This window comes from Rhinoraja longicauda, chromosome 16 (assembly GCF_053455715.1).
Source record: "Rhinoraja longicauda isolate Sanriku21f chromosome 16, sRhiLon1.1, whole genome shotgun sequence".
Classification (NCBI taxonomy): Eukaryota; Metazoa; Chordata; class Chondrichthyes; order Rajiformes; family Arhynchobatidae; genus Rhinoraja; species Rhinoraja longicauda.
Genome location: NC_135968.1, coordinates 44,281,235 through 44,402,819, shown reverse-complemented (window position 1 = coordinate 44,402,819; position 121,585 = coordinate 44,281,235). Strand labels below are relative to the sequence as shown.

At 41.3% G+C, this 121,585-nt stretch overlaps 1 protein-coding gene across 3 annotated transcripts; it reads left to right on the top strand.

Annotated features, from left to right (window-relative positions):
* Nucleotides 1-11,983: 11,983 nt before the first annotated feature.
* Nucleotides 11,984-107,247, top strand: ide (insulin-degrading enzyme). 3 transcript variants are annotated; one of them, XM_078413721.1, is made up of 25 exons: nt 11,984-12,296; nt 18,365-18,549; nt 26,870-27,077; nt 27,637-27,806; nt 37,537-37,659; nt 41,532-41,644; nt 43,154-43,316; nt 44,196-44,288; nt 44,984-45,075; nt 46,162-46,242; nt 48,799-48,902; nt 54,973-55,075; nt 64,103-64,225; nt 66,260-66,342; nt 73,536-73,680; nt 78,147-78,257; nt 81,271-81,391; nt 84,047-84,138; nt 86,143-86,254; nt 89,026-89,193; nt 93,212-93,484; nt 94,314-94,375; nt 98,124-98,196; nt 99,901-99,968; nt 104,287-107,247. In XM_078413721.1, the coding sequence occupies exons 2-25, from the start codon at nt 18,390-18,392 to the stop codon at nt 104,380-104,382; spliced, it is 2,937 nt and encodes a 978-aa protein (XP_078269847.1). In that variant the 5' UTR covers nt 11,984-12,296; nt 18,365-18,389; the 3' UTR covers nt 104,383-107,247. The 3 variants fall into 3 exon arrangements, with proteins under 3 accessions (XP_078269847.1, XP_078269845.1, XP_078269846.1); XM_078413719.1 differs by lacking the exon at nt 11,984-12,296 and adding an exon at nt 12,351-12,456; XM_078413720.1 differs by lacking the exon at nt 11,984-12,296 and adding an exon at nt 12,590-12,690.
* The last annotated feature ends 14,338 nt before the right edge of the window (nt 107,248-121,585 follow it).

Below are 121,585 nucleotides of genomic sequence, written 5' to 3'. Positions count from 1 at the left end.
CTTCTAAGGGTAAATGTGGGCCAATTGTCCATGCTATTAATGAGTATAGGTGGTGATCTATATAAATTCCAGGCCATTGTAATTCATTAAGGGTGAGATGATGAATGAGCAGAATATTAGTTTAAGAGGCAATTTAATTGTTTTGAAATTCTGAAGGTCATTCCCTCAGTTGGCCATTTAATGATGACACGGAGTTATCAATTTAAAATTAGGTGTAAAATACTGGGGTAAGTGATAAGGAAAAGTTTCCTTCCTCAAGGCAGCAAACTGAGCCGGAGAAAGTGAACTGTGGTTTGCCGTATTTTATTGTTTTTTACCCTTTGAAAGAAAAATAATGGACTCAAACACGACATAATGCATATCCCATTGCAAAATGATGAACAAGGAACACTCAATACCTGTATGTTAATTAATTATTACCGATAATTCACAAATGTCATTTAGTGCTGAAAATAACTTTATAATCTATGCATGACCACAATACAATATAGAATGAAAACCTTTGAATTCTTTTATCAGTTAAAACTGTTAAATCTGTTTAAAGACACGGTGTCACTCTGACTGCAAATTAAAATAATATGACTTGGATTTTGTGGTCATCGGCAACAAAACTCGCTGCTCATTATTTTTATGCTTTGAATTTTATACGAGTTCTTCAGGTGAAGCGACTTCAATAATCCTGTTGAAGGTATCACAAAATGCTGGAGTAACTCAGCAGGTCAGGAAGTATCTAGGAGAAAGGGAATGGGTGACGTTTCGGGTCGAGACCTCAACAATCCTGTTGGGTAAGGAATTCTAAGACTTACACACAGTTATATTAAAGGACTGGCCACATATTTCAAAGTTTGGATAGTGTGTAATTTGAAAGCGAATCTGCCGACAGTGGTGTTTCCATATTCCCAATGCCTTTTCCTCCTGGATGTTAGTAGAGATCTTGGGTTTGGCAAATGCTTTCAGCGTAATTTGAACTTGTAACTGCTATGTATTTTCTTGATGGTGCACACCAAAGCCACTGTGCAGTGTAGTGGCAGGAATGGATGTTGAGGATGGTTGATAGGATACCTATTAATTGGACTGGGTTTGTCCTGGGTATGACGTTTTTGAAATAATCTCACATGGTTAGTTCACATTTAGGACTGAGATGAGGAATAATGAGCTGCAAGTAATAATTTCATTGTTCTAACTGGGGCATATGACAACAAAACACTAGTCTGAAGAAGGGTCTCGACCCGAAACGCCACCCATTCCTTCTCTCCGGAGATGCTGCCTGTCCCGCTAAGTTACTCCACATTTTGTGTCTACCTGTCAAAAAAAACACTCTTGACTCTCTTGAATTTCTGCACTGAGTGTGGTGAATCCTTTGAATTCTCCACTGTGAGTCATTGATTGCATGCAAAATAGACAGTTTGCTAAATATTGCAGAATATGGAGATAATGAAACAGAGGCAAACTAACCATGACCTTGAGAAATGACAGTGTTTTAGACCCAAAATGGACATTTCTGCATCTAGTTTTGCTATAATATACCCTGGCTTAATTTGTATTTTATTAATCACATGGCCAACAAACTCCATCTCTAACAAATTTCTTTCTGCTGACTCGATAGCATGCAACATAAGCTTTTCACTATATCGGTGACAATAAACTAAACTGAAATGAAATGTACAACTGGAGGCATCCACATTCCATGTACTCTGTGCATTCAAATGTAACACTTTTAGTTCAGTATTCTTCTCAAATTAGCCCCCATTTTGCCCAACCTTAAACTCTTCTCCCTTTTTAAACTTTCTCTCCTAAACTTTTAAGACTTTCTGTTATGGTGATCTTTCAAGAATCACTAGAGTCTGGAGTGGTCCCAGGGGACTGGAAAATTGCAAATGTTACTCTGCTGCTCAAGAAGGGAGCAAGGCAAAAGAGGACAGTTAGCCTGACTTCAGTGGTTGGTAAGATTTTAGAGTCCATTATTAAGGATGAGGTTTTGAGTACTTAGTGGATGCACATGATAAAGCAGGCTGAAGTCAGCATGTTTTTGTGAAGGGGAGATCTTGTTTGATAAATCTGATGGAATTCTTTGAGAAAGTAAATAGCAGGCTACACAAAGGGGAATAATCAGTGGATGTTCATAAGGTCAGAAGTGATAGGAGCAGAATTAGGCCATTCGGCCCATCAAGTCTACTCCACCATTCAATTATGGCTGATGTATCTCTCTCTCTTAACCACATTCTCCTGTTTTCTCCCCACAGCCCCTGACACTAATCAAGAATCTATCTATCTCTGCCTTAAAAATATCCATTCACTTGGCTTCCACAGCCTTCTGTGGCAAATAATTCCACAGATTCACCACCAGAGTAATTCGGAGCCTAGTCAAGATGGCGTCGAAGCTGGTCCAAGAAGTGGATTTGCTATATTAATTACAATTGCTCTGCACTTTTAAATCAGCAGCATTTCATACATGAACTATGCTCTTCTTAATCTCCACTCAGATCTGTCGATTCTCTGCTTTTGGAACCAAACAACCTCCTGGAACAACTCTTGGAGCCGTGAGGACCTAACCAGCGAGCCCTAAAGCAACCGTCTAGACTTGCGGCTTACCGATTTTCCCAGAGCTTCCAACCTGACATCCCGCGGAGCTGCCGACCCCACAACTGCACCTCTGGGCCCAACTGAGAACAGGCCCCAACCTGCAGGTATCAATTAATAATGCACAATTTAATCTCCACTCAGGCCTACCGGGACCAACAAGACCTGTGGCCTACCAACCTCCTGGAGCCTCTGGTCGACTTAACCGATGTCCCGATGGTGCCGCTGACCATGCGTAGACCTCCAGGCCTGACTAGGGACAGGCCCCAACCCTCTGGCAGTGAACGATTCCACTGCCTGAGCTCTACGTCTCACTGGCGATGGACCCGACCTCCCATACTACCCGACGATGGATCCTGGCAGCGGGCCCGACCAGGGTGAAGACCCGACCTCTGGGATAACCCAACACTGACTTACGCCAGCCAGGCCAGAGGCCCGAACTCCCAAACCGACCACCACCACCGACGAAGTTGGGCAGCATCGCTGCGATAGTGCAACCCCCCCCCCCCTGAACAATGCATTCTATGCTCGCTTTTAGCAGAAGGCCAACAGGGCAATGACGACCGTCCCTTCAGACTCGAGTGTGCCTCTTCCTTGGCTCACTGTTGCAGAAGTTAGATCAGTCTTCTCAAGGGTGAACCCACAAAAAGCAATTGGCCCAGACGGAATCCCTGACCACATCCTCAGGAACCGCGCAGACCAACTAGCGGGAGGGGTCATGGACATCTTTAATCTCTCCCAACTCTGTTCTGAGGTACCCACCTGCTTCAGGAAAACAACTATTATCCCAATGCCAAAGAAAATCAAGACCTCATGCCTTAATGATTACCGTTCAGTGGCCTTGACATCCACCACCATGAAATGCTTTGACAGGCTGGATATGGAACATATTAAATCCAGTCTACCAAGCAACCTTGATCCACTGCAGTTCACCTGACGCCACAACAGGTCCATGGCTGATGACATCTCCCTGGCCCTACTTCATCCCTGAAACACCTGGATAAGAAAGACACCTATGTCGGACTCCTATTTATAGACTACGGCTCTGGTTTCAATACCATCATCCTATCCAAGTTCATCTGCAAACTTGTGTAACTCAGAATCAGCGCTTGCCTCTGCAATTGGATCCTCTACTTCCTGACGAACAGACCACAATCATTCAGGATAGGTGACAAATCATCCTCTATGATAATCCTTCATGCTGGTGCCCTGCAGGGATGCGTTCTCCGCCCCATCTATAGTTCTTATACACCCAAATAACAATCCAACTCAATGAAAACATTTGCAGATGACACTACCATGGGCCGGATATCGAATATTGACAAGGCAGAGTACAGGAAGGAGGTTAAGAACCTTGTAACCTGGTGCCAAGACAAAACTTCTCCCTCAATGTCCAGCAAGATAAACAAGATTGTGATCGACTTCAGGAAGCGAAGCGGCACACATACATTGATGGTGCCCATTAGAGATGGTTGATAGCTTCAAATTCTTAGGAATAAATATCACCAGCAATTTGTCCTGGATCTGCCACATTGACGCAATGGCCAAGAAAGCACACCAACGCCTCAACGTCTTGAGAAGGCTTAGGAAGTTTGGCATGTCCCCGAACAACACTCACCAATTTTTACAGATGTCCGAAAGAAAGCATTTGATCAGAATGCATCATTGCGTGATTTGGGAACAGCTCCATCCAAGACTGCAAGAAATCGCAGAGAGTAGTGAAAGCAGTCCAGACCATCACGCAAGCCAATCTCCCTTCCATTGACTCTATCTAAACTTCACACTGCCTCAGCAAGACCACCAGCATAATCAAGGACCAATCGCACCCTGGTCATTCCCTCTTCTCCCCTCTCTCATGGGGTAAGAGGTACAGAGTTTGAAAACAGATACCTCCAAATTCTGGGACTGTTTCTTCTTAGCTGTTATCAGGTAAATGAATCCTCCGGAGCGCACTTCATCTACCACAATGGAGACCTTCAAACTATCTTTAATTGGACTTTACTGGACGTATCTTGCACTAAATGCCAGACAATTATCCTATATCTGTACACTCTGGGCGGCTTGATTGTAATCATGCTGACTGGATCACACGCACCAAAATGTTTTTCACTGTACCTTGGTAGATGTGATAAAAAAAACTAAACTAAAAATGTAAGCGTTTATTTCGAGAGGACTAGAATATATATGTGATGCTGAGACATTAGTTGGACTGCATTTGGAGTTTTGTGAGCAGTTTTGGGGCCCCATGTCTGATGAAGGATGTGCTGGCATTGGAGAAGTTCCAAAGGTTTATGAGAATGATCCCGGGAATGATTGGGTTAATGTATGATGAGTGGTTGACGGCTGTGGGCCTGTACTTGCTGGAGTTTGGAAGGATGAGGGGGGGGATATCATTGAAGCTTACCGTATAACGAAAAGCCTGAATAGAGTGAATGTGGAGAGGATGTGACCAGACAGCACAGCATCAGAATAAAAGGATGTACCTAGAGAAAGGAATTGAGGAGGAATTTCTTTTAGCCAGGCGGTGGAGAATCTGTGGAATTGCCACCGTTTCATTTCCACAGACAGCTGCAGAAACAAGTCTTTGGGTATTTTTAAACTGGAGATTGACCGGTACTTGATTAGTAAGACAGACCGCTCATGGACCACCATGCCACCACACCACACAAGGCGGACCGCTCATGGAGCCGCACGGAGCAGCCCAGCAGCGGCGGGAAGAACAGGTCACGGAATCTTCATTCAAAATCCGCGACCCTTACCTCCGCTGAAATGCAGTCGGAGCCCGTGGCGGCGAGTCCGGACGTAGCGGCAGCGCGTCCCCCAAGGCACTGCAGCTCATGGAAGGCGAACCGCACATGGAGCCGCATGGAGCTGCTCAACATCGGACGCAGCTGCGAGAGACTGGCTGGTGAGTACTATAAAACCCTCACCAAAATCCCGTTGGAGCTAGGCAGAACAGCCCCCTGGACCACCACACCGGAGGGAAGGAGATGGAGCCAGCACAGGGAGAGGAAGCAAAAACGTGGACGGAGAACGGGGGTGCAGGCCAGGCTACGGAGGGCCCCACAAAGACCACCCTTATCAAGCATCTTTCTCGCAAATGTCCGGTCACTCTCTAACAAGCTGGATGAGGTAAGGATATGGATCAACACCCAGCGATCCCTGAAAGACTGCTGCGTGCTGATCTTCACGGAGACGTGGCTCAATGCGCTGGTTCCTGACGGGGCTGTGGAGCTAACGAACCGGTCACTACATCGGGCTGATAGAACAAAGGACTCCGGTAAGAGCAAGGGCGGTGGGCTCTGTATCTACATTAACAATGACTGGTGCACCAACCACACTGCAATAGAGAGCTACTGTTCCCCAGACCTGGAGTACCTACTGCTTAAATGTAGGCCGTTCTATCTGCCTCGGGAGTTTACTGTGGTCATCATCATGGCCGCATACATACCCCCACAGGCTAATGCTAACCTAGTGCTAGCACAGCTGCACTCGGCCATCAGCAAGCAGCAGGATGCCCACCCCAACGGTGCCTTCATTGTTGCCGGGGACTTTAATCAGGTCGACCTACGAGCCACGCTCCACAAATTCCACCAGCATGTGCAGTGCCCAACCAGGGGTTCAAGCACGCTGGATAAGATGTATACCAACGTAAAGGACGCCTACAGAGCTCTCCCCTGCCCACCCCTGGGACAATCTGATCATCTCTCCCGGCTTCTACTGCCCACATACAAACCCCTCATCCGCAAGACCAAACCTATAATAAAGACGGTCAAAATATGGGCCGAGGATGCCACCCTACAACTCCAGGACTGCTTTGATCGCACCAACAGGCGACCTGCGGTTCTGAGGTAGACTTGGAAGAATACGCATCCACTGTGCTCTCCTACATCAATTTCTGTGTGGAGAATGTCACAGTGGACAAGGAAATAAAGATGTTCCCAAACCGGAAACCCTGGATGAATGAGGAGGTACAGAACCTGTTGAGGGCACGCAACAATACCTTTAAGTCTGGTGACACTTCAGCATACAGTGTTGCCAGGTCAAACCTGAACAAAGGTATAAAAAGGGCCAAAGACACCCACAGGCAACAGGTGGAAGACCACTTCAATACCACGGACACCAGAAGCATGTGGCAGGGACATCACTGGCTACAAGAGCAGCCCTGCCTGCCCCCACAGCGATGTCACACTAACCAACGAACTAAACACCTTTGCCCACTTTGAAACTGGCAACACCACCTTGAGTGAAAGAAACCCAGCCAAGGCGGAGGGACTGGTCTTGCAACTGAGCACACAGGAAGTACAACGCGCACTGCGAAGGGTCAACCCACGCAAGGCTGCAGGCCCGGATGGAGTTCAAGGAAGGGTACTTAGGGACTGTGCTGAACAGTTGGCTGAGGTATTCACCAGGATCTTTAACCTGTCGTTATCTCTGGCTACGGTCCCTAAGAGCCTGAAGTCGGCTACCACAGTTCCGGTGCCGAAAAAAGCAAAGATCACCAATCTGAACGACTACCGTCCAGTTGCCCCAACTCCTATAATCATGACGTGCTTTGAAAGGCAGGTCCTCTCACACATCAAATCCAGCATCCCTGACTCACTGGACTCGCATCAATTTGCATACAGGGTAAACAGATCCACAGAGGACGCCATCTCTCTGTCTCTTCACACTGTCCTGACTCACCCGGAGAGACAGGGCACGTACGTGAGGATGCTATTCATTGACTACAGTTCTGCCTTCAACACGGTCATCCCCACCAAGCTCATCACCAAACTCCGCCAGCTAGGCCTCAGCTCGTCATTATGCGACTGGATCCTGGACTTCCTGCAGGAGCGACCGCAGGCAGTGAGAATGGGCCCACACCTGTCCTCCACTATCACCCTGAGTACCGGTACACCACAGGGCTGTGTTCTGAGCCCCATTCTCTACTCCCTATTCACACACGACTGTGTTCCTCATTTGACACCAACACCATTGTCAAGTTTGCAGACGACACGACGATGATCGGGCTGATCACCAACGGTGATGAAAGAAAATACAGAGCGGAGGTGCAGAACCTGGCGAACTGGTGCTCCGATAACAACCTATCCCTAAATACCACCAAGACCAAGGAGCTGATCATCAACTTCCGTAGGTCATACAACGGGGAATACGCCCCGATCTTTATCAACGGGGCCAGTGTGGAGAGAGTGTCCAGCTTCAAGTTTCTGGGCACTCACATTTCGGAGGACCTAACATGGTCCAATGACACTGCTGCGCTGGTCAAGAAGGCACAGCAACGACTGTTCTACCTAAGAACACTGAAAAAGTCTGGTTTACCCCAACAGCTGCTGACGACCTTCTACCGCTGCACCATAGAGAGCATCCTAACACATGGCATCCTGTGTGGTATCTCAGCTGCACGGAGGCAAAGAGGAAAGCTCTTCAGCGAGTAATCCATAGAGCTCAGAGGACCATCGGAACACAGCTCCCAGCCTTGGAGGGCATCTACAACACACGATGCCTCAGAAAAGCCACCTGCATCCACAAAGACTCTTCACACCCCTGCAACAGTCTGTTCGAACTTCTACCATCGGGCAGACGATACAAGGCCTTCTACGCCAGAGTCAGGAACAGCTTCATCCCCAGGGCCATAGCTGCTATGAACCGGTCCTGCTGAGTCGGATGGTCACATCGCACAGTGAACTGGCACAGATCTACATGCACTTTATTCTGTTTTAAAACTGTTCTAATTTGTTTCATTGGGTTGTTTAAATTAATACTGACTAGCTAATTAATTTATTGCATCGTATGGGAGGCGCATTCCCCTGTACAATGACAATAAAGATATATTGTATTGTATTGTAACATACTAACATCTCCTCCCCTACTCGTTCAGTCCAGAAGAAGGCTCGCTTTACAAGAAGGTAGCAAAGCAGAAGAGTGGAAACTATAGGCCGGTTATCCTGACTTTGGTGGTTGGTAAGATTTTAGAGTTGATTATAAAGGATGAGGTCACGCAGCACTTACAAGTTCACAATAAAATAGGCCGAAGTCAGCATGGTTTTGTGAAGGGAAGATCTTGCCTGACGAAAATGCTGGAGTTCTTTGAGTAAGTTAATAGCAGGACAGAGGGGTGACTGCAGATGTTGTTTACCTAGATTTTCAGAAGGCCTTCGATAAGATGCCGTACACTTGGCTGGTGGGGAAGATGAAAGCCCATAGTATTGAAGGGAAGATACTAGCATGGATGGCGGGTTGGCTGGATGGCAGAAGACAAAGGTTTGCAATAAAAGGCACTTTTTCAGGTTGGCAATCAGTGACCTGTGGAGTTCCGCATGGGTTGGTGCTGGGGCCACTTCTCTTCACATTGTATGTTAATGAGTTGGATAAAGGGTTTGAAGGCTTTGTGGCCAAGTTTGCAGATGATGGAGGGGCAGACAGTGTGGGGAAAGTAAGGACTTGGACAGGTTAGGAGAGAGGGCAGAGAAGTGGCAGATGAAATTCAGTATAGCAAAGTGCGGAGTCAGGCATTTTGGTAATAACAATAAAGGTGTAGATTATTTTCTAAATGGATGACTTGGACAGGTTGTGTGAGTGGGCGGATACATGGCAGATGCAGTTTAATGTAGATAAGTGTGAGGTTATTCACTTTGGAAGTAAGAATAGAAAGGCAGATTATTATCTGAATGGTGTCAAGTTAGGAGGAGGGGGAGTTCAACGAGATCTGGGTGTCCTAGTGCATCAGTCAATGAAAGGAAGCATGCAGGTACAGCAGGCAGTGAAGAAAGCCAATGGAATGTTGGCCTTCGTAACAAGAGGAGTTGAGTATAGGAGCAAAGAGGTCCTTCTACAGTTGTACCGGGCCCTGGTGAGACCGCACCTGGAGTACTGTGTGCAGTTTTGGTCTCCAAATTTGAGGAAGGATATTCTTGCTATGGAGGGCGTGCAGCGTAGGTTCACTAGGTTAATTCCCGGAATGGCGGGACTGTCGTATGTTGAAAGGCTGGAGCGATTGGGCTTGTATACACTGGAATTTAGAAGGATGAGGGGGATCTTATTGAAACATATAAGATAATTAGGGGATTGGACACATTAGAGGCAGGAAACATGTTCCCAATGTTGGGGGAGTCCAGAACAAGGGGCCACAGTTTAAGAATAAGGGGTAGGCCATCTAGAACGGAGATGAGGAAGAACTTTTTCAGTCAGAGAGTGGTGAAGGTGTGGAATTCTCTGCCTCAGAAGGCAGTGGAGGCCAGTTCGTTGGATGCTTTCAAGAGAGAGCTGGATAGAGCTCTTAAGGATAGCGGAGTGAGGGGGTATGGGGAGAAGGCAGGAACGGGGTACTGATTGAGAGTGATCAGCCATGATCGCATTGAATGGCGGTGCTGGCTCGAAGGGCTGAATGGCCTACTCCTGCACCTATTGTCTATTGTCTATTGAGAGAGAATCCAGAAATCGGAGGTGCAAAGAGACTTGGGAGTGCTGGTCAGGCCGCCAATTCTCAAAAACAGAGATGTAACGCTGAGGCTCTATTAGGTGCTGGTCAGGTCGCAAATTTGGGAATCTGAGGAAGGATGTGCTGGCCCTGGAGAGGGTCCAGAGGAGGTATACCAGAATGATTTCAGGAATGAGTGGGTTGGCATATGATGAGTGTTTGACAGCACTGGGCCTCTACTCGCTGAAGTTTGGAAGGTTGAGGGGACCTGATTGAAACTTACAGAATAATGAAAGACAGAGTGAATGTGGATAGGATGTTTCCACTGGTGGGAGAGTCTAGGACCAGAGGTCATAACCTCAGAGTTAAGGGGCGCTCTTTTAGAAAGGAGGTGTGGAGGAACTTCTTTAGTCAGAGGGTAGTTAATCTGTGGATCTGTCAGAGGGCTTTGGAGGCCAAGTCAGTTGATATTTTTAAGGCAGAGATAGACAAATCTTTGATTAGAACGGGTGTCAAGGGTTATGGGGAGAAGGCAGAGAAATAGGATTAGATCAGCCATGATTGAATGCCGGAGTAGACTCGATGGGCCAAATGGCCTAATTCTACTCCTCTAACTTGTGAATTTGTGAACTCCCAACACCAAATGGAACTGCCAATTTCCTTTCACAGATGCAGCCTGACCCGCTAAGTTCCTCCTACAGATTGTTTGTTGCTGCAGTTTGAAGCATCTGTCGTCTTGCATCTCCCTAACACTTCTGAAGAGTCCTGACCTGAAACATCATCTTTCTATTCCCTCCACAGATGCTGCCTGGTGATCACTGTTTTATTGACTCTCCTGTTTTGCAGGAGAGGATGGTGAACAACCATTGACTGCATTGCTTACCATCCCCATAGACCAGAGATCCTGAAATTGTAGATGATGATCCTTCTCCCCAGATCTCACCTGTGCCTGTCACCCTTCAATCCATTCTGGAACAATATGTTCCCACAGTCCTTCCTTGACCGTGCCCTTCTCCAGGGAATTGCCCAAGGCAAGGATTTTGAGGAGATAAGATACCAGTTTTGACTCAAATGTAAAATTATACCGGAGATAGACACAAAATGCTGGAGTAACTCAGCAGGACAAGCAGCATCTCTGGAGAGAAGAAATGGGTGGACGTTTCGGATCGAGATCCTGCTTCAGATTTTGCATGTGATCATTATCAGACATGGTCCCCATCAGCCACCTTTGGAGGAGGAGAGAAGAGGGGGAGGAGTAAAGAGTGGGGGAGAAGAGAGGGGAAGGGGAGGTGGAGAAGAGAGGGGAGGGGAGCAGAAGAGAGGGGAGCAGAAGAGAGGGGAGGGAGAGAAGAAGGGAAGAAGAATGGGTGGAGGGGAAGAAGAGAGGGGTGGGGGAGAAGAGGTGAGAAGAGAAGGGGGAGCAAAAGAAGAGAGGGAAGGGGGCGAAGAAGAGAGGGAAAGAAGGGGGGAGAAGAGAGGGGAGGGGAGGAGAAGAGAGGGGAGGAGAAGAGAGGGGAAGGGGAGGTGGAGAAGAGAGGGGAGGGGAGCAGAAGAGAGGGGAGCAGAAGAGAGGGGAGGGAGAGAAGAGGGGAAGAAGAATGGGTGGAGGGGAAGAAGAGAGGGGTGGGGGAGAAGAGGTGAGAAGAGAAGGGGGAGCAAAAGAAGAGAGGGAAGGGGGCGAAGAAGAGAGGGAACGAAGGGGGGAGAAGAGAGGGGAGGGGAGGAGAAGAGAGGGGAGGAGAAGAGAGGGGAAGAAGATGAGAGGGGAAGAAGATGAAAGGGGAGGGAGAAGAGAGGGGAGGGGGGAGAAGAGAGGGGGGAAAGAGAGGAGAGGGGGGAAAGAGAGGAGAGGGGAGGGGAGGGGAGTCCATGTTTTAATGGCGGCAACCGCCTGCTCCCTGGGAACGGAACAAAGCTTCCATGGAGATGACATCAGCACGTGCGGTGTCAGAGGGATTGTGATGTCACGCACGATGGTGTAAATCTCCTTCAGGCCGGCTTTGAGTTTAACATCAGCGGGTGGAGGCCGAGCCCGAACTCAACCCGAACACACCTTATCCCGGCCCGAGCCGAGCCCGAACCTTCTCCCATCCCTCTCCCACTCCACCCGGCCCGAGCCGAGGCGAGCCGCGAGACCAGGCAGGGCGCCTCAGCTCAGGCAGCCGTTGGAGCCGCGCGCGCGCGCGCGCTCGCTCGCTCGCTCGTTCGTTGGCGGCGGCCGCAGACGGAGAGGCCGCTCCTCAGCAACAGCAGCACCACCACCCGGTGTGGAAGGACGTTTGCCCGGCGGGTTGAAGTGAGTAAAGATTGCCGTGACGGTCGGTGCCTTTTCCCCCCCCCCCAACCCCTGTTCTGATCACACGGGCTGCCGAGTGAGTGAGTGAGCGGGCGGGCGGACCGACAGACGACATGCAGTTAAGCCGGCCTTTCCTGCAGCTCTTCCGCCGGCCTCGATGGTAAGTGCGGGCCGGGGGGGGGGGGGGGGGAGGGGGCGCTGCAGCCGGGCCCTGGCCGGCTTGTGCGAGGACTATATGGCGCTGGGAGGGTGGGGAGGGGGACGGATGGCCGTCCAAACCGGACCCTCCCGCAATTCAGCGCCTTGCCTGACACACAGACATCAGTGACAGCAGCAGGTCGAAAGGCGTTTGGAGGCCTGCGTTCACCGTGTGGCGGCGAGTCGAGGAGTGAAGGTCATTCATCGGGTCGAATATGTGTGGAATGACTCGGCAGCGCTGTGCGGCCGGTTCCCTTGGCTCGACCCAGGCAGGCAGGCAGGCCGGCCCGGCGCCGTCGACAGGGAATAGCCATTCTTTGTGGGGTCTTATACCGGCGTGGAAGCGGCCGGTCGCCGGGTGGTTGCAGCTGAAAATAAAGTCTTAGGAAAATGAATCTAAACTGAACAAGTAACAGGTTTGAACGGCAAAGAGTGACTGTTCCCTCGGGAACGGGAGACTTTCAGAAGTTTGTGTACTCTGAACCATATAAGAGTACAAACCTTTCCAAGAACGTCTTTGTTCTTGTAACTCTACGTTTTCTTGCGTTTCCAATATATTCAAAGTGTGAAAGTGCACACAACAGGAAACTCGTGTCGGGTGTATATTAAAGTGAGCGATGCAAACAAGGAATGGTAGTTTACAATCATCGAGTCGTCTTCTCTCGAGTGGTTTTGCTTTTACTTCATCAGTGACAGGGTTCAATGAAACGTGGCTTATGGAGGTGAAACAGGATGCAGTTTGCAGAAAAGGGCATTTAAAGACCCGTTACATCTGACAGTCTTTCGCAAGGCTAATTAATAGTACTGCTGCATGCTTTCTGTGATAAAAACTTGTTTACCGTATCATGTTGTTTTAATAATCAGCCTGAAGAAGGGTCTCGACCTGAAACGTCACCCATTCCTTCTCTCCTGAGATGCTGCCTGACCTGCTGAGTTACTCCAGCATTTTGTGAATAAATACCTTCGATGTTGTTTTAATATGTTTCTTCTTTTTGCGTTTGAGGCAACAGAAGTTATGAAGCTGCTTCTGCTGTCTCTGTTTGTTGTCGTTCGCCTGGCTGGGGTCAGTTGACAGGGCTCACCACGGGGAGATCGACAACATGAGCCCCCTGTTCTCATTTAAATTGATTGTTCAATTGGGCGAATTAGTTTGCTCAATTAATCTTCTGCATAACTTTTTATAAGTGTGATATTTAATTGATTATCTGCCTTGTACATTCTGTACGAGTTGTGCAAGTAATGATGAAATAAAACAAATTCATACTTTTGTTATCTTTAGGTTTTTATGCTGAACTTTGTTGGGGATTTTCGTCCTTCGTCCCCAGATTCATAAGAGTGTGGCAAAAAAAACCCCACAACAACAGCTGAGCTGTTTTAATTTAGCCACCAGCTTCCATACTCAACGATCTACACTGGCCTTGTGAATGGGGTTTAATTTGTATAAATTAGAAGCAAATGTGTGATATCTTTGTCATTGCATTTATCTTTGATTGGTGGAAGAAAATAAATATTTTTTCTATTGGATGGTTCTTTTTGCTTGCCCTGCTCACTGAATTAATAATCGGTTTAGACTTGGCATTGGAGTTGATAAAAATATTAGTACTGATAATAATGTGCAATTTTGCAGTAGCTTTGGGATGAAACTATTTTGGCTCTGTGCTAATACTAAACTTGAACAGAGTAAATAACTGAATTGTGGTCTGAATAAAGATTAAGAAATTGTGCAAGAAATCAAAACTGCAGGTACATTAAATTTGAAACAGAAATTACTGGGATAACTCAACAGATCAGGCAACATCTGTGGAAGGAGAAGCAGCTACTGTTTCAGGTCCAGGACCCTTTGTCAGAATTGGGAAAGAGAGAAATGTTTTAATTCACCATCCCACTCGCACTATGACTTTTAAGTAAACTGCCCTCCACTCAGACCCACACCACCCTGGCCACACTCTCATTTCGCTCCTGCCATTGGGAAGAAGGTTGGGAGCCTGAAAACTAACATCCAGATTCAGGAGCAGCTTCTTCCCTACAACCATCAGGCTATTAAACACCACAACCTCCAAATAAGCTCTGAACGGCAAATACTTTAATAAGGGCATTATTTTCATCTTTGTTCTACTATTGCATGTTTTTAATATGTGTGTGTATATATATATGTGTGTAAATCCGTGTGTGTATGTATCTACTGAACTTTGTTTATTATGGGTTTTGCAGAATACTATGTTTACATATCTGTGGGAAAGAACTGCAGATGCTGGTTTAAATCAAAGGTATACACAAAATGCTGGAGTAATTCAGCGGGACAGGCAGCATCTTTGGAGAGAAGGAATGAGTGATGTTTCGTGTCGAGACCTTTCTTCAGACTGATCTGCAGATTTCAGTCTGAAGAAGGATCTCGACTCAAAACGTCACCCATTCCTCTCCAGAGATGCTGCCTGTCCTGATTTTTACATATCTGTTGTGCTGCTCTGTCTGCTGCAAGTAAGAATTTAATTCTTCCACATATATGACAATAAAACACTCTTGACTTGTCCCTTGACTATTGGCATTGTTAATAATGAGGCCGTGTGTAAGCTTGAGGAACAACACATTTCCATTGGAGTGCATTTCAGCCTCCTGGACAATACCAAATTCTCCAATATTGAGTAGCTTTTTTGTTGTCCATGGAGGGAAATGGACTGACAACATCCTTATCTGAAACTTTGGCTGTCCCTTTACTCTCCAAGGATGCTGCCAGACCTGCTGAGTTCCTCCGGGTGTTTTATTTTTTGGTTATTTTTTTTCTTTTTCTTTATATCAGAACTAGCTATTTCTACTTATCATGATTGGGGTTCATTTAAAAAAAAATTAATTTACATTGTGTAGACGGCTGGCCATGCCCCATAGGTTCTTCACTTAAAACACATTTGAACAAAGAAAGAAGCTAAATGTGCTATTAATAGAGAACCCCCACTCCCCCCACTAAGCCGTTTGGAATTAATCAACTGGAGATATGTCCCTAGTTCTACTCTTAGCACCCCCTTCTACCCACCACACATAGGCAAATACACTTTATCTCCCACTGAAAATTAACTTATTTTTCTCTCTTACCCAGTTGATCAGCCATGATCACATTGAATGGCGGTGCTGGCTCGAAGTGCCGAATGGCATACTCCTACGTCTATTGTCTATTGTCTATAATTCTGTCGAAGAGTCCAGACTTGAAGCTTTAACCTTTTCCTTCTCCTAATGTTGCAGGGCTTATTGGGTATTTGCACCACTTTTCGTTTTAAAAAAATAATGTAATCTGAATCTGGTGTTGCATTATTGAGACCATGGGAAATAATTATTCTTTACTGCATTACTTTTTAAACTCAAAGCTATTCATGACTGACAGTATTTACGTAATGTGCAGTAAATGCTTGCCACGTCAGCCAAGTTTACACTGAGACCGCTCTCTTTGCCATGTCAGTTCATTGAGCATCTGGGTGCTAATGTGCTTTGTTTGACTGATGCAGAGAGTTTTCTGAAGTTACTTTATTTTGGCATCTTAATTCTAACTGGCGTACTAATGTTGGTTTGGGAAGTTTGCCCTAGTGTAAACTGCTTAGAAATACTTAATACTGAGGATAATATTAATTTTCACTTCTGTACAAGCCATATGTCCATGGATGTTAGTAATTGGAACAAAGCAAAGATATCTAGGATAGTCTGGCAGATTAAGCGGCATCTCTTCAGGGAAACTGTTAACGTTTCAAGTTAATTCTTTTTTTATCCAAACTGGTATTTGTTACCATTGTTGTAAGTTTTAAGGCAGGGAAAAGTAGGGAGAGAGCAGGAAAATGATCGTTAGTCTGAAGACAGGTGCAGGGAAGGGGGAAGAATCATGGCATAAAGCAAAAGATAGCGATGGGATGTTTAAAAAAAAAAAAAGAGCAAAAATTGACATTATTTACCTTATGAAAAAATGCTGAAGAGTCTTACCTTGAGAGACAAAATGCAAGATTGGGTAAATGTTGTACTGAAAGCCTCTGTTCAATCTATTTGATCACGAGGTTCAGGTCACTCATCAAATTCTGTGCTACATTCCTTGTTCTTAGTTCCAATCCACTCCTCCGAAGCATCATAACTCAAACAATTACTCCTTGTCCAGTAGATTTTGGTCAGAAGTTCTGTTATTTAAGTTTGCTCTAGACTTTTGATTCTTTATTTCATTTATTTACACTGTTGAGCCTTTGGTTCTCATTCCTTTTCTTGTTTAATCGCTTTTCCATTCTGAGCTAAGACCTAACTTATTCTGTATTTGTTCATCTTATTTCCTTGTGGTTTGAAACATTCACTGATCATGGATGTTTAAAGCATATTTTTTCTTAGTTATGTTGGACATTGAGTTTCGATGAGGGCTAAACATATTTTTCCACTTTGAGGCTGAAATGAGCAGTACCAATAACTGTAGTCTATTTGGTATTTTATTACAATCCATGTTAGCTATATTGATTGCCGTGGGTTTGAGCTCCATGGGCAGAAATACAAAGCAACCCAGACATTAGTTGCAAGAATGCTTTAAAATGAGAGAATGGCACCCAATCAGATTCTACCTCACTTGAACCTCAAACATTGGTGCATTCTTACTGGTGTTACTGGAATAATGAATAGTCCTGTTAACTTGAACATCCCCAGTCCATGAGTGGTGAGTTTAGTTATGCTATCCTCTTTTTCAACATCGGATTAGGTTAATATTAACTGAGAATCACAGACCTATAACAGTGAGGAATAAATGTGGGAGTGGGTCATTCCCTGCCAGTGTGCCTGCCCTGTCATTCACAAAATTCATGGTTGATCTTTTACCGTAGCTCCATTTTCCTGCAATCACTACATTTTCTGACTTGGAATATGTCGCTGTTCCTTCACTGTCACAGGGTCTAAATCATGGAAAACACTTCCTGGTAGCATAGTGGCTATTCCCACACCTCCAGCACTGCAGTAGTTCAAGAAGGCAGCTCACCACAACCTAATCAAGGACAATTGGGGATAGACAATTAAATGCTAACTTAGCCTGCAAAGCTCACAGCCCCTTGAATAATTTATATATTTAAAAACCCTCTAATTAATCTAATATCCAGGGGATCTTTTCTTCCCCCCCCCTTGCATGGACCACCCAAACCCCCCCTCCCCCCCCCCCCCAGGTATATGCTTAGTGACTAAGCCTCAACAGCCTGGGTAGAAAATTCTAAAGATTCTTTATCCTATTTGGTGAACAATTGTGTCCGCATCTCAGTCCTAAATGGCTGACCCCTAAATTTGAGATTAAAGATTCTGGGTTCCCCAGCCAATGGAAACTTCATTCCTGGATCTACCCTGTCAATCCATATAAGAATTCTGCATACCTTGTTGCAATAATCCCTCATTTTTCAGCTCCCAGGAGAATACAGGTGCAATCTGCTTAACCTCACCAATTCCGGAATCAATTTGATGATTAAATCTAGGACTTTGAAATTTGTAGAACTTAGTTGCATGTTGCTTTCAAAAACTCGATGAATTAGATATTTTGGAGCATGCTGTCTGATTGTATTCCTTCCTACCTAAAACTTGTAAAATGCTAGACAGTTTGTGAATAATTCTTGGTTGACTACGATCCTTCATTATTGCAGCAATGTATTAATTGATATTTCCCAGGTTCGTTATTTCAGGAAAGTTATCATAGAATGAAAAATACTTAGAATTAAATGTAAATTGTCCTCGAGTGAATGTATCAAATAAACTCTCTGTAGGTGAATGCACTTTCAATGTGAGATGCTATTCGTAATTTATACATTTTGGCTTTCTGCCAGTACTATTTCTGCAGTAAAAATATAGTAATTCAATATTTGTAATGAATTGTTTCCTGTTTGCAGCCTACAGCCAACAAGAAATCTGAGAATGACTAACCCTGCAATCAAGAGAATAGTGACCAATGTTGTGAAATCACCAGAGGATAAACGTGAATATCGTGGATTGGAACTCACCAATGGCATCCGTGTATTACTTGTTCATGATCCCACAACTGACAAGTCCTCTGCAGCTTTGGATGTTCATACTGGTATTAAGAGTTTTATATTCTGATTCAGCTTCAGATTAGTTTATTGTCATATTCACCAGGTGCAATTAAATTCCTCGTTCACGTGAAGCTCACAGAGTAAACAATGTACATACAGTAATGATAAATGTAACTGAGTTCAAAGCAGCAGAATGGAGCAGATTGTGGTATAAAACAAATATTAACGTGCGATAACTGAATGAGGTAGAGATCAGAGCAAGAGCATGTTTTAGCACTGCCAGGAAGGGGGTGTGACTGGGATAATTGGCTCAGGAGTTAATAATAGTGGGGGGGGGGAAATGCTGTTCTTAAGTCTGAATGTTTTGGATTACCCTTTTATCTTCTGGAAGGTAGCATGGTAAAAAGGAAAAGGCATCCTTGATGATACTTCCAGTCTTCCCGATGCAACACACTGAAGATGGATTAGTTGGAAGGAAATGATAAGCCTTGATTAACTGGGTTATGTTTACCTTTCTCTGCAGGTTCAGGTGGTAAGGAGCAGAGCAGTTGCCATATCAGCTTAAGATGACTGCCATCAGAATACTGTTTATACCGCATTTGTAATAGTCTGAGAGAATCCTTGGGGATATGCAGAATCTTCTCGGGTGCCTCAGAAAGTAATACTCTGAGATGTGCTTTCTTGATCACAACATCGGTGTGAAGGGATCAGGTTAGGTTGCTTGTGATATAGATACCTAGGAACTTGAAGCTACAGCAGCTCTGTTGATGAGGACATGTTTGTTCTCCTCGCTTCTATGGGTCAAAATCCAATTTGCGGATATTAAAGGCTGGGTTGTTGCCCTGGCACAGTGGCGGTTTGGGTGGGAAGAGGCGAGTGGACCTTGCATGGACCACCCAAACCGCCCCCTCCCCAGGTACTTTCCCCAGCAACTGCAGGAGATGCAACACCTGTCCCTTTACCTCTCCCCTCGACTCCATCCAAGGACCCAAACAGTCTTTCCAGGTGAGGCAGAGGTTCACCTGCATGTCCTCCAACCTCATGTATTGTATCTGCTGTTCCAGATGTCAACTTCTCTACATCGGCGAGACCAAGCACAGGCTCGGCGATCGTTTCGCTGAACACCTCCGCTCTGTCCGTCTCAACCAACCTGATCTCCTAGTGGCTCAGCACTTCAACTCCTCCTCCCATTCCCAATCTGACCTTTCTGTCCTGGACCTCCCCCATCGTCAGAGTGAAGCCCAGTGCAAATTGGAGGAACAGCACCTCATATTTCGCTGGGGCAGTTTACATCCCAGCAGTTTGAACATTGACTTCTCCCACTTCAGGTAGTCCTTGCTTCCCCTCTCTTTCCCCTCCCCCTTCCGAGTTCTCCCTCTAGTCTTCCTGTCTCCAACTACATCCATCTTTGTCCCGCCCCCTCCCCTGAATTCAGTCTGAAGAAGGGTCTCGACCCGAAACATCGCCCATCCCTTCTCTCCTGAGATGCTGCCTGAGTTACTCCAGCATTTTGTGTCTGCCTTCGATTTAAACCAGCATCTGCATTTTTTTCCCAAATGATCCCAAACATACTGCTAAAGCAACAAAATAGTTTTTTAAAGCTAAAAAATGGTCAATTTGTGAGTGGCCAAGTCAATCACCCTATCTCAACCCAATTGAGCATGCCTTTTATATGCTGAAGGGAAAACTGAGCGGGACTAGCTCCCAAAACAAGCATAAGCCAAAGATGGCTGCAATGCAGGCCTGGCAGAGCATCACCAGAGAAGACACCCAGCAACTGGTGATGTCCTTGAATCGCAGACTTCAAGCAGTCATTGCATGCAAAGGATATGCAACAAAATACTAAACATGACTACTTTCATTTACATGACATTGTTATGTCCCAAAATTATGGTGCCCTGAAATGGGGGGGGGGGGGGACTATGTATAAACACTGCTGTAATTTCTACATGGTGAAATCAAAATGTATAAAAATGGCCTTTGTTAAAATCTGACAATGTGCACTTTAACCACATGTGATTTTTTTTGTATTATAAATCTCAAATTGTGGAATACAGAGGCAAATAAATAAATGATGGGTCTCTGTCCCAAACATTATGGAGGGCACTGTGTGCATGTTCTCCCTGTGACTATGTGGATTTCCACTGGATGCTCCAGTTTCCTCCCATATCCGAAAGACGTACAGTTTATAGGTTAATTGGCCTTTGTAAATTGCCCCTAGTGTGCAGGGAGTGAATGAGAAAGTGGGATCACATGGCACTAGTAAGAACGGCTGATCGATGATTGTCATGGATGCAGTGGTCCAAGTGGCCCATTTCCATCGTGTATCTCAAAAACTAAAGGAGATGTGCAGAGCAAGTTTTTTTAACAGTATTGTAGGTTACTGTAACATACTGCATAAGGTGCTGATGGAAGCAGATAAGTTTGGGATGTTTAAGAGGCTTTTAGATAGAAACATGGAAAAGCAGGGAATTGCGGGATATGGGTCACAGACAGGTAGAGGAAATCAATTTAACGGCATCCTGTTCGGTAGAGATATTGTGCACCAAAGGTCCTGTTCCTATTCTGTACTGTTCTATGTTTAAAGTGAGTTAAAATGGTTAGTAGCCAATAGTTCCAGCAAGCCTTGGCTGAGAGAACACAAGGGTTCCGTGAAATAGTTGCATATTCTATACTTGGTCTTGGCGATGTATAGAAGACCACATAGGGAGCACCAAATGCAATAGTCAATGTTGGAAGAGATACAAATTAACTTCTGTCTCACCTGGAAGTAATGTTGTGTTTCTTGAATGGAGGTGTTAGAGTATGATTGGTGAAAGCCCCAAAGTAACTAGGTGTGGTCCTCGATCGCATGCTATCATATCGCCAACATGTTGAGAAAACCAAGGCAAAGGTCAACACCGGGAATAATGTCATCGAAAAAGTGGCAAACAGCTCGTTTGGAAGTGACCCAACAATAATCCGCACTGCAGCCCCTGCGCTCTGTTTCTCAGTGGCAGAATATGCAAGCCCCGTCTGGAGCCGCTCTAAACACGCACGCAAGGTGCACTCTGGATTGAATACTGACTGCAGGAAAATCACAGGATGCCTGAAGCCGACAAAGGTTGAACATCTATACGAGCTGGCTGGCATCGACGAACCATCTCCAAGACGTGATCGGGCAGCTGCGGTAGAACGCTTCAATGCGGACACAGACCCCCGTCACCCCTTGCACAAATCACCAACGTGCCAAGAAACGCTTGAAGAGTCGGAACAGCTTCCTGGAACTAGAGCCAACCGTGCCAGGTACCAAAACCAAACAACAGATGGCACCAGGACACCACCTGTCTTATACTACCTGGAAAGCCCTAAACTGCCTCCGCACTGGAGTGGGACGTTGCGGACTCAACCTGAAGAAGTGGGGCTTCTCGGACTCTGATAAATGCAACTGTGGAGAAGTACAGACAATGGCCCTACTGACTTGTAGCGGAGAGGCACAGATGTGGCACTGGCTGTGGCAAAGCGATGGCAGAATGTCGTCTAACACACAAACGAAGCAAATTGGTGAGAGGAGGTGTTGGGATAGGTGTTCCATATCCTTTGGTTACAGGGCTGCCCCTCTCACCTTAAAGCTATGCTCTCTAGTGTTAGATTTTTCCATCCTGGAAAATGCTTCTGACTGTCTCTCCTATCTATGCCTCTTATCATTTTGTATATCGGGTCTCTCCGCAACCTCCGATGTTCCAGAAAAAAAGAATCCAAGTCTGTTCAACTTCTTCGTGTAGCTAATATCCCCTCATCCAGGCATCATTCTGGTAAACCACCTGTGTCCTTTCCAAAGCTTCCACACCCTTAACTTACACTGCTTCAACATCCAGATGTGGCAGAGATGGAAAAACTGAGAGTAAGGGAGCTTCTTCTCTCGTATGTCATCTACAACAATCAAAAGTGGCAATTGGTGCTTCAGAGTCCTGTAGTTTCCGCTTTGCTGCAAATTTTGCCAGTTCCGTAGTACTACCCAGGGTGGACGACGAGGACATAGAGCAGCTCCCACCCCAGAGTAAGGGATGACGTCCCAGCAAGAGGCAAGGTGGGAAGACGAGTAATGAAAGGAATCAGCGGGATTGCAGTAGATGACAGTCGATAGTCTGTCCCCTATAACAGAGATCATGAAAGAGGAGTGAGGTCTCGTTCTCTTTCCTGTACTTCATCTCAATGATGTTGACCTAACTGACAATAGTGGTTTAGTCAGCAAGTCTAAGGATACATTTGGTGCTGCACTTGGCTTCTCAGTAATGTGTGTACAGAGAACAGAGAAGGTGATTGAGCACACAACCCTGAGGGGAACCTCGTGTTGAGCATCGGGGTGGAGGAAATGTTTCCACCCATTCTAACTAACTGAGGTTTGAGATGTAGATTGTGACCACATAGTCAATGTATGAAAGTTCACCAAGGAACTAAACTTTAACTAAAACATTAATGATTCCCTTTTTACGTTTGCCATTTTGTTAAACATGAACTCTTCAAATAGAATCATGCTCCTTTTAATGATCATAGGCATTTATGTTCACTATTGCTATTGCTCATAATAATTCTTCATGGGAATTATTAATGGAGTTTCCATTATTTTCAGAGCAAGTTGAAACTAATGCACTTTTATATAAGTTCATCATATTTCTCAAATTGAACTGATATGGAAACATAGAAAAATAGGTGCAGGAGTAGGCCTTTCGGCCCATCGAGTCAGCGCCACCATTCAATATGATCATGTCTGATCATCTAAAATCAGTACCCCATTCTTGCTTTTTCCCCATATCCTTTGATTCCTTTAGACCGAAGAGCTAAATCTAACTCTCTCTTGAATACATCCAGTGAATTGGCCCCCACTGCCTTCTGTTGCAGAGAATTCCAGAGATTCACAACTCTCTGGGTGAAGACGCTTTTCCTCATCTCAGTCTTAAATGGCCTACCCCTATATCTTAAACTGTGACCCCTGGTTCTGGACTCTATATCTTACTGTTATCTGTAATTGATTTGGCATGTTTGAAAACAAAGATAATCAAATTAGCACCCTTGTATGTGATGTGGATGTAATTCCATGGATCTTAATGTTCCTCTGTTCCCATGTGTTGTCATGTTTTTGTTTTAGTTAAGCCATCGTTTTGTTTCTATGTAGCTATAAGGTGAAAACCTAAATTGTTATCTTTCGCCTTCACTAAAAGCTCAGAATCCTTGCCAAGAATTCCATCATCCCTTCCATTAGTTTTACGTTGGATTACACAATTAGAAACTTCTGTTTTCCATCTGATTCCAAATGTATTTTAGGTGCTACATCTTCCATCATAGTGAGCTTCAAATGTTTGAGGTGCTTCATACCTTTGTAAATTTGCTACTGGACGATTCCTCTCTGTCTGTTCCATTTGAGCATTCAACGAATTCCTGGCCACCCTGCCGCCATCCAATTAATTGTAAATTTAAGAAATAGATAGAAAACTTTGATGAAGTTATCAGCACCTCTTCCTGATCATGTCACATTTTTTCTTTCATGTTGGCTACATTTTTCCAGTATCTAAGAAATTGAATTTTGTAATAAAATATATTAATTTATTTGTTGCATCTCACATTTTAACCATCTTGTGTGTTAACAACTTCAATTTTTGTGGCCTATTGTGCTATCTTACCTTTTGTAACCCCGCCATTGGTGACCATGTTCTATTTCCATCCAGATAGCCCACGCTGGATTTCCATGCTTCAATGTGTGACGTTTTTATTTGTTCTTACTCTAACCAATCAATTAAAATCTTCCATGAGGGAAGCTGGAAATTTCAGCTGGGGTGCAGGTAATCCTGCTTTATTATTTGCTAAACTTTGTTCTTTAATTGGTTTTATTTTTTTATATAATTATTATTTTTAATGGCGTTTTCATAAGTGGTTAGTTAGTTCAAAAGAATATAAACCACGTTATAAGACATATAACGATCCTAAACATATGAATTTGCTTTGAAAAGCATCTGGAAGCTATCTTTACTGATACTCAATACATGAAATTTTCTGACCTCTGCTCTCATCTGTTTTCAAATATGTTATATCTGGGTTTACTAATTTGCCTTTCTCTCTTCCCCTGAACACGACTTCTGCCATCTGCTGCTTTACAGTTGAAATTGGTAGCACCATGCAAATTATTTGTCATCTGCTGATTTATGCCACATGATGTCTCGACGACTTAACAAGAAACAGAGAAACTCACTCCTGAGTAAACTTCTGTTTGCTCCCTCTACTGTGCTTCCTTTATTTTTAATAACATTTGGTTCAGTGAAAAACTGATAGCTTTTGTTTTACAAGAGCTGCATAAATTCCAATGGAAAAGTAAAAACTGCAGATGCTGACTATCTGAAATACAAACAGAAAATGCAGGAAATTTTCTGCCAGTTGGACGGCATCTGTACTGAGAAACAAAATGATTCCTTCAGATTTATAACTTTTCATCAGATTTGATTCTGATGAAAATCATTGCTCTGTTTCTCTCTCTATAGGCTTTGTCTGACCGACAAATTGAAAAATTCCAGTATTTTAAAATTCTTATTCAACAAAAATACCATCAGTTTTGTATTTGATTGGACCCAGTATTGGCAGCAAGTCATTTCGCTTGAAAATGCAGAGAAGTTGGGCCTTGTCGGTACTTTTTGACACCTTATATTCTCCATATGAACATCAATGTGCATTCACATGAATGTTCAAGAAATGTATGTGAAATTGTGTGTTATCCTTCAAAGGACGTTTGTATTGTGAATTTTTCCCTCGTGCCCAATTTGAGTTCCTACTTCTTGCAATGTTGAGATTTTGAGCAGAGGGTATTTTGATCTCCACAGAATAGACATTTGCGATAGCGTTGTCTGCTGTTTGGTAAAAACTTTTGATAATCTCTGTCTACATTTTCAAATGGCACAATGAATTATTTTGGAGAATATTCTGTTGTTATTTTTCATGGGAGTAAAATAGGGTCTTGGGAAGATTGGAGCCTTAGTAGGTAGGCAGAAATTATATTTCGTATAACATTGATTAAGCATACCATTGTTTGAATTTGTATTGATCTGATTTGAATTGATCTATTACAAAATGAAAATTACAAACTGATTTTAATTAACTGGCTGATCAGTTTTTTTCCCCAAACTGAATGCAACTGATGGTAATGAGTCAAAGTATAGAAGTAAGATCGATCGACTGACCAAATGGTGCCAGCACAACAACCTGGCTCTCAATATCAGTAAGACCAATGAACTGATTGTGGACTTTGGAAGAAGAAGAATTTTTGGAAGAGGAACCCACAATCCTGTTTATATCAAAAACTTCATATTCCTGGGTGTGCAAATTTCCAAAGATCTTTCCTGGATCCAGCGCACTGATGCAATTATAAAGACAACACATCAACACCTCACCCCTGAGATTATGGAGATTTGGTATGTCAGAGAGGATTCTCTGGAACCTCTACAGGTGTACAGTAAAGAGCACATTGAATGGTTGCATCATAGCCTGTTTTTGGCAACTTGAACGCCCAGGAGCAAAGAAGACTAAAAGGTTGTGAATACTGCCCAGTCCATCATCAAAGGAATTTACCGGAATCGCTACCTCAAAAAGGCAGCCAGCATAATCAGAGACCCACATCACCCTGGCCGCACACTTATTTCACCCCTGCCATCAGGAAGAAGGTACAGGAGCCTGAATGTCCAGGTTCAAGAACAGCTTCATCCCTACAGCAATTTGGCTATTAAACACTAATCATCAAATAGGCTCTGTACTACATAGACTATTATTGCACTATTTATATATATATATATATATATATATATATATATCCCAGCTAGAACAATGAAATTCTTATTTGTAGCAGCACAACAGAATACGTAAACATAGTACACTGTAAACAATATAATAAACGAGAGAGAAAGTTCAGTTATGTACATATGTGTGTGTGTATATACACACATGTACGCACAGAACTTTTTCTCTCGTTTATTATCTTGTTTACAATGTACTATGTTTACATATTCTGTGCTGCTACAAGTAAGAATTTTGTTGTTCTATCTGAGATATATGACCATAAGACACTTAACTCTTGACTGAACAAAAAATAAATAGCTGAATTGTTTGTGCAACAAACTTCCTGCAGATCAGTAGTTTGTGTTCTAGCATTTTTGAAACTCGTAATATTTTTAAGTGGCAGCAGTTTATAATCTAGAAGTGTCATTCCATATGCATTTTTCTTGTATGCTTATTTGGAAAACAATAAATCATCATATCATTTTTAATAGTGGAAGGGAAAATTGATCAGGATTGTCCAGAAATTGCAGAAGTATGTAAAAATGTACTTTTTCACTTACCTTGCAGGTTCTTTGGCAGATCCTAAAGAGATACCAGGCCTGGCCCATTTCTGTGAACATATGCTTTTCTTGGGAACAGAAAAGTATCCAAAGGAGAATGAATACAATCAATTTCTGAGTGAACATGCTGGGAGCTCAAATGCATTCACTAGTGGAGAAAATACCAATTATTATTTTGATGTATCAAATGAGCATTTGGAGGGTGCACTTAATCGGTAAATAATAGTTTATTAATAATTTAAGGTTTTTTGTCCAATGTATTTTGTCCCAGGCTTTTGGATTCTACAAGGTGCTAATTAAGAGGTGATCCTTTTTCAGTACAGGACAGCTTGCAAAATGGAGATCATTTTATAAATTTGGAGTTGGTTTCACCATGTATTATGTATACACTCATTCTAACTTTAGTCCAAGGGAGACGTGAAGTGATTTTATGCAAATTGAACGAATTGAAAGGAGTGCCAGTTTGCCCACTTGTTGCTTGATTAAACAGTGTTCCAATTTGGAGGAAGAACCAGATAACACATAGTACATTTCACATTCTTCATGTTTCAATTATAATATTTTATTTTTCATTGTCTACTGTATATCGTGTTGTTACTTGCGAACAAAGCACCACGGCAAATTCCTTGTACGTATATATAGTTGTCGAATAAAATGTATTCAATTCATTTCATTTAATGGTTGGCAAACTGTAAAGTATATTTGGAAATTGATTTCTGGTGTGATTTTTAATTTTCTAATGCATTTGAAGTTATGACCTTTTTTTAAATTTAGGTTTGCACAATTTTTCCTCTGCCCTTTATTTGATGCCAGCTGTAAAGACCGAGAAGTCAATGCTGTTGACTCAGAGCATGAGAAAAATCTAATGAATGATGCCTGGAGACTGTTCCAATTGGAGAAATCTACAGGCAACCCAGAACATCGATTTAATTCTTTTGGAACAGGTCAGTATTTAGTATAATCCTCCCAATGAATTAACTTGCCTGGAAAACATATCTGGACTTTCAAAAAGCCTTTGACAAGGTCCCACACAAGAGATCAGTGTGCAAAAAATAGAGCACAAGGTATTGGGGGTAGGGTATTGACATGGATAGAGAACTGGTTGGCAGACAGGAAGCAAAGAGTAGGAATTAACGGATCCTTTTCAGAATGGCAGGCGGTGACTAATGGGGTGCTGCAAGGCTCAGTGCTGGGACCATGGTTATTCATGATATGTATTAATGATTTAGACGAAGGAATTAAATGTAACATCTCTAAGTTCGACACAACTCTGGGTGGCAGTGTGAGCTGCGAGGAGGATGCTATGAGGCTGCAGGGTGATTTGGATAGGTTGGGTGAGTCGGCAGATGCATGGCAGATGCAGTATAATATGAATATATGTGAGGTTATCCACTTTGGTGGCAAAAACAAGAAGGCAGATTATTATCTGAATGGTATCAGATTAGGAAAAGGGGAGGTGCAGCGAGACCTGGGTGTGCTTGTACATCAGGACTGACATATGATGAAAGAATGGGTTGCATTCACTGGAATTTGGGAGGATGAGAGGGGATCTTATAGAAACATTTATAATTCTTAAAGGATTGGACAGGCTAGATGTAGGAAAAATGTTCCCAATGTTGGGGGAGTCCAGAACCAGGGGTCACAGTTTAAGAATAAGGTATAGGCCATTTAGGACTGAGATGGGGAAAAACTTCTTCACCCAGAGAGTTGGAATTTGTGGAATTCTCTGCCACAGAAGGCAGTGGAGGCCAATTCACTGGATGTTTAAGGGAGAGTTAGATTTAGCTCTTGGGGCTAAAGGAATCAAGGGATATAGGGAAAAGCAAGAACGAGGTACTGATTTTAGATGATCGGCCATGATCATATTGAATGGCTGGCTCGAAGGGCCGAATGGCCTGCTCCTGCACCTATTTTTGTATGTTTCTAAAACACAATTTGAACCAAATTGTGCAATTGTATGATGCCATAAATGTACGAGATGTTATCCAAGGATAGAAGATACTGTACATTATAGGTGCATGCCACTGTCTGGGTGAAAAAGGACCTGCTCGGATCCCCTCTAAGTCTCTTGCTCCATATTCTAAATCTGTGTCCTCTAGTTTTTTCTACCTTGGATATGGGGAAATATCTGCAATCTATCTACTATCTTATATACCTCAATGTCCACTCTTAACTTCCATTGCTCCAGGGAAATCGGACTCCACCACTCCAGTTTCTCTCATGAATGTAATGCTCCACTCCAGGCAACATGCAGGTGAATCTCCTCTGCACCCTCCTCTCCAGCACACTTGTACCCTTGTATTGTGGTCACCTGAACTGTGTGCAGCTCAGATTTATAAAGTTGGATCATAATCTCATTGCGCTTCTGTTCATTACCCTGTCTAATGAAGCCCAATATCTTGTATGCTTTCTTAACTTCCTTATCTAAGTGTTTAATTAATTAATTGAAAGTTGCAGCATGGAAACAGACCCTTCAGCCCACCAAGTCCATGCCAACCATTAATCACCTGTTCACACTTCCTACATGCCAGACAATTTACTGAAGCCAATTGCGTACAAACCTACACGTTTTCAAGATGTGGGAGGAAACGAGTGCCCGGAGGAATCATATGCAGACATGGAGAGAGCCTGTAAACTCCACACATAGAGCAACTGAGGTCAACTGAGTTTCTGGCACTGAGGCAGCAGCTCGACCAGCTGCATCACTCTGTTGCCTTGTGTTCTGCAAAAAGGGTTGAAATACATGTGGGCCATGTGTGGTACAGCAACTAATATTTTTCATTTAAATTCTGAAAATAGGCTTTGAATGTATTTTACTGCATCGGTTGCTTCCAAGTCATATCCTAGCTCGCAGGAAAATTCAGATAATTGGTATGAGCAATTATTACTTTTGAACAAAGCTCATTTAGTCACCATCTCAGCAAGTTATCTGGTAAATAGTACATTAAGTAGGTACTAAATAACTATGAATGCTTTATTTTAATCTGTAATTAAAAGCTTGATTTAAAAAAAATGCTATAGATACTCAAATGACCAAGTCATTTTTGTATTTTTAAAGTGTAGAATGACATATCCTTAATTAGCAAAGGTGTCAAAAGTTATGGGCGAATGTAAGAGAATGGGGATGAGAGGAAAAGATAGATCAGCCATGATTAAATGACGGAGTAGTCTTGATGGGGCGAAGAGCCTAATTCTGCTCCTATGACTTGAACTCGTGTAATGCTATGTTCCTTAAGCATTTTTGGGTTTTATTTGTTTTCCAACACCAGCCATGTTTTGCTTTACAAATGATCAATACTGTTTATTCACAACATTGAAGAAGTAATGTGATCTTGCATCAAGCAGGCCTCAATTATTTGCATCCCAATGGCTCTTCTGTCGCTGCAAAGAAAACAATAGTTTGCATGACAGTTAGAAACAAATGTTGTAAATTGATTAATCGCACATTGCAGAGGAAATTGCCTGCATTTTGATGACAATTGGTCTGCTGCTCTTCCATCTTATCTAATTTACCTGCCTTCTGTTGAGCAGATGTTCTCTGCAGTTGAATGTTGTAAATGTTGAAGTTATTGCCCTTGCTCCCCACACAAAGTGTCCCCTTTTTGGCAACTGTGAAAGGTTAACTGAGACTAGTCCTAGTGTTATGGCAGCATCTGTGATTGGCTTCTGTCCATGCATTCTCATCATTAAGACATCATCTGTAATATTGTTACATGACCTTGTTTCTCCCAACTTTTCTCATGTTCAGTTCTGCAACCTCAGAAGATATCTCTGCTTCTACAATTCATTACCTTGCTTAACCCTAACTTTAGATCATAAGACGTGGGAGCAGAATTAGGTCATTCAACCCATTGAGTCTACTCAACCATTCGATTGTGGCTGGTCTATTTTTTCTCTCAACCCCATTCTCTTGCTTTCTCCCTGTAATCTTTGATGCTCTTACAAATCAAGAACCTATTGATCTTAATTATCTATATATTTTAATAAAACTCTCATCTTGTTTGTTTGTCCACACGTTTCCGTGGATTGTCACCTTGTCGTGGTGGAGAAGCTTGTGTGGTCCTGAGTGCGATGCCGTCTGGAGCTATGCTCCTGGTAGGGTCACCCATAGCGGTATGGTCGAGGGGGAGGTCCCTAACAAAGAGCAATCCAATTAAGACCTCAATGGTAAAACAGGCAGAGGATGATGGCTGACTTTAGTGCAGTGTCACAACGGCTGGGAAGGCGGATGAAGGCTGCAGTGGGCAGGTGCTATAGACTGGAAGGTAGACGCTCCCTCCCCCATGAGTCTCGGCTAGATGAGGCTCGTCAGCCTGGGAAGGCAGTCCATCTAGGAGAGGGAAAACTCTGATCTAAAACCTCCACTGCTTTGTGGCTATATCCAGTCATGGAAAAGGCTCCAGGAGTAAACCTCAAGAAAAATCTGGTGTTCCTAAGGCAGTTCGTCGTTGTTTACAACCTTGTTCTGGCAGCTCCTGCCAAGGCGCTGGTGCCAAACTGTAACGGCTCTGCTGTTCCTTTGGATCGATCAGCGACGTGGAGAGGGGGGACGTGCTGCATGGGCAACAGCCTGTCCTTCATATCACATCACCCAGGCTTTCATCCGACCACACATCGACGCTGCTCTAGCCGAGGTTTGGAGCAAGCAGCCAACACCCAGGATGCATCACCCATGGTCAGCCATGACCGAGGGGGGCCTTAGACGTACCCGAAATACAGCCAAACCGGCACCCAAAAACGCAACAATTTTAGCCCCACCTTACTCACCATTGGCCTGCGGTTCAAATGGTTGTTATATATTTTCTTTATTTCACTTTTTAAACTTAAAAAAAATACTTTTAAACTTCAATTAATTTGATTGGCTCTACCACCTCCGCCCATTTGGGGTCCGGCGCATTCTGATTGGCTACCTCCGTGTTTGACGTCACAATGCGAACCCTACGGGTCCACGCATGCGCAGTTGGGGCCCGTTGATCTAATACTTACATAAGATGGCTGCCGCATCCGCGCGTGCGCAGTTGGGGGAGGTTTGCCGCTCGGAGTGGGATCCGCCGAGAGATGGGAGTGGCGGCCAATGAAGGGGGGGGGGGGTTGAGGAGAGCTCTCCTGCTGGCTGCCGCGATGGTCGCACCGGGGCCGCAGTGAGTGGCTCCCTCTCCCCTTTCTTCTCCCCCCCTCGCCCTCCCCCGGTTCGGGGGGAGTTTTAAGGGAGATTGAGGAGGATGGAGTGGGTGATTGTCATCAGTTGGGGAGGGTTGCACGGAGGGTTGACAGGCCCTCAGGAGAGATTTGAATGAATGAATGAATAAGTTTATTGGCCAAGTATGCACATACAAGGAATGTGCCTTGGTGCTCCGCTCACAAATGACATCACAAACATAGTTAACAATTAAGAATAAAGCATAAACACATCAAAACAATAAGGATACACCGTTATGGTCTAAACATGTGGGTGAAAATAAACCAGAGCCAAAAAGGGACTACAGACTTTGGTTATTGAGTAGAACTATCACTCGTGGGAAAAAAAGCTGTTTTTATGTCTGGCTGCTTTGACAATCCGGAGTCGCCTTCCAGAGGGAAGTGCTTCAAAGAGTTTGTGGCCTGGGTGAGAGGGGTCAGAGATGATCTTGCCCGCCCGCTTCCTGGCCCTTGCAGTGGGGGGAAGGTTGCAGCCAACAACCTTCTCAGCTGTGCGAACGATCCGTTGCAGCCTCCGGCTGTCGTGCTTGGTGGCTGAGGCAAACCAGACCATGATGGAGAAGGTGAGGACGGACTCGATGATAGCAGTATAGAATTGGACCATCATTGCCTGTGGCAGAATGTGTTTCTTCAGTTGCTGCAGGAAGTACATCCTCTTTTGGGCCTTTTTGACTGTGGAGTCGATGGTGGCCCCCCATTTAAGGTCCCTGGAGACGATGGTTCCAAGGAACTTAAATGACTCCACAGATGTGACTATGGTGTTGTTGATTGTGAGTGGGGGAGGGGGATCTCTTCGAAAGTCTACAAGAAAGTGTAATCAATAAGATAACCTTTTTCATTTTCAAGAAACCAAACCAAAATCCCTTGAGAAAGAAACATCACAACTTTAGTAAATTATCTGAGATTACAATACAATACAATACAATATATCTTTATTGTCATTGTACCCAGGGGTACAACGAGATTGGGAATGCGCCTCCCATACGATGCAATAATTTAGGTAATTTAGACAGCAGCAACCCAACGAAACGAAACAGTTTTGGACAGGGTAAAGTGCAAGTTGATCTATGCGTTGTGGCCATCCGGCTCAGCAGGACCGGTTCATAGCAGCTATGGCCCTGGGGATGAAGCTGTTCCTGAGTCTGGAGGTGCGGGCATAGAAGGCCTTGTATCGTCTGCCCGATGGAAGGAGTTCGAACAGACTGTTGCAAGGGTGTGAAGAGTCTTTGTGGATGCTGGTGGCTTTTCTGAGGCATCGTGTGTTGTAGATGCCCTCCAAGTCTGGTAGCTGTGTTCCGATGGCCCTCTGAGCTCTATGGACTACCCGCTGTAGAGCTTTCCTTTCTGCCCCCGTGCAGCTGAGGTACCACACAGGGATGCCATGCGTTAGGATGCTCTCTATGGTGCAGCGGTAGAAGGTCGTCAGCAGCTGTTGGGGTAGACCAGACTTTTTCAGTGTTCTTAAGTAGAACAGTCTTTGTTGTGGCTTCTTGACCAGCGCAGCAGTGTTATTGGACCATGTTGGGTCCTCCGAAATGTGAGTGCCCAGAAACTTGAAGCTGGACACTCTCTCCACACTGTCCCCGTTGATAGAGATCGGGGCATATTCCCCGTTATGTGACCTACGGAAGTTGATGATCAGCTCCTTGGTCTTGGTGGTATTTAGGGACAGGTTGTTATCCGAGCACCAGTCCGCCAGGTTCTGCACCTCCGCTCTATAGTTTGTTTCATCCCCGTTGGTGATCAGCCCGATCACCGTTGTGTCATCTGCAAACTCGACAATGGTGTTGGTGTCGAATGCAGGAACACAGTCGTGTGTGAAGAGGGAGTAGAGCATGGGGCTCAGAACATAGCCCTGTGGTGTGCCGGTACTCAGGGTGATAGTGGAGGACAGGTGCGGGCCCATTCTCACTGCCTGCGGTCGTTCCAGCAGGAAGTCCAGGATCCAGTCACATAATGACGAGCTGAGGCCTAGCTGGTGGAGTTTGGTGATGAGCTTGGTGGGGATGACCGTGTTGAAGGCGGAGCTATAGTCTATGAATAGCATCCTCACGTACGTGCCCTGTCTCTCTAGGTGAGTCAGGACAGTGTGAAGAGCCAGAGAGATGGCGTCCTCTGTGGATCTATTTGCCCTGTATGCAAATTGATGTGGGTCCAGTGAGTCAGGGATGCTGGATTTGATGTGTGAGAGGACCAGCCTCTCAAAGCACTTCATGACTATCGGCGTTAGGGTAACCGGGCGGTAGTCGTTCAGGTTGGAGATCTTTGCTTTTTTCGGCACCGGAACTATGATAGCCGACTTCAGGCACTTGGGGACCGTAGCCAGAGATAATGACAGGTTAAAGATCCTGGTGAATACCTCAGCCAGCTGTTCAGCACAGTCCTTCAGTACCCTTCCTTGAACTCCATCCGGTCCTGCAGCCTTGCGTGGGTTGACCCTTTGCAGAGCGCGTTGTACCTCCTGTGAGCTCAGTTGCAAGACCTGTCCCACCGCCTTGGCTGGGGTTCTTTCACTCAAGGTGGTTTTGCCAGTTTCAAAGCGGGCAAAGAAGGTGTTAAGCTCGTTGGTCAGTGCCATATCGCTGTGGGGGTAGGCAGGGCTGCTCTTGTAGCCAGTGATGTCCCTGACACCCTGCCACATGCTTCTGGTGTCCGTGGTGTTGAAGTGGTCTTCCACCCGTTGCCTATGGGTGTCTTTGGCCCTTTTAATACCTTTGCTCAGGTGTGATCTGGCAACACTGTATGCTGAAGTGTCACCAGATTTAATGGCATTGTTGCGTGCCCTCAGCAGGTTCTGTACCTCCTTGTTCATCCAGGGTTTCCGGTTTGGGAACATCTTTATCTCCTTGTCCTCCGTGACATTCTCCACACAGCAGTTGATGTAGGAGAGCACAGTGGATGCGTATTCCTCCAAGTCTACCTCTGAACCGTAGGTGGCCTGTTGTGCAAACAGGTCCCAGTCGGTGCGATCAAAGCAGTCCTGGAGTTGTAGGGTGGCATCCTCGGGCCATATAGGGGGGCGTGGCTGTGTTCTGCAGCTGCGGCTCACCGGCAGTCTCCGTTTTTTTGTTGTTTTTTTGTCATTGTCGTTGTTAAATGTACGTTTTGTTTTATTTTTAATTCTGTGTATGTAGGGGGGTGGTGGGGGGGTTGGGGGAAACCTTTTTTTCAAATCTCCTCCTCAACGGAGATGCGACCTTTACCGTGTCGTATCTCCGTTCGCGCTACGGCCTAACATCGTGGAGTCGGCGGCCTCCAGCTGGGATCGACCTCAAAGACTCTGGTCGCAGGGCCTGGACTTACCATCTCGGAGGCTTCGGCCGTGGGCCCTGCAGACCGCAACATCGGGAGCTCGCAGGTCCCTGGCTGGCGGCCGGCTTTTGGGAGCTCCAGCCGTAGCAGCTTCGACCGCCCCGAAGCTCGAGGTACGATCGACCCGCTCGCAGGCCCTTCATCACCCTGCGTGGCTCGGCCGCAGCACTTTCCATCGCCCGGTGGGGGCTCAGGACTTTCATCGGCCTGCTCGGCTCGGCCCTGGGACTTTGCATCTCCCGGTGGGGGCTCAGGACTTTCATCGGCCTGCTCGGCTCGGCCCTGGGACTTTCCATCGCCCAGTGGGGGCTCAGGACTTTCATCGGCCTGCTCGGCTCGGCCCTGGGACTTTCCATCGCCCGGTGGGGGCTTCAAAAAGTTGGGAGCCTCGATCACCTCGTGGCACCACGGGAGAAGAATGAGGAGGAGATAAGACTTTGCCTTCCATCACAGTGAGGGTATGCCTAGAGCAATCACTATGATGGCTGTTTTGTGTAAAAAATTATATTTGTGTGTCTTGTGCTTTTTAATGTCTACTGCCGGACCCTGACGTGAGAGGACGCTGGCGTTGAGTATTAGCCGCTTTTCCGTCAGGATAGTTTGTCTGTTTGTTTCTATGTTAATTGTTTTTGTAAAGCGCTTTGAGCATGTGATAAGGCGCTATATAAAATAAATGGATTATTATTATTATTATTATTATATTTTGACCGTCTTTATTGTGGGTTTGGTCTTGCGGATGAGGGGTTTGTATGCGAGCAGTAGAAACAGTGAGAGGTGATCGGATTGTCCCAGGGGTGGGCAGGGGAGAGCTCTGTAGGCGTCCTTTACATTGGTGTACACCTTATCCAGTGTGTTTGAGCCCCTGGTAGGGCACTGCACATGCTGATGGAATTTGTGGAGCGAGGCTCGTAGGTCGACCTGATTGAAGTCCCCTGCAACAATGAAGGCACCGTTGGGGTGGGCATCCTGCTGCTTACTGATGGCCGAGTGCAGCTGTGCTAGTGCTAGGTTAGCATTAGCCTGTGGGGGAATGTATACGGCCATGATGATGACCACCATAAACTCCCGCGGCAGATAGAATGGCCTACATTTGAGCAGTAAGTACTCCAGGTCTGGGGAGCAGTAGCTCTCTATTGTAGTGTGGTTGGTGCACCAGTCATTGTTAATGTAGATGCAGAGCCCACTGCCCTTGTTCTTACCAGAGTCCTTTGTTCTATCAGCACGATGTAGTGAGCGGTTTGTTGGCTCCACAGCCCCGTCGGGGACCAGCGCGTTGAGCCACGTCTTACACATATTACAGAGAGAAATATGCTGCCTGACTCGTTGAGTTACTCCAGCACTTTGTGTCTAATATGTAGGATCAGTTTCTTATGTTGCTGAGTTTCTTAAACAACAATTTCATTCTTTAAATGTTTCATAGAAACATGGCTTGCTCATGGACACAATTTGTTGTCACTGCCTAAATCAATTTCATTGCCTCTAAACTCACCTCAAATGGAGTGGCTTGCTGACGCATGTCAAAAGCCAATTGAGATCCAGCCACAGCAGTGGGTCTAGAGTCATATACAGGTCAGACTGGATAGGAATGACCGATTTCCTTCAGCCATTATTAAACTAGACCGCATTCTTATGACTATCCTGTGGTTTGATGGTCTCAATCTTTGCTGTTATTCCAGAATTATTTAATTTCCCGAATTTAAATATTGCATAATGGGCCATACTGGGAGTTGACTTGGGAAAATAACTGCAGATGCTGGTACAAATCGAAGGTATCACAACATGCTGGAGTAACTCAGCAGGTCAGGCAGCATCTTGGAGAGAAGGAATGGGTGACGTTTCGGGTCTCGACCCTTCTTCAGTCTGAAGAAGGGTCTCGACCCGAAATGTCACCCATTCCTTCTCTCCAAGATGCTGCCTGACCTGCTGAGTTACTCCAGCATGTTGTGATACCTGGGATTTGACTTTGTCTCTTAGCTCAGATCTTTGGAAGCCAGGCTTGTAATTTAACCACTATGCTGCACTCCACGAAATACTAGCCAAATGCATATCTGAATGACCCTATGCAACAACGAACACAGTAAATAACATATTAACAATAGAGTGTAGGTTAAGCTGGGATCTTATTTTTCTTCTGCCTAAAACTAACCTTATTTTTGATATTAGGTAACAAGTTCACTTTGGAAACTAGACCAGTCGAGATGGGCATCGATGTGCGACAAGAACTGCTTAAATTCCACTCAGCGAACTATTCATCAAACCTGATGGGTCTGTGTGTTCTTGGGCGAGGCAAGTATTATATTGGGTAAAACATGTGCTAATATGTAATTCTTCATCTTTCATTCCATTGCTTGTTGCTCAAATCTTTTTAAGTACTTTTGGGCTTTGGAGTTGCTTCATGTAGCTGTCAGCAACTGGTATATTTAGGTAATCCAGTTTATTTAATTGCTTTTTAATGATTCCCAATTCTCAATTTGCAAGGTTGAGTTCCATTTTTGCCAGAGTCTCGGACCATGGTGGGTCAAGATCTTTTACACTGTTGGATAATAGTTCAAAATCCAATAATGCAAAATTCTCTTGATTTAAGTAACCAGCAGGAAAAGAAGGTGTTTGAAGTATCTTTTTCTTTTGTATATTTCCAAAAATGAACGTGAGGAATTTAAGCTCTGTCATTTGTTTCACTCCAGGCTGAGGGTGATGACAAAATGAACACATATTTGTATTTTTTAATTTTATTTCATGAAAAGCATTTTCCTAAAATTTGTATTTTTGTCATTAATCTGGAAATTGTGGTTCATTGTAGTAATATTGAGAAGAAACAGAATGTGATAAACATGTGTTTGCATATGTTTGCATTAGGTCATAGTTATAGATTGGAGCTCTTAACATGTAATTTTGAGGAATCGGCAAACGGATTTTGATTCTGGATATTTCGCAGTTATTTGACTAAAATCTTTCAAATTTTTTTTTATCTGATCTCAGTAAGTCCTCTATAAAGGGATGTTACTTTTACTATCTGCAGAATCTGTTGCAGACAAATGTAGGTTTTATATGTCGGGACAGATGAATCCTGGATGATTTGTGATGGAAGTTATCTTATATTAATGGTTAGAGCAAATAATATATCTTCTCATTGTGAAATCAATGCTAAAGGATTATGCTACTTTCAGAAAAAAAGTCAGAACAGATATCTTTATGTAAATAACATTGGGCTAGAATGTACTGCTGACATAATTTCATAGAAAAATGGCCACTATCAAGTGTGCCTTCAGGGTCATCCTTGTGCACTGCAGTGCATAGAGTAGTGATTATGTTAGAAAACTGATATGCATGTATCTGACCTCTTGCTCTGCTTCCGGAAGATACTGAGCTGTGAGGCTTGCTGGAGATATTGCTGTTTACAGGGCCTCGCCTTTACATACCAATAATCCCACTAATTAGATTACTTTTCAGCTGTTTCTAAATGTCTAACCATCAATACAAATGCCTGCAGTTCTACCACACCTCATGCCACCACTCTATTTTGTGAAAACAAGGGCCATGACAGACGCGCACCCAGAAGCAGTTAAGATGTCTCAAAGGATAGGGACGTGAAAAGGAAAATGCCAATTTCTTGGCAAACCTCTTTTTTTTCACTTCATAGACATGTCCCTCTGCAAATCGCGGCTGTCTATATCCAAACTAGTGGCAAGTCCTGCTCGGTCATCAGCCTTGAGCGTCTATATCCACACTCGTCCCCGTTCCAATACTTTAACTTTAAAATTGTCATGATTTTTTTTCAAAGTTTTGAATAGTTTTGCTGCATCTTACCTTTGCAATATTAACCCTTGAGATCTGTGCTTTTCAAATCAACTTGCACATACTCTTATTTTTTTAAATCTCTCCATATTTGTTTTGTGTTGTGAATTCATTCTTAAACCTTCTTAGCTTTTTCTCACTTGTCCTTTAAGATTTGCACCTCTTTCACCAGGTGTTTGCTGCATTGTCCTAATTTCTTAAGTGCCTTTGTTTCAGATTTTGTTTGATAATTCTCTTGAGTTGCCTCTGGTTGTTTTTTGCAGATTAAAAGTATTAATTATATCAATGTAACATGTTGAAAGCATAGCATGCTTTGCTATGGGGGAACAGTTGATATTGGGAAAGTGGATAAATATTTGAAACCAGAGCTTCAGCAAGGAAAACACCAGTGGGATTTTAGTTTGACATGCACTAACATTAATCTGCATCTGCTATTGTGCAGGTGCAATGGGTCAAAGAAACTACTATTTTTACTATGTAAGGTGGACTCTCAAGGAGTGTGTGCACATGTATGCTTTCTATGCATATGCCCAGAAATTGTGGTTGTAATGAAATCCGTTGAAGGTCAATGACCTATATGTCCAAAATCATTGCTTGATAAGTAACTCTCTGTAAAATAACTGCGCGCAGCCAAGATTAGAAGAATAGAAAGAGGTGTGTTCCTATAGAGCTTTATAAGATCATTAGAGGAATGGGTAGGGTCATATCATATCATATCATATCTATACAGCCGGAAACAGGCCTTTTTCGGCCCACCAAGTCCGTGCCGCCCAGTGATCCCCGCACATTAACACTATCCTACACCCACTAGGGACAATTTTTACATTTACCCAGCCAATTAACCTACAAACCTGTACGTCTTTGGAGTGTGGGAGGAAACCGAAGATCTCGGAGAAAACCCACGCAGGTCACGGGGAGAACGTACAAACTCCTTACAGTGCAGCACCCGTAGTCAGGATCGAACCTGAGTCTCCGGCGCTGCATTCGCTGTAAAGCAGCAACTCTACCGCTGCGCTACCGTGCCGCCCCATGCAGTCTTTTACCCAGAGTAGGGGAATCAACTAGAGGACAATTCTCTGTGAGTCTAAATGATTATACTGGGACTCAAGTTTGTCCCGATATTGTTTATTGGCATCCTTAATAGCTTTGCAAAGATCCTTGCGAGCTATCTTGTCCCTCTCGGGATCGTTTGACTTGTATGCAGCAGATCTGGGTGAATGCTCCATGACTCTAACCTTCTGTTTGTGACATGGCACAATTTTCAGTTGCTTAATCAATCTTCCTTTAGATGCTTACGTTAATTTAATTTCTTTACTTGAGTTTATCTCCGAGTAGTAAATTGAATGCTTAACGATTTGGTATTAGGTTATCATAGACTTTATCACTGTAACCCATCGGAATGGGTGGATGGAAGTTTTGTTTTTATTTGTTCTTGCTTGATTTTGGATTAATTGCAAATATTCTGATTTATTTGATTTGGTTCTCTGGTTTGTTTTATGTGGGGGGTGGGGGAGGGTGGGTCAGGGGAAACTTTTTTCAATCTTTTACCTTGCCGGAGATGCGATTGTTTTCCGGATCGTATCTCCGGTTACTCTGTGGCCTAACATCATGGAGCTGGCGGCCTTGCTCGAGACTAACTTTGAGTCCCACCACGGGGCCGTGGACTTGCCATTGAAGCCTGTGACCCCTTGCCTGGGATAGACACTCCAACCGCGGCCTGCGGATTTCAACATCGAGGAGTTTGCAGTCTCGGGTAGAGACTGATGTCGGGAAGCTCCAAGTCGCAGACGGTTCGACTCGCCCCGACCTGGGGTCCAATCGCCCGGAGCGGGGGAGCTGAGATCCCCTGATGCGAGAGCTTGATCACCACGATGCGGAGGACTCGACTACCGGCTGCGGGAGCTTAGATAGCCCTGGCAATGGAAGGTTCGAGTGCCCTGACCATGGGAGAACAAAGGGAAGAAGATTGAACTTTTTTTGCACAGTGACGAATGTGGGGGAGTCGCTGTGGTAGATGTTCATGTTAAAAAAATTATTTGCGTGTCTTGTTGCTCTTTATTGGTATGACTATGGTAAATCAAATTCCTCGTATGTTGCAAAACATACTTGCCTAATAAAGTATTATTATGATTATGATATCTACTTTGCAAGATTTGCAGAGCTCTGAAGGAAAATTTAGTTGATTTGAACATTCTGAGACAAAAGATTGGGGATTTACTTGTGCACCCAATAATAATAGGTTACCTTTAAAATAGATAACGCTGGTAGTTGACCTGGATTTGTACAGCAATTATCATATGATATTACTCTGAGCTTAAGTAATGACTCTGATTTATTGCTCAACTGATCTATATTGATTCCAGAATCCCTGGATGAGATGACTGACCTGGTGGTAAAATTGTTTGCTGCGGTGGAGAACAAAAATGTACCTGTCGTTGAATATACTGACCATCCTTTCCAGGAAGAGCATCTGAAGGTAGCTGCATCACTCTGGTTTTTCTATAAATTACATCTTTGAGTCTTGTTGAGTTCTATTTTGGTATTGTAGTTTGAAAATTTGTATATCGGTAAAATTTATTTTATGTTGGTGGTTACATTGCTTGGACTTGGAAATACGAATCCATCATAAATCATAATTCAACACTTGTTTTGAGGAATGGAAATGGAAGATATATTTCCTCTGTATGATCTCTGTAGTGGACAAATTGATTTTCTGAAGGTTTTGATTGGATAGATTGAAGAAATGCAATAGAGGTTTAGATGTTTTCTTGACTTCAAATTGCTTCTTATTTCAAACAAAAGTGGATAAACATTTGATTTGATGAAAGCTACACAAGGATCTAGGATGATAAACAGGCAATAGGATGAGACTCGGATTATTTCAGGAAAAGCTGTGATGTATGTGGGCAAGTTATGTCGCAAACATCTATTGTGACTCTTACTGAGTCGAGATTTAAGTTTCCAGAATGTCATAAAATAAGCCAAAGATAATTATATTACTAAATGAGATGGTGAAAGTCTGATATGCAGAAGTAGTAGTAATGGAGAAAGACCATTCAGCATCTCCATCTAGAAAAAAATCATGGCTTTTACCTTAATGCCACTTTGGTGCACTAGCCTTGTACGGTGACTCTAATTGATCATTGGAGATCTATCTCCCTGTTTTTCAGTGAAACAATTGAATATGTCTAACTTGTGCCCTACTGGCAGAACAGGAAATAAATATGTATCCTCCAATTTTCCTTCCTTTGGCCTTAATATGACCTTTCACTATTGTGTTCACTAGAATATTTTGTCAAATTGGTTTTGTACTCTGCAAGGGTTATCACCCATATAATTTTCTTTTATCTAAACCAGCATTTGAAAAATTGATTCTCCATCGTTAAAGTAAAGTAGAAACCTTGGACTACCCTAACATTGATTATTGGAATAGGTTTTGAAGAGGAATAAGAGAGAAACACTGCAACTGTGGCTATGTTATTAGAGATTGTATTCTAGCACTAGCCTGTAGGGGCTAAAATGAACATTGGGCCCAAAGAGACTTGTTAAGAACTGAAAAATGGGCAATGATGAGTTGCTAGAAGTGATAATTGAAAAGCAGTTTTTTAAAAAATGATGAGGGTTGAGAAGGTGTTGATGTTTAGAGAAACAGAGTTGGTTATGTATGTGACTCACTGAAAGCTAATGTGCAGGCACAGCAATCAATTAGAAAGTCATATGTTGGGGTTTTGTTGCAAGTAGATTTGAATTTGGGTTTGTTCGAGGAGGAAAGATTGAACAAACTTGAGTTTTGAAGAAAGAGGTGATTGCATTGAAATATACAAATTTGTTATGGGACTTTTCAGGGTCGATCCAGATAAGTCTGGGTTGTCTAGAACCAGGGTAATTAAAATTATTTTAATTTGTAATGAAAATACATTTGTAAAGAAGAAATTATATTTGTTTTAAATGATCATTGTAATAAAACAAGTTCATTGTTTTCCAGCAACTCTATAAAGTGGTGCCAATCAAGGATATACGAAATCTCTATGTCACTTTTCCAATACCAGATCTACAGAAATATTACAAGTCAAATCCAGGTCATTACCTCGGACATTTAATTGGTCATGAAGGACCAGGGAGTCTTCTATCAGAACTCAAGTCCAAAGGTGATGGCTGGGAAATTCTTTCTCATCTTGCTTTCCTTATTTTAAGTTTATCTCTGCTAATAATGTCCTTTGTGAGTCTCACTGGCTTCTTTGATTATACAGTCAATATCTTGTGAGGGTGTTAAAATTATGTCCAATACTCAATACTCATTTCTCCTTTTTCCCTTATCTTTTTGGATCTTTCCCTTTGGGAAGACACATGGCCTCAGCGTGGCATTCTTTGACTATTGAGAATGCTCATTTACTTGGGTGATGGAAGGAAACTGCAAAATGTCCAGCAAAGCTTTATTATGATGAAGTTTCTGATATATTTTTTTAATGTTTTGATCTAGATCCTTTTTTTTCTGTGATCACTTTTCATTTCCAGTTCCCAAAACTAAAAGGGCACATGCCAATTCTTGGTTCTGACTACTATTTCTTGCCTGGCCATTTGAAGTGCATGGATGTCTTGCACTTTCTCCTTTGAAGCTTTGGTGAGAATAGAGTCCAGCTGTGTGGCTAGTATATACAAACCCTATTTTGCTGTAAAATAACATGTCGGCTTCTTTAAATATATTCTCTTGTGTAATATTTTAATACATTTATGCTGCTGTGTTGCTGTGAATCATAACTTGATACTTGAGAGTAATGTATCAGTAATCTGTGCTGTAATATAATCTTGACCAACGAAGCATGGAGTGTGATAGTGCATTGCTCTATTACATAATCTTGTTATCAGTTTCCAAATGTTGAAGTGGAAAATACATTTGTTTCCACTTCAAATATCCAATATTGTTTTATTATTGTGACTCAGTAAAGAATAATCACATTTTTAAAACATTTTAGAAATTATTAGAACATCAACATGCATCACCAAACACGTTCTGTATTTGCTATTAGGTTGGGTAAATACTCTTGTTGGTGGACAAAAAGAAGGAGCGAAAGGTTTTATGTTTTTCATCATTAATGTGGATCTTACTGAAGAAGGGCTTGGTAAGTATAGTATAATCTTTTGCAAACACACACATTTTATGCTCTATTAAATTGTATTATGCTGGACTAAATCTTTTACATGATGAATACATGTTTTAGCAAGAAGATATTCCAGATTTTTTTTAATTTTGCAGAAAAACAAAACATTTCAAAGCAAGAACACCTATTGAAGTGCCTGTGATATAATTGCTGGCAAAGGTGAAATAAAAAACAAAATACTGGAAATGCCCAAAGTCTATGGAAAGAGTTAATGTTTCAGATGGAAGACCCTTCATCTATTCTAATGAAGGATATTCATCCAAAAATACTTACTCTATTTCATTTCAAAGATACTGGTGGACCTTGCAGAGTATTTCTCATTTTCATTTTAGTTTCAAATTTCCAGTACCCAGTTTTTTTTGTTGAACATAACTGAAGCCCAAAATGTACTTTAGAATTTCCGACTTATTGCTGATATATTGATTTACTATGTAAGCAGTTAGTGTTTATGGGGCTTGCAGGGTTAGGAGATTTTTTTAGCCAGCAAATAGCTGATTTAATGAAAATATAAGCATGAAAATTCTAAGCTGGAAGATCTGTTCACTACCTAATGAAATAATATTAATATTAATGTATACTAGGAAATAAATGTGTTTTTGTTTTTTTAATCTGTTGCAAATAATGTATACTTTCTTCTTTTCTCATTTGTAACGCAGTGCATGTTGAAGATATAATTCTCCACATGTTCCAATATATTGCCAAACTGCGTGCACAGGGGCCACAGGAATGGGTTTTCCAGGAATGTAAGGTATGAGCAAAATATGACTGATCCCAAATCCTTCTGAAAATTGGATAAAAAATTGATCTGTAAATTTCTGTAATGTTTTAGATTAAACAGATGAATTAGAAATATTGTCCTACATTTTTTTGTATTGTCATTATTTCACTTAGTTTAGAAGATTTTTTTAAACAAGTTTATTAACACACTCCAGTCATGTTCAGCGGCCTCTGTACAGATTTATGGATATGCTTTTATAGATTTGCAAGCTTATATGTCACTCAAACTTTTAAGGTTAGTTAAGAACATATCATTAACCAGGTGTGATCAGAATTTGTGATATTTATTCAAGAAATAAGGATTTAAAACAAAATGTTTAGAGCACTTAATGGTTATGTGAGGATGGAAATAAAAGGCACATTATTAAATGGTGAAGCAAAGCGTTCACCAGGAAGTTAGCAAGGTTTGGGTATATTTGTCAAATGAGATTACATAATAAGGAAATGTATACAGTAAAAATGAAGTGCAATGAAGCTACATTTAGAAAGTTGGGTCTGCATTGATTTAATGTGCTTTGCTGCATCTCCCATCTTTTCGGAAGGTTTTGTCTTTTGCAGGAATGTGGTTGGAAAATGGTAGATTGCTCGGTTCATTCACTTCCATGAGTTTAGTTTGTGAGTGTTGACTGAGTAGACATTGAGTCTTTACATTCAGTCTAATGCCAGTTTATTTATTTCTGGGTGGGATTGTTTAGTGGCAGAAATAAAGCAAAATATGAAAGATTTTGTTTCACCTCTCAATCCTGATGCGAGCCACAGCACCTTACGTTATCTACCTGAGATCAAAATGACTTGTGTTGTTTAGGTTTTAGTGGTCAATTAGACATTTTATTCAACTTGTCCATTGGAGCATATGCCTGAATGTGTAATACTTAATCCTCAAATCCAGATAATTTGAGGTGATATTTTCAATTGCTCAGTACAGTATTTCCTTTCGAATGTTACACAAATGTAAGAGTCAAGAATCCTTAATTCTTTCCAGGTACTTTTAGGAATGCACTAATAGCTTATTTTTCTTTATGGAACTATTAAATTCCTTTTATTCTTTTCAATTTAGGATTTGAATGCTATGGCATTTAGATTCAAAGATAAAGAACGACCACGAGGGTACACCTCAAAAGTTGCTGGATCATTGCATGTACGTAAATATTTGTCTACTCTATTTTAACCGTATTCCCTTTATTGGTAAGTCTCCTTTATGCAAATATTACTTGTGTTTTATCTTGTGTAAATGTGATGGGCAATAGCATTCTAAAAGATTGAGAGAGTGAGAAAATATTAAGCAAGTTATGAAGTGCATCTCTCTTGTCACTTAGTTTCAATTGTATTTATTCCTTGTACTGTAGTTGAAAATCTAATGTCAAGTGAATACAGGTGCCTCCAGTGCCATCCCTGCCAGATTTAGACAGTTTTTGTTCTGAAGTATTTTACTATGAAAGGGCTAAGTATTTTACTTTGAAAGTGTAGATAATCCTTGTTATAATGAACCATGTGGGTGGGTGGGGGGGGGGGGGAAGAATGGTGTCTGTTATTGGCAATTGTCGGCCATAACATAGTAAGGGGGAAAGTATGTACAGTTTTGGCAAAACAGCCAATAAACATACACTAAACAAGATGCACAATAAACAGGAAAGTATTTTATTTGAAAGTACAGATTATCCTTGTTATAACAAACCATGTACAGTTTTGGAAAAACAGCCAATAAACATACACTAAGATTGTAAATGGATTTAAAAAAAAGTTAACATACTGTGATTTCATTTACCTTTTGTAGATGGTAGATCGGTTACAACAGTTATTGTCTGCTATATCTGAAATCCGTTATAAAGACGTCCGTTATAACGAGGGTAGACTGCATTTTCTTTTCAGGGTAATCGTTCAGCACTACTTGCTGTAGATTTGCCTTGAATTGCAAAACAGTTAATTTTAATCAAACTAAACTTTCATGGTTATAATCTCAAAACCTAATGAGTTTTGTATTCTGTAAACTAGGGAAGTCTATGATCTAATCCTGACATAATTTTGTCCAGATGGACATTTGTTGTGGCTAGAATAACCTATTTTAGGAATGTAGTAGAGCATCATCATTAAATCATTTGCTTCATAATGACTGGGTTTCATGGCTTGTTATGGTTACGTGCACTGTAGGGATTTCCTTGGGTTTCTTTGACATAATTTTCCAAAGATGAATGCTCTTATCACCCATTCTGGCTAGTTAGGTATATCCTTGCCAGCAAGTTTCCTTCAAGTTGCACACCATTTTGATTTGCAAATTTGTCATCTATATACTAAAACTCTTGTTTGTTATCTTGTTTGTGACTGAACTTCAGCCAAAACGGTACACGATAGCGCAACAATTTTAGGCCCACCTTACTCACCATTGTCACTTTAGTGATAATGCAAGTAATTTTATTGAAATCGGTGTTATATTTTTAAAGTTATTCACTTTTTAAAGTTTAAAAGGAGGGAAGGGGAGGAGGGGAAGGGGGAGTGGGGGAGAAAGGAGAGGGGGGGTTGAGGGGAGGGGGGGAGGACTGGTGCTGCACCAATGCAGGAGAGGTTTGGGCCCAACGGGTCCACTTGGTCTAGTTCCTCTTTATCATTGGGTGTAAATTCTGGAACTCTTTCAATGGTACTGTGCGAGTACCTTCACTAATTTGAATGCAGCCGTTCAATAAGGCAGCATGTCATTATTCTCTCAAAGGCAATTAAAGAGGATCAATAAATGCCGGCATTGACAATGAAGCAATGAGGAATTGAGAAAAAGTAATGCATACGTTACGTTCTATCTTTTAAAGCCTGTTGTGGTAGTAAAGGCAATGTAATGTACCTGAATAGATTTGCAAAACGTTTCTAGCTTTGATTTTTGCCAGGAACGGCCAAAGAACCAAGGCCAGGCACTGCCCCTCGTGGGTGTAGTCATGGGCGATTGGTGATCAGGCCCTGTCCGTACTGCAAAAAAAAAAAACATTTTTAGGGACAATAGGTTTTATTCTCAAAATAAGGGATAGTCCATTAAGCACCTAGTTGAGAAACGTCATCACTCGGAGGGTAGTGAATTTTTGCAATTTTCAACCAAAGAGGACAGAGGAGATTGATAGATTTTTAGACACTAATGAAATCAAGATATTGGGTTAGTGCAGGAAAAATGTCACGGAAGTAAAATATTGGTCATGATCGCGTTGAAAAGAGAAGCAGGCCTGCTGGAATGGGCAGGAGGCAGATGTCCTATAACTTTTTGTTCCTTGTGTTCTTATGCTACCACAGCCACTCCCAAGTTCAGACAGATTGAAAGACAGAATATAACAGAAATTGAGAGAACTTTTGTTTTCTCATTCAAAATATTTAAATGTGCTCAAGAGAAAACTGAGTGGTAAACATGAATGTTAAACTGCATGCTCTTTATGTACTGTATGTAGCTTCATGTAGTACATCAAAAAATTATATTAAGGTTGTTGCACTGCTATTCAAATGTTACTCATCATGATGTTATATAATCCTTTTCAACACATTTTAATAGGTGTATAAGCAACATAGAATGATCTGCACACATTAAATTGGATGGTAATCTGGAAGTGTATAATCTGGTCCTGTGTGAAGTGTAGCTCATTGGCTTGGAGCATACTGATGTTATGAATTTGAACATTTACTATTCATTACTAATACTTCAGTTTTTTTCTCTATTCTTTCCTAGTACTATCCCATTGAAGAGGTTTTAGCAGCTGAATATCTACTGGAGGAGTTTAGGGCTGATCTAATAGACATGGTGCTGCAAAAGTTGACACCAGTGACTGTGCGGTAGGTTATCTTTGTACTGTTAGTGCCAGGCTTTTAACTTTTACTTTGAGAACAGAAAGTTGAAATCAATTTTATTGGTCTGGGTTTTTTTGTTCGTATCAAATAAATGCTGCAAACTATTCATTATATGTGATTGCCCAAAAATATTTAATAGTTTACTTTGGTATTGCAAGTTGTTGCGAGGCACCCATTCAGAAAGCACCGTATAGATCCCAAGTAGCCAACAATGTGTATACTTGGACCATACTTAGAGTACTGCACAAAAGAACGTGGCTGCAAGGGTCAGAGTCTGTGCCTCCTGTGTGATCGAGGCACCTCCTAATACCTGAAAGGATTTCTAGCTTCTACAAAACGTGTGTCAGTTGTATGATGTAATCTACTACAGTGTGTGCTATCCACAAAATACACAGAAGTTATTCACCTAGACTACTCCAGCACCTCCTAAACCCATGATCTCTACCACCAAGTTTGTCATGGACAGCAGCTGCATGGGAACATCACCAGTTGCAGAGGTTGTGCATGCCATCCTTCCATGGAAATGGATGACTGATCCTTCAATGTCACTGAATCATCTTCTTGCGTGTGGCGTGCACAGCCTAAAGTTGTAGGTCAAGGGTAAACATCCAGGCCAGGGCAGTAGCAGTTGCTGGGTGGATGGCCTTGATGCCACCAGGGAAAAGCCTCAGTGAGCAGTCATTCACGATGTGTGGGATGGTCCGGTCTGGATATCCGTAGTCGCAAGCAGGGCTGTCTGTGTCATCCCCCACTTGTGCAGGTGATGGGCTGTTCTTACATGGAGGGTGCGGATCCTGTTCAGGGTTAGCCATTGCTTGCGATGGAAGTTAAATCCCGGTAGTTTCACTGTGGGGTCTGCGATGACCTCTCTGTTGTTGGTGTTGGCATCTTTTCAGTGAAAAGGCTAGGTTTGTTTTTCCCGTGAATAGAGGAGGCTGATGAGGTGACCTGATAGAGGCTAACAAAATTAGGTGGGGGGGAATTCAACCGAGTAAATAGTAAGAATCGATTTCCCTCCACCACAACCCTCTGTTGCTTTATTGGGTTTAACTCGTATTTGTGCCTTACAAAGGGAATTGGTCAGGTACCTGAACCAGAACAATTTACAGGAACAGGGGGAAAGATTGAAGGAGTGAAATTCAAAGAGATGTCTAAAACACGAGGGCATAGTATAAAGTGAAAAGTAGAAGGTATGGAGTGGATCTGAGGGGCAACTGTTTGCACACACAGTGATTAAATTTGGAACACACTGACAGAGAAGGAAAGCACATCACAACATTTAAGAAGCTGCAAGACGAGCCTTGAATCACCAAGGCATAGACGGCTGTGGACTAATTGTGGATAATGTTTTAGTTTAGACAGGTATCACAAAAAGCTGGAGTAACTCAGCGGCTCAGGCAGCATCTCAGGAGAGAAGGAATGGGTGACGTTTCAGGTCGAGACCCTTCTTCAGACCGATGTCAGGGGAGGGGGCGGGACAAAGAAAGGATGAAGTTTAGACAGTACAAGGATTGACATGGACATGGTGGGCTATAGGATTCGTTTACTCTGAATCCATTAAAAAAATCCAATACATTCCCCTTCAACCTATGGCCTGGGACATCAACCAGTGATAGCAGGCCACACTAGTTATTCAAATTTTATCCATGTACCTGAATATCAAATTCCCTGTTTAATTATGTGTACTGAAAATTACCTTTTTTCCCCACAATTGCTAACTTCAAAAGTGAGCCCTATTGTTGCTCCTAAAATTTGATATTGATACCTCCCCTTTGGAGGAGTACATTGCACCTTCATTGACAGCTAATTTTTATTACTACCTGTGCTTGAACTTTGCTTTTGATGACCAGAATAATCGCCCATGCACTTATACTGATTTTGGCTTGAGCACATGCCAAAATCCTACAACTCCCACTCTGTCCCTGCTAATGAAAGGGGTTCCATAATTGATGGGGAAAAATGAGCTTGCTGCTGTTTTCTTTGATCTTCATAAAACCTCAATCAATTGGTCATCTTTTTTGAACGTGTTTGTTTTGATCTTCATAGTTGCTCAACCAAATGTAGTGTACTTAAATTTATTTGAAGTCCAAACCGATTATTAGCAGACTAGTTAAGAATTAGGTGATATCTAGTGTTGGTAAATGTCACATGCCTAGAGTGTAATGTTCAATGCTGAACAATTTAATTGTTGATTTTCACTGTCAGTGTGCCATTTGCTATGAAATCTGTAAATCTGCTCATTATTTCCATGGGCTGATGAGATAAAGCCAGCTAAGATTGTAGCTATATTTTTAATCTACATTTGGAAACAAATCATTATCTAGCTAGATCGTGTGCTTCATGTTTATTCCAGGACTGTTGCTTAGCTTTGGTGGCCATGTGAGATGGCCTCTTTGCCATGGCCATCTTGTGAAGCAGTGATGATGCTTCTGGCAGCGGGTCTTGAGGCCCAGCTCAATACCACACTGATGGCCTTCTGATGGGACATTTTAATTGACAATTAAAGGCTTCTATTTTAAAATAATCAATTTTTATTTAATACTTTAAATATATTTTAACATATTAATTGTAATGAATTTTTCTTCTGTAAACACATCAAAAATATTCATATTAGTTTAGCTAATTAAGTATCTTAACAAAATAAATCTCTTAACATCACTTAACCTTTCCATCCACATTGGTTAGATGAGATATACCAGAGCTCGGTCTGATCTGGATGACATTGAAGATGGGGACACCATGGGAGAAACTAGTGATTAGCTCTCTACCTCAGAGCTTTTGGTGAAGGAGAAGGAGTAAATCTTCATATTTCAACCTTAGATATATTCTCATTGCATTTTAGGTGTATGTAAGGCCATAGGTTTGCTAAAGTGCACATCTCTTAGATGCTATTTCTCATTGAGCTTCGTACAAGTGGAATTGCTTTCTTAACTCCCTGGAAGAATAAGACTTTTCTTGTTCCATTCAATCACCACGAGTCAAGCTGAAGCATAAATTCTTTATTGCGTGAATGCTCAGAGGATGCAATACATCGTGCTGTTGTCTCCGCTCCTAGTTCCCTCTGACCCCACCCTACCAACAGCTGGTTAGCATATAGACAAACCCAGACTGGATCAGGAACGGGATATACATCATTGAACACAGACACGATCAGGTCAGTTAATATGACTGATCCACATCCTCCCTCTTAGAATTAAGCTTGCGACTAACGATATATATTATAAACTACAGCATCATAATATACAGATGTAAGCACGTGAAATTACAATTACGCACCGGAAGATACACATATAACAAGCAACAAGAATGAGTAGCGTTAATCAGTGAACCGGTTAAATGTCAATGTACGCTGTCAATGTTTGACAAAGTCCCTGTACTTGGGGTTAGGCCTGCAGGTGCGTCCCGCACGTGTACGGTACAAACCCACATTCCCTTCCCAGGAGACTTTACCACTGGCACAGGTATAGATTATAGTAGTTTAATTGGGGACTTCAGAAGCGATGGCACCACGGGCTTCGCTGGTGAGGGGTCAGCTGGAAGCTGGCTTTCCACCGAACTGCCACCACTGGGCCATAAAGTAAAGTCTCGTGGATACTGCGGGGGTGCCGGCTCGTGCACTGGAAGGATATGCCTCTTATTGCGTCTGTAAACACCATCATCCACCTTGATCGTGTAGGATTGCGGTTCTGGACAGGTCTCGCCCACAACACCCAGGCAGTCATGGCCCTTCACCATTTGCAGACGAACCAGCTGACCCTCGGACAGTGGCTGGAGGAGTTTGCTGGTCTTGTCGTAGTATTGCTTTTGAATGTCGCGTTTCTGCTGTAACCTGGCCTTTACTGCCAACGGTGTGGTTCTAATAGTTGTTTGGCAACGGGAAGGGTCGTGTGTCTGCCTAGACATAAGGCGTTGTGCAGGCGATCCCAACACAGAGTCCTGGGAAACGTTGTGTAGATTGAGTAAGTCCAGAAACACATCGGAAGCAGCCCGACAGGACCGCTCCATGACCTGTTTGGCACTCCGCACAACACGCTCTGCCAGTCCATTAGATTGCGGGTATTCCGGGCTGCTGAAAATGTGCCGAAAATCCCAGTGTTCGGCAAAGTCCTTGAAACAACGGCTGGTGAGCTGACCACCATTATCTGACATAAGGGTGAAGGGCGCCCCATGAACCAAGAAGTGTCGCGCTAACCTCTGTACTACCGCCGCCGAAGTGGGGCTGCAAAGTAAATCAACCTCGAACCATACAGAGTGCGAATCAACAAGAACAAGGTATTGCTTTCCACACCAGTCAAAGATATCAGTAGCCACTAACCCATGGCAGATCTGGAACTGGATGTGATAGCAGTGGGTCTTTGGGCTGGTGAGGGGATAGACTGTTGCACACCACACATGACAGGACTCTCTGGCGCACGTAATCAGCCATTGTTGGCCTGAAGAACATGCTCTTGGCTCGTTGGATTGTTGCCTCCACAGTTAGCACATCTGTTAATAAATGGAGCACCAAACCTACCAGGCACTTACGTTGGCTGGCGTTGCTTCCTGAAATGCGTGCCAGCAGCATCCACATCATAAGTGGTATGCAGTACCGAGCTCAAAGCCTTAAAGTGTGTATCCGTTGCCTCGTGGATACGACAATGCTGCTCAGCCCTGTGCAGAGTGAGCTCCGAATCACGCAGAAGTTCCATTCTCACCTTGTCATTGAGAATGCCATATACGAACGAGCCTGTCTCATGAGCTCGTCACAAAGATCACCAAACCTGCACTTGCTTGCAATATGTTTCAGCGGGTTTATGTAAGCCTCAACAGGCTCTCCTTGGTTTTGGCTGCGCACAAAAAACTTGTGGTGCTCCATAATGAGATTGGTTTTTGGGTCACAAAGTTGTCTGAACTTGTTTTTTAAACATACCGGATCATGGATAGACTCCGCTGGGGTGACCACAGCACCCGTGACATCATGTACAGCTGCTGCATAAACGAACAGCTTCACATGTCAAATGATCTCCAAGCCAGCCAAGTTCAGGAAAATAGATACCTGGATCCGTGAGGCTTTATCATGATGCACTATCCATGTACACAAAAGGAGCCAGCCATGGTAGAACAGATTAAAGTGTAAAAACTCGAAACTGAAACTCGATGGAGTGATTCTACACTTCTGACACCATATTCTTGTCCCATTCAATCACCATCAGTCTTGAAGCATAAATTCTTTATTGCGTGAATGCTCAGAGGATACAATACATCGTGCTGTCGTCTCCACACCGAGTTCCATCTGACCCCCTGATGGCTGAATCCCACCCTACCAACAGCTGCTATCACAAAATGCTGGAGTAACTCAGCGGGTTACCCTCTGTGATTACCTCAAGGTATGACTACCAACAGCTGGTTAGCATATAGAAAAACCGAGACTGGATCAGGAACTGTATATACATCATAGAACACAGACACAATCAGGTTAGTTAATACAACTGATCCACAATAGCTACTATTTAAATATATTGCAGATCCTTAAAAAGCCATTTGTTTGTCATGTCCAATGCTGCATTTTGATATCAGTAATTTCCTATCCCTGACATTTAACCAGTTTGTCCAGAGCAAAGTAAAAGAATGGATCATAGCAATTTGACACCGGAATGGTTTGGTTTAGTTTAGTTAAATATTGCTCAGAGAATGAGTAGTTTTGCATCAGACATTTATTGGGATTTATATCTATATCTATATATACTAAAACTCTCGTTTGTTTGTTTGTTCCTGAACAACAGCCAAAACGGTAAATGATAGCGTGACAAATTTAGGCCCACCTTACTCACCGTTTGGTGCTAATGGAAGAAGTTTCATTGAAATCGGTGTTTTATTTTTAAAGTTATTCACATTTTAATGTTTAAATCTATCTTCTAGGGAGGGAGGGTAGGGGGGAGGGGGTAGTGGGGGAGGAGAGGGTGCTGCACCAATGCAGGAGAGGTTTGGGCCCAATGGATCCACTTGGTCTAGTAATATCTAAAATTAATGATACCATTCACAATTCTATTCATTTTCACGTGCTTTCTTTTTACAGGGTAGCTGTAGTTTCAAAATCTTTTGAAGGGCAAACAGACAGAGCTGAAAAATGGTATGGCACACAGTACAAGCAGGAAGCCATTAATGCTGATGTCATCCAGGTGGGCAACATGTCTCCTAAAATATAGATAACAAAAACTGTTTTAATTGGTCTGATTCTAATCTCGGGAGTTACGGACTATTGCTATCTCTTTTACATGTTTTGTTTTTGCACAAGAAAATCGGCTACAATGGATAAGATTACCAAAGTGGAAAATGATAGTCTTGAGTATGTTGAATGTAGTTGTTTTTTATTTATGATCAGTTTACAAATATATTAGCCTCTGAAACACATGGAGGACTTATTTTGTGCTCTTTTACATTGCATGAATCTAATGCTATTAAAGTACTGCCTTGCTGGTGTCAGTCTGAGACTGCCATTTGCTATGAGATGTGATGTATTCAGACAATTCCAAAATGTACAGTTCTTGGACAAAGACAAATGTTTTCATTTAAACTTCTGCCATCTTGAGGAAGCATTTCAATTATTTGTAAATTGCACGTTCAATATACAGACATATAATGCTTTATTTTTTTATATGGGGTTGATATATGGTTGATTAATCTCTTCCTAAAGATATTTATTTTTAAAATAACAATTTTCATATATACAATTCCTTGAGTATCAAGAATGTTTCATTGTCATATGTCTTGGTAACGGAAAAATGAAATTCTTACATGCTGCAACTTAACTACAGCATAAATGCAGTATCACAGATAAACATATAATAATTAATGCTATACTAAATTATTAACTGAAGTAGCAGATAACCATAGTGCAAAACCAAAGTCTGTGGTGCAACCAAAGATGCAGTCCATAGAAGATCATAGTCCCTGCATTTAGTATTGTTTAGTGTTCAAGAGCTTGGTGGTTGCTGGGAAAAAACTTTCCAAGCTGCTGTAGGGAAATGAGAGTGTGGCCAGGGTGGTGAGAGTCTTTGATATCATCACCTTCAATGTAAACACACAAAACTTTATTTGGGGAACTTTATCAAAAAAAAATTATCTTGATGGTCACAAAAAAATTAAAGGACAGTTCATGCTTGTGAAATACTATTTCAGGTTTTGTTTTGGTCCAGAGTTATCCTTTGTGTTTTGTCTGCAGTCTCTATTGTCTTCTAATTTGCAGACAGTTACTTTATTAGATTGTAACCTGTCATAAACAACTATAGAGCCCCTGATTTGCAGCACCCTGACTACATATGACATGAGCTTTGTATTGCTTTAAGTTTATGGGATTTATGTGTTGTGGGAACCGTTAGATTTCCTGCTTGAGCACTCTGGTAAATGAGTGAGGATGGTGATAGTATAGAGTGAACCTATGTCTTTTTATTTCCTTTGCCAAAATGACATTGTCTATTCCCACTAGTATCTTAATTTTCTTTAAGGATTGCCCTTCATAAATGCTACATTTTGTTAAGTCACTGGCAACAGACTTAAAAAAAATGTTATGCAGCATGGAACCCAAATTAAAGCCAATTATCATACATCAGTGCCGTGTTGAGGAAAAGTGCAACTTGAAGCTTTGGCTTGAGAGGCTTAGGAGAGACGGGCCGGGGAGAGGAGTGCTGACCTGTAAAGTCAGAGCGGAGCAGCAGAAAGTATAACGAGGTGTTGTCAGATACACAAAGGAGGATTCCAAGGCCATAGATAGGACTAAACTAAATAGTGGGAAGGTGAGGTCTACAAATAGGTAATGTATGGATGAAGTTAACGGGAAGGAGAATGCAGGAGAGGTTACGGAAGTCTCCTGACGTAATATGTTATAAAGTTTAAGAAGGGATTGGAGAGCAAGGTCAGGTAAAATGGGTTAGAAATGGGTAGGTACGACGTTGTGGGCATTACGGAAACCTGGCTGAAAGAGGATCAGAGCTGGGAGCTGAAAATTCAAAGTTACACATCTTATTGGAAAGAAAGACAGATGGGCAGAGAGATGGCTCTGCTGGTAAGGGAATGATATTCAATCCTTAGCAAAGGATGCATAAAGAATCCTGTAGGTAGAGATTTGAAATTGCTAGGGTAAAAAGACTGTGATTGGAGTTATTTACAGGCCCCTGAACAGTAGCCAGAATATTGGCTATTTGGATATTCAATTTACATCAGGAGATACAATCGGCAAAGGTGGTCATGGGGATTTCAAAATGCAGGAAGGCTGGGAAAATTAGGTTGGCACTGAACCCCAAGAGAGGGAATTTGTAGTGCCTACGAAATGGTTTCTTAGAGCAGCTTGTAGTTGAGCCTACCAAGGAAAAGGCAATTCTGAATTTGGTGTTCTGTAAAGCACTGGATTTGATTCGGGAGCTTAAGGTAAATTAACTACTAGGAGGTAGTGATCATTATATGATAAAACTAAACATGCAATTTGAGCAGGAGAAGCTGAAATCAGATATGGCAGTGTTACTGTTGAGCAAATGTGACTATGAGGCATAAAAGAGGAGCTGGCTAAAGTTGATTAGAAAGGGACCCAAACAGGAATGATGGTGGAACAGAAATTTCTGGGAATCATTTGGAAGAGGCAAGATCTTTTCAAGCCAATGAAGAAGAAAATTTTTAAAGTGAGAATGAGGCGACCGTGGCTGACAAAGGAAGTCAAAGACAGCATAAAACTGAAAGAGAAGGCATATAACACTGCAAGGATTTGTGGGAACTTAGAGGATTGGGAAGCTTTAAACAAAAAACAACAGAAGTTCAAAATTTAAGTTCAAAAACACTTTATTTGTCCCCGTGAGGCAATTTACAAAGGCACATGGACCAGTACAAAAACTATTTTTGGGGGAGGGGGGGGGCGGTTAGCAGGGTGAGCAGCGGGACAGGGGTGGTTGGGAGTTGAGGAGCTGAACAGACTTGGGGACAAAGGTTGCCCTTCTCCTCTGTGTCCTACAGCCTGGGCAGCGAAACCGGCGTCCTAAGGGGAGAGCCACTCAAACGCAGAGAACAGGACATGTGAGGGGTCCTGTAAGATCCTGCCAGCTGATCTTGGCATCTGCTGGTCGCATAGGGTGGAGAGGGTGCTGACAGGTAGTCCAATAATTTTGGAACAGACTTTGGCTGTGCTCTGCAGGCGGTTTCTGTTCTGAAGGCTGACGGAGTGGAACCAGCAGGTGAAGGAGAACGTGATGACGCTCTCAATGAAGGAGTAGTAAAACGTTATGAGGATGTCCTTGCTGACCCCAAAGGAGTTGAGCTTCCTCAGGAGATACTGCCACTGCTGGCATTTCCTGAGGATACCCTCTGTGTTGGGGGCAAATTTCAGCAGGTTGTCGGAGATTGTGCCCAGGTACTTGTATTCCTCAACAATCTCCACAGGGTTCCCGTGGATAGTGGTGATAACTGCTCCAGCCAGTTCCCTCTTCTTGTTGGAGAAGGTCACTACCATCCCCTTGGTCTTGTTCGCATTTAGTTCAAGACAGGAGTTGTTGCACCACTCCACGAACTCATGAAGAGCTGAGCTGTGGTGCTGTGAGGGCCCTGAGAGCAGAGATGGGAGAACGGTGTCAACAGTGTACTTGACCAAATGACAGAAGGTAACTAAAAAGGCAATACAGGGAGAAAGGATGAAATCTGAAAGTAAGCTGGCCAATAATATAAAAGAGGATAGAAAACGTTTTTTCAGATATCTAAAGAGTAAGAAAGAGGCAAGAGAGGACATTATACCGCTGGAAAGGTATGCAGGAGAAGCAATAGTGAATAAATAAGAAATGGCTGATGAATTGAATAGGTTTTTTTGCATCAGTCTTCACAGTGGAAGACACTAGCAATGTGCTTGAAATTCGAGAGTCTGTGGGGGAGCGGTGGAAGTTAGTGGAGTGGCTATTATCAAGGAGAAACTGCTTGGGAAGCTGAAATGTCTGAAGGTTACGTCACCAGGACCAGATGGACTGCACCCCAGGATTCTGAAAGACGTGGGTTTAGAGATTGTGGAGGCATTGGTAGTGATCTTTCAAGAATCGCTGGAGTCGGGAGTGGTTCCAGACAATTGGAAAATTGCAAATATTACTCCGCTGTTCAAGAAGGGAGCGAAGCAGAAGAGTGAAAAGAGCCTGATGTCAGTGGTTGGTAAGATTTTAGAGTCCATTATTATAAAGGATGACGTTTCTGAATACTTAGAAGCATTTGATAAAATAGGTCGAAGTCAGCATGGTTTTGTGAAAGGGAGATCTTGCCTGATGAACCTGTTGGAATTCTTTGAGGAAGTAAAAAGCAGGATAGACAAAGGAGAGTCGGTAGATGTTGTTTACATGGATTTTCAGAAGGACTTTGATAATGTGCCGCATGTGATGCTGCTATAGAATAAGAGAACCCATGGTACCAGAGGGAAGGTGTGAGCATGGATGGCATAGAAACATAGAAAATAGGTGCAGGAGGAGGCCATTCGGCCCTTCGAGCCAGCACCGCCATTCATTGTGAACATGGCTGATCATTCACAATCAATAACCCGTGCCTGCCTTCTCCCCATATCCCTTAATTCCACTAACTCCTAGAGCTCCATCTAACTCTCTTAAATCCATCCAGTGATTTGGCCTCCACGGCCCTCTGTGGCAGAGAATTCCACAAATTCACAACTCTCTGGATGAAAAAGTTCCTTCTCACCTAAGTTTTAAATGGTCTCCCCTTTATTCTAAGACTGTGGCCCCTGGTTCTGGACTCGCCCAACATTGGGAACATTTTTCCTGCATCTAGCTTGTCCAGTCCTTTTATAATTTTATATGTCTGTATAAGATCCCCTCTCATCCTTCTAAACTCCAGTGAATACAAACCTAATCTTTCCTCATATGACAATCCCGCCATCCCAGGATCAATCTTGGATAGAGTGGATGTTTTCACTCGTGGGAGAGTCTCGGACCACAGGTCAAAGCCTCAAAATAAAAGGCAAACTTTTACAAAGGGGATCAGGAGGACTTTATTTAGTCCGAGGGTGCTGAATCTGTGGAATTCATTGCCACAGAAGGCTGTGGAGGCCGTCAATTGATATTTTTATGGCAGAGATTGACAGATTTTCGATTAGTATGGATGTCAAGGGTTATGGGGAGAAGGCAGGAAAATGGGGTTGATAGGGAAAGATAGCTCAGCCATGACTGTATGACGGAGTAGACCTGATTCTGCTCCTATAACTTACGAACATAATGAAGAGTTTGATTTTAATGGTGCCTGCAATTTTACAGCTGATTTACCCAAACAAACATCCAGCAAGTGACATATTCAGATCCTGGATTGTTCTGCAATTGAAGCTCTTGTAAAAGTACACCTCATTGTAATCTGCTTGGGTTTCTGCTCCGAGGGCCAAATTACAATTTGGGTCTAAAATAAGCTTGTACTGAACATAGTGTACTTGAATTTGTTCTTAACAGCTGGCATTTGGATAATGACTCCACGTATGCATTTAGCTAATCACTGGAATCTTGTTTGCAGACCTCTTCCCACCCTGATGTCAGTCAGAGTAGGCATAAAGTTTCAGAGATGGAGAGAGAAATATTATTGCTGTGATTATATTTTTCAAATTCAAAATTTGGCTCCTCTCTTTTCAGCATGGAAGAATTTGCCGAGTATGCTTTGGATACTAAGAAAGCAAGGCAGTTAGGTGCTATTTCAATCTCCTTTATGACATTTTGCCTTTCGATGAACTTGATATAAAAGTCTCAGATTGCCCTGAACAAAATGTTATGAAATATAGTTGGAATTATGTGTGGCCCCCTGCTGGAAGAAGATATAAATGTCAAGGTTAATGGTCCTATTACAGAAGCAGTGTGATATTTAACAATTTGCAATGGAAGAAACAGATTATCATATGTCTGAAAAGTATTGAAATTCACATACACTTCTGGATCACTTTTCTGCATCATATTGTTTTAAGATTAGCAAGGCAGACCTGGCCACATAGGATTTAACGCTGAAGATAGGCACACAATCATGGAGTAACTCAGCAAGTCAGGCAGCATCTCTGTAGAAAAGGAATAGGTGACATTGCGGGTTGAGACCCTTCTTCAGATTGATAGTCAGGGGAGTGGGAGACTAGAGGTATGAAAAGATACAGAACAGATCAGAGCCAGCACCGATGCCAATGAGCCCACAATGATCCATTGTTGACTGTAGAGCAGGTGATAATGAGGGGATACACACTGTAAAACTAGCAGGATGACTCTGGTGGGCGAGGTTCGAAGAGAGAGGGAATGCAAGGGTTACTTGAATTTGTAGAAATCAATATATATTCACTGAGTTGTAAGCTGCCCAAGCAAAAATTCAGACACTGTTCCTCCAATTTGTGTGTGGCCTCACTGACAGTGGAGGAGGCCAAGGACAGAAAGTTCAGAATGGGAAGGGGAGTTAAAATGTTTGGCAACCGGGAGATCGCATAGAGTCTATAGACCAAGGCGGACTGAGCGGAGGTGTTTAGCCAAACGATCGCCCAGTCTGCACTTGGTGTCGCTGATCTACAGGAGACCATACTGAGAACAACGAATACAATAGATGAGGTTGGAGGAGGTGCAAATGAACCACTGCCTCACCTGAAAGGACTGTCTGGGTCCCTGGATGGAGTCGAGGGGGGAGGTGTTGGGACAGGTGTTGCATCTCCCGCAGTTGCAAGGGAAAGTACTTAGGGAGGGGGTGATTTGAGTGGGAAGGGATGAGTGAACCAAGGAATTGCGGAAGGTACGGTCTCTGCAGAAAGCGGGAAGGGATGGAGATGTGAAGATATGACTAGTTGTGAGATCCTGATAGAGGTGGCGAAAATGTCAGAGGATTATGTGCTGCATGCGACGGCTGATTGGGTGAAAGGTGAGGACTGTGTCCCTGTTGCAACTGGGAGTAGGGGGGAGCAAGAGCGGAGCTGCGGGGTAACAAGGAGACGCATGCGAGGGCTCGCCTATGATAGATGAGGGGAACCCCCGTTCCCTAAAGAATAAGGACACCTCAGATGTCCTGTTACGGAACACTTCATCTTGGGCACAGATGCGGTGGAGGGAGGAATTGGGTGTAGGGGGTAGAGGAGGAGGCAGGGTGGGAAGTGTAGTCTAGATAGCTGTGGGAGTTAGTACATTTGTAATAGATATCGGTCGATAATCTATCTGTTGTGATGGAGACAGATCACGAAAGGGGAGGGAGGTGTCAGAGATGGTCCAAGTGAATTTGGACAATGAATAATGTTCATTGAACCAGATTTAGTCAACAACTTAACAATGCATGAAATGGAGTGGAGATGAGGAGGAAGTTCTTTAGATAAGGGGGTGGAAAATCTATGGAATTCATTGCCACATACAGCTGTGGAGGCCAGGACATTGAGCATTTTTAAAGTGGAGATTGGTAGATTCTAGATTAGTAAGGGTGTCAAAGGTTATGTGGTGAAAGCAGGATGGGGTTGAGAGGGAATAATAGATCAGTAATGATTGGTGGAGGAAACTCGATGGGCCAAATGGCCTAATTCTACTCCTCTGTCTTATGGAACGTATAATTAATACTAAAGAAGGGTCGTGACCCGAAACGTCACCCATTCCTTCTCTCCAGAGATGCTGCCTGAGCTGCTGAGTTACTCCCAGCATTTTGTGTCTACCCAAGTACAATATGATCAGGTGCAATATAGTATTCAAAAAGAACAAGCATAATGAAGCTACAAATGTTTTGGTTTTAAATAAGGGTGACTTTCATAGGGCAAAGTCTGTGGTAGTCTAGACTAATGAAGGTCAGTGTACCAGGAGGCAACTTTACTTGCCAAAAACACAGCCACAGAATCAAAATAGATCAGGAAAAATGTGCAAAGAAGATCAAAAGGTGGAAAAAATGTCATATATTAGAACTAAGGAAATTGTGGAAATTCTGAATAATTATTTTCCTTCAATATTCATGGCAGGGTTAAGTTATTAGGGATCACTAAATCCAGTGTTAGCAAAATAAACGATGAGAATAACGGTACAAAGGAGTGACAACCCCATGGGATTAGATGATTTCTATCTGAGGGTTTTGAAAGATCTGGAGGAGAACCAAGTATAATATTTTAAATCCCACTGATTCAGTAACCAATCCTTTTTGATTAGAAAGTTTGCATTCCTCGTGATTATATAACAGTGAGAGAAACAAACCAGAAAAATTGGACCTGGTTAGGCTAACATCTGTTGTGAGATAATTTCTCGTGTATAATTAAGGATAAAGTCGGTTAACACTAATTTTTGAGTTGATCAGAGAATACGATTGAATTATAAAAGATAAAGTTAGCATAAGGAGCCGGAGTTGTGGACTTGGCCACTCAAGCCAGCACAACCACTTAGTAAGGTCATGACAGATTTTATTGTTAACCTGATCTCATTAGCATATGCCCGTGGATACCTTTTGACCGCTTGCTTACTAATTATCTATATTATTAATGTATAATGTATATTAAAAACATTCGAAGACTACTTCCACCACCATATGAGGAAGAGAGAGGCAAAAATTAAACTGATTTGAAAGAAGAAAATGACTTCTCAGAGTTAAAGGAACTACTCATTATTGAACAGTTACTCCCACAAGGTGGAACATAGTGTTATACCAACTCAGAATCTTATTCTTGAAAAAAGTATGATCTAAATTTAAATCTAAAAGTGGTTTTGTTTGAGATTGTCCAAGATATTAAAGGAACAATGGTGCATGTGAAAATTAGGTCACAAATGTGCCATTCATAAACTACATCACAGAATGGATTTGATAGGTTGAATTGATATATCTTTTTTATTTCTGTGTTCCCAATTTTGACTTGTGTACTTTTGTCTATTTTGAACCATCTACGTCTACCCAATATCTTAATTTGTGGTGTTCGGAAATCAATAGTGGATTAAGTATCATCTATGCCTAATAGGCTTTGATGCCTTTACACTTTGGCCATTCAAAGTAATATTTCCAGATCACCACCCTAGTAATACCCTTGGTCTGTTGCATAGCTTTGCTGTGAATTTAGGAAAGGTGAGAGAGGGCCCATTGTGTTATTTATTTATTATAAAATCTGTAGAAAAATGTTAACATATGTTAACTGATACTTTAAAGAACAATTCCTTCACTACAGTAAATGGTAAAATCGTAATCCATGTTCAAAGCAATAAAGGGGTTTCTATTTATTCTTACAGAAATGGCTGGATGCAGACTTAAATGGGAAGTTTAAACTACCAGTTAAAAATGAGTTCATTCCTACAAATTTTGAGATCTTCCATTTGGAAAATGATACGGCAGCATTTCCGTGTCTCATTAAGGTAAATGATTCAACTGTTAGAACTGTGAATGGGATGTCAGAGTTGGAAAAATACAGCACTAACATGATAATACATTTTTCTTTCATATATAGTCAATGTTATTATTTTAAAATCCATATTTCTAAAGTTTGTTGAATAAGTTGATGAATGTCATAGTTTGGATTTGCTTAGCCTGTTGTCGGATAATGTGGTTAGATCAATAATCGGTAATAAAAATTGATACAATTTGTAGTGCAATGCTCTACAGGTTGAAGATGTTTCCTTAAATTGACGCTGATATGAATGCTTCATTTATTATTGTGACCCCCTAACCCAGTTTGCCTTTAAGTTTGTGACCATGTTGGCTGGGTACTTGGTAATAGCGCAGTGCAGCAAATACAATTTACTACAATAGTTTTATTTAAAAAGGATTTGCAATACGCTTTTATTTCCCTCAGAATTTTCCAACAGCTTTTCACCTTGCATCTTCTGATGATGCCATTGGCAACATAGACAATAGACAATAGGTGCAGGAGTAGGCCATTCGGCCCTTCATGGCTGATCATTCACAATCAGTACCCCGTTCCTGCCTTCTCCCCATACCCCTGACTCCACTATCTTTAAGAGCTCTATCTAGCTCTCTCTTGAAAGCATCCACAGAATTGGCCTCCACTGCCTTCTGAGGCAGAGAATTCCACAGATTTACAACTCTCTGACTGAAAAAGTTTTTCCTAATCTCCGTTCTAAATGGACTACCCCTTATTCTTAAACCGTGGCCCCTGGTTCTGGACTCCCCCAACATTGGGAACATGTTTCCTGCCTCTAATGTGTCCAATCCCTTAATAATCTTATGTTTCAATAAGATCCCCTCTTATCCTTCTAAATTCCAGCATATACAAGCTTATCATCATGAACCCAACATTGCTCCTGAATTGATCATTCGATATGCATGACGCCATGGATAAATAATTAACTTGACTGAAATCATGCGAATATTTTTCTCTTTTAAATGTGTCAACATTGTATGTATTAACATATCAACAGAACTTGATGACGGCCACATGCATCACTCCAGAGTAGAGGATCAATAAAAATCCACAACCCTATGACTGAAAAAAATCTTGGACCTAAACATTCTCCCTCATGTTGTCAGGCTATGACTGTACTGCTTGGTTTCTGACTCCTCAGATGGAGGAAAGATCTCCTTGCATCCTACCTGCCAAACCCTGTAAGAATTTTACATTTCAATAATATCTCCTATTCTTCAAAAGGAGAGTAAGGGACTAGCCTAATCAATCTCTCCTCATACAGCAACTCCCCTCAGTCCCAGTTCCAAGTTTTGGAATGATCCCAAGGGGATCACTGTCAATAGTTGATGCTTGAGTAAACTAAAACAGTAGTGAATCTTTGAACTCGTCTCCATGGCAAATACACCCTGCCTTGGATAAGGAGATCAAATGTACTTGAAATTTGAAGTCATTAATGCTGTATATAATTGCAGTAGGACTTCCATACTCCTATATTCAATCTTTTTAAACGAAGGGGAACATACCATTTGCCTTCCTCGTGGCTTGTTACACCTACATGTTGGTTTTCATTTACTTGTTTACAAGTACCTGCTAATTCTTTGAGCATCAGCGGTACACAGTCTCTCAACGTTTAAAAAATAATTGTATTTTGGGCTCCTCTGTTATGTGCACTAAAGTGAATGACCTCTTCCTTTTCTAAAGTAGGTTCCATTTGCCATGTTCTCACACAGTCGCTTAGCTTATCTATATCCTCTTGAAGCCTTTTTACATCCTCCTCTGTATTCTCAATTCCTAAGTTGTATGTTGTTATTACTAAACTTGGAACTGGGACATTTGATTCCCTCTGCCCAATAACTGTTTTGGTTTACTCAGGCATCAACTATTGACAGTGATCCCCTTGGGATCATTATTATGTTTTAATTAGGTATTTTGGCAGGTGAGTCTGTAAACTAGAAGTTAAAATGCTATTTTGTAATAATGGAGTTTCAATGCTGTATTTTCTGATTCTATAATGTTTTTATTACAGGATACTGCAATGAGCAAAGTGTGGTTCAAGCAGGATGACAAGTTCTTTCTGCCAAAAGCATGCTTAAACTTTGAGTTTTTTAGGTATGTTCTTCAAATGGTGATAAATTCTAATGACATAAGTAATAATCCTGTGTTTTTTAAAATATCAGTAAAGAAGTGATGATGAAAATATATATGGATTAGTCAATTGTTGACTATTGAATCCCCGTTTGGATTGTCATTTAGCATATCTGAGCCAACAAACTTATGAGTCAAGTATAACAAGACTCCAGACCTGTCTCGAGGGTGTGTACGCCATTTGGGAGATGGGTTTTTGAAATATGTTTCCTCTGAGTGAAAATGGTACACTTCTGTTGAGAATATAAAAAAGTATATAATTGGCTCAAAATATGCAGATCTCTAAAGCACAATCCATTGGTTAGAATTCTGTTCCTATACCATGCTTTAAAAAAAAAAGTTAATTCAGGATAACAAATTAATAATAAAGAAATAGAAAAGAAATAGTAAGTTCTTTGATGGTGAATTAGTTAAGACTTATTGGCTACAATCCCCATGCCATGTAGGAACTTCAGGATATTTTGCATGTCGTGGCGGCCATGAATGAAATAACAAATCTCAAGCCAAGATTTGTGATCTTGAGGACTTCTGGATTCACTGTGGAACATTAGGGAGACAGAGAAATTCCTTGATCATAGGATCTAGGAAGTGGCCACCTGCAGTGCCAGTTCTGGATGAACAAGTTGTACTTCCAAAGGACTGGGAACAGTGTCTTTGGAGATACAGGCCCTACGGCCCACCGAGTCCACACCGACCAGCGATCCCCGCACATTAACACTACACTCGGGACAATTTACACTTGTATCAAGCCAATTAACCCGCAAACCTGGTGGTAGACACAAAATGCTGGAGTAACTCAGCGGGCTAGGCAGCATCTCTGGAGAGAAGGAATGGGTGATGTTTTGGGTTGAGACCCTTCTTCAGACAGATGCTGCCTGACCTGCTGAGGGAATGGGTGACGTTTCGGGTCGAGACCCTTCTTCAGTCAGATGCTGCCTGATTCGCTGAATTACTCCAGCATTTTATGTCTACCTTTGTTTTAAACCAACATCTGCAGGGTTTTTTTCCTACACAACCTACAAACCTGTACATCTTTGGAGTGTGGGCGGAAACTGAAGATCTCAGAGGAAAACCTCAGAGGAATGTACAAACTCCGTTCAACAGCACCTGTAGTTGGGATCGAACCTAGGTCACTGACACTGCAAGCCCTGTAAGGCAGCAACTCTACCGCTGAGCCACCGTGCCATCCTATAGTGATTGAGGGTGGTTTAAATAGAGGGGAAATTATACCAGATCAGAGAAGATTAAAATAGACTGAGGAATAGAAAATGCTTTTGGAATTAACATATGGAAAAAAAGTATGATGAAATACAAATATTAGGGTCCATACAAAATTTGACAGTTGCATCAACGGAAACGAGACTCCAAAATAAAAGCTTTGAAATGAAACAAGAATTTTGATAAAAGGGAATCCAATGGTTCTCTATAGGCATATAAGTACTAAGTTAGTAAAGAGAGTTGGGTGGAACAGATTAATACAATGAGGTGATCAGTGCATAAAGAGAGAAGGCAGAGCCGGCATCCTAAATGTATTGGGCTTGCGAAAATGATGCTTCTAGAATCTCAGAACAGATGTTATTTGTAGTTAAAGGTTAAGGTAAAAATCATTAAGTTGGCTATGCTTAAAGTCACTAGGTTTATGTCACTATGTCCTTTGTAAGTTGGCTATGCTTAAAGTCACTATGTCCTTTGTAGTTCAGTGAAATTGAATGGGGATTGCAGGAAGGCTTGCCATAATATTCAAAACCTTCTTGGATATATCGGAGATGCCAAAAGAGTAGAACGTGCCAAATTTTATATGATTAAAACAGCACAGGAACAATGTCTGTGCCAACCATGATGCCAATTTAAATTAATCCCATCTGTCTGCACAGGGTCTATAACCCTACAAACTATGCCTGTTCCTGTGCCTACCTAAACATCTATGTGCAACACAGCGGTAGAGTTGCTGCCTTTCAGAGCTTGCAGCGCAGGAGACCCTGATTCGATCCCAACCACAGGGGCTGTCTGTATGGAGTTTGTACGTTCTCCCCGTGATCTGTGTGGGTTTTCTCAAAAATCTTTGGTTTCCTCCCGCACTCCAAAGACATACAGGTTTGTAGGTTAATTGGCTTGGGTTTGTATACTTGGTATAAGTGTAAATTGTCCCTAGTTTGTGCAGGCTTGTGTTAATGTGCGGGAATAGCTGGTCTGTGGATTCGGTGGGCTGAAGGACCTGTCTCCACGCAGTATCTCTGAACTAAACAAAAAAATGTTACTATCATATCTCCTTCCACCACCTCCCCTCACAGCGTGTTGCAAGCACCCAAAACACTGTATTTTTTAAACTACCTCTCAAATATCCTTTAAACTTTACCCCTTTCATCTTAAATCTGTGCCTTCTAGTATTTAATATTTCCACCCTAGGGAAAAGACCCTGACTATCTGCACTATTTAATCAACTATTTAAGCAATTTTATCAACTTTTATCAGGTTGCCTATCAGCCTCGGATGCTTCAAAGTAAACAACCCCACATTCATCTAACCTCCTGTTTGTAGCTAATTATCTCTAATCCAGGCAATACCCCGGTAAACCACTTTGGCACCCAAATCCTCACCATGTTGCAGTGATCAGAATTACACAATATTCCAAACATGACCCAAACAAAGCCTTGCACAGCTGCCACAATACTTCCCAGCTCCTATACTCAGTGCCCTGACCATGCCTTCTTTACCATCCTATCTACTTGTGTTGAAAATACCTCTGTACATTAATGCTCTCAAGGGTCATGCACTTTACTGTACACTTTCCTCTTACATTTGATATCCCAAAGTGCAACACCTCATACTTAACCACTCTAAACTCCATTTGCTATTTCTGCACCAAAATTTCCAACTGATTTATCTTGTGCTGTATCCTTTGACAACCTTCCTTATTTTCCATAACTTCATCAATTTTTGTGTTGTCAGCTAAGTTACCAACCAACCCATCTACATTTTCATCCAAATCATTTATATATGTCACAATCAACAGAGGACCCAGCAAAGAACACTACGAAACATCACTGGTCGAAGACTTCCAGTCAGGAAAACACACCTTCATCACTGCACTCTGGCTTCTATTGCCAAGCCAACTTTGAATCCAATCTACCAAGTCTGTGGATCCCATGATTCTTAATCTTCTGGATCTGTCTACCATGATGGACTTTGTTAAATTCTTTATCAAAGTAGATGTGGCCAACATACACTTTTCCACCTTCATCATCATCTTCGTCACCTCTTCAAAAACAGGTTTGTTAGATATGACCTCCCCTACGCAAAGCCATGCTGACTACCTCTAATGTCCAGAGTTGTCCATATGTGAGTAGATCCCATCTCTTCAAATCATCAATAATTTCCTCACTAATGATGTGAGGCTCGCTGGTCTTTTTATCCACTCTGTTCCCTTTTGCTCTTCTTAAACAAAGGAACACCTTTGGCTATTCTCAGTCCTCTGGAACCTCACCTGTGGATAAAGAGGATTTATAGATCTCTGTCAAGGCCTCAGCAATTTTCTTTCTTGCTCTCTCAATAACCTGGCATGGATCCCATCAGGCCTCGGAACATTACGGCTGAAAACGACTACCACGGTTTATCAATTTTAAAATAATTTTAAAAGACCTGCACAAAATACTGATGAGAAAAATTGAGGCAGGTTAAATTTGAAAAAAAGATTAGCAGGATGAGCAAAAAATGTGGCAAAATATTGTACTGTAAACCCTTTTCTTAACAGACCCCCTCATGATGGATTTTGGATATAGCGGACACACCTGCCAGTGTCACCCCAAGCTCGCACCATCTTCCCAGCTTCCACCCCCAACTTGCAAGGTGCACCACCAAGCCCTTCACCCACCGCACAGTCTGTTGACATGGCTGTTATAGTGAGTCCTGTTGTAGCCCCGGGACATTTTCTTGCAGGCCACTGCCACCGACATAACATGCTCAGTCACCGTGGGACTCCTTTCTTCTCACCTGCTGATGTTTCTTGTCGGCTGTTGCTTTTCTGTGCACCCGCCCTCCTCATCCTCATATTTATTGCTCTGTCCACACAGCCTCTTTTGCTCCCCCCCCCCCCCCCCCCCGGTCCAATGCTGCTTCCTCCTCCTCCCCCAGAGCCGATATACTTCTGTTTGGAAGCAGCAGCATGTAAGAGGGGATCCCTATGATGTTTGAGCACATCCTGTCATTGGCAAGCTGAAGAAAGCACTGCCCCCAGGGAGTACAATGTCAGCCACAACAACAGCCGAGTCAACCTGTGAAGAAGGGCTTGCTGGTGCAGACGAACGGCATCGGCACCTAGTTTTAAGGTGAAACGACACTACGTGCTGGATTAACTCAGCAGACTGAATTTGTCTAAAGAATGGTCCTGACATCAGATGTTCTCCAGAGATGCTGCCTGACCGGCTGAGTTACTCCAGCACTTTGTGTCACATTTGTGTATTAACCATTATCTGCAGTTCTTTGCTTCAACCATGTACAATGATGATACCTTATGGCAATAACGGACACCATTCTGCCCCCCCCCCCCCCCTATGAGCCCTTATGACGAGGACGGTGTTTTGTCTGAAAATATAAGGAGCAAAAATGTAGGCTAAATGGCACAATTTTTAAGAATGTTGGAATTAGAAGGGCTTGTTGATCAAGAGGTTAAAGATTGGGTTTCTAGGATTCATAGATGCATTGAGCACAAAAAGGTGGTGATGTTATGTTGAACCTGTTAACTTCAAAATTTGACTCGAGTAGGATGATAGTTGTTGTCATACAATACATCTGTTGCTAGTCAAAAATAAAAGACTGAATTGCATTTGTTTTATGTCTAATACAAGCTCAAACATCCTAGTTTTCAGACAGTGAGATGCTGCTAAAATATTGCTTACTGATGTAATTGAAGAAGACTAATGAACTGAGGAAAAAAAGTCTAATGTTTCTGAAATGATTCCTTTTGTAATGAGAATTTCTCCAAAATGTGACAGGAAAAATAATAAAGTATATATTGGTAGAGGTTTAAAGACCTTTAGTAAATAATAAAAGGAATTTAGGTGTGCAATCTAGTTACAGAGTCAGTGAGGTTAATCTGCAAGTTTTAGTTTTGAAGCTTTTGCAAACATCGTGAGGATGCTTGAGTAAATGTGGCAGGCGCAGTCACACAAAATTCTGACATCTGAAGGAATTAATAGATGATAGAAATATTTTTGAATGTATTTTCCCATTTATTCAGTTCATTGCATGAGCTATTGAACATAGCACTGAACAGCACAGGAACAGGTCCTACGGCTCGCTATGTCTGTGCCGAACATGATGCCAAGACTATCCTTTCTTTGCTGGTACATAATTCATATCCCACCATTCCCTTCATATCCATTTGCCTACCCAAAAGTCTCTAAAATGCCACCATCGTATCTGCCACCGGCAGCATGTTCCAGGAACTCACCCCTTTGAGTAAAAAAAATCTTGCCCCACCCATCTCCTTTAAATTTTGCCCCTCTCACCTTAAACCTATGCCCTCTAGTGTGTGATTTTTCCAACCTAGGAAAAAGGTTCTGACTGTCTACCCTATTTGTGCCTCATAATTTTATGTACTTTTGTCTCATCTCCTTGCAACCTCCAGCCCTCCAGAGAAAACAATCCAAGTCTGTGCAACCTCTCCCTGCAGTTAAAATCATAATTTCCAAGCATCATTCTGGTTAACCTCCTCTGCACCCTTTCCAAAGCTTCCACATCCTTCATGTAATGGGTTGACCAGAATTGAATGCAATACTCCAAATGTGGCTTAACCAAAGTCCTATAAAGCTGCATCATGACTTCCTGACTCTTGTACTCAACCCATGAACGCAAGCATACCACTCTAACTACATGTGTTGCCACTTTCAAGTAGTTATGGACTTGGACCCCAAGAACCCTCTATACATTAATGCAGTTAGGGGTCTTGCCATGAATTGTATATATATTCCCTTGCATTTGACCTCCAAAGTGCGATATCTCATAATTGCTTTGATTAAACTCCATTTGCCATTTCTCCATTTGCCATTTGCCATTTGCCATTTCTCTGCCCTTTTTCTGTAACTGATATATATATATATATATATTTATATAACTGATATTATATATATATATATAACTGATATTATATATATATATATAACTGATATATATATATATATATATATATATAAGGTTCTGAATCCATTGTTGTAACTCCTGTTAATATTGATTGCAGAATTTAAGCAATTCTCCATTTTCTTCCAGCTAAAAGACAGGTGTTCTTTCAACATGATCTTAAATGATTGGTTACATTTGGCAGAGACGCATTGATTTTGTTTGAAGTACGTTAGCAGTTATTGCATCATGGATCCACTGAATACATGGAAATGTAAAAGGAGACGATGAGTTGAACTGTGGATGTCACTTTGGAGTATAATTTTGTTCTCTTACCAGCTGTCAGCTGAGCCACCTTACTGTGCACAGATCCTGTTTATTTGTGCTTGATTCTTTGAACTGTTTTCTTAGGACACATGGATTCTAAAACAATTAAACGTGCCTGTTGCCTGTTGAACTTGGAGCTGATTCTTCAGCTCATGTATGTAAAATTAATGTTTCTGACTGACCAGAGAGGGAGAGAGAGAAAAGATAAGCATGTCAACCACATCCAACCATTCCCAGCAAACCAATTGTAAAATTTCTGTGAAAATGTACAGAAATCAAACAACACTTTAAAGCCGTGAAGTGATATCTTAATGAAGTGTATTGTCATTTATCCTCTAGATTTTCGCAGCATTTTTCATAAACGATTATGTCCTTCTTTAAATTCATTATGTAAAGTGAAATGGTACAATTTAAAACTCAAGGATATTCAAATATTGAAAATTAGAACGTCATTGGAGAGTTGTTTTGTTATTGCCATCTTGTATGTAACAAATTGGAAGAATTCATGAATTGAAACTATTTCCATATAATTTATTTGTGTAATACAGTTGAAGCGTTGTATAATACTTTAACGAAGGTTTAGCTATTTGGCAGAGTAGGAAGAGAATCAATTCTGCATTCAATAACGTAGCTATGTTTTCAGATGAAAAATAAATTTTGACTTTATTCGCACTTTTTAAGAAACAAATTTTAATGTTTGGCACATTCTTTTACAGCCCATTTGCTTATGTGGATCCATTGCATTGTAATATGGCCTATTTATATCTTGAACTGCTGAAAGATTCCCTCAATGAGTATGCATATGCAGCAGAGCTTGCTGGCTTGAACTATGATCTACAAAATACAATCTATGGAATGTATGTAAGTACCCAAATTCAGGGAAACAGCAAAGCTCTTTAAATATCATGTTTACATTTTTACTTTTTCATTCACTTTTTTGTTAGCTCACTGCAACTGTAAAAACCCTCTATTGATAATTAAGCTTCCATCAAGTAGAACATTGTTGAGCCATGGGGCTGCATATACATACTCTTCATTCATTTTGGTTGACCTGTTGAATGTCATTGTTAAATATCAGCCTTGTAACAGGGAGAGTATTGCCACATTTATCTTTTTGTTTTCTTCTCGTTAGTCCCTACATTTATGCCAACCCTCTTCATTGCAACCTGACATATCTCTATATCAGGTTGTTGAGGGATGATTTAAAAGAGTATACATATGCAGCACGCCTGACAGGCATGGTATATATGCTAGTTCCAGCAATGAACTCAATTCTTGTAAGTAGAGCAGGAAGGGTTCTGCTTGAGATTAATCAAGCTGCTTGCAGTTTATGCGTGAGTTTTAATTGCATGTTTAAACTGAATTACCATGCATGAAAGTTGGATTTGCGGTGGATCCACAAATATCCAGCGTCTGTTGAAGGTGGAATTAATTCGTGTAATTCATGCCACAATTGGTGTGTCCGCTCTCTTTGCATGTAAGGTTATAACTTTGGTCAATTTTGACATTACCGTTTATTTTTACTTAATTTGCATTGATTATTATTGATTAATGCATTGATCAACAGAATTAGATTTTCTGCTTGCACCTACAGTAGTGCATTAAATGACTGAGAAACATGTATATAATATAACCTATTTTGCAAACTTAATGTGATCACGTTCAGCTCCCTTGTTGGCTGCTTTTATTCTAAGCCGCAGTTAGTTTTCAAAAATCAGCAAATTGTGGTTTCAAGGGCCAAGGAGGTCAGCTTCAGCTCTCCAGATTATGGTTTCTAACCGCCTGAAGGACATTCTTTTGAAATAAATATGCCGACCATAGTCCTGTTTAGTTACAAAGGGATATGTCTAATTACACATAACGGCATAGGTGCAACTTTGCTGAAGTAGGTATTTACTACACTACTCATTCACCTTCATTTAATTTGAACTGTCTTGCGTTAATTCTTACTATGAAGACATGAAGAATCTCAACATTCAAATTCCTATATACAAATGAAGTTTCCACACTTTTAGTGTTGTCAGTTGAGAGTACTGAGATAAGTATACTGGGATACTATGGGGGAAAAAATAGAAACAAATCCAAAAAAAAGGCATATAAATTGCCAGAGGAAGCAGCAAACCGGAGGTCTGGGAGAAATTTAAAACTCAACAGAGGAGGAGGACAAAGGGGTTAATTAAGGGGAAGAAGAGAGCATGAAAGAAAGCTTGCGGGGAATATAAAAACTGACTCTAAAAGCTTCTTTAGATATGTAAAAAGGAAAAGATTAGTGAAGACAAATGTAGGTCCCTTACAATCAGAGACAGGTGAATTTATAATGGGGAAACAAAGAAATGGCAGAACAGTTAAACGAGTACTTTGGTTCTATCTTCACCAAGGAAGACAAACAATCTCCCAGAAATACTAGGGGACTGATCCAGTGGGAGGGAGGAACTGAAGGGAATCCACATTAGTCAGGAAATGGTGTTAGGTAAACTGTTGGGATTGAAGGCAGATAAATCCCCAGGACCTGACGGACTGCATCCCAGAGTACTCCAGGAGGTGGCCCAAGAAATCATGGATGCATTGGTGATCATTTTCCAATGTTCCCTTGACTCTGGATCAGTTCCTGTGGACTGAAGGTTAGCCATTTTGGGTTGAGACCATTCCCCTTCATCAGACTGATTGTGGTGGGGGGAAGGGAACAAAAACCGGAAGTGAGATGGGGGCAGGATAAACTGGCAAATGACAGGTGAATACAGGTGTGGGGGGGTTTGATTGGCAGATCGTTGGACAAAGGCAGAAATAAAAAGATAAAATGTGTGAGATAGGAGTAAGGTCGGAAGAGGCACAATGTGACGCCAGAGGAAGGAATATTGGGAAGAGAGTGGGGAGGGGGTTGGGGAAGGGAGGTGTGGGTAGCTTAGTTGACGAAAATTTGAGTGTTCATACCATTGGGTTAAAGCTACCCATGCAGACGATGGGGTGCTGTTCTATCAGTTTGCGTGTTGCCTCACTCTGGCAATGGAGAGATCTGGTCAGAATCTCCATGAGGAGTTTGTTGACATTGCTGGATAAATGGAGAAGCTGGAGGAGGGGCGAAATATGGATGATGACTCCAACAATATCTTGCCTTCATTTTCATGTTTGCCCTTCCAGAAAAGGGTGGTGCCTCCCAAAGATTTGCAGATTGATGTTTTTTCAACAAATGGCATATCGCTGTGAACAGCAATGTCAATCCTGCAGTGCACTGGTTCCATGGCCATGGCGGCTGATCTTCTCTGGGGCCTCATTGTATCCCCTCTATCCAGAAGAGTGTTTTATTCCATGTACTGACTGCTGAAAAGATTTAACTGCCAACCATGAGCTGCTGGGCTTAGTTAATGATAAGGCAGCCAATGATTAGGACATGTAATAAAAAGGAACTGCAGATGCTGGTTTATACCAAAGATAGACACAAAATGCTGAAGTAACTCAGCGGGTCAGGCAAAGTCTCCGGAAAAACTGGATGGGTGATGTTTCATGTCAGGACCCTTCAGACTGATTGTAGTAGAGAGAGAGTATGTCAGAAGAAGGGTCCCAACCCAAACCGTCACCTATCCAATGATTAGAACACCTTTGCTAGTCCCTTCCTTTACTGGGGTGAGCAATGCTATCCCTAAAAATTACTGTTTGAATGGAATGCTGCTAAACTTCTTTCTATCCTGGATTCAAAGAAGGACAACCACTAATCTGCAGGCTGGTTACATGCAGGTTCAGGGCTACAACTCTCTCCCTGTCACTTCCCCCATCACCACAGGGCTTGAGGATAGCGAAAAGAAAAGAGTTTAAAAAGTGACGCACTGGTTCAACCCCAGCCTCTCAACTGTAGATCCAGTGGCACGATGACAACTAGTAAATTATTTGACTGCAGTTTGATGGCCAGGTCTTTCTCGATCCTCAGACATACACTGTGTACTCCACATTGTACTGCTGGACAGCTTTCCTGCTCCTCCACCCAGTCCACTGGAACAGTTTTTGCATGTTAGGGTGAGCAGTTCCTGTCTCACTGAGGGTTTGAGACCCATTGGCTAATGGTTTAGCTGGCTTGTCAATGTTGCCTGGGGGTGTAGTATCAAGCAGGGACAAATGGTCCTGAGAAAGGTGGTACCAAATATAGACTTGACAAGTCTCCCAACCAGAGCTACAACCCCTACCCAAACACCCCATACTCAATGTAGTGGTTTCCAAAAGGCCCTTTCTGAAAGTATCTTTGGCTAACGCTGTTTAATTTATAATTTTAATGCTGTCTTTTTGGCTTGAGATAGTTTCAAAACAAAGTCTCTGCTTTTTATGGATACTATATAGTTTAGAATTACCAATGTTTTTTTCCCTCATCTTTGAGGTAACTCTCTTCGATATTTTCTGCAATTTTGTACACCTTAGGCACAGTAATCCTATTTGATTTTGTGATGCTATCAGTTTCCTAAAGAAACATTCCTGATGGAATTCTGCTTCATTTATATAGAGATCCAGTTTAGAGCAGGTAAATTTTAAGAAAAAAAGCAAAACATTGCTTGGAAATCATCATCTCTTGTGGTAGCGTGTAGGGGCTGATGAAAATAGGTTAGAGTATCTTCATAACACAGAAAATCCTCTGAGGAATCTACCAGAGAATTTGTTCTTAATGGAATGGGGATAATGAAAATTGGCAATGATTAATATGCATAGTTGCAAATTACCTTAAATGACCTTTTTTAGTTTTTGAGATGACGTGCATGGCATTGTTGTGCAGCCGATTAGCAGCTCAAGAAATCTGGGTTCAGTTCTGGGCACTGACATCTCTGTGGAATTTGCATGTTCTGTGTGTGACTGCATGAGTTTCTTCCAGGTTCTCCCGTTTCCTTGGCATCTCAAAGATGTATTGATTGGTCTATCAGTTGGCCTCTGTAAATTACCCCTAGTTTGCAAAAGAGTGAAAGAATCGAGAGATATTTGATTACGGTGAGGGGAAAATTGTATAGGATTAGTGCAAAATGGTTGGCACAGACGGTGGGCTGAAGGGCCTGCTTCAGTACCGTGCTACTCTGAGAAAACTAGCATTTGCTCTATTTAGTTTGGCCACGTGAAGAAATTTTCTATATTTAAAACAATATTTGTAATTTAAAATGATTACAAATGCACTTCGTCATAATTTGTTGTTTCTTCAATATTTCCTGTTATGTAAATGAGAATCATTTAAACATATTATGAAAGTAACTGCAAAATCTGCTGGGTATACACTAAATTAAATGTCAAATTTTTAGTACATTTTAAATTTCAGTTTTGTTATTTCTTGCATGAAACATCTTTATTGTACTTGCCAACAGCTGTCTGTGAAAGGTTATAATGACAAGCAGCATATAATTCTTAAGAAGATAATGGAGAAGATGGTCACCTTTGAAATTGATGACAAGCGATTTGAAATAATCAAGGAAGCTGTAAGTTGGGATTTATCAAATATGTTGTCATTATTGTGAACAAATCTAACCAATCCACTTTTTTCATAATGTTTGTTGAAACAGAGCACAGAAACAAAATCAGAGATGCTGTTTCCTAATAGATCATAATCAGCTGGTGTTATTTTATTAAAATGTGGGCTATAATTCTTGCAAATATTTTTGAAATCATCTAAGAGAAATGGAGAGTGAGATTTATTGGTCAATGTAAGTACAGGCACCAGGTACCGGGAATTACATTTTTGATGACAGCTAAGTTTATAAACAGTAGAAAAATGTTATAATAAAATAATTGGCTACATTGTAACTTATTGATGTTGGATGGCATGTGTTCCCCTATCCTCATTTTTAAATCAAGGTTAGAATATGCAAAAATTCAATGCAGTGGGCAGCACAGTGGCTCAGCTGATAGGACTGCTGCCTCAAAGTGCTAGAGACAATGCAATCCTGATCTCAGATGCTCTCTGTGTGGAGTTTGCACTTTCTCCCAGTGACTGTGTGGATTTTTTCCAATGGCTCCAGTTTTCCCTAACACCGCAAAGATGTGGGTTGGTAGGTTAAATGGCCACTGGAAATGTGGAGCTGATTCATAATATCTGGTAGCATGAGGACTTGATGGCCATGTGGGTAGAATAAAAATGGGATTGATGTAGGATTGGTATAGAGGGATGGTTGATGGTCAACTTGGACTTGGGCAGAAGGGCTTGTTGCCATGCTTTTTTTTCTAACATGACTCCATGAGAGTTGAATATCTTATCTCTGAAAGAGGCAGTAGATTGTGAGAATTTTCCTTTTAGAATTAACCATAGTTTCTGCCTTGGGTCCATCTGGCTACTTTCTGGGTCAGATTAGTCGGTGCTGCAGACAACATTGCAATTAAAGTGGAAAAGATGAGAAATACTTTGCAATTAGGTGATATTTATGGAGAGAAAATGGTCATTATTTTAGGTCCATAATCTTTCACATCAAGTTATCAATATTAAAGAAATAATGTTCACTTTGTTTCTCTATCCATAATTGTTGAATATTTTCAGCATTTTCTCTTTTATTTCTGGTTTCCAGAATTCACATTATTTGTTTTGTGTAAGGTTTTTGTTGTTGCATCATGTAGTGCAATTTTGTTTACAAAAGTGGCTCTCTGTGTTACTTGGGCCTTAAGAAGCTAAGCAATTCTAAAGTTAGTATTTTTTCTAATTAAAGGTGAAAACTGCACAGCAGCCTTTTTAAAAAGAAATGGCATCTGGCCATTGTCAATGTTTAAAAATGTTGATAAATTGCACACCTATTTTCAGAATATTCAGTTATTTAATTGTAACCAAGTTATATATTTTGGTTTCATTTGCAATTAATTTAAAAGCTAATTATAAATTGAGTGTGAGCTTTGAAGCTGTGATACATGCAAATGTATTTTGTATCTATGCTTTTCATCGTGATCTTTTTTTTTAAAAAAAAAGGAATAATGAGGAAAATATAACAAGAGCAGACATGTTCAAGATTCAATCGTTCTCACCCATATTAAAACTTGGACACAAATAGGTTACAGGTGCATTAAACATAACGTTTTAATAGCCTCCAGATTAATGAATTGTAGAATTTAGATTGGAAGTGTGGTTGTGCACATCCATTATTTAAGACTAATGGGAGAGAAAAACAAGGCAAGTTCAGGCCTGACAATTTAACATGACATTTGGTTAAGCTGCTGCGAGAACTTGTCACTTGGGAAAGTGTTTAAGCATGCTAAGAGAGAGTCGGTGTAATATTGTTTGAACAAAAGTAATACCTAATTAATTGAAGTGTTTAGGAAGTTATGAAAAGGTAGATAAAATGACTCCTACAAAATACTTTTCTGCATGACTATCTAGTAAGATAACAAGATTTTGAACAGATTATTAGCAACATTTAATGCACAAAATTGGACAGCCTTGTGATTTGGGTTGGAAATGTTGACAGGTTTCAAGGAACAGAAATACATATCTATCCTTGTCATAACACAAAGAGAAACCACAAGTAAGAGGAAGCAAGAGTATAGAAAGCTGATTGAGTGAGTAGAGAAAATGTGGGGTCGTCTATTTTGACCACAAAGAACTGCATTTTTGAATAATTAAGAACAGCTGTGGAATAAGGATGTTCTGTAGCCCAATAACATAAATCATTAAAAACTGATAAACATTTACAAAAGGAAAATAAATGTTAAAGAGATGAGTGATCTTTATTATAAGGAGAGTGGAAGAATGTAGACCTTGTCAGGTTTCTGTTATGTAGGGTTTTGAGCACACCATATTATGATATATTACCTTTGGATACTGAGCTATGCAAATTTACCAAAATGAATGCGCTATTATCTTTCCCTTCTACATTAACTGTAAATTTCAATCTCGCATCTACAACTTCTGGTTCCTTAAAATAGGAAAAGATAATTTGATTTTGACTCGTCAAACACCTCGTATTCTGAAGGGGGGTCTTGACCCGAAATGTCACCCATTCCTTCTCTCCAGAGATGCTGCCTGTCCCGCTGAGTTACTCCTGCATTTTGTGTCTGCCCTCGATTTAAACCAGCATCTGCAGTTCTTTCCGACAACTCTTATTCTGTGACTGACTTCCAGATTCAACAATTTGATTTTATCTGTGCTCTGGTTAAATGGAGTTATGTTGAATCACCAATCCAGTATGGGTTAATATTGCAACTTCCTTGAACGATTGTGTCACTTTTAGAGTAGTGGCCTAGGTTGCTGTACTTCATGTTAAAAAATAATGTTCCAATGAAGGTAGTACGTGTAGCATCTGACATTATACTGCAGCCTCTATGTGCATTGTACCGTTTGTTTGAAATATAGCTTCTTGATTAATTTTAATAATAGTATTTCACTGCCGAGTTGGGCCATTTGCTCAAAAATAGTGACCAGGTTCAAGCTTGAACCTATTTGTAGAGGTAGTTGGCATTATTGGGTTGTTTGGGGATCAGTAACTCTTCTTTATTTCTTGTTTTTTATTTTAGTATATGCGGTCTCTGAATAATTTTAGAGCGGAACAACCTCACCAACATGCCATGTATTATCTCAGACTGCTTATGACTGAGGTGGCATGGACAAAAGAGGAGCTGAAGGAGGCTTTGGAAGGTAGGTGCTTGGTTGAATATTGTACGTTAATTGCCTGTAAACTAAAGATTATTACAAGAGATTTGAATGAAGTTCAATTTCAGAATCTATTTTGTAATCAAATTAATGGGTGAAAAAAATAAGGCTATCACCCACTTATCTTTATCTCCCGACTCCACTAATCCCCCACTTGGATCCCTCTGCCCAGTCATCCTTCACCCCTCCTTGTTCTATCAATCACCTACTTGCCTGTGTTTTACCCCTATCCCCCTCTTTATACTGGTCATCTTTCCTCTTCACTCTCCATTGTAATGCAGGAACTTGACCCAAAACATCAAATGTCCTCCCCCCACCAGCAGATGCGGTATGAGCCGTAGCGTTGTCCCAGCAGTTTCGTGTTTTTGCTCCAGATTCCAGCGTCTGCGGTCTCATGTTTCCATGGTTAATAGGCAGCTATTTAATTATGCTTGGATGCTCATAGCATCCATTTCAGGTAACCGATATCTGCATGTAGTTTTAAGTGTATCAAGGTTTTAAGTGTATCAGACCAGACACACTGTTCTTTCCCCCCCACGAATATACCCTAACCACAATATCAGAAGAGCATTCCTTGTTACACTGGTACAATTTCCCCTCCGCTCCCTCCCCAACCATTATTGTACTATTAAGGAGTATTAATAAGATGGGCAAATCTGATACTGGTTCCTACCACGCTACTCTGGCTGTCATTTTTCAATCAACCTGGATTTATTTGATCATGAGAGAAAGAGGTGAAATATCAGTCTGTTGCTGCCCTGTTCCTCTATTGTTTATTGGACAGGTAACTCTTTGAAAAAGTGACATTAATGAAGTACTATACAATGGCTAGACATTGAAGACGATTGCCCATGCAAGCATTGAGCTCAAAGGAACTCTTCAGTTTACTGCACTTAAAACCCCCGTAGTTTGCATTTAAATTATACACCTATCTCAAAGTAAGTGCCTGAGCAGTATTCCAGTACTGAGCAGTATTTCAGTATTCAGTATTCTCTTTAAGTGAAGTATACATTAGGAAATTGTGCTCTGACTGACTGCAGCAAGTATCCTAATCTTGTGTCATTAAAACAATTGAGAATGATTCAGTATAGTACCCTTCAGAGTCCCTATAAGTTCACTGCCTGCATGGGGAAAAGCCCTTAATTTTGTTGCCGTGGTTTCGTAATGCATTCCATGCATTCTACAGCGTTATTTTGTTATAATTTTGGGGTTTTTTGTTGGAAAATCTACAAAATGCTTATTGACTCTGGTTGGGCTTGCTGTTCAGAACAGCCTCTCGTGAATTTGGATAAAATGTTATGTGAATCCAAAACCATGTGAACAAAAGATGTAAAAATGTGTGAAATGCAGTGAAAATTTCACTTATGCTCAATATCTATATTGTCTTTGGAGTGTACTAAAGGCGTTCTGGTATGCTAGATTATTTGTCTGCAGCAATAATATGTATATGTAGAAACAAGGAACTGCAGATGCTGGTGTACAAAAAAAAAAGAATCAAAGTGCTGGAATAAGTCTGGGTCAGGAAGTATCTCTGGAGAACATGAATTGGGACGTTTCAGGTCGGGACCCATTTTCAGACTGATTGCGGTGGGAGAAGGAAAAGGAAAGCTGGAAGAGAGGAGGGGCAGGACAAAGCTTGGCAAGTAATCCGATTGGGATTTTGATTGGCAAATTATTGGGCAAAGGGCAGAGATGAAAAGACAGAAGGTGTGAGACATAAGGAGTGAAGAGTTGAAATTGTGGGGGAAGGATTTTAGGTGGAAGGGGAGGGGAGAAATAGGGCAAATCCAGGTGGGGCACAAGGGGCGGGGGTGTGAAGGGTATGGGAGGTTGGTAGTTACCTAAAATTGGAGAATTAAATGTTCATACTGTTTGGTTGTGAGCTACCCAAGCGGATTATGAGTTGCTATTCCTACAGTTTTCCAGTAGCCTCACTCTGCAATGGAGGAGGCCCAGGACAGAAAGGTCAGTATGGGAATGGGAAAAGGTTAGCAGCTGTGAGTTTAATTCGGCTTTGGCAGACTGAGCGAAGTATTCAGCAAAATAATTGACGAGTGAGTGTACGCTTGGTCTGGGCTGATGGACAGGAGCCATTGGTGCATTAGTTGAGGTTAGAGGAGGTGCACGTGAACCTGGAAGGACTGCTGGGGTCTCTGGGTGGAGGAGAGGGAGGAGGTAATATGGGCAGGTGCTACATCTCCTGGGTTTGTAGGGAAATGTACCTGGGGAGGAGGTGGTTTGGGGGGAAGGAATGAGTGAACCAAGAAGCTGCATAGGGTGTGGTCTTTGAACAAGTTGGAAGGAGATGTGGATGGGAAGATGTGATTGGTGGTGGAATCACGTTGGAGGTGACAGAAATGTTGGAGAATGATGTGTTGAATGAGGAGGCTGATGGGGCGAAAGGCGAGGACCAGGGAAATCTACCCTTGTATTGTTTGGGGGAAGGAGGAGCAAGAGCAGAACTACATGCGCAGAGGAGATGTGGGCAAGGGATCCATCTATTACAGGAGGGGGGAATACCACGTTTACTAAAGAAAGAGGACATCTCAAATGTCCTAGAATGGAAAGCCTGATGTGTATATTAATGTGTATATATTTTTAGAAATGTTATTGATTCAGCTATCTATAAATATGTTCTAGATGTCACACTCGTTCGTCTCAAAGCATTTATACCTCAATTATTATCAAGGCTGCACATTGAAGCTCTACTCCATGGGAATATAACAAAACAGGTTAGTTGGTCACTTTGTCAACTGTACTAAAATATGTAGCCGTTTGTTGCCAAAGTACTAAAGTACTTGGGTCCTATGAAAAAGAAATCGTTACTAAAACCTACTGACATAGAGTCATACAGCATGGAAACAGGCCCTTCAGCCCAACGTTCCCATGCCGACCAAGATGTGCCGCATCTACATTTGTCCTACCTCCCCTTATTTGGCCTCTATCCCTCTAAACCTTTCCTATGCATGTACCTGTCCAAATGCCTTTTAGATGTTGTTAAGAGTACGTGCCTCAACTACCTCCTCCAGCAGCTTGTTCTATTTACCTATCACCCTCTGTGTCGAAATAGTTGCCCCAAGTGTTCCCCAAGATCTTTCCCATCTTACCTAAACCTATTTTCCCTGCTTCATGATTCCCCTACACTAGGTAAAAGGCTCTGTGCATATCCCCTATCTATTCCCCTTGTGTTCTTAAATACCTCTCGCCGCCTCTCATCCTCCTGCACTCCAAGGAATAAAGTCCTAGCCTGTCCAACCTCTTCCTACAGCACAGGCCTTCAAGTCCTGGCAATATCTTTGTATCCTTTAGAAATTTTGAAAATTTATAATTTATAATTTCATATTGAATGTCAAATTTGCTTAACTTTTCTCTTGATGTTAAATATTAAGTTTGTGATAATGTGATTTTTTTTGTTCTTGCTCATTTACAAGAATCTGTAATTTTTGGGAATAAACATTATACTAAAATCTCAAAATAAAACTTATGCAAACTCGATCATTGAGTTTCTAAAAAAAACTATAAACATACTTAAATGTTTTATGGATTTTCAATGTAGCTGAAGCTGTTTGCTGCCCTGCCGTTTGCTTCAAGACCTTGCCTTTTCTCAGGATTGCAGTTCTTTGAATTATTGTGTTCAAGGCCACAGGGGATCAACTATGCACTACGTGTCTTGCAAGTTATTTCTTTACTCCCCTGAGATATTCTGCGATCATTTTTTTATTGGGGGCAGAACACATTATTGCAGGTTAATATTCATTTTAATGAAAGAGAAGCAGCATGAAAGTTTTTTTATATTCATTGAACATTTGTCGTCATATTTCTGCAATGAGAGCAACGTTCCAATAAAGGAATATTTTGTTGTGGAAATAGTTCAAAAGTAAGACTTTTCTTTAAATTTGCCATTAAGTTATTTTTTTTCTAATTTTACTTATTCATATCTCCACTAATTGCCCTTGTCCTTATGTTTTACAAACAATGTTTAGTTTATTATTATTGTCATCCGAACTGAGGTCCAGGGAATACCTTTTGTTTGCATGCTATCCAGTCACAGAAAAGACTACATGAATAACATCAAACCGCCACAGTGAAAAGATAAAGGGTATAGACGAGGGAGCAGTAAATAACACATGCCAACTGTGGAGATTTTTGTTAACTACTTTCTTACTCATTCAATCCTGCAATCTACAATGCAATAAAAGCTAATCCCCACTCCAACTAGTTTCATTTGAATCCACTTCAAATTGAAGGAAGTTAAAAGTTTCAACCTTGATATATTTGGTGTGCATTAAGCAATCTACAGTTTCTAATTAACTATCTAGGTGACTTCATAAATGTGGCTGAACCAAATTGCCAACTCACCCGCTGTGGTATCTCTAGATGAAACAGTAGTCTTGCTTGAAACAGTTCCGAATGAACATTTACTTCATAACAAAAAAACTGCTGGAGAATCAGTGAGGTCGGGTACAATCTAAAGAGGGAGGGGAATGGACAGGCGTTGTTTTGGGATGGAACTCTTTTTCTGAAGAAGGGTTTCAACCCAAAATGTCATCTGTCCATTTCCCTCCACAAATGCTGCCTGATTCACTGAGTTCCAACCGGAGATTGTTTCCAACTCAAGATTCCAGCATCTGCAATCTCTTGTGTCCCATTAACTTCAATAAGTTGCGTACAATTTAAAATAAAATTACTTACTCATAATTTTCATGTTTTAACGTTTAATGTCTTCCTCGTTGCAGACTTCGTTAAGTATCATACAAATGGTTGAAGACATCCTGATCAAACATGCTCATACTAAGCCTCTTCTTCCCAGTCAACTTACCCGGTATAGAGAAGTGCAACTTCCTGATCGTACGTTAAGTTTGCAATCTTTTCATATCTCTTGGCTTAACACCTTGTGTCCTGAAATTCTATCCCATGTTTGTTTATTCATGTTAATTGAATTCAAATTTACATTTATTGCAGTGCTGTTAAGTGGATTACAGTCAAACTTGAAAATAATGCACAATTAAAAGGACTTTGCAGGATGAGGTTTTTAAATAATCGTGCTAGGCACACTAATAGACACACTAATATACTGCTAGGCACACTAATAGACAGATAACCAAACATTTGTAAGCCTGCTTTCATTGGTTTATTAATTTTCAGTTTAAAATAATTTTCAGTTCATTGTTAGTCACCATGAAGGCTATAATAGAAAAGTTTTGCTTGGGTAACATAACACTACATTACTTCCTGTCATTTTTTCTTAAAAGTAATTCCTGAATTATCATCCCCTGTTCTGACCAACCATTTTATTCTGTGGAACCAGTTTGTAATAAAGTAAAAATCTTGTCTATGGTGCCAGCTGAGACAAAAAATAAACAATCCAACAACTAAATTAAGTCATTGAAGCAAATTGAAAGTTCTGCTGAACACTGGTAGGTATTTGTATTAACTTGAATGATAAAACAAAAGAAAGGTGGGGAAATGTTGACTGTTCTCAAACTATCACACGTACTGAAAGTAGAGAGAGTTGATGGAGAGTGGTATAAATTTAAACCAGTGAGAACTAATTGTGAACCAGTGAAGAAAGTATTGCTGCTTGCAGTGTTTTTTGTAGATGGGAATGGAATCTTGGTTAGAAGGAAGCTGTTCTCTGATGATTTGTGAAGAGGTCGCCCTCTCAAGACAGGACGTGTCTTGAAACCAGTCCGTTGTATTCTTCTACTTATTACATATGTTTAAAAAAGACCATAATAAAATTTAGGATTAAAATTTGAATTTCCTCAGAGGTTTTTGTAATGGAACTATTCTAATAAAGCAACTACATCCCACTGACAATAACAAAAATAATCATCTGCTCGTTCTCATTTATTAGGTCAGGCTGAATGTAGCCAGATTGAGCTGGTAAATGGCAGGGTTCACCAAAGTCGATAACTGTGATGCAATGCAAATTTATTATTAAAATTTTGTATAATCTAAATCATGGTTATGGATAACAGTAATGCATTTTTCTGACTTTCTTCATTAAAATAGTTTCAATGGTAAAGCAGTGAACTCTTGTAGGAATAATTGACAAAGGAGAATTGCTTATTAGGTAATCCTGGATTGATTTAGCACAATGCTAATAAAACCTGTTTACAATTTGAACACGTTAATATGCTAAAACATCAAAGTAGTGTTAAAGAGTAAAATTGGGATCCAATTATGCCACTTTAAAGACAGAAAAAGTGTTTAGTGCAAGAAACAAGGTCATTACAACTTTGATATACATTAATTTGCAATCATAAAATCAATTTTCACAAGTTTATTCTCCCTACTAAATGCTATGAAATTTGGATATTTTGGTCTGAAAATAAGGGATTCCAAATGTATTTCCATTTATTTGACCTGTTTCATGACCTCAAAACCGAAAGCACTTTTACCCAATTATGTACTTCTGAGTTGTAGTCACTGTTGTAAGGCTGGCTTCGTCCTGGGGGCGGATTTGGATTCATGGGAGGTGGACATGGAGGGGAGGATGCTCCTCAATACATCTTGGACAATACAGCTCACCCCTCCATGACACACTGGTCAACCGAGGAGTACCTTCAGCAACAGACTGGTTCCACCAAGATGCAGACAGAACGCCACAGGATATCCTTTTTTCCTGTGACTATCAAACTATACAACTTCTCCCCCCTCTGTTGACCCCTCCCCTCCCCCCCCCCCCAATTTTTGCACATCCCCAATCACTTTAATTTCATGTACCTTGTGTTTTATGACTGTTGGCAGACCAATTTCTTTCCTGGGATAAATAATGTTCTATCGTATTGTATATCTATCTAAAGCTTCTCACTTTGATGATGACACTTCTAGGGAGGCAATGCTATACAAATGCTTTGAATTGCCAAGCTATACTTTTGTACTCTAGTTTCTGGAGTTGTAATTGAACCAAAACCTACTGACACAGTCATAAATATCAAATGAAACTATAATTTAATGTACATATCATCAGTTTTTGAAATTGAACAAATATAAAATATTGCATTTAACCAAAACTTTACAAAGACCTTTAGTTTTTAAACCCATGCAATGCTACTGACTTATGTTAACATTGATATTTGTGCATTTATTGTACAACATATGTAATCAAATGCAAAGTAGTTTTAATGCTGTGTTCAATACTTTAAGCCTCTCTATATAAGGTACTCGCCAATAACTGGAAATTTTCAACTAATTTTTAAGAGACTTTTTTAATCCAGTTTACTCAGTCTTCCTTAAGTCTTTGATGTCGAGCACTGAAAAATAAAACTTGCAATCAATTTTTTAAGAATTCCTATTTCAATACTTAATCTGTTTATACTATAAGTAATGTTACAAAACATGATTTTGTTTAAATCTGCAAATTTTCAGATCATTATAAAAATAAAACAAATCTATTTTTAGAAGAAAATTAAAAGTGATGTTCATTAAGTCACTTTTGAATTTGTGGTACTTTTTGAGAAAGATTACTGATGACAGTTTGAATATGGAGTGGATCCACTTGCACCTACTTCAAATTGCTGTCAGAAATCTTTCCGTCATTAGGATGCTGAGGGAATAGAGGTGTTCCTGCTGACTAACACTGTGATTGCTGTTGTCCTGTGCACCATGTATAGGAGGATGGTTTGTGTACCAGCAGAGAAATGAAGTGCACAACAACTGTGGGATTGAAATTTACTACCAGACAGACATGCAAAACACCCATGAAAATATGATGTTGGAGCTTTTTTGTCAAATTATATCAGAGCCATGTTTCAACACGCTGCGGACCAAAGAACAATTAGGTGGGTCAAATAACTTAAGTTATTAGATTGAATTGATAACTGGTTCAATGAACATGGAATTTATGTAATATAAATTTGCTTTCCAATTTATCTGAAAGTCTCCGAAAAAAATTGCAGTTCATTTGAAGTTGAATCTTTTGGTAACATGGAAACTCCATTATGTTTCCAGTACTTGCAAACATATCAGGAGTAGGTATTTCAAAGATGAACACAAAATGCTGGAGTAACTCAGCAGGTTATGCAGTATCTGTGGGGAAAATGGATAGGTGACGTTTTGGGGTCGGGATCCTTTTTCAGACTGATTGCACAGAGGAAGTGGGAAAATATAAATATACTGGGAGAAGGGGTCCCTTATAAGCAGATTGTTGGTTAGAAACAGGTGTGAGCCCAAAATAAATACATAGTTGTGAAATGTAAAGCTTGTTGAAGTATTTTTGTTTGGATGGGGATGGGGAGTGAAACCAGTGCAATGTCAGCCAGGGTTCAGGGGAAGGGAATGCAATAAAAAAGTTAAGGAGAGGGGGCAGGGAGATATTTGTAGAAGTTCCCCAAAATTGGAGAAATCAATGTTCATACCATTTGGTTGTAAGCTACCCAAACGGGATATGAGGTGCTGTTCTTACATTTTGTGCGTGCTCTCACTCTGGCAGAGGAAGCCCAGGACAGAAAGGTCAGTACGGGAATGGGAAGGGGAGTTAAAAATGTCAACAACCGGGAGATTTAGTAGGCCTTGGCAGACTGAGTGCAAATGTTCGGCAAAGCAGTCACCGAGTCTACGCTCGGTTGTGCCAATGTACAGCAGACCACATTGGCACCACTAGAGGCAAGGTTAGAGGAGGTACATGCAAACCTCTGTCTCATCTGGAAGGACTACTGGGGTCCCAGGATGGAGTCAAGGGAGGAAGTATAAAGACAGGCGTTAAATCTCCTGCGATTGCAGGGGGAAAGTACCCGGGGAGGGGGTGGTTTGGATGGGAAAGGATGTGAACCAAGGAGTTGCGGAGGGGGTGGTTCCTGCAGAAAAGGGTGGAGGTGGAATGGTCTGATTACTAGTGGGATCACATTGGAGGTGACGGAAATGTCGGAGAATAATGTGTTGAATTGGGGGTAGGGTACTGACATGGATAGAAAATTGGTTGACAGACAGAAAGCAAAGAGTGGGGATAAATGGGTCCCTTTCGGAATGGGAGGCAGTGACCAGTGGGGTACCGCAAGGTTCGGTGCTGGGACCCCAGCTATTTACGATATACATTAATGACTTACACGAAGGGATTAAAAGTACCATTAGCAAATTTGCAGATGATACTAAGCTGGGGGGTAGTGTGAATTGTGAGGAAGATGCAATAAGGCTGCAGGGTGACTTGGACAGGTTGTGTGAGTGGGCGGATACATGGCAGATGCAGTTTAATGTAGATAAGTGTGAGGTTATTCACTTTGGAAGTAAGAATAGAAAGGCAGATTATTATCTGAATGGTGTCAAGTTAGGAGGAGGGGGAGTTCAACGAGATCTGGGTGTCCTAGTGCATCAGTCAATGAAAGGAAGCATGCAGGTACAGCAGGCAGTGAAGAAAGCCAATGGAATGTTGGCCTTCGTAACAAGAGGAGTTGAGTATAGGAGCAAAGAGGTCCTTCTACAGTTGTACCGGGCCCTGGTGAGACCGCACCTGGAGTACTGTGTGCAGTTTTGGTCTCCAAATTTGAGGAAGGATATTCTTGCTATGGAGGGCGTGCAGCGTAGGTTCACTAGGTTAATTCCCGGAATGGCGGGACTGTCGTATGTTGAAAGGCTGGAGCGATTGGGCTTGTATACACTGGAATTTAGAAGGATGAGGGGGGATCTTATTGAAACATATAAGATAATTAGGGGATTGGACACATTAGAGGCAGGAAACATGTTCCCAATGTTGGGGGAGTCCAGAACAAGGGGCCACAGTTTAAGAATAAGGGGTAGGCCATTTAGAACGGAGATGAGGAAGAACTTTTCAGTCAGAGAGTGGTGAAGGTGTGGAATTCTCTGCCTCAGAAGGCAGTGGAGGCCAGTTCGTTGGATGCTTTCAAGAGAGAGCTGGATAGAGCTCTTAAGGATAGCGGAGTGAGGGGGTATGGGGAGAAGGCAGGAACGGGGTACTGATTGAGAGTGATCAGCCATGATCGCATTGAATGGCGGTGCTGGCTCGAAGGGCTGAATGGCCTACTCCTGCACCTATTGTCTATTGTCTATTGTCTATTGAGTGGGGAGATTGGTGGAGTGAAAGATGAGACCGGGGAACTTTATCCTTGTTACGTCTGGGTGGAGAGGGAGCAAGAGCAGAACTTCATGACACAGAAGAGATGTGGGTGAGGGATCAATCTACGACAACCGGAGGGAAACCACGTTCATTAAACAATGAGGACATCTCCGGTCTCCTCGTATGGAAAGCCTCGATTTGGTAGAAGATGTGGCAGAGACGGAGGAATTGAGAGTAGGGGATAGCATCTTTTGCATGAAATAGGGTGGGAGGAAGTGTTGCCTAGTTAGCTATGGGTGTCAGTAGGTAGACATCAGTCAACAGTCTGAGCCATGTGATGGAGAGATCAAGAAAGGTGAGAGAAGTGTCAGAAGTAGTCCAGGTGAATTTGAGGGCAGGCTGGAAGTTAGTGGTGAAGTTAATGAACTCCATGAGTTCTGCACAGGTGCAGGCGGCAACCCTGATGCAATAGTCGATGTAGCGGAGAAGGAGTTAGGGGATAGGGCCAGTGTACGCATGGAACAAGGACTATTTGATGTAACCAACTAAAAGGAGGCATCGCTGGTGCCCATGCAAGTGCTCATGGCTACATCTATAAGTTGGAGAAAGTGAGAGGAATCGAAAGATAATTTGTTGACGTTAGGACAAGTTCTGCCTGGCACAAGAGAGTGTTAGTAGAAATTCAAATAGTTATTTCAAAGTTCATTGTGAATAAATGCCAAGCCTCTAGAGTCATGGAGTGATACAGTGTGGAAACAGGCCCTTCTGCCCAACTTGCCAACACCGGTCAACAATGTCCCAGCTACACTAGTCCCACTTGCCTGCGCTTGGTCCCTATCCCTCCATACCTGTCCTATCCATGTACCTGTCTAACTGTTTCTTAAACGATGGGATAGTCTCAGCCTCAACTACCTCCTCTGGCAGCTCGTTCCATACACCCATCACCCTTTGTGTGAAAAAGTTACCCCTCAGATTCCTATTAAATCTTTTCCCCTTCACCTTGAACCTATGTCCTCTGGTCCTCGATTCCCCTACTCTGGGCAAGAGAATCTGTGCATCTAGCCGATCTATTCCTCTCATGATTTTATACAAATATCTGTATCTCTAAAAATCTCTAAAATTGTCTTATTTTGTTTGATCGGTATTGTCAGTATTAGAATCCAATAATGGTGTTATTTGTTACATTTACTGAAAGCTTTCTAAAGTTTTTTTTGGTCTAAAGTTATAATTCTGTAGTTGATTTGAATGTGATGCAAGAATCAAGCAAGAAGCACCTATTGTCTATTGTCTATTGAGCGGGGAGATTGGTGATGAAATTACTTGCTGTGGACAATTTAAGAGTAACATCAGAATTAATTTATTTTCACCACGGGTATCTGCAACACTATCAAATGGCTGTGGGTGCAAGTCATTTGAAATTTTCATGACTGAGATTGAAATGCAAATGTCTGATTAATGAACTGGGCAAAGGATTATGGATTAGGTGAATTCTGTGGTGTAACGGCCACTTTATTAAATAGTAGAGCAGATTGAGTGGCTGAATGGCCAACTTCTATTCCTTTTTATATTTCATTTCACTTTATCCTTTGCAACCAGACCTACCTTGTTCCCTCTGAGAACAATATAAAATGTGTCTTTCTGTTGAACGTGCTAAATATTTTGCGATTGTGTAACCTACAATGTTAATCTCTGCAAGCTTCCAAATTGTATGAAGAGTAATGAATTCCCATTGGATTTACACATAATTTAAACATTTATGCTTATTTGAAGTCATCTTTCCTTCATGGCAGGTTATATTGTATTCAGTGGTCCACGTCGTGCAAATGGCGTTCAAGGACTACGTTTTATCATCCAGTCGGAAAGACCTCCTAGCTACCTGGAAAGTAGAGTCGAGGCTTTTCTAAGGACTATGGAAAAGCATATAGAGGAGATGACAGAGGAGGCTTTTCAGAAACATGTTCAAGCTCTGGCGATAAGGCGACTTGACAAACCAAAGAAACTCTCAGCTGAGTGTGCTAAGCATTGGAGCGAAATCATTTCTCAGCAATACAACTTTGATCGAGGTATTATAAAATAAACATTGTTGACAATTTTTGGATGCTAGTAACATTGCCAGAATTTTTTAAGCTAGGATTCAAAATATCAGAATATAAAATGGTGATTTACACAAATAATATTTGTTTAAATATGCCAAATATTGGGTTAGGGTTACAATTTATTGCCCATTTTCTTTTCTGCGGACAAGAGAGAAGGGTGATGCCCTTCCCCCTCAAGCCGTTGCTCATTGTTTGTAGATGGCCAATAGAAAATATAAATATAGTAGAATGACAGCACCTCAGGTTTATTCTGACCTGAGGTTATGCTCTCTGGCAGCAAAAAGTGACGATTGGGAATCGTCGCCTTGTTATGACATTGGAGCAAATTGTAATAATCGGTAGCTGGTGCCACAAGTTTAATTCATGCAAGCTTAAGCCATGATTCCAGCAGTTTTCTTCTCAATCCTGGACTGCACCTGGACTTCAAGACAAGTGCCAGTTTAATAAAAAAATAATTAAAATTAAAAATCGGGCATTTTTGAATGTATTGATTTAAAAGCCATATAACACTTTAAAATACCATAATATCTCACTGGTACAAATATATAGAATGCCTGTACTCGAAAGCTGATGTGGTTAGTTGTGTTCCCTTATATAGTACACAAATTTATCACTTTATTTGGTTAAGCTGAATTATATGTCTCACTTCAGTTGAAACGTACATGTAACCATACTTGGTTTTCATGAGAAAGCATAATTGAACCAACTTAGTTTAAGATGAGAATGTCTTTGGTAACAAGGAAATGTATTTGTTGCTAAATGTTACGATAAATGGGTACTTGAATTGTGATTGCAGATAACATTGAAGTAGCACACCTGAAGACGCTGACTAAAGAGGACATAATACATTTCTGCAAGGTACCATTCATGTTACCATACAATAACAGAAAATTGGAATTATAAATTATTTGTTTAGATTTTCTCACATCTTGCATGAAGGTGTCTTTTGTCGTATGAATTGCAAGATCAACTGAGATCTTTTATAATATTTCTGCAGACGTTGGGCTTCTCCATCTTCTATAAAAAATAGCCTTCATTGAACCTGGATGTTTGTTTGATTTATCCTGCCATAGCATCATCTTTGTTGACCAAGTAATCTCACAACTAATAAACCTGGCTTTAGATACAAATGTACAATTTTCTTCCTCCCCATCTCATTTTACTTTTCAGTGTGAACATTTACAGAGATGAAAATATTTCCCGTTACAAATATTGTTTGTATTTGCATCTAGTGCAGGTAGTTAGGATTGTAAATGGGCAAAATGTCAGCATGGGCACAGGGCAGCGCAATGGTGTAACTAAGTAGAGCTGTGGCTGTGAATGTGCTGATCGTGGTGGGCCAAATGGACAATTTTCATGCTGTGCACTGTTTCTGTTACCATGCAATCCTTGAAAGGTTCCCTGATAATAGGATGATTAAGACCTGTAGTAATTTGAACAAATTAAGCGAAAAGCAAATTATGTCTGAAATAATAGCAGAAGATACTGAAAATACTTGGCAGATCAGGCAATATTTGTGAAAAGCAGTTAACACTTCAATTGGATGTTCTTTCTTCAGTGCCAGGAAAATTAAGAGGATAAGTTACAAATTTAAGATTACAGAGTGAAGGAGATGGTTGGAGTGAGCAAAGAGGAGGCTTGTGATGTAAGCGCTATGACAATTAAAAACAAATTTAGACTCTTAGATGGCATATCAAGTGAGAATCAGAGCTTCCTACTGGCATTTTGAGTTAGTAGGTCATATCCTGAGGTGTAAAAGGAATAAAGCCTTGTTTTTGGTTCATGGTATCTTCCATAAGGACAAAACCAGTATAATTATTTGCTGCTGATTTACCAAAATGTTTCAAACTTTCCCAGTGCTTGGGCAGACTTTTTGGAAAATCATCCTCTAGTGCAATCTGATCACAGGAACCAATAACTATTCTTTCATGTGGCAGTACCAAGGGAAATGTTTTGATGGTACAGACACAGAGCAAATCTTTATTAGCTTCAATCTTAAACTATTTTCCCCAGCATTCCCAGAGTATAGCATGCACTGAAAAACTGTAAAGGCAACTTTCTCAGAAATATGTAGGAAAGAACAGCAGATGCTGGTTTAAATCGAAGATAGACACAAAATGCTGGAGTAACTCCACAGGACAGGCAGCATTTCTAGACAGAAGGAATGGGTGAGGTTTTGGGTCGAGACCCTCCAGTCTGAAGAAGGGTCTCAACCCAAAACGTTACGCATTCCTTCTCTCCAGAGATGCTGCCTGTCCCATTCTCAGAAATATCTTGTATTTCCTTTCTGAGTGTCCAATTTCTCCCTCTTCTTTCTCCACACGAACACAGTCGGCAGTTTATTATCATTTTTTTGAGTGCCTGAAGCTTTGAAGGCAAAAAGGTTGAGACAACATTGAAAATATATATTTTGACTTGGTAATTATGACTTCCAATGTCTTTAAAATATTAAAGCCTGAAAGTATTACAATTTTGTAGCATTAATAATTTTTTATAAAATACTTATACATATGTTGAATTACTATAAATCAGTGATCTGGTAATTATATCTCATTGTGAGGTAAACTGTGGAAGATCCATGTTGCATTTGAAAACTTCACAGTTCCATGCGAAACCACAATATGTAGGTTACCCTGTAGCAAATTATAGTTTTCAGAAATAAGCTCTGTTTTCATTTGATAATTGCACTTGCTTAGATTATAAAGCCTGCAAACCATAAAAGGTGAACCATATTTAATGCTTCGTGTGAATGCGGTCTGCCATTTTAAATCGCTGACTAATTTTAGCTACAGCAGATGATATTCAGTGTCCTATATTAAAAACTACAGCAGTTATTAATTCAGGAAGTAACCTTGACAGCGTATTTGATATCTGAACTAGACATAGTTTTATCACATCATGTTAATATTTTTTTGTACATTGTGCCACATAGCAATATTTAGCCCAAACGCGTAATGGTTTCCAATTTATTCCTTGCAGAAAATGGTTTAATATGTATTCAGTATTCATATGCAAATGTAACAGATTGCACATTAAAAAAAGATGAAAATACAAATGTGACTCAAGCTGTTGCCTAGCAACAGCAGGGATCCTTGGTGCAAATTCTGGCCTAATGTACATGTTCACTTCATAGAGCTCATTATCTCCACTGAGAGATAAGATTGTCCTTGAATGTAATTGTTTGGCTTGTGTCATCAGCGGATAGTATCAAATTGTTTTGTCACTCTTTTTGAAAGCATTAAATTCCACAGTAATTCACAGGAAGTGCATGCAAGGCTGTGCAATTGTAACATTGAATCGAGGAATGTTATCTTTGTTCTTTTAATTCATATGTCATATATTTCCTTCCAAACGCAATATCTTCTTCCTGAGTTCCTCATTCATCTCCAACCACAAGGTAACTTTGCTGTTTAGTGAAGCACTACAAAAACCCACCCAAACAGCTGCTCTCCTTTGGGCATTCACCAGGATTGTAGAAGCAATACCGACTTAGTGGTTGCTGTTTACAGATTCACAGCATAGCACTGGCATAGTTCAGCAGTTCATATCCATCTTTAGTGATCTTTGCCAGATCTCATCACTGCAGCCAAGCAGCTGCCACAAGAAAGGCTTCAGAATCTGCTGTTTGCCACGTCCACAGTAATTGTCAATCTAAATCTTGGCTCTTGCAGAAGGGCTGCAATTTTTAATGATTGCCAGCTTTGTTTGGTTGAAGATACACAAAAGCTAATGTTTTTCCCAAATAATGCATTACAATTTTGGAAAATTACAATGGCACACTGCCAAAAAAAACCTAGAAATGGAGCTTGAGGGTGGAGTATAAGTAGTCAATTCTGCATTCTGTCTCTTGCATGCCTCTCAACGCATACCCACACATCCCCACTCTCCCCAATTCACCCATCACCAGAGGCTATTTACAGTTATGTTAATTTATTAGCACAATTGCAGGGTAGGAGCACTCTGCTTCCAACCCAGCACAGAATGAATGTGCAGGCTCCATGTGGACAGCACCAGAGGGCAGAATGAATCTCCAGCAATGGAGTTATGAGACAGCAATACAATCTGCTGCGCCAGAGTTCGGCCAGTCCACATTAATGAAGCACAGGTGGCATAATTCAAGCAAGGATAAATATAAATGCAATAAGTGTAATGCTGTTTTTTATAAAAGGATCATTGTTTGCCTGCTTTAACCTAAACCATTCATATTATAATTCCCAACTCCAAAACTTACAAGGGCAACTTCTATTTCTACCTCTTCTTATTTTCCGGACTGAAAAATTCTTGGCTTCAATGGAGATCAATAGGAGATGCTTATAACAAATTTTGCCAGTAATGTCCACAATTATAAATCAATATTTTATTTTAAAATTGCTGGTGATGATAATGAACTGCAGCATTGAAGTCTAATCTAATGGTGGGGCTTCTTTAGTATTGTGGGGGAAAAAACACTTTTAAGATCAGCTTTTAAGGTGTATGCTTGCAAGTGCCCAGTAAACACTGTTGGCAGAAATCTTGTTAGAAAGATGGATCATTAAAAAAAATCCTTTCAACATCATGAAAATTATTTCTTATTGCAGTGTAATGACCAATTGTTCTTCATCTGCAGGAGCTCCTGGCAGTCGATGGTTCTAGGAGGCGCAAGGTCTCGGTGCATGTTCTGTCCCGAGACATGGATCCTTGTGAGTATCTGAAACACTTTTACAGATTTACTCTTAGAAACTGGATTCCATAAAAACTGTCGTGAATGTAAGAGTTTCCTACATAAATCTAAAAGTAGCATCGAATAACAAAATGTTTAGCTGTGTCACATTTCTGTCTAGATTTGGCAGTGCAGTGGAAATGTTTAACACAATGAGCCCAATGCACTAATGGAGAGAATACTTGCAAATTCAAAGTGTTCTCTCTGGTAGTGCTACTGTTGCTTATTATTAATGAAAAGATTAAAGAAAGTAAAATGAAGAAAATATCCCAGGAGCATTTAGCAAGTATGATAATATCTATGCAAAGAAACCAGAGTTTAACATTGTTGTCAATGCTATTCCATTTCTCCTTTATCTGGCCTTCAACTAATGATGAAAACACCAGATAATTACCATGTTTTCTATAAAGGCCAAGGAAAATATGAAAACTAAGGGGCAGAGATCAGTTGAGTTTGATTTCCTGTTTGTCCCATGTTATCAAACAATAATGTAAACAATTAGTGCATTCCTGTATAATCCATTTCCTAGTATTTTGTTGGGTAGTAGCACACCGATAGTCACATGCTGGTTTTAAGCAAATTTCTGTTCAATAAACAAATCTGTGCGGTAATTGACAGAAATATAATTTTATCTCGTTCACCATCTAATCATATATTAATTTTGACTCAATTAGATTGCAGCATTTTTATCCTATTTTCCTGGAAAGAATATGTGCCGTAATTTATATTGTAATGCCGTGAGTAAAAATGGAGTCTGTTTGCAGGAGAGTTAACTCCGGGAGACATACCAGCTGCTTGGTTGTGAATAGAATCATTTGCCAAAATACTAAGTGTTTTCCCAAGAACCCTAAGAGCTTGAAAGAAAGGATGTGTATAATTCAACCTAAACACTTCAGTATCCAGTTATGGACCAACCATTTTTTTGTATTTGATGCTCTTTGGATGAAAGGGTATTCCTTGATTTATTTTCTTGCTTTACCCACATTTGCACTTTTTCTTTGAGAATTTGCATGCTCACATTCTTATGTTGCTGCAGCATTTTGAAGAATGTTCCTACTTAATGTATACTTGGCTTGAGTTTAGTTTATTGTCACATGCACCAAGGTACAGTGAAAAGCTTTTGTTGCATGTTAACCAGTCCGGGAAGATAATACATGATTACAATTCAGCCATCCACAGTGTACAGATACATGACAAAGGGAATAACATGAATATAGTTATATTTATAGTTATAATGCAAATTTATATTGCTATAGATCACTTACCCAGGAATAATTTATTAACTGGTACAGATCAAGTATTTATCACCGTTACGATTACTTCATAACACGAATAATTTGAAATTTAAATGAATGTTTGCCTATTCTCCAGTTTTAACTTTAAAACAAAACTCTAAAAATACAGAATTTTTGTAATTTAATTATACAGTATACGTGTACTTTTTGCATTTCTTTGAAAAATAGAATTTTGACTAAACTACAGTCAGAATCTTGATGTGTGAAATCACGTTTAGCATGTGACCCTGAAAGTTGTTTTAACGATGTAGGTCTACATCTTAATTCTGTACTCAGTCAACTGATACAGTTACAACACAAAAAAACAATGAAGATTGCTTTTATAATATTTCTAAATCTTCCTTGTTTAGCCATTAGTCATTCACATGTGAATGCAAATTTAATTCCAGGCCCTGTTATTGAACAAGTTCCCTGTCTAAATGATGTCAACTTGAGCCCTGCACCACCTTTGCCTCAGGTATGTGATTTTTTTTTTAATGCACTTGTCCTTATAATTCTGCTACCGTTTTGAAAATGCCTTGAAGACTGAGACGATGGCAGTTATAAGCCTGGTAACGACAGGCCTGTGAGTCTAAATTTGAGTTAAATAGGTTATTGGAAACATTTCTTGAAGGACGGAATTAATCTATACTTGGAAACCAAGCGCAGGCTCGGCGATCGCTTCGCTCAACACCTGCGCTCGGCCCGCATTGACCAAACTGATCTCCCGGTGGCCGAGCACTTCAACTCCCCCTCCCATGACAGTCTGACCTTTCTGTCATGGGCCTCCTCCAGTGCCATAGTGAGGCCCACCGGAAATTGGAGGAACAGCACCTCATATTTCGCCTGGGCAGCTTGCAGCCCAGTGGTATGAACATCGACTTCTCCAACTTTAGATAGTTCCTCTGTCCCTCTCTTCCCCATCTCCTTCCCAGATCTCCCTCTATCTTCCTGTCTCCACCTATATCCTTCCTTTGTCCCGCCCCCCTGACATCAGTCTGAAGAAGGGTCTCGACCTGAAACGTCACCCATTCCTTCTCTCCCGAGATGCTGCCTGACCTGCTGATTTACTCCAGCATTTTGTGAATAAATACCTTGGAAAGGTTGGGATTACTTTGTTGGAAGGAGATCCTGGCTGATTGGTTTGGTTTGGTGTAGACAAACGGAATGGAAACAGGCCCTTTAGCCCACCAAGTCTGCCCACCAATGATCACATAAACCAGTTCTATCCTTTACACCAGGGATTTACAGAAGCCAATTAACCTAAAAACCAAGCACGTCTTTGGAATGTGGGAGAAAACTAGAGCGCCTGGAAAAAACCCACTTGGTCACAGGGAAAAAGGTACAAACTCTATACAGACGGCACCCATGGTCAGGTTCAAACCCGGGACTCTGGTGCTGTACGGCAGCAACTCTACCGCTGTGCCACCCTGATGATTTAATTTTTGGAAGATGTAACAAAATGTGCTGTTGAGGGCAGTGCAATTGAAGTGTTCTACATGTATACAAGGCCTTTGACAAGGTCCCACATGAAAGACTGGCCTAAAAGATTAGAGTCTATGGGATCCAAAGTAAGTTGCCACACTAGATCCAAAATTGGCAATAGGAAGCAGAAGGTAGTGGTGGGAGTTGTTTTTGTGATTACAATCCTGTGACCGGTTGTGTAGTACGGTGAATAGTGCCTTTGTAACATATAATAAACATTTGGATATGAATGTAGGAAGTTTGCAGATGACACAAAAGCTGGTGTTGTTTATAAGGAGGAGGATAATCTTAGATTACATGACTCAGTAAAACGAAGACAGGAACGGCAGGTGGAACTTACTATTAATAATTGCATGATGATGCACTTTGAGATGACAATAATAGTTGGACTATACATTCTTGATTGTATTGAAGAACAGAGACCTTGGCGTACAAGTCTTCCATGAAGGTGGCAGCATAGCTTGATAAGGTAGTGAAAAAGGTGCATGGGATATTTGCTTTATTTGTCAGGGAATGGCATGTAGGGGCAAGAATGTAATGGTGCAATTTTCAAAAGCTTTGGTTAGGCCACAACTGGGGGTCTGTGTGCAGCTCCAATCACGGCACTAAAGGAAGGAATATTGCACTCCACTGGGGATGGTGCAGAGGACATTCATCAGGATGTTGCATGGAGTGTTGTCGTTATGAGGAAAAACTAGAAAGGATGTGTTTGTTTCCTTGCAGTGGAGGAGGCTGAGGAGGGACAATAGCGATATTAAATTTGAATTGCAGACGGGGTAGATAGTGGATAACTTTTCCCTTCAACAGAAGTGTTTAAGAACTAGAGAACATTGGTTTTGGGTGAAAGGTAAGATATTTTGAGGGAATCTAGGGAAGAACTCTTATCAACAATCCAGAATGCAATCTAGCATGCACTACCTGAGTGTGTGGTAACAGATACATGTAAGAAATATCTAGAGACTTGAATTGCTGGACCAATTGCTCTGGACCAAGTGCTGGTAAATGAGATTACTGTAGATGGGCACTTGATAGCCAGCATGGACACAGTGGGCTGAAGGATCTGTTTCCGTGTCTTCTGACACTCGAATTAGGTTCGTAAATTGAAAATTAACACAAGGAACTGCAGATGCTGGAATCTTGAGCAAAACACAAAGTGCCGAAAGTATTCTGGGTCAGACTGGAGTCTGAACAAGGGTTCCAATCCGAAATGTCACCTGTCCATTCCCACCATGGATGCTGCCTGAACTGCAGAGTTCCTCCTTTCTAAATTTTCTCCAGAGCAATTGCAGCTCCTCTGGTTCTTTTGACATTCCAGTTTTAATCTTTCAAATTAGGTTCATTTACTCATGCTTCCACTTACATTCCAAGGTTACTTAAAACTATGTTCCTTCAAAGCTAACATAACTTTTGAACTTTAACCACTGTAGATTATATTTATATTTTACACAGGAAAAAACATAAAATAATAAACCAATATTTTACAGAAAAATTAGTGTTGATTTTTTACATCAACAGGAGTAATCATTCGGCTGCTTCCCACTTATCCTGACATTCTTTTAAGTTACAATGGATTTCAACTGAAATAATTCACTCATTTCAAAATCTCAAAATCCCTACAACACAAAATGTACAAATCAATAACTTCAATTGACTCGGTATCCAGAGCTGATGGGGGAGAATCTTGGAGACATCTGTTTGCAGAAAAGTTATTTCCTGATTTATTTCCTAACTGGTCTAACTGCAATTTTATGCCCCTTTGTTCTAACTTTTCTCCGTCAGAGGAAATACTTTCTTTGTCTGTAGCAAATTCCTACATTATTTTAAATGCATAAATTGAATCACTCCTCAACCTTTAAATTCAAATCAATGTCAATAAAACGTCTGTTACTTCTCTATTGTGATTAACATATGCCATTAACTTAAAATTCCCCCGATCCTAAATTGTACTAAATTAAACGGGTTTAAATTTTGCTGAACAAACAAAAATCAGACTAGCATTTTTATAGTACCTGTTCTGACAATTACCTCCATTCTTTTTTTCCTCTGCTTCTTGCTCTTTATTCCATAACTTATTTTACCCTACTGCTGCTTTCATCACCCCAATCAATTTTGTTCTTAAATTATTTCAGGAAAATTTAGCAATCTGTGGTTTAAAAACATATTTTGTAATTATCTTTCTAATGTCTTAAATGCCATACAAAGGAAATAATATAATTCCCCAAAATGTAGCCTAAAAGCATTTTTATTTTAATCCTTAGAGTAACAACTATTAATTAATTATTCATTTCCAAATATCAGTTAATTTAGCCTATGTTTTGCTGTCATAGGTAGTGGACTATTCTAATATTACCGTACCTTTGTGGATTCCAAATTACCTTTTAAATAAGTAAATGTTAACGCAATCAAGCTAATTTGCATTATATTTAAGTGTTGTTACCTCCATTCAAATAAAACAGACATGAATTCTGACAAATTAATATGGCATAGCATCCATAAAAGCAAGGGATCTTGACATACTTTGCTTTGCTTTTGGACTTTGTGCCAAGTCTTATAGCAGAATGCAGCTGAGAAATGGCAAGTAGAATTTGTCCAACAGGTTCAGGGCCCAAAACCTAAGGCACTTCTGCTGAGAAACAAAAATATGTGCAGGATGATGAGGAATAATTCAGGCCCTTTGAAATAGTATTTGGTAGCAGTGCTATTGGAAATGAAAATAAGGAAGTGAATTGTCAAATAATTGCTTTGCATCAGTGTCTATAACAGATAAAATGATTTAAAACTATAGAATTAAACATTAATAGAAAGATATTAAGAAATATCGTAAAAAGAAATGGGATAACAGTAGATTATATCGCCTCATGAACTAGTTTTTGGGAGACCCATTTTTCCTATTATGGTGAAAACGAACATACAAATCTCACTTAACCCTTCATTATGGCTATATAAACTAAGAAATAAATAGCCTTGTAATAGTGCAAATTAGTTTTAAAAACATTTTTTCATTCAAAACACAATTGGGTTATTTTTGAACTTTTTGTTCTGAGAAAGGCATTCTCACATTGAGGGTCAGTATAATTTGGAATGCGTAACCTCAGTGAATGATTAATGCAAAGATCATTGCATTGTTTAAGGGAAAATCTGACAAATTCACAGACGTGGAAATTGATTTAAGGTTATAAGGGAAAAAAGAGGACATTGCCAGGATTTGTTTTTAATTATTCGGGCAATAGAGCCGGCACAGATGACCTCATGATGACCTTGTGTAACTTTGGTTTAGATGTTACCTTAACAATCTGATCTTTTTTTTCTAGCCAAGCATAATTGAAGATATGACCATATTCAAGCGTAGTTTACCACTCTTTCCACTGGCAAAGCCGCACTTCAATTTCATGGCAGCAAAACTCTGAGATATAGAGTACTGATCGAAACGAAGGAAGATGCAAATGAAAAACATGAGTGACAGTGTTCATTCTGCTGGGAATTGGGGAAACTTTCATAGGAGATCATTTCTTTTAAATGAACTCTTTGCAGTTGGGGGAGTATACAGTTAATTAGTTCATCTGCATATTTCTGCCTGTTAAAGGTTCTACCACCCAAGTGGTATTTTAAATTACTTGCCCATAAACATTCAGACTCAAGATTGGAATCTACAAAATGCTAATGTACAAACCAGTGAAATAACACTGAAAAGTATGAATCAAATTTCTTTTGTGATAGAGCCTTATAATTGAAACCCACAACATGTTTTTACCTTGTACACAAGTTTTGTAGTTTTGAATTTTTGTGCTCATACAACTGGTAGTAAAATGATGGAAACATTGTTTTGCCTCAAACTCTTTCTGCAATGTTAATATACCAGGCAGCAGTAATTTTAGATATAAGATATTTTAAAAGTAACTGCTAATGGAGTTGAATGTATATTTACATGAAACAAGATGAAACTAAACAATCTGCAGTTAAGCATGTTTTCAAGAAAAGCAGAGCAGATAGAGAAACTAATGATAGGAGCAGACCAGATGATGCATTTATTCTGGGAACTTGTTTGGAAGGATGAAAATAGCTTGAAGTAAAATATGGATAGTTTAGGTTTACCCAGTAAACATGTAAAAATTGATAAATCACTCCTTTGCACTACAGAAGTCTATTAGATCATTTAACATTTTTTTGATATTTTTGTTAAAGTACAAAAGGAATTTTGAAGAAAAACCACTAAATTGGGTCCCATGCAAAAGGTTTGCTGTTTCATTGCTTTTGTGTGCTTCTATTACTTTAAATGTTGTTTAGCATCTAAGAAAGACAATCCAAAATATCTCATTTCTGATGAAAGGTTATTGACTGAAATGTAAGCTCTTTATTTCTGCACAGCTAGCTTTTTTGCTTTATTTGATTGCCAGAATCTACCGTTAATTGATTTTGAATCATAAGAGCCATCTTGTTTTACCACTGCTTAACACTCATTTGAATGATAATTGTGCACAAAGTAGCACCTCTAGAATTATGAGTAAGAGTATTAAAGGCAAGATCAGGGAATTGGGCTGCCAGTTAAAGCAAAGCAGTGACAGGAAAGGTCGCAACTAAATCATATTAATGTAATCAAAGTATCAGGGTTATTGCAACCACAAACGTGATGGCAATGTATTAGCATCTCTGTGACTTCAACACTGGTATCAACTGTGAGATCAACAAAAATGATTTACAATATGACTTTTAGTAGTAAGGTAACATTGCAAATTATATATTGCATGATAGTGGGGGAAGTACCAGGTAGAATTCATGAAGCAAAAAAACCCCAGGAAAGCTGCAGAACGCGGCAACTGAATTGCATTGAAGGACAAGTGGAAATGACCATTACTGCATTTTGTATTATTCGGAGCTGTCAATGGCTATTGGGATTCTTCTCTTTAACTGTTGGCAATAATTATTTATGAAGTCCTGTAAGTTGTTTCCACGTTTACCTGTGCAGATCATTTGATCTAATTTGTAAATTCACAATTCCTGAATTAATTTTTGTTACTGTTGTACCTGACATTTAGTGCAGACAGTTCTATAAAAGGTGTCCTTGTTCTAAATTATATCAAGTACTTTTAACAAGCTTTGTTATGACCCATTTCCTATTCAATTCAACATTGCTGCAACACTGAGCTGACTGTGATATTTGTCACCTAGTTTAGCAGCTTATCATGCTTCGATACAATTATTTCAGGAGGTTCAAACATCTATTTGTAACGGCCATCTCAGCAAAGAAAAAAAATTGCAATGAACTAATTTAAATATGCTGTGATGTAAGTAAGCAAATAATCATCAGAAATGTTAGCAAAATACTTTAGGAATGGATATCTTTTACTTATCTATTCCACCTCCCTTCCATTCCACCTCATCGCTTCCCAACAGTAAATAGTTTACTGAAATTTTTGGTATAGTAGTGCTGCGATATTTCAGAAGGGCATATCACATTGGAGTTGTGATCCTGCAGAATTTCGGAAGGTTTTCAGTAAGTAAATTAATATTTCCTTCAGCCTGACACAATGTGGAAAACATGTTGTAAAATTTGGACTAATATTTTTGAGTCATTTTCAATCTAGCAGCAGTTTCAAGGGAAAGGATGACATTTCAGATTTGCAATATTAGAAGATAGAAATAATAACCCTATGAGTTTTAAATAATTTATAAAATATTAGCATTCATTAAACACAATTCTTCACTGATTTCACTTCTGGTGAGCTTGATGAAATATATCTATTTTCTTGTAATGCAATGATAGGCATTGTCTGCAATATTGTTAAGGTCAGCAACAATTTTAGCTTTGAATAGACTGAATATCACTAAGCCTTTGGCAGTTTTGGGATTGATAAAGTGAAATACTTATCAGACCAGATGATTAGATTAAAAGATAATACTGAAAGATATATTTTGTTGTGACGTGTTTTTTAGTGGGTTTAGATTCTTTGCTGCAGTTCTCAACCATGTTTCCAACATTTTACTGAAGTGTGTGTAGCAGTGCAGTTTGACTCAGGCATATCCATGGATTCTTTAAAAAGGAATCTAAAGATGCAGCTTTTTTTCAAGCAATAACAGCCAACAGAGTACGAATATCCAGTCTGTTTTTATGGCTTGTGAATAGATGTGTCATTTTTTTGTTGAATGTGATGTAAATCACTTAAACTGGGTTAATTTTAAAGATCTTGAAGCATTTGTTGTGGAACTGGATGCAAAAAGCATAGCTACTGTATTGAAAAGAATGTCACTGTTCGCAATAAAATAAACTTGTGATCCTTTTCTGTCATCTGATTAATTGGCCAGATTCCCAACTAGAAAGACCTCTTACACAACTGAAAACGTTACCTGGCGTTTCTCAATATCACCTGCTCTTTGCCAATAATTTTTGTGTTGATACGTGGGATTTCAAGGTCAGACTCAAGGTTTTAAATATAAAAAAACATTCTGCCAATCAGATACGCATCTTCAAACACATCCCAGTAAGTACATACCAATTATCTGCCTTTACAATTGATGGGCATATACAAAATAAATTGTATATTGGAAGTCAGGATGCCGAGAACTGCCAACTAGAAGTAAATAATTTGCCAACTTCAAAATAGTTTTCTGCCCAATTCCATCTGGATTCAATTGGAGACCATGCTAACTTAAATTTTTCTATTTAAGAACTTTAATGGTAAGAGTTTAGCAGGTTTGCCTTTCATTTTTAGTCTGAGGATATAACCTTGACATTGAATGGCAGTGCTATGTGATCCAGACGCTGTGTGGTTGAAAATCTTGAATGTTTGGGGTTGATAATTTTTGGGATCCTGAATATTTTTCTGTAGAATGTGGTTATCACTAGCAAGACAAGCATTTATTGCCTGTCCCTTATTGCCCTGAAGGCAGAGATGTCCCACCACAATCTGACCCACTGCAGTCTTGTGAAGTGACTAAATTGATGGGCAGAGTTCCAGGATCTAAGCATGGCAACAGTGAAGGAACAACAGTACACTCTCAAGTCAAGTGAATGGGGAGATGGATAATGTTCCATGTGCCTGTTATCTTTCTCATCCTTGGTGCTGGTTTTGGGTTGTACTGTAAAGAAATCAGAGATAAGTAATTGAAGTTAATTTTGGAATTAATAGGTTCAATGTCTGGGATCAGTCATACTGGCTGTTTTCATGACACACACACCATTGCTTATTGAACATGTGTATGATGCACATGGGGAGACATCATTGTCACCTTTACTTAAATTATTGCCAGAGGAAAATAAATTACGTCTGACAAATAGTTGCCTCTTCTAAAAAAGAGTGTTTTCATAGCCCTCTGGTTGCAGCTGTGCTATTTCACGGTTGCCTGCCACAACTAATGCATCCTGCTGCAGGGCATTCTAGCAGCTGCATGCCATACAGTAGACTGCTGCATTTAACCACACTGACATTGGGTAAGATCCCCTGAGAACCAAGTTCTCAATTCCGGTTCTTTTGATGAGCAATGCATTCAAAAGCTGGAAGCAGTAACAGAATCAAGACTTGGAGGCAAAGGTAAATACCCACATCTGGACTGTATTGCCACGGAGGTCTAGGTCAGAGCACTCCTGAACATACAAGCCTTCAGATCATTCCAAACAAGTGGTTTACATACAAGCAGGTTCATTAATCACTTAACGAAAAATAGGCCTGCAGCTAGGAACATATTTTGTACCTTGTAATTTTTGTCACTTAACAGGGTACTCTACTGCTAGCAGGAGACTCGAGTGGGCCATTTCAGAACTGATTAACCAACTTCCAAAGTTCACACTGCTCCCACTATTGTGCTTTTGCCACTGTTTAGCTGCTGAAACAATCAATGGATCCTCAGTGGTGCTGCCTCTGGTAGAAGTCATTGCTGTTCTCCCCAGCGTGGCAACGACTCGTCTCACAGGATGGGTCAAAACATCAGGGCAGAGGCAGAGGGTTGCTCAAATGTATAGAGCCCTCTCCACAGAGTCTTCAGAGATGGCACATTATACTTAAACTTCAAAAATACATTTACAGGATCAGGTTTCCAAGGCTACCTTAGATATCTATGTAATGTGTGAAATGATATATAGGACAATCTTCGGCCATGCGCTCGTGGTTGCTCGGTTCAATGCATGGGACAAGGTGTTTATATGTATATTAAAGGGTATATATAGGAGGGTAATCAGGAAGAAGTTAGGACCACTCGAGGATAAAGGAGGGAGGTTGTGCTTGGAGTGAGATGTAGGCGAGGTACTGAATGAGTACTTTACATCTGTACTCACAAAGATGGAGGACAGTGAGATTAGCGTGGCGAATACTAATATGCACGGGCAGTTTGAGATCAAGAAGAAAGGTTGGGGCACTTCAGCATTAAGGCGGATAAATCCCCAGGACCGGATGGGATCTATACCAGGTTATTAATTAAAGCAAGGGTGGAGATTACAGAGGCTTTGACAAAGACCTTTGCAACATCTTTAGCCACAGGCAGGGTCCCGGAGGACTGGAGAGTAGCCAATGTTGTTCCTTTGTTTAAGAAGGGAAGTAGAGATAATCTAGGGAAATATAAGATGGTGAGCCTCGTGTCAATGGTAGAAGCCATTGGAGAAGATTTTTAAGGATATGATTTATTCCCATTAGGAAGAGAATAGGCTGATGTCTTTGTTTGTGGCAGGTCATGTCTTACTAACTTAGTCAAGTTGTTTGAGGAGGTGATGACATTGATCGATGGGGGTAGGGTGGTGTTTACCTGGACTTTAGCATGGCATTTGATAAGGTCCCCCATGGTGGGCTGATGCAGAAACCTATGATGCACAGGATATCAGTCTGAAGAAGGGTCTCGACCCGAAACGCCACCCATTCCTTCTCTCCTGAGATGCTGCCTGACCTGCTGAGTTACTCCAGCATTTTGTGAATAAGGCTGTCTAAAAATACAATAGGACATAGATCAACTATAGAAACGGGCAGAGAAATAGCAGATGGAGTTTAATCTGAGCAAGTGTGAGTTGTTGCACTTGTGGAGGTTGAGTGAGGGAGGAAGGTACAGTATATTGTTGGTGGAAAGATATTTAGCAGCATTGATATGTAGAGGGATTTTTGGGTCCAAGTTCATATCTCCCTCAAAGTGGCGATACAAGTAGATAAGAGTGGTAAAGAAAGTGCATGGAATGCTTGCTTTCATTGGTTGGTACACAGCATAAGAATCAGGTAATCCTGATACAACTCTATAAGACTTTGGTTAGGCCACATTTGGATGTCGTTCTATTACAGAACGGATATGAAGGCTTTGGAAAGGGTGCAGAAGAGATTTACCTAAATGCTGCCTGGATTAGTGGGTATTAGCTACAAAGAGAGGTTGCATAAACTTGGATTGGTTTCTCTGGAATGCCGGAGGTTGAGCGGAGCACTGATGGAAGCATATAAAATTATCAGAGACATAGAAAGCGCAGATAGTACAACCCTTTATCCCAGGTTGGAAATGTTGAAGATAGAAGGCATATCTTTAAGGTAAGAGGTGCAAAGTTTAAAAGAAATGTGCAGGGCAAGTTTTATTACACAGTGAATGGTGGGTGCTTGGAATGCTCTACCAGGGTGATGGTAGTGGTTGATATGATGGTGGCATTTTAGATGCTTTTAGATAGCCATATGCAGGAAATGAAGGGATGTGAAGCATGTGTTGGTAGATGAGACTAGTTTCACGTGGCATCATGTTCGGCACAGACATCGTGTGCCAATGTGTCAATTCCTGTGCTGTACCTTTCTATAATGTATTTTTAATAATGTATTTTATTTATATAGCGCTTTTCATATACTCAAAGACGCTTTACAGAGATTTAGAGAACATAGGGAAATTAATAAATAGATAAATAAGTAAATAAATAAACGAACAGAGAAAGGAGACAGAAGGTGAGGTGACCTTCAGTGGTTACGTAACTCCCTCATCTCAAGACCTTTCGAAGATGCTTAAGCAGATACCTGCCACAAGTTGCAGCTCACCACTGCATCAGGAAAGTCATGTGACCGTGGCGGCCACGAGTAATTCTTTCATCTGCATTGATTTCAGTGATGAACCAAGCTGCTGGCATCCACCACGTGGACATTTGCCAGCATTGCTGGCTTCCCTTAAGTACAAAATATACTGGTACATTTTTTCGGCATGAAAGGCGTCTACTCTTTCAGCGTTTGCTTGATTTGGATCATCAGAAGGATCTTTGTGATGTTCAATGGCATATGTAAGGGAAGTGCATATAACCTCTTCATCTCCAGAGAGAACAAAATTATGGTGAATTTCATGTTCATAAGTTCTAGGAGCAGAATTAGGGTGTTTGGCCCATCAAGTATACTCTGCCATTCAATCATGGTTGATCTATCTTTCCCTCTTAATCCCATTCTCTTGCCTTCTCCCCATAACCCTTGACACCCTTACGAATCAAAAATTTGCTATCACCACAAAAATATCAATTGACGGCCTTCACAGCCGTCTGTGGCAATGAATTCTGCAGATTCATCACCCTCTGACTAAAGAAATTCCTTTTCGTCTCCTTTCTAAAGGTATGTCCTTTTATTCTGAGGCTGTGGCCTCTGGTCCTAGACTCTCCCAGTGGAAACATCCTCTCCACATCCATTCTTTCACTATTTGGTAAGTGTTTCCCCCCCCTCCCCATCCTTCCAAACTCCAGCTAGTACAGGCCCAGTACTGTCAAACGCTCATCAAATGTTAATTTTAACAACAGCATTGCCTGGAAGGACAAATTCTGTGAGGAAAAGGACTAAAGCCGAATTCCTTGCCTCCTCACCCACTTCATAGTTCCAGCACATCAGCCAGGCTTTGCCACAAGAACTGTGAAAGTGCGAGAATTATGGAGAATCTGCTGGTCTTCCAAAATTAAGATTCCAGTTCACTCCTGCAGCGTGCACTCAAAAGAAAACTTCATCAGGTGCGTGGAGGTAGCACTAGTTAGCTAACTAACAGAGCAGCTGATGTTGAGAAAGAGGTTTGTTTATAAAAAAAATTATATCAAAAAATACTTTATTCAAGTAATAAATATTTACAAAACATCTTCTTTTCAAAAACCCCATCCGACATTTCCGGAGGTTACACATTCAATGCAGATATTCATTTCCAAATTTACACAGAAATTTACACAGAATCCCTTATTTGGAGGGGTGTCTCTCTCCACCACACCCTGCCCCCCCCATGTCCAGCAGCGGAAGGACCCTAGACTGTGGTCCTCCCCCACAGAGCCTTGGCGTTGGCTGCACCAAGCTTCAGTGCATCCCTCAGCACGTACTGCAGTCTGCAGCGGGCCAGTCGGCAACATTCCCCGACGGACAGCTCGCTCCGCTGGGAGGTCAACAAAGCTCGGGCAGACCAAAGAGCGTCTCTCACCGAGTTGATGACCTTCCAGCAGCACTCGATGTCAGTCTCTGAATGCGTCCCTGGGAACAGTCCGTAGATCACAGAGTCCTCTGTGACGGAGCTGCTCGGAATAAATCGCGACAGGGACCCCTGCAAACCTCTCCAGACTGTCTGCTGAGTCAGAGCCTGAAGAACAGCAGCAGAATGAGGAAGGCTAGTGGGTGGAAAACCCAGCATGACACCAATGGCCTCATCTCCCGACTGTGAAGAGGGATAGACTGGAGGGGTAGATAGCAGTAAAAACCTGTTCATAGGAAGCCAACTATATCATAGTAGACTTCACATTAGAATGTAGAAACTAGGAACTGCAGATGCTGGTTTACAAAAGAAGATACTAAGTGCTGGAGTAATTCAATGGGCGAGGCAGCATCTCTGGAGAACATGGATAAATGAAGTTTCGGGTCGGGACCCTTGTTCAAACTGATTATGGGAGACGAGGAAGGAATAAAGCTTGGAAGAGAGGAGGTGTAGGGCAAAGCCTCGAAGGTAATAGGTTGAGTAAGAAGGAACAGCAGATTCTGGTTTAGACCGAAGATAGACCCAAAATGATGGCGTAACTCAGCGGGACAGGCAGCATCTCTGGAGAGAAGGAATGAGTGATGTTTCAGGTCAAGACCCTTCTTCAGACTGATGTCGGGGGAGGGATAGATAAGGAAGTGTAAGGTGTGGAACAGGAGAAGGGGAATCGAGATCAAGGAACATGTAGAATAGATCATTGTTAGCTGAGAAAAGGTAACAACAAAACAAACAGCAATAAACTGGCCAGAGACAGTAGGACTGGTTGGAGAACTGGGAAGGGGAAGGGATGGGATGGGAAGAAAGGGAAAGCAAAGGTTACTTGAAGTTAAAAGAGTCAATGTTCATACCGCTGGGGTGTAAGCTGCCCAAGCGTAATATGAGATGCTGTTCCTCCAATTTGCACTTGGCCTCACTCTGACAATGGAGGAGGCCCAGAACGGAAAGGTCAAATTGGTAATGGGAGGGGGAGTTAAAGTGTTTAGCAACCGGGATTTCAGGTAGGTTTAGGCCGACTGAGTGGAGGTGTTTAGTGAAACAATCGCCGAACATTCAGATAAATCCATAACGTAACAGAGAAGAGTCACGATTAAAGTTTGCACAGCTGAGAATTTCACAATTGAAACAGTTGCCACCATCACCAATGAAACTTAGCATGTTGTGGTTAAAAAACACATAGCTACTCAGAACAGATGAAGCCTCATCGTCTGCCCACTTTGCAAGTGTCATCGAACTCCTTGTACCACAATAATTTAACATATTAAAAAAATTAATAGTAATGTTCAAACATTACTATTGTCATTAAAAAAATGACAAGGGGCATGTATAAAGTATTTATTGACATGAAGTAAACACCTGACTGGTCACACTTTATGAATGGTTTACAACTAAGGCTTGCTAGACCTCCTGCTCCATGTTGTCCCACTGGCTGCAGCCAGGCTGGAGAAAAGCTGCTCCTTCTTGACTGCATGGATTACAGATGGTCAAGATGCGTGACTACGGCAAGCCACGAGCCTGGAAACTACAGCAACGAGGCATGAGTACCAAAGCCAAATGAGTTTGAGTTAAGTGTAAGAGCACATGGCCACATCTCTGGTGTGAGATGTAACTCGGTGCTCACAATCACGATGCCAGAGACAAAGTCGTTGAAACAAGAAATATTTATTACGAGTCTGCAGAGCCGGGTGCCTCTCCAAATCGAGACACCCCGAGACAAAGACAGTGCCTTCTCTTTATACAATACAACTTATTTGAATTTCCCTCCCCTTCGTTGGATCCCCCTCCCCTTCGGGCTCCTTCCAATCAGAGCACTGAGGTGCACAATCTTCTGTACCACCCAGGGTAACTCCCAGATCATACATCGCATGTAAATGTTAATTAGCAGTTTCAGGATCAGGGGCGTGTTTGCAATATTCATTTACCTCATTGAGCAAGCGCAGTAGCTATCTTCATGACTCATTTTAACCCTTTCCTGCCTTGTTGACACCTTCTTAAGATTGTAGCTGATTGTGTAGCTTATCTCTGTCCACAATCATTCCCTCAGTGTCTTAACAAAGGCAGTGTTAAATTTTTATCACCCTGTCTCTGGGTTTAATCCTCCTGTCTCTCACAAACCCACAGTTCCCTCCCCCTTCTACATTCCTTTAGGTATTAATCATCCTGTCTCTGGTGGTTTAACCATTCTGTTTCTCACATCTGGGAAGGGAGAGTGAAAGAGGAGGTTGTTCACTTCTTGCTGAGATGCCTCTATCCTCAACAGGATAGGATCTCCCCAGGACAAGGCAAAAAGCGGGCTGTGTATGTGTTGTAATTCATACTATTGTCATCAAAACCTCCAGATCTGTGCATGGCAGCACCCTGCTTTGCAGCAGTGCAATGAACTCCTAGGCGATGAGCTCTGAATGGAACACTTGCAGATCCACGAAGGTACAAGGACTACCTGTGGAAGCAGGCACCTTCCCTGGATAACAGTGTCCATCAGTGAGATTCCAAAGATCCTCGTGCTAAAAATAATGTTCTCCTGGCTTTCTATGTACAGATACATAGAGGCTGGAGATGGATTCCTCCATGTTCTTTACCATCCATTGCATCTTGTCCGGCAGGCAGGCCAGTGTAAGATGTATTTTGACATGCATCGACATCCGGCCTTTAATGCTGGCACCTCCATCACAGCCCTCATCAGCATCATCTGGTACAGTACTGATGAACAAACTCTCCTGGGCAGAAGGCACACTCACATACCTTTGTCTTAGCCACAGCCAACACAGCCACAGCATGGTGGCACAGTGGTGGAGTTGCTGCCTTCGGCCTGGAACGTGGCAACTTCAATAGCCTGACTGCGGGAGAAGATGGCAGGGGAAGAGAAAAGACATTCTGGCCTTCCATCACAGTGAGGAGGTGACTGGAGGAGACTCACTGTGATGGATGTTTCTTTTTGTTTGTTTTGTGTTGGTTGTGATTGTGTGTGAAATTGTTTATTTTTATTGCTCTATTGCTGGACTGTGGGTAATCTTTCATTTCACTGCACATCTTGTATGTGCTTGTGACAAATAAACTTGACTTGACTTGACTTACAGCGAATGCAGCACCGGAGACCCGGGTTCGATCCTGACTACGGTTGCTATCTTTACAGAGTTTGTACGTTCCCCCCGTGATCTGTGTGGGTTTTCTCCGAGATCTTCTGGTTTCCTCCCATACTCCAAAGACGTACAGGTATGTAAGTTAAATGTAAAATAATTGTCCCTAGTGGGTATAGGATAGTGTTAATGTGCGGGGAAAGGGCCTGTTTCCGCGCTGTATCTCTAAACTAAGTATCTGGTGTCTCTTCATGTAATACACTGGCCGCTGAACAAGAGGTGACCAGCCACCTCATTCACTCTCTCTTCCCAGAGATGCTGCCGTGTACACTTACTCCTAACTCCACCACATTCAGTTATTCCACTATTGCAATTAAAATTTATTTTGCACAACTTCAGATTCCACTGCAATCTTTGCACCATTCTGCTGTTTTGTATTTGTTACTGCATTTATTGTATCTACCATGAAGCTGTTTTACTCAATGAGCTTCATGTGATCAAGGAATTTTCATTGATTCCTGGTGTATGTGACGATAAACTAATCTGAACCTCAAGTTTGTCCAGTCCTTGCAGTGTCAGTCTCTGAGACCTACGTGGTGTTAAGTGCAATGTGACAGCATGGTATTACGTTTTACCAGCCTCCTCCTCCTGCGGAGTGATGGATAGTCCTGCTTAGGAGTGGGAAGCATGACCTAAGAATCTGCAGTGATAAAGGTCCAACATAGAGATGAGTGAGTGGTGCTTTTGGTTGGAATGAGGATCCCACATGCAGCGACATATACACATTCATTTCTATGAACAAGCAGTTACTTCCAATTCTCAGTATGCACCAATCAGCCAAAATATTATGACCTGATGAGCCAAAACATTATGACCACCTGCCCAATGTGCTGTTGGTCCTCCGTGTGCAGCCCCATACACAGCAGGGTGCGATGCACTGCATATTGTGACACATTCCTCCTGTGACCACCATTAACATTTTCTGTGACTTGTGCCACAGTAGACCTTCTGTCGGATCGGACCAGACGGGATAGCCTTCGTTGCCCTCGCGCATCGATGAGCCTTGGGTGCTCAACACCATCATCGGTTTGTGGTTTGTCCCTCCTCGGACCACTGTCGGTAGGTACTCACCACTGCTGACCGGGAGCACCCCACAAGCCTTGCCGTTTCAGAGATGCTCTGACCCAGTCATCTGGCCATAACAATTTGGCCCTTGTCAAAGTCGCTCAGGTCTTTACTCCTGCCCATTTCTCCTGCATCCAACACATCAACTTCAAGAACTGACTGTTCACATGCTGCCTAATATATCCCACCCCTTGTGTTATTCACTTCGCCTGTCAGTGGTCATAATGTTTTGGCTGATCGGTGTATGTTACATCCTGTGCTGTCTCTTCGACAGGAGTGCTAACGATGTTCATCGTCAGTAGACTGGGTTTCATCTTATGCACCACGGTGATTCAGTTTAAAAATGGTTGTATTTAGAAGTCATAAATCATTTGATTTTTTTGGCAAGGCCAAACATATGGAAAAATATCATGCAAAACCTTTACAGGAAATTACAAAAGTACACAAAGTTTACTCCATTAAGAGCTTGTGCCTGGAGCTAAGATGATTTGACGTGATTGTGCTGGAATAAAGAAATATCGAAGCCAGGGTAAATTATGGAATTGAATTATTTGTTTAAATATATGCATGAAATCCAGGGCCAAAATTTAGGAGATTGTAGAGGGACATATAATATCTTGATGCCAATGGAATAATTGTCCAGTTGGCATGTGTTAATTGAATTTGAGAAATATAAGGTGGATTATTTAGGGTATCTCTCATGCTGTTATTTGCAAATAAGACTACCCCAATGACATGGGACTTTTACATTATCAGATTAAGTCTGTTACACTTGGTGTGTCAATATGTAGCAGACTTTATGTTTTAATCTGAGAATTTATCCTTGAGATTTGTTTCAGTTTATTTAATGCTGACACAGACTGTTGTCTTACCCTTCTCTAAAAGCCTACTGGATTGAACATGATCGAAGGGCCGAATGGCCTCCTCCTGCACCTATTTTTTCTGTAAAGCTATTAGACCCAATGACTTTGGTTGTATCAATAACTGAAGGCTAATGCCTTGATTACTGCAGGTGCAATGACTGAGCCTACAAGATTGGAGGTGCTCAAATATGCAAGTGAGAGCTTAAATCCACTTTAAGTCTGCCTCCCATTCCCACACTGACCTTTCTGTCCAGGGCTTCCTCCACTATCAGAGTGAAGCACAACGCAAATTGGAGAAACAGCACCTCACATTTCGCTTGGGCAGCTTACACCCCAGTGGTATGAACGTTAATTTCTCTAACTTCAAGTAACCCTTGCTTTCCCTCTCTCTCCGTCCCTCCCCCCCACTGGTTCTCTGACCCGTCCTCCTGTTTAATTTTGCTGACTGTACGCCTCACTGTCACCTTCCCCTCAGCTAACAATGGTCCATTCTACATTTCCTTGATCATCATCTGCTTTAATCTGTTGTTTTCACACCTTTCACTTCCACCATATTTCCAGACTCCCTCTCCCCCTGACTCTCAGTCTGAAGGATGGTCTCGACCCGAAACGTCATCCGTTCCTTCTCTCCAGAGATGCCGCCTGTCCCGCTGAGTTACTCTACAATTGTTTGTCTACCTTCGGTGTAAACCGCAGTTCCTTCCTGCACACTCCACATCATCCTGAGATTGTCCTCAGGATGACATTGAATAAATCACTTTGTATTTGGAGTGAGATTGAAGGATCCAAAATATGGTTATTTATCATGTTCAGAGGTTTACATTGGTATGCACTGTCACTGAAAATAAAGGCAGCTCTGAACTTTTGCATGCCTTCCATCTGTGCCAATTGATACTGTCATATATACCTGGAAACCAGTGCTAACTAGGAAATTCTCCCTTTCAATGAGAGGTTGCCTTCTTGCTGGAAGTACACAATTTCTTGAACTAAAAGGTTAGAGTGTCTCCAAAATACATGGGCTTGTATTCAAAGATAATGAAGATTACACGTAGAATAGTTAAAGGCTTTATAGTATTGGATTTAGATTTCAAGTTATCCATATCAGAGGGGAAATAGAAACCTTTCTTCTCATCCTGGCATTGTGGATAATGAGACAGCTGGATAACATTTCTTTATCTAGTATTCTTTGCTGGATCTGTTTCCCCCTGAAGATCATATTTCACACAGCCTATTATTTCTTTGCAGACAAAGCTCAGCAGGGCTGATAGGAGAAATGATTGCCTTAGTAGAGCAGAATGAGGTGGGGGCAGGATAGAGGTTGATGGGCGATAGTAGGAACCAGATGAAGGGTGATGATGGACAGATGGAACTAAGTGGTGGAGGGGTAGGGGATGAGAAAGGTGAATAAAGAGAAGGGCCGCACCATGGCGCAGCTATTGAGCTACTGCCTTGCAGCGCCAGAGACCCGGGTTCGATACTGACTACGGGTACTGTCTGTAGAGTTTGTACGTTCTCCCCATGACCTGCATTGATTTTCTCCGAGATCTGCGGTTTCCTCCCACACTCCAAAGACGTACAGGTTTTTTAGGTTAATTGACTTGATATAAATATACAATTATCCCTAGTGTGTGTGTGTGTAGGGTAGTGTTAATGTGCAGGGATCGCTGGTCGGCGTGGACTCGGTGGGCCGAAGGGCCTGTTTCTGCGCTGCATCTCTAAGCTAAGCTAAACTAGATGGACAGATGTGTGTGTGTGTGTATGTGGGAGAAGAACACCAGGGGTGAGGGTTACTTGAAACTGGAAAATGTAATCCTCTTCACCTCCGTATCAATGGAGAAGGCGGAGTCAGGAAGATCAATGTGGGAGCAGGAAGGAGACTTAAAATGATGAGCAACCAGAAGCTACAGATGGCCATTGTGGACACAGCCAAGGTGCTCCTCAAAACAGCAGCCTCCTCAACTTTGTTTCCCCCATGTACAGACCACAGCATGAGCACCAATGAATTAGAGCAGGTAGGAAGAGTGGCAGGTCAATCTGACCTACACTTAAGATTACACCTTACAATAACTGTGCTGTACTTCCCCTCCCCAGTATCTTTCCTTCTCCCCTCTCATCGCTGTCTCTGGGACCACTCTCTCTTCGTGATTCTACAATCAATCTGTAACATTAATCAGAAGACAAAAACGATTGCAGAAGCATGAATGTTCAAGAGCAGACGCTTATTTCGACTAAAAGGATTTAATAATTTTGGATATTAAAACCCAAAATCTTTTTGGATAAAAACCTTAATTATGGGAGCCGTAATGACTACCACCTGGTGTGTCTAACCTCTACCATCATGCAGTGCTCCGATAGCCTGGTCACAGCAGACGTTAACCCTGGCCTCCCAGGCAGCCTTGCTCCAGTGCAGTTCACCTGCTGCTGCAACTGATCCACAGCAGCCGCCATCTCCCTGGCTCCACATTCATCCCTTTGAACCTCCGGATAACACGGGCAATGACGCTAGACTCTTTTATTGACAATAGTTCTGACTTCAATCCAATAATACCAACCAAACTCATCTCCATTCTCCTAGGTCTCAGCAGCTCACTCTGCAACTGGATCCTCGGCCTCCTGACTCATAGACCACAATCAGGAAGGAGAGGCGATAAAACATCCTGCATGGTAATTCTCAACAACGGTGCATTCTCAACCCTTTACTATAGTCTCTCCACCCTCACAACTGTGGCTAAATTCTATTTGAACTTCATTTACAAGTTTGCAGATGACACCACCGGAGTGGACTGGTGACAATCTTTGACAAGAGTACAAGGAGGAGCTGGCATCTTCCCTGCTTTTATCAGAATGTTGAATGAACCTCTCATACACTCAGGGTGTAGTTCCGATTTCCCACTCTACTTCATTACTGCCCTTGCACCTTTTTATCTGTATTGTCACTAGAGCTGTAATACTATATTCTGCACAAAATACAAAATGTTGGCGATCAGCGGGTCAGGCAGCATCAGTGGTGGGAATGGACATTTTGGGTTAGAACCTTTCCATCAATCTGAGGAAGGGTACTTACTCAAAACAACACCTGTCTAGTCCTCCACAGTTGCTGCCGAACCCACAGAATTACTCCAGTACTTTGTGTTTTGCTCAAGTTTCCAGTATCTGCAGTTCCTTGTGTCACTATATTCTGCACTCTGTTTCCTTCTCTTTGACTACCTGTTGTACTTGATGGATTGAATGTTCTCGTGTATGGTATGATTTGCTCGGATAGTATGCACAATAATATGTTTAATTGTACACATATACATGACAAAAAATAAATCAATACCAACAAGCAACTGGGCAGGAGAGTGGGGTTGATGTAAAGGCCAGGCCATGATCGAACTTAATCCTGGAACTGGTGGGAAGTGAGAGATGGCTTAGTCCTGCTTTTGGAGCTTATGTATAGAAACATAGAAAATAGGTGCAGGAGGAGGCCATTCGTCCCTTTGGGCCAGCACTGCCATTCATTGTGATCATGGCTGATCGTCCCCAATCAATAACCCGTGCCTGCCTTCTCCCCATATCCCTTGATTCCACTAGCCCCTAGAGCTCTATCTCTCTCTTAAATCCATCCAGTGATTTGGCCTCCACTGCCCTCTGTGGCAGAGAATTCCGCAGATTCACAACTCTCTGGCTGAAAAAGTTTTTTCTCACCTCAGTTTTAAATGGCCTCCCCTTTATTCTAAGACTGTGGCCCCTGGTTCTGGACTTGCCCAACATTGGGAACATTTTTCCTGCATCTAGCTTGTCCAGTCCTTTTATAATTTTACATGTTTCTATAAGATCCCCTCTCATCCTTCTAAACTCCAGTGAATACAAGCCGTCTTTTCAACCTTTCCTCGTATGTCAGTCCCGCCGTCCCAGGGATCAATCTCGTGAACCTACGCTGCACTGCCTCAATTACAAGGATGTCCTTCCTCAAATTAGGAGACCAAAACTGTACACAATACTCCAGATGTGGTCTTACCTGGGCCTTGTACCGAGTCTAATCTTGTCTTTAGCCCCAAAACACATCCCAACTGATGTAACTTGGCAACAAGGAAGAACAAGAATACCAGCTGCACTGCCTATAGTTGCCTCCAACTATAACGATGCTG

Coding starts and splice junctions, on each gene's coding strand:
- ide (XM_078413719.1), top strand. CDS start 12,410: ATGCAGTTAAGCCGGCCTTTCCTGCAGCTCTTCCGCCGGCCTCGATG. Junction 84,139..86,142: donor ATGGGAATATAACAAAACAG/GTTAGTTGGTCA, acceptor TCCTCGTTGCAG/ACTTCGTTAAGTATCATACA. Junction 99,969..104,286: donor CTGCACCACCTTTGCCTCAG/GTATGTGATTTT, acceptor TTTTTTTTCTAG/CCAAGCATAATTGAAGATAT.